General features: G+C 41.6%; 2 protein-coding genes and 1 non-coding gene across 6 annotated transcripts; 1 reads left to right on the plus strand and 2 right to left on the minus strand.

Moving 5' to 3' along the window:
- The first annotated feature begins 3744 nt into the window (after positions 1-3744).
- LOC144667848 (phosphatidylinositol 5-phosphate 4-kinase type-2 beta) lies at positions 3745-100268 on the plus strand. 4 transcript variants are annotated; one of them, XM_078529369.1, is made up of 11 exons: positions 3753-4115; positions 24935-25032; positions 26543-26639; positions 48721-48789; positions 64959-65111; positions 66179-66325; positions 76156-76194; positions 84464-84577; positions 85611-85866; positions 97621-97745; positions 99601-100268. In XM_078529369.1, exons 1-11 carry the CDS (start codon positions 3984-3986, stop codon positions 99679-99681), a joined length of 1311 nt encoding a protein of 436 aa, XP_078385495.1. In that variant the 5' UTR covers positions 3753-3983; the 3' UTR covers positions 99682-100268. The 4 variants fall into 4 exon arrangements, with proteins under 4 accessions (XP_078385497.1, XP_078385498.1, XP_078385495.1 ...); XM_078529370.1 differs by having other exon boundaries at positions 97642-97745; positions 99601-100221; XM_078529371.1 differs by lacking the exon at positions 48721-48789 and having other exon boundaries at positions 3745-4115.
- Positions 100269-103400: 3132 nt separating this feature from the next.
- psmb3 (proteasome 20S subunit beta 3) lies at positions 103401-117291 on the minus strand. The gene is made up of 6 exons (XM_078529374.1): positions 117150-117291; positions 113819-114003; positions 107571-107678; positions 106926-107103; positions 105724-105818; positions 103401-103656 (listed from the first exon to the last, which is right to left on the minus strand). The coding sequence occupies exons 1-6, from the start codon at positions 117150-117152 to the stop codon at positions 103608-103610; spliced, it is 618 nt and encodes a 205-aa protein (XP_078385500.1). The 5' UTR covers positions 117153-117291; the 3' UTR covers positions 103401-103607.
- A 14058-nt stretch (positions 117292-131349) lies between these two features.
- Positions 131350-131423, minus strand: trnan-guu (transfer RNA asparagine (anticodon GUU)). Its single transcript has one exon. It is a non-coding gene; the product is annotated as a tRNA-Asn (tRNA).
- Positions 131424-144179: the final 12756 nt, after the last annotated feature.

Here is a 144179-nt window from a genome sequence, read left to right on the forward strand (position 1 = left end):
CATCTTCAGCTGCTACATCAAGGAGCTTCCATCCATCAAAAGGTCAGATGTGGGTGGGGGATGTTCACTGATGATCGCACAATGTTCAGCACCATTTGCGACTCCTCAGATACTGAAGCAATCCATGTCTATTTGCAGCATGTCCTATCAGCATTCAGTTTTGGGCTGATAAGTGGCAAGTTATATTCGTGCCATATAAGTGCCAGGCAATGACCATCTCCAACAAATGAGAATCCAATCCCTTTGATATTTAATGGCATTACCATTGCTGAATCCCCCACTATCAACATCCTGGGGTTACCATTGACAAGAAACCTAACTGGTTCAGCCATATAAATATTGTGGCTACAAGAGCAGGTCAGAGACTGTGAATTCTGTGGCATGTAACTCATCTCCTGACTCCCCAAAACCTGTGCACCATCTATAAAGTATAAGTCAGGAGTGTGATGGAATACTCACCACTTGACTGCTTGAGTGCAGCTTCAAAAACACTCAAGAAGCTCAATACCATCCAGGACAAAGTAGCTGCTTGATTGACACCCCAATCACCTCCTTGAATATTCACTCCCTCCACCACTGACACAGAGTGGCAGCAGTACCATCTACAAGATGCACTGCAGCGACTCACCAAGGATCCTTTGACAGTGCCTTCCAAACCTGCAACCTCTACTACCTAGAAGGACAAAGGAACAGAGGCATGGGAACACCACCACCAGCAAGCCACACACTATCCACACTATAACTATATCGTTGTTCCTTCACTGTCACTGGGTCAAAATTTTGGAACTCCCTTCCTAACAGCACTGGGGTGTATTACACCACATGGACTGCAGCGGTTCAAGAAGGCAGCTCACCACCACCTTCTCAAGCACAATTAGAGATGGGCAATAAATGCTGGCCTAGCCAACGATGCCCGCATCCTGTGAAAGAATAAAAAAAGTGCCAAAGGATCACCTATCATGAGTCAGCAACTTAAAGGGTGGAAGTGTTGTAAACAAATTGGAATTCTGCAGAACTGATCAGATCCGAAGGTATTTGACAATATTTGTAGCAGTCTTGGTCAGCAGCTCTCCAGTCTTGATTAAATGTTTGGGCCTTGCTGTCTCAGCACTTAGCACTGGAGTCATTTATCACCTTGTGTACTCCAGTCAAACAAGAATCGTTACTTATGTGTACACTCGTGTCAATTCAAGGATTTTTTTTTGCTACAAAGACAAGATCACCTGACTGAATCTGTCTACATTTCAAACTGTTCTTGGCACTGAATTGGCTCCTTAGTTACTACAAATCTTGGAGCAATTTGTATGTGTAACAAACTCAGACTCAATTAATTTTGTTCTGATACATGCTGAGATGAGCAGCGAAAGTACCATTATCAGATTCCAGAAACTATAGGCATTGCATATTCTTCCCATGCCATTGGCAATTGTGGCTTCAGATGTCTGGGCCCTAAGCTCTAGGACTCCCTCCCCCTCCCCCCACCCAACCCTGAACAAAAAAACTTTGCGCTTCTCTTTCTCCTCCTTTAAGGTGCCCTTTAAAACCTACCACTTTGGCCAGACTTTTGGTGGCTTGTGCTAATGTATCTTTATGTGGCACGGCGGTAAACTTTTTTGATAATGGGTCTTGGGACATTTTACTACAAACATTGTACACAATAAACGCAAGTTGTTGTTCTGCCATACAATCTTGGTGAAAGAGAGAGAGAGAAAGGGAACAATGTCTAAGATCAGAAAACAGCTAGCGGTAAGAAGGCACCTCATCCAACCAAAAAAGAACTTATAATATCCCTGGTACTCCAGTAGCGTCCCCAATAGCATCCGCCTTTTGCCTAAATATTTGCAGGGGTTTTTGCCTCCACTGCCCTGTCTGGGAATCCAGTCCATGTGTTGATTACTCCTTGTAGGAACATATCAATGGGAGTAGGCCATTTGGTCCCTCTAGCTTGCCATTCAATAGATCATGGCTGATCTTTATTTTAACTCCATACACCCATCTTGGAGATGCAGTGACATTCCTGACATTAGTCTTAAAGTTTCCCTTTGCTGGTTCCTACTGTCATGGTTTAATTTAATAGCAGCTTTTCCTTTACAACACCATTTACTAACTTATATTTGAGGGCTCATTTCAGTTGTATCCTTTCAAGGTTGAACAGCCCAAGTTTTCCAGTCTTCTCTCATAATTAATTGAAACATATAAAATTCTTAGTGAGCTCGATGGGGGTAGAAGCTGAGGTTCTGTTTGTTCTGGCTGGGGAAACTAGAACTGGGGCCGGAATAAGGAATAGGCCATTTAGGATTGAGATGAGGAAAAGTGTCTTCACTCAGAGGGTTGTAAGTCTTTGACATTCTCCGCCCCAGAGGATTGTGGATGCTCAGTAATTGAGTATATTCAAGACTGAGATTGATAGATTTTTGTTTACTAAGAGAATCAAGGGATAGGGCAGGAAAGTGCAGCTGATGTCGAAGTTCAGCTATGATGGTTATAGAATAGTGAAGCGAGCTTGAGGGTCCATATGGCCTATTCCTGCTTCTACTTTTTACATTCTGACATGTCACCGTGGCTCAGTTGATAGAACTCTTGTTTCTGAGACACAGATTATGGGCTCAAGCCCCACTCTCAGAACTTGAGCACAAAAATCTCATCTGACACTCCAGTGTAGTACAGAGCAGGTGTTACGTTGTTGGAGATGTGCACATAGCAAGACATGGCATTTACAATAATTCATCATATATGAAGTTCTCTAGGCTGCATTTGAGAGGCGTCACGAGGTGCTCGATAGATACAAGTCTCTCTGATGAACCAAACATTTTAATTTTATTACATAGAATGTTGTAACTTGCTATTTCTAAACAGTCCCACGTGTATATCTCATTGCTAGTTCTATTGTGGATATGATTCACAAAACAGAACAGAAGGGTGTCATCTGGTCAGAATGCATTTTGAGTACAGATTTTTAGTCACTGAGACACAGACATTTAAGCCCCGGAGATAAAAACCAGGAGAAGCTAATTCCTCATGTCAGAGTTGTAAGAAAGAAAGACTTACAGTCTATAGTGCCTTTCACGACTTCAGGATGTCCCAAAGCACCCTACAGCCAATGAAGTATTTTCAAAGTGTAGTCATGAATGGCAAAAATGCAGCAGCCACTTTGTGCACAAGCACAAATAGCAATGTGATAATGACCAGGTAATCTGTTTTACTGATGTTGATTGAGGGATAAATATTAATGAGGACACCTGAACTCCTCTACTCTGAATAGTGCCAGGTCCATCTGAGAAGGCAGAAGAGGACTGTATTTAATCTGATCAAGAAGACAGCAATTTCAGCGGTTCAGCACTCCCTTGGTACTGCACTGAAGTACCAGCCTAAGATTATGTTCCCAAGTCTGTGGATCTGGTGGAAGGGGTTGTGGGAGGTGGGGGGTGAGGGGTGTTCTTGAACACGACTTTCTGAATGGTTGAAAGCTTTACGTTCACAAATCTGGTTAGAAATTCAGAGAGGGTTAGGATGGTAGTGCAGCTTGCCTTTGCCACGGACAGGCCATCATATTTATCTTCATCAGTCTGTGAAAGGTACCTTGAATGACATTAACAGCAGAGCAATTGCGGATACTGGTAGATGGCAGTGTTTTCTGCTGTGTGGAAGGAGGGTGATGTTCATTTGAGTTGTAAAAGCATCTTACAGCAGCAGGGGGAGCAGCCTTAGAGCTTGGAGAAAGAATCCGAGAGAGAGAGAGACCGAGACAGACAGACAAACAAGAGACATTCATAGGGCTTTTCGGTTCTCACTCGTCCACTCACAAGGAGCTACCATGACATTTTGGTCTCACCCTTGCAATGTGCCGTCAAGCCCAGAAATTTAAATGCTAAGAATTAACAAATACTAGAAGCAAGGGAATACTGCAGAAGGAAAATATTAAGATTTTTTTCTTCTTGCATTTGATTTCTTTTTTTGAGGGGGGGAATTTTTGTTTTACAAAAATGGCAGCCAACTGTACTGCCAGTGCCAGCAAGACAAAAACCAAGAAGAAACACTTTGTGGCTCAGAAAGTGAAGCTCTTCAGGGCCAGTGAACCCCTACTTAGTGTCCTGATGTGGGGAGTCAACCACACCGTGAGTAAGATCAGATCTGTCTTAATTATTGGAATTATTATGACTTATTTATTCATACATCTTAAAAAAAGAGAATGGACTTTGCTGTGAGCAGCTGGACTTAAAAGAGGGAGATGGCTTAAGATGCTCAATAATCTTATCATTTTTTCTTTTTAGACCTTGATTTAAGATTGTGCATTTTGCAAGTGAAAAAAAGAAGCTGGGTTACTTTTTATTTTTAGTTTAATTTTTGGGGATGAATCCCAACCTTTTTGGAAGGGGGATTTGGAGCTAAAGGCCTGTGGGGTTTTAAGAGGATCTTTTAGGAGGGGAAAAGAGGAGGGAACCACACTTAATAATAAATAATAAGTAATTATGTTTGTTGCTGAACAATATTTGAATGAAGTGAATTGTTTTATTTAATACAAATGGAAAGCAGAGATGTGTTTAATTTTTTTTTTGTCTTTTTTTTTAAAGATCCAGCTCAGGCCGGAGGGAGGTGTTTGCATTGAATTTTTTTTAAAAAGTCAGAATAATAATTGATATTTTATTTTGATAAGGTCGAAGGTTTTATTTAACGGGATGTTTAGCGCGATTTTTGGCCTTATTTAGATTTTGTGAAGAATTTTCCCTCAGGCCCAAAAAAAAAGGAGGAGGTGGGGGGGGAGAGATGTTTTATTTTAAATTATTATTATTTAAATTCCCTCACATTTTTATCGATGGGGTTTTTTTTTTTAACAAATGTTTTCGCTCTGGATTTTTCGGCCTTTTATTTTTTTCCCCCTCCTTGGCTGGCAAAGTTTTTACAAATTTATTCGCGTTTTATGAAAAGGGGAAAAAAATATCCATTATTATTATTAATAATAAAATTAACCTTATCTGCGCCGGGTAATTTTTATAAAAAAAAAATCCTCCCCCTCCTCTTTTTCATCTGATTTTCACATTTCCAGCTACCGCGCCCCTCGGGTCGGCCTCTCTCCTCACGCAAGTCCGAGGCTTCTGCGGCCTAGCTCTGCCCAGTTTGAGGTTTTATCCTTTCAACCAAAAAAAATCTGTTTTAAGCTCCCACAGAGGCTTCAGAATCCCTTTTCCAGATAAACCCAGGGGATTAAGGAGGCAGGGCAGTGACTTAAGTGAGGCTTTTTTTTTGGGTGTATTTGTCAGCTTTGCACAATTGTGGGTTATGGTTTATAATTTGTCTTGTGTTTTGGGTCCAGTAATTCCTTGTAATTTAATAATTTCAGCTGGAATTTGCATGACTTAGGGTAATTTTACATTTTCGAATACGTTTGTGACTGACGGCGTGCAGTGGTTCATTTCCAGCATCCTGCTGTCAATCTGGTTTAAAAAGGGGCAATAAAAGTTCCTCAAGGGATGATGTACATCTTGATGCCAACGTGGTGACACCCCCCCCCACCTCCTCCTTTATGTAATACGTTGATGGATTTTTGCTCGGCACGGGTATTGAGGGAGCTAATGTGGGGAGATGGAATCGCAATGAATGACAGGACAGGTTTGAGGGGCCAAATGGCCTCCTCCAGTTCCTATGTTCCTAAAGCAGATCCACCTCGGGATCCCTCGTCACCGGGCTACGGGGCATTATAGTTGGAGCTTTGCAACATTTGGAGTTCAGAAGTAGAACGGCAGCTATCTTTTGGGTAGATCAGGGGCTGTATTATAAATACTAGCCCTTGGTTAACTGGATTCATGTGTGATATGATGAGGATGCTTTGGATTTGAAAAATTGATATTTCAAAACCTCCGAGTGAGCTGCAACGATTGGGATAGTGATTTCTCAATCTAACCATTCCTCAATGAAGTTCTCACTTCTGTCATTCCCCATGCTGGTTAGGAAACACAGCCAAACAATCCAGTAAGGATAAAGGGATAATAATCATGAGTGGTAACCAGGCTGACGTTTTCTTCCTCCTCCCTAGCCAACTGGCGTCAGTTGCAATGACTGCCCTGCTACTGAGGTGGAAATCAACCAATTCAGTACAGACTGGGAATTGAACCTGGGTCCATCTTGATCTGTTTCACGTTGGCCATTGAACCATTGGAGGAACGTGGTTTGTGACTTTATTTTAACATTGTCAACCATCTACATGTGTACCATCTACAAGATGCATTGCAGGAAATCACCAAGCCTCCTTAGACAGCACCTTCCAAACCCATGACCATTACTATCTAGAAGGGCAAGGGCAACAGACAGATGGAAACACCGCCACCTGAATGTTCCCCTCCAAGCCATACACCATCCTGACTTGGAGATGTATCACTGTTCCTTCACTGTCACTGGGTCAAAATCCTGGAACTCCCTCCCTAACAGCACAGTGTGTGTCCCTACACCACATGGACTGCAGTTGTTCAAGAAAGCAGCTCACCACCACCTTCTCAAGGGCAATCAGGGATGGGCAATAAATGCTGGCCTAGCCAATGACACCTACATCCCATGCATGAATTTTTAAAAATTGTTTCCAGAGCCGTTGTCTGTCTGTACATTCATTTCATTTTCCTACCCAGCCAGATAGGATTTAATGGGGTAGTTGTTAAGAAGATGCTTCCACTTCTGAGGGAGGGCAAACCTAGGGGGTCATAAATATAAAATTGTTACTAATAAATCCAATAAGGAATGTAGGAGAAACTTTTCACTCAAAGTGGTTAGAAAGTGAATCTCACTACCGCCTGTAGAAGTTGAGGTAAATAGCATTTAGGGGGAAGCTAGATAAATACGTGACAGGAAAAAGAATAAAAGGATAGGGTTGAATAATGTAGAGATGACGGATTAACACCAGCGGGCCAAATGGTGTTTCTCTCTGTTGTAAATTCTATGTAATTCTAGGAGGAAAAAAATATATACTTTAATGTTACTTTTGTAAATTAACTTTGTATCACAAAGTCTGCTCCTTTGCTGAGTTTGCTGGGGGTGGGTATGGTGTAATCCATAGTAATCAGGATGGGGGGTTGGTCACGTTCTGCGTGAAGTATCCTTAGCAATTAATTATGTGACACTCGGGAATTTAGGGCAAGACACAGGTGGAAATGGACACTGTCAGTTATGTTGGCCTGTAGAATTTCACTTTCCTTATAAGGCAATGACACCTTTAATAAACCATTGCTTATAGGTGAAGGAGATTTCACTGGTGATTTTGAGTTGTTGCAGTTCTTTTCTGGCTGGGTCAAAATCCTGGAAGTCTCTCCCTAACAGCACTGTTACCTACACCACATGGACTGCAGGAGTTCAAGAAGGTGGCTCAGCATCACCTTCTCAAGGGCAAGTGGGAGAAGGCGGCTCAGCATCACCTTCTCAAGGGCAAGTGGGGGTGGGCTGTAAATGCTGGCCTTAGGAGTGATGCTCACATCCCATAATGAATAAAAAATAAACTAGCCTCTTTTACACAAGTGAAATAACGCCCGGTGGTCAACTGAGCTGGACAGGTAATGTTTCTAGCTAGGGTGGTTCTTGCTGTGCAGTTTGATCTGTTCCTGTAGCTCGTCCCTTTTGACGAGCATTTCAACACAAGAATCAAAAATGTAGCCAGCTTACCCGGAGAATAATGGGTGCTCATTAGTCATTTTAAGGTCATTTAAAAAAAATTTAAAAATCCCCCACTTCAGCTTTCTTCCATCACACTGCAGTATGGTTCCATACACGGCTAATGACTTCAGGTACCCCAGCCAAGTGACCATTTCGCATGTATGAGTGTTTTGATTGTGTGGGCCATCACAGCCGACTTGATACTGTGCACACTTTCTAGCAGCATGATTAGGAATGGGATCGCTAGCCATGTGATGCTGAGGCCAATTATAGCCCGCTTTCTTTTGCTCAGATTGTCCAACTTGCCACAGGTCTGCGAGTAGAACACGGGCCTGTCCTTGTACATATGACTCAAACACCGGATCGGTCTGTTGCCAACTGAGGATGAGCAGGTTGCAGCTTGAACTGACCCCTTTGTCCTTTGGTGATCAGAAAAATGTCTAAGAGCTTTGAAGTTTATCTGGGATCTTCCATTCCCACGTTGAGGCAAAAAAAGGACGCCATGGAGTTAATTGCCCTCATAACATTTCATCAGTTAAAAGATTTTAGGGAGAATTCTTAGATTGTGCACTATTATTTCCGGAATAGTTTAAGTATTGTGAAATTCAAGTGCCAAAATGTAGGTAGATTTCTCAGGAGAATGGTGGGTCCTTGTTAAATGTTTCAATGTAGAAGCGTTAATGGATTTGGGGAAGGTTATCGTCCAAACTGCAGCCTTTCAGCCCTGCATGTTTGCCTTCCAGTCCCAATCCAGTCCAATTTTCACATTTACCACTTTTGTACTTTTTTATCCATTCATGTGGGTGCGGGCTTCGCTCGCAAACCCGGCATTTATTGCCCATCCCCAATTGCCCTTGAGAAGGAGTTGCTGAGCTGACTTCTTGAACTGCTGCAGTCTGTGTGGTTGTAGGTACATCCACAGTGTTGTTCGGGATGAAGTTCCACAATTTTGACCCAACAACAGTGTAAAAATGGCGATTGTAGTCAGCTTGGTGCGACTTGGATGGGAACCTGCAGGTGGTGGTGTTCCGATGCGTCTGCTGCCCTCACTTGCCAAGGAGCCTTTGTGAATTGCTGCTGTCATTTTCCCTTGTGTGAGCTCCATCGACCTGAAGATTTGGCAAAGGCTGTTGTCAACACTTTTGATTAGAACTCAATGATTTGCAACTTGAGAAATATGGTAGTTAATGAGAATATTGATTCAAACTCCATGTGGTCCAAGAGGCTCTGTGGCATGCACCTAAGTAGCCCTCAAAGACAAAAATCTTTTGACACTTCTTGTCATAAACTCCAAGAGTGAATCATAACCTAACTGATCATGGGGTTGCTCCCTTGGAATTGGTCCTTTGTGTCCTGGCGCATCAAGTAACTAGGGCTGTAGAGAGGGCTTTAAACTAAGTAGTGGGGGGAGGCTCTGGAGAGGGAAATGTAGGCTTACAAAGCAAAAGGATATGGCAGCATTGCAGGGCAACTATTTAAGTAATGATACCCAGAGTGTGACAGGAAGGGACAGTGTACAAACATTTTTTTTAAAAAGCAGCAAATAGGGTCAAAGAGGGAAAAAATGGTAAAAAGGGAAAATTAATGGCTCTTTACTTAAATGCACGTAGTATTTGGAACAAAATAAATGAATTAACAGCACAAATGGGTATGATCTTATAGCCATTACGGAGACATGTTTACAAGGAGATCAAAGCTGGGAACTAAATATTCAGGGGTATATGACTTTTCGAAAGGACAGGCAGGAGGGAAAGGGTGGTGGGGTAGCTTTGTTAGTACGAGGTGGAATAAGTATGATAGCAAGAAATGCTCTTGGATCGGAAGATGTAGAATCCATATGGGTGGAGGTAAGAAATAACAAAGGGAAGAAGACACTGGTGGGAGTAATTTATAGGCCCTCTGATAGTAGCTATACTGTAGGACAGAGAATAAATCATGAGATAATGAGAGCATGTAAAAAAGGCAGTACATTAATCATGGATGATTTTAATCTTCATGTAGATTGGGCAAATCAAATTAGCAGTGGTAGCCACGAGCAAGAATTCATAGAGTGTATTTGGGACAATTTTGTAGAACAATATGTTGTGGATCCAACCAGGGATCAGGCTGTTTTGGATCTGGTAATATGTAATGAGGCATATTTAATAAATGATCTCAGAGTAAAAGATCCCCGAGGAAACAGTTACCATAACATGGTAGAATTTAGCATTCAGTTTGAGAGTGAGAAACTTGGGTCAGAAGCAACTGTGCTAAACTTAAATAAGGGAATGAGGGCAGAGTTGGCTGGAGTGGACTTGGAAAGCAGTTTAGAAGAAAAGATGGTTGATGAACAATGGCAGACATTTAAGAAAATAGTTCATGACTCACAACAAAGATATATCCCAATGAAGAAGAAGGATTCTAGGGAGGGGATAAACCGACCATGGTTAACCAAGGAAGTTAAGGATAGTATCAAATTGAAAGAAAAAACATACGATGTGGCAAAGATTAATGGTAAGCCATGGAATTGGGAAAGTTTTAAAAACAAACAAAATATGACCAAAAAAAAATAAAGAAGGAAAAAATAAACTGAGGGTAAACTAGCAAGTAATATAAAAACGGACAGTAAGAGCTTCTTTAAATATATTAAAAGGAAGAGAGAGGCCAAAGTGAACATAGGCCCCTTGGAGAAATAGGTTGGGGAAATAATGGGGAACCAGGAAATGGCAGAGGAGTTGAATAATTACTTTGCATCAGTCTTCACCATAGAATACACATAGCATTCCAAAAATACTAAATAATCAAGGGGCAAAAGAGGGGGAGGAAATAAATACAATAACTACCACTAGAGAAAAAGTTCTAGGGAAGCTAATGGGGCTAAAGGCCAATAAGTCCCCTGGACCTGATAGGTTGCATCCTAGGATATTAAAGGAAGTAGCTACAGAGATAGTGGATGCACTGGTAGAAATCTTCCAAGAATCCTTAGATTCTGGAAAATTCCCAGAGGATTTGAAAACTGCCAATGTAACATCCTTATTCAAAAAGGGTGGGAGACAAAAAACAGGTAACTATAGGTCAGTTATCTTAACACCCTTCATTGGGAAAATGTTAGAGTCTATTATAAAAGATGTAATAGTAGAGCATTTAGAAATGCATAATATAATCAAGCAGAGTCAGCATAGCTTCATGAAGGGGAAATTATGCCTGACAAATTTATTAGAATTCTTTGAGGAGGTAACAAGCAGGATAGATAAAGGGGAACCAGTAGATGTAATATATTTGGATTTCCAAAAGGCTTCAATAAGGTACCGCACATAAAGCTACTTAATAATATAAGAGCCCATGATGTTGGAGGTAGTATAATTAGCATGGATAGAGGATTGGCTAGCTAATAAAAGACAGAGAGTTAGGATCACGGGGCATATTCAGGATGTAACTAGTGGAATGCCACAGGGATCAGTGCTGGGGCCACAATTATTTACAATATATGTTAATGACTTGGTGAGGGAAGTGAATGTACTATTGCTAAGTTTGCGGATGACACAAAAATAGGTGGGAAGGCAAGTGGTGAGGATGACACAAAGAGCCTACAGAGGGATATGGACAAATTAAGTGAGTGGGCAAAAATTTGGCAGATGGAATATAATGTGGGAAAATGTGAGGTTATGCACTTTGGCAGGAAGAATAGAGGAGCTGAATATTATTTAAATGGAGAATGACTGCAGAAAACTGCAGCACATAGGGATTTGGGGGTCCTCGTGCATGAATCACAAAAAGCTAGCATACATGTTCAGCAGATAATAGGGAAGGCAAATGGAAAGTTGGCCTTTATTTCAAAGGGAATGGAGTATAAAAATAGGGAAGTCTTGCTAAAACTATACAAGGCACTAGTTAGACCACACCTAGAATACTCTGAACAGTTTTGGTCCCATTATCTAAGGAAAGATATACCGGCATTGGAGACAATCCAGCGAAGGTTCGCTAGGTTGATCCTGGATATGGAGGGATTTTCTTATGATGAGAGGTTGAGTAGGTTGGGCCTGTACTCATTGGAGTTTAGAAGAATGAGAGGCGACCTTATTGAAACACACATGACTCTTCGGGGGCTTGACAAGGTAGATGCTGAGAGATTGTTTCCCCTTGTGGGAGAGTCTAGGATCAGAGGGCATAATCTCAGAGTAAGGGGGTCACCCATTGAAAACAGAGATGAGGAGGAATTTCTTGTCTCAGCATAGTGAAGCTGTGGAATTCTTTATCGCAGAGGGCTATAGAGGCTGGGTTGTTTATATATTCAAGGCTGAGATAGACAGATTTTGAATCAGTAAGGCAATCAAGGGTTATAGGGAAAAGGCAGGAAAGTGGAGTTGAGGATTATCGGATCAGCCACGATCTCATTGAATGGCAGAGCAGACGCAATGGGCCAAATGGCCAACTTCTGCTCCTACGTCTTATGGTCTTATTCTTGTATATTTATAAAGCATATATTACAGAAAATGAAATAGGGAAGTTGTATTATGTTTCTTCCCCTTTTTGTAACTGGTGAGCAGGACACTCCATGCATTTGGTGCCAGATTGCAAGGTCTCAAGACTGTTTGGGTGGAGAAGATACTTAGGCCCCTATGATCACACTGTTACAGATTACCTGCTACCTTCCCATTACAGTATCTAATTGTTTCATAAGCGAACCCAGTATCCTGGCCAGATCCATTTTTTGGTAATCTGGTGGATTGTCACTATGACGCCTAAACATTAGGGTTATTGTTTTTGACATACTAACTTGATGTAACCTAGCATAACCAGTTTATTGAATTGTAATGCATGCAATTGAACATATTTTAATGTTCAATAAAAAAATTGCCTTCCAAACTCAGCTTAGAACTCAGAATTTAAAAACATTAACTTTTTGGGATTGTGTGATTGGCTACAATGTTGAAGGGGCAGCCAAAATAGAAATAAATAAAGATAAGATAGCAAGAGGAGCTCAAGATCAAATTCTATACAACAGACAGCAAGTTTAAGTACAAACTAGTAACATACACCTGGCTCTGTAAGATTAGGCACATGAAAATTCTGTGCATGGTTATCAGGGCTCCCATGGATCAGTCAATGAAAGGGGCATTTGGAAAATTCAGTGGGCATCAAACTACGGGGGTGGTTGGGGGGAGTAAAATTGAAGGAAATTGGGCAAAAACTGATAACACAGAAGCGACGCGTTGTTGTAACAATGCTTTGGATAGTCCTTCCTCCTGGATACAGAAAAAAGGGAGAGAGAAAGAACTTGGATTTATATAGCACTTTTCATGACCATTCAAAGCACTCCAAAGACCTGTGAAATTGAATCACAGTCGTAATGTATGCAAATGTGACTGCTAATTTACGTAAAACAAGGAGCAATGATATAACTGATCAGATGATCTATTTTAGTAACGCTGGTTCATTGAAAAATATTGGAAGAACTTTACTGGCGTTCTTCAAGCAGGACTAAGGGACTTTTATATCCACCTGAGAGGGCTGAATGGTTTAATATCGTAATGAGGCTCATTTACGCTTGCTAGAAGTGACATATATTCATGCGTAGGGACCCATTCTCTGCAAATAAAAGGAATATGTTCAAGTGTTGCACCTTTTTTGAACTATCCGGAAGTTTGGGGAGCCTATAGTCCCTCATTGCTTTTTCCATGGCAATGCCTCGGCCAATCAAAATTCTCCTGCCAATCAATCAAGACCCTTTTCTCCTGTAGTATAAATTGTTGTGATCGTTTGAAATTTGGCATTCTTGCATTTGTCCTGATGAGAGCAAGATGAAAAACTTCGGCAACTTGTCTCACTTTTCATCAGTACTACATTGAAGTGTCAGTTGGGATTAGGTACTCAAATCCTGCAGTGGAGTTTGAACCCACGACCTTCTGATTCTGTGGTGAAAGTACCACTGAGCCAAGGCTGAGACCTAAAATACAATACCCTCCCGTAACTCTGTAGCAGAATGCAGCTTTGCAGATGTGGCGAAGAAAGCAAGTGTGAAATATGAGTCTCATGGGCAGCGAATTTGTAAATCACAATCTTGTAGTAAAGTGTTTTTGTGATACTAGGGTTGACTAAAGGTGACTTAGGAAGCAAACAGGTTTTTTGTGAACCTCTCTGACTCTCTCGCTTCATTTAAGACCTACCTCCTTGACCTAGTTTCTGCCCTAATATTGTGTTACATGACTCAGCGTCAAATGTTCTTCAGTAACACTCCAGTAAAGCACCTTAGGACATCGTAACAACCAGTTCCTGGGTGAGGTTCCCCAATTTGTTATGAGCCCAGACGAGGTACCCCAAATTGTTATGCTCCTGGGTGAGGAGGGATGAACTGGCTCCCCTTCTTTATTCAACACCCTTGGTTGGTTGTAACAAGGTTAATTTAAAAGGAATCCCTTCCCTCATGGATACTTTTGCCCAGTCCAAATGTATTCATGTTTTAAAAGGAACCAATTTAACCAGGCTGTCTTGAGTCAAAGAAAGAGTGAGTTCATTAGTAACTAAACGCGAGAAAAAATAATAAAAACGCAACACACGTGCACACAGATTAGAAATGAGAAAATTGAGTCCAAAAATAAAAGTTAAAAAGATATACGGCTCAGTCCTTTGGCTTGTCCTTGAGAGTAGATGGTGAAACGTTGTGGCTGTTAATTCGGGGTGATTCCGCTGGCGTTGACTTTGGCAGTTGAGCAGTTGGTTTTGGAGATTCTTGGTTTTACAGGTTAGCTGAAAGGAGTTGTCCTGTTTCCTTTTCGACTGTGGCTTTGCTGACTTTTGACTTGCTTCCAGCAATCAGAGAGAGTTTTTTTTTTTACCTGCCAGTGCAGGGATACCCAGTTGGTGTTCTTCAGCTGTGACCTTCACAGCACAGGCACACCAGAACAGAACACCAGACTAACACACAGAACTAGGGTTGCAGTTGGCTTTTTAAAAACCCCTTTTCGTGTGTATTCCTGGAAGGGAAAAAACAAACATGTCTTTTACCCAGATTTGTTTTGTTTTCAACTCAGTTCATGTTCACAGTCTGGGATATAACTCAACAGGAGGTGGTTTCAGCTGAGATGGTAATCATTTTCCATTATCTCCACAACCAATAAGAGATTACAGTTCAGTTTGCATTGTATCTTTTCCTTTGAAGTGCCTTTGTCTGAAGTAGGCTGTATCATACCTTTTAGGTGCGACATCCCGTTCTCTCTGAACTAGTTGGTCAAGTAATCCACATAGGAATTTTCCAGCAAGTGGATTACCTTACAGTCTCAGCCAGCTTTTGCTTGTATGTCCTTTTTAAAAAAAAACACATCTTACTTAAAAGTTCAATGTGCCATATGTAACTTGGAGATAGGATCCGTGGTCATGACAACATTTTACCCTGTTAAATGTGGTATATAAATGCAAATTGTTGTTAATAAGGTTGAAATGGAGAAGATGTTTCCACTTGTAGGGGAGACCAAAACCTGAGCTCATAAATATAAAATAGTCACTATTAACTTCAATTGGGGATTTAGGAAAAATGATTTTACCCAGAGATTGGCTGGAATGTCAAACTCTTTACCACAAGCAGTAGTTGAGGGGATAGTTTGGGGGCATTTAAAAGGAAGATAGATAAACACTGAGGGAGAAAAGAATAGAAGGATATGTTGATAGAGATATATGAAGTAGGGTGGGCGGAGGCTCAAGTGGAGCATAAACACCAGTTGGGCTGAATTTTCTAAGTATGCTGCAAATTCTATTTAAACCATGTTATACAGTTCTGCTATACAGTTCTGAATGGGGATTTCTTGCTTTCTAAATTCAAATTCAGGTATGTATTTTAACTGTGCAAATCTGTTTTTAGTTTGGGGGACATTTGCTTGACTAATGGAGAGGAGAACTTCTCTTTGCAGTGGCAAAATATACCCTGTGCTTTGGCTGTGTGAACAGACGATTCCGGTGTAGCAAGCCAGAACTGATGTCAATTAGAATTGTCTCTAGAATAAATGCTAATTTTGTTGCCAGTATGAGACGACAGTTTACTTGACCTAACCTTCCCTTCCTTAATTTATTTCCCTTTGCCTCCAAAATACCAGTTGTTGTCAACTTTGTCATAGTGACTGTTTCCTCCGTTGCGCACACTGAATCTCAATGCTGTTGATAAATTTGTATAATTTTAAAAATATGAATTTATATGAATTTATACCCTGCCAAGATATCATGTTCCTGTCTCCTCGTGCAGCTTCAAAGAAGTAATGTAAGTGCTGTTGCGCAGCAAGCATTAGCCCATCCAAACTGATTTGACTGTTGAATTTGTTTACAGTGAATGAATACATCAATTGTCATACGCTGAGCCACATAAGGAGACATTAGGGCATATCACCAAAAGCTTGGGAAAAAAGGTAGATTTTAAGTAGTGTTTTAAAAAAGGAGAGGAAGGTTTAGGGAGAGAATTCTAGAGGCGTAGGCAGCTGAAGGCATGGCCACCAATGATGGAACAGTTAACATCAGGGATGCTCGAGAGGCCAGAATTGGAGCAGTACAGATTTCCCTTTGCCTCCATCTTGGAGGGTTATAGGGTTGGAGGAGATCACAGAGATAGGGGGAGACCGAGGCCATGGAGGGATTTGAAAAAAAGGATTGGAATTTTAAAATTGAGGCGTTGCAATGTAGGCCAGTGAACACATGGGTGACGGTGAACAGAAGTGACATAAAAGGCATTCTGTCTGTTAAATTTATCATGTTGCACAAAACTGGGGGGGGGTTGGAGTTTTTTATAAAGCTTTGTTCACGGCACAACAAGAAAAGGGAGTCCCATTCTGCCTCACTTCAGAACCAGGTCTGACTCTGAATTTACGCAACAACTTCTGAGTGTTGTGTCAGTCAAATCTGTTCAAAAACGGGGCTGCCATTGTACATGTGTAACCTAAAATTGGCCTCAAGCAGATCCATTTATAGATTCTGAACTTCGTTCTTTGAACTTGATCGGCGTCTGGGAATGAGAATCCTGTTCATGTCTAAAACAGCTGGGCAGATTTGAGACTCCTTATCTGGGTAAGATACTCCAGATGTGTCCAATCTCCAAGAGGCAAGCTTTACATCTGGAATAAAGAAAATACCTTGCTCTGATTTAGAGTTTACACCCATCTACTGAACTAACTTTGACGAATGCAAATATCTGTGTTTTTTTAAAAAATATTCATCATGATTAAGTACTTAGTGTGGAAATTACCATTTGTCAATTCCATAGAGGTGCCATCCTACTACTCAATGCGAGACTGCTATATCAGACCCGAGTTGCACTGCTAATTTTTGTGCAGCTTTGTGACCAGGGTAAGCAGGGATCTACAAACCTGGATCACACTGATTGAAGATCATCAGGGCACTGGTTAAATTTATCATCAGCACAGAATGAGTATGACAGTTAGTTCTTAGGTTTGCATTAAGAAGATTGCAACTGGGCCAATTGTCTGCTTTCTAAACTTCATACGAGACTGAAATCATTTAGCATCAACACAAACTGTGTAATCAAACCATAAGTCAACTATATTTTTGAGCTAAACAATGAGCCAGTTTGGTAGTTCCTTATGAAGTTTCCCCTTTCACTCCCTTAATGTTGCTTCATGTATTCCATTCCCATTTTCTCCTGCTCATTTCCAACTTGCTGACAATCCCATAATCGGATTATTTTTCTGCCTCTAATTTCTATCCTTTTTCCACCTCCATTTTGTTGAGGACAGTGATTCTTGCTGGTTGGCAACTCCATGGGCTCCTGCAACCTTCTGACACTGCAACACCTTTAATGTGCTGTAATGGATGTTGCATTGGCTATCACCTAGTCTGCTAGGAGTTTTGTAGTTGTAAGTACAGGAAAATTAGATTCGTCAAGCCCTTCAATTTCCGTTCATTTGTTAGCAAAGTATCATACGAATAATGATGTAAATAATTTCCCCTTTTGAATAAAAAAACTAATAATGATTTTGCAAAAATCTGTTATTTGTTATAGATAGTCTTAGTTAGAGCCAGAATAATGGTTGCTTATTAAACCCTCAAACAAAAAAGCACATTCTATGTTGCCAGGTTAGATTGCTGCAGTGTATATGTTAAGTGTAGATTTCACTTTAAGTAATTTTTACTTCATTGATTGAGAATTGCTAAAAATTAGTGTTGTATTTTGTTTTAATATGATGTTACTCACTGTGTGCAGGGTATCCAGCAGGCAAACCAAGCAGGTAGAATCCTGAGCTATAAGACCAAATCAATGGAACACAAGGAAAAAGATATTAACATAGACCACATTTGGTCAATGCTGTGTTCAGTTTGGTCACCAGTACACAAAAGGAGACATTCAAGCCTTGGAGGCGTTGCAGTGAGGAGGCTGACATCCCCAGCATCAGAGGACTGAGTGGTGAGGAAAGACTGGAGGAACTAGGGCTTTTCAGCCTTGAATTGAGGTAACTAAGAGAACCTCATAGAGTGCATAAGGTAGTGAACATTACAGTAAAGTGTGAGTCCAGAACTCTAAATCTAACAGTAAGGCAAGATTGCACAAGTTCAAAGGCTAATATCTTTACAGTGGAGGAAGAGGACAAAATACCAGTTGTATCACCTAAAAATAAGTTAAGGGAGCAAAATTAGTAGACTTAACGTAAGTTTAATAGAAATAGTAAAGGGAAAAAACAGAACTTAAGATTGACAAACCCTCAGGTTCCGATGGTCTCCATCCAGGGTGTTGAAAACTATTGATGAGGAAATTGCAGGTCCAGAGTGATCTGCAATTCAGAATTGTGCCTTGGGCTTGGAAGATTATAAACTTCAGTCTGCTTTTTAGAAAAAGGTGAGGAAAAGAAGCTGTGTAACTGCAGGCCTGTAAGTTTTTAGTAATTGGGGGGAAGTTACAGGAATCGATTATCAGAGACAGAGTGAATGAGCATTTGGACAAATATAAATTGATCAAACAGAGCCAGCATGGGTTTATGTAGAGTAGGTCATGTCTGACTAATCTAGTTGCAGAATTGCACAAGAAGTTTGGATAGGGGAATGCCTATGAATGTTGTCTATAAGGACTTCCAGAATATACTTGATAAAGTTCCAAACAAGAGCTTATTAGCAAAAAATGAGACCACATGGAATTTGAGGTATTCCTATGACGTGGATTGGTAATTAGTTGAGAGGTAGGCATCAGATTAAGGATGAAGACTTCGTTCTCTGGTGTTATTTGACAAGTGGTGTTTCCTGGGAACTGTTATGAAAGCTCAACTTTTCACAACAAATATTAATGATTCGGTTGGAGGGTTGTGTTTCCAAGTTGGTAGGTGAAACTAAGTTAGCAGGAACAGTTGTGTGGGTGGGAGGAGGAAGTTACGAAGAGCTGTAGACAGACTAAGTAAGTGAGCAAAATTCTGGCAGTCGGAATTCAATATGGGGAAGTGTGAGGTCATCCACTTTGAATCTGAAAAACATAGATGGAATATTTTCTTCATGGTGCGAGACTGTGAAGTAGCAAAGAGATTTAGGAGCCTATGTGCACAGATCACTAAAAGCAAGTGCAGCTAGGAGAAGTGTCAAAAAAGCTAATGGAATGTTGACCTTTATCTCAAGGAGATTTGAATTCAAAGGAGAAAGTAATTTTTCAGTTGTGCAGAGCCTTGGCTGGACCCAGTCTGGAATACTATCTTCAGTTTTGGGCATCACATTGGATGGGAATAGCACAGAATCACCAGGGCTTATAGGCATGAGGACAGGTTATATATATTTCCTTGAATTTAGGAGGATGAGGAGTGATTTGAACAAGGTATGATTGATATTCGTTGAGGTGGTTACAGAGAAACTATTTGCTTTGGTGAGGAATCGAAAACAAGGGGGAGTATCCTTAAAATTAGAGCTAGGCTATTGCGGAATGAAATCAGGAAACACTTTTTCACACAAGGGTAGTGGAATTCTAGAACTCGCTCCCCCAAAATGCTGTAGATGTTGGGAACATTGAAAATTTCAGGACTGGGATGATAGATTTTTGAAAGGTAAGAATTTCGAGGGATATGGCTCAAAGAAAATGAAGTTGAAGTACAGATCAGCCATGATTTAATTGAATGACACAACAGGCTCATGGGGGTCTGCTTCTGTTCTTGTGTTCGTATGACAAGCAATTCTTCACACGAAGAATAATGAATAAACGGATTGAACTTCGAGGTAGGAGGCAAAAGCACTGGTTATTTAAGAAACTGTTGGATGCTGTGGGTGTGGAGAGGAAAGGGAGGAGTGTAGGTTTACTCTGTATAGATAATCTAAGATGATCTTTCCCATCCCCTAAGGAAGTGGATCTTTTGAATTTGTTCTGGCAAATTATATGTTACAAGAGCAATCTTGTCTTTTCCATTTGATCGATACAGCTGTGATTATTGCTACTTTGAATTTCGCTCTCTTCCTTTAAAGTCCCCAATATGCCATCTTACATGTTCTTCCTCTTATTGTCTGCATCTTGACAGTGTTGGAAACCATTTCCCTTCCTTTTTCTATTATTAGAAAAACGAAGCTTGGTGCCATGTAATCACTACTATTTGATTTATCTGCTATCCTACTCTATTAAACTTGGTAGGGCTTTGCACTTTGGACCTTTGTCCTTCAACTGGGTTTCTCAATAATAATTGAAGTATTACAATGACCTGTGTTTTATGGCTGTTGTAATAGAAATTAAAGCCTGACTCATTTGTTCTTAACCTGAAGCACCAATTATTCAGCTTTCAAGGCGTGGAGTCGACTGAGTGGGAGGAATGTCTGAACAGGTAGAGAGCTAGAACTGAGTGTCTGCTACGGGACCTGTTCATTGCTGAATCTGGTTTTTGTATGATGTTTTGCTGGATTATATGGCCCTTGCAAGACTGGAAATACTTGGTGATCTGGCATTCTGGATGTGATACATTAATAACATGGGCTGACATCCTTTGCGGACAGAAAAGAACAAAATTCATTCATTAATTTTAATGTAACTCCTATATTGTGGTGCAGAAGCACCAATTTCAGGACTTTTTCCTTAGTTTTCTCCCTTCTTCTTACAGTTATTATTGTAGTTGTGTGTTTTTGGATACTTAACTATTAAAATTTACCTTGACCAGTGCAAAACTTTTATTTTGTCACCTCTCTCACCTTTGTAGCTTATCTACTGCAGCGTGGATCTTGAGAGAGTTATCTAACTGGATTACTCTCCAGCATTCTATGTAGCCATTGACCTTGTAGACTCAATGACAGCTCCCTTGCCTTTGAGCCTAAGGTCATGGATTCAATCCGTACTCAAGAGACTTGAGCATATAAACCAAGCTGACATTTCAGTGACAAACTGAGGGAACGCTGGAGATGAGGTAATTCAGGAAACATGGCAGTCAATTGTGCACAGCAACGTCTCACAAACAGAAATAATGACAAGATTATCTGTTTTAATGATGTTGGTTGAGGGATAAATATTGGTTAGGGGAGAACTCCTCTGGTCTTCTTTGAAATAATGCCGTGGTCACCTGAGAGGGCAGGGGGACCTCGGTTTAACATACAACTGAAAACCACACCTCCATTGTTAAAGTGCTCCAGCAGTACAACCTTCTGACTCAGAGGTGAGAGTGTTGTCCACTGAGCCATGCCTGGGGAGTTTATTTTACACAAGCACAGACTTGCCAGGGCCCAGTGCTTATCGCTTCATACACAATGGTTGCTCCTATACACAGTGGTGTTTTGTCATCATGTCCCGAGCAGTAAATACACCAACCAGTGCTGGAATAGCATATTAATTCCAAACTGCTGCCAGTTGTGTCAACAGTGTAAAGAATGGATCTTCCAGCCATTGATCTTAAAACAATACAGAATATTTTTTTAAGAGAAAAATTGAGAGATGGTGTACTTTATAGGCAATATACTTGTATTTTTTAAAAAAAGGGAAAGTAAGGCATATTAGTTCTGGGAATATCAAGCACTCTCAGGTGACCACAGCAGAGTTGGGTGACCCAATCTCAGATGGCAGGTAAATGGAGTTGAGGTAAAGATTAATCATGAGCTAATAGAATGTTGGAACAGGCTCAAGGGCCTGAATGGCCTCCTTTTGCTCCTATGAGTCGTCACCTGCGAATGAGATTTTTGCCCTTGATTGTTTTTATGCTGTAAATTTCTGTACGCAAGGAGCTGGATTGAATCTGCTCAGCCCATTTCATATGGGACCTTTACAAGCAGTGGGCAGAAGAGACTTTTGTTCCAGTCAGCTGGGCTGCATTTGACACTGGTCCGAGAGATGAAAACCAGTGTTTAGACCACTGCACCACCTGTTCTGTGGACAGCATTTTCTATAAATTTTCTTTTAATTGGTATCCAGCAACTGATATGAAAACCCAAATTGAAAGGAACAAACAAGCTCACAAAAATATCACAACAGAAGTCTGATTAGCTGCCCTCTTGATTATCTATCAGAATATTCATGGGAGCTCGAGGTTGGTTTTGCATAAATCAGGTCAAAACAAATTAGGCGTTTTTAATTGATTATTTCCTCCACCTCGATTCTTAATCCAGCAGTTGTCTGGATGTTCACTGCTCAGTAGGATATACTATCCACACAGCTCTGATGTTTAGTTTCGTTTCTGGAGTCTGTTGGGATCAGGGCTGCAGGCATTTTAAAATGCAAAAGCAAAGGGCTCATCTGCACATTTTTGAAACTTGATTAGATAATTAAACAAATCAGTTTCAGGCTACAACTCTCAAGTACCTTGCACTTTTTAAAGTCGTTTCATCACCATCGTGTCCAAATCCCTATTGGCCTTTCTCCTCCCTAATACTGTAACCTTCTTGAGCCCTACAAACCCCCCCGACAATTCCATGCTTCTTCCAACTCTGGCTTTTTGTGCACCTTCAGTTTGCGTCGCTCCGTCATTAGTGGCTGTGTCTTAAACTGTCCAGGCCCTGAGCTCTGGATCCACCCCCTCCCAAAATCTCCACCTTTGTTCTCCTTTACAATGCTCTTTAAAACCTACCTCTTTGGCTGTTTGTCCCTAATGACTCCTAAAAAGGTGTTATATGAAAATACAAGTTCTTATTGTATCACATCAATAAGTAAGTGTGATATTCATCTTTAATTTAGATATACAGTGTAATGGGTGTTAAGATTCCTTTCAAAGCTTATGAAGGATGATCAGATCTGATTAGCTGTAAAATGTTTGGTTTTATGAAACACTTATCCTGAATAATTACTATATTTATATATGCTAAAAGGATTACTATATAGTAGCTATAAAAACTGTTTTACCTAACGTCTGTAATATGTGTAGTAATGCTTACTACAATGTTGGTGACTTGGTTTCCACAGTCTGTGCATTGCTACTGTACAGTAAAGCTCTGAGGTTGGGTATGATTTTGGCTGTGTTTAGCACTGATTCTGCTTTCAGATTTTAAAAAAAATTACTGGCAGTTTGTGAAAGTCAGCTTTTGAATTGTTGTTTTTGTAATTCAGATTACTACCTGGATTGCTAATTGAAGAGTTTCTTGATGTAACAGATAAATATAGGAACTATTGCTTTTTTCTCAGCATCATAAGGTGTTGATGTGTAATGATTGTGCAGCTGCCACAGGCTGCAGGTTTGGGAGCTTTAATTAAAGGAAGGTTTGCTGAAAGCATGTGTATATATAGTGGGCTGTATTTGTAGTATGATCCAGTGTTGTATTTAGTGTTTTGCTAATAATATGTTAAGTAAAGAATTAGCAAATAATGTAATACTCTGCATTACTCTTAATTTATCTGCTCAAATTGTACCAGTAGCAGTAGTGAACCTGCAGTTGGTCTTTGGCTGAAATGTTAAATCAAGGCCCTGTCTGCCCTCCCGGGGAGATGTAAAAAATTCCCAAAACAGGGGAGTTCTCCCTGGTGTCTTAGCTAATATTTATCCCTCAACCATATCACCGAAACAGATTACCTGGTTATTATCACATTGCTGTTTATGGGTGTTTGCTGTGTAACTTGCTCCTGCATTTCCTACTTTCCAATAGTGATCACACTTCAAAAATATTTAATTGGCTATAAAGTGCTTGGGACGTTCTGAGGTCATGAAAGGCACAATGTGAATCCAAGTTCTTTTCTGTGTTAGATTCAGAAAGAATGGAGGGCATGATTCTGTAATATTCTAGCTTTGTATTACAGAACTTAAGTTTTGCTGAAAAAAGAGACCTGCTATTGAAACTTTTCATCTTGCACTCATCAGAACAGATGCAAGAATACAAAATTTCAAAGGAAACAGCAATTTATAGTGCATGAGAAAAGGGTGCTGATTGGTTGGCAAGTGGACCCTGATTGGAGCGTTGCCATGGAGAATGCACCTATATGAGGACAGCTTGCGTAGGCTAGACTTGTATTCCATTGAGTATAGAAGATTAATGGGTGATCTAAATGAGGTGTTCAAAATGATTAAAGGGTTTGATAGGGTCGATAGAGACAGATTATTTATTTTGGGGGCAGTAAAGAATAAAGAGAATTAACCTTAAAATTAGAGCTAGTTTTTTCAAGGATGATGTCAGGAAGCACTTATTCACACCAAGAGTATTGGAAATCTGGAGCTCACACCCCCCCCAAAACGATGTTAAGGCTGGGGTTCAATTGAACTTTCAAAACTGAGATCGATAGGATTTTGTTAGGCAAGAGTTTCAGAACCAAGGTGGATGGTTAAAACGAACACACACACACACACATAGATACCCACCCACCCCCATCCTCCATACATATGCCAACACATGCTCAGCCCTACATAGACAGCAACACACATCCAATCCCCAGACACATAACAATGCATGCCCAACCCCTATACTTGCCAACCACCCCCCCACCCCTCCTCCACATACACGCACACAAACATGCACTCTGTCCTAAAGAAGTTATGGATAGCAGTCAGGAGCAGAAATGATCTTTTCTTCCTTCGCTGAATATTGAAGGAAATTGCAGTATTTCTGAAAATTTACAATGGCTGGGAATTGAACCAGGGACTTTCCAAATTCCATGTGGGTCAGTTTCTCACACACCATGCATTTGGCAACCAAGCTGTCATATTACATTTGACTCTCAAAATATTTTGGAGCTGGTTCCATTAAGTAGTGGAACTGGCAAATGTACATGTAGTGGTAATAAAACGGTGGTTAAATTGACAACTACTTTTCACTAACCTCCTTTGTTTTGCTTCACTTCAGTGTGTTTCCTATGAATCATCTTTACTCATTCTTTAAATTTACAGTACCTTGCCAGGCAGCCCAATCTTAAGCACTGGAACTAATGCAGTCTGCCATAAAAGTGAGTTTACAGTATTAACTGTTTCCTTTTCAGATCAATGAGCTGAGCCACGTTCAGATTCCTGTAATGTTGATGCCAGATGACTTCAAAGCATACAGCAAGATAAAAGTGGACAATCACCTTTTTAACAAGTAGGTGGACGTTGCTTTCTGTAGTTTTATTATATAGACCAGAAAGGGAGATATTTTCAAGTTTAATTTTTTAAACCTTATTTTATTGAGTATGGAAGCATATGCAAAGCTTTAAGGTTTTCCAATATATCAGATTAATTGGAATAATGAGAGTCAATTTTGGTTCATGATGTGTTGGCTTTTGGATTCAGTTTAAATTATGAAAATTTGAATTCCTTTTCAATATCCTTAAAAGGTATAGTAATCAGTTCCATGAATGAATTTTTGCCACATTCCTGATCCCTTACCTTATTCCCAGGAAAGGGATGGGGTGCTTGATGAAAAGAGCAGAGGTAGGAAGAATCAGTGAGTTTGACTTGCTTTATTGCCCATCCATGCAATGGGCTGCAAGAATGGCACTGACACTGAACAGCTTGTACTGTGAATTCTCTTGAATGAGGATTGGTTTGTGACATGAGGGCAGTTACAAAAAGGGCCAGAAGAGAAACGTTTTGGAAAAGGATAGAGAGGAAATCTCGTGGAGAGTTGGGTTGTGCCCGAAAGCCGATCCGTTTAAATTTCAGTCCTGTTCTAAACATCGTTGCAAATTAACAATGCTCGGTGATTGAGATTGATTAACTTAAGAGCTGGGATTCTTTTCTCTAGAAGAGGGAAAACTTGAGGGGTAACCTATTAGAGGTCTTTAAAAATAGGAAAGGGTTTAGTATGTTGGATGTAGAGAAGCTGTTTCCATTTGTGGATGATGCCATAATTAAGGTACATAAATATGAGATAGTCACTAATAAATCCAATAAAGATCTCAAGAGAAACGTCTTCACCCAGAGAGCATTTAGAATGTGGAACTTGCTACCACATGGAACGTGGTTGAGGTGAATAGCATAGATAGATTTAAGCTAGGTAAGTCCATGAGGGAGAAAGAAATAGAAGGCTAATGCTGATAGTGTGAGATGAATAGAGTGTGAGAAGGCTTGTTCGGAGGGTAACCGCTGACATTGTTGGACCAACTAGCCTGTTTCTGTGCTGTAATGTAATGTAATTCCATTACTTTCCTATCTGGGCCACTAGTTTGCAAGGTTATAAAGCAAACCTCAAATGAGGGTGATCTTGAAGCAGTGTCAGTAGCTACTGTTGATAATTTCACTCAGCCATTGTCATTGTACTCATTTTTGAAAGGATAGGGTGCAGTTAGTAAGAGAAATAATTACTGAGTGAAAAATCAAAACCCTTTTGTTATTTTCTTTCTGTCCCCCTGATTCTAATATTTCTTGGACATTATAATGAAATCATAGTTCCTGGCTGGGCGATAGGGAAGAATTTAGGAAGTACAACAATGAAAATAGATTTAACCAAGCCTTTCCGATTTATTGTTTTACTAGACTCCTACATGAGGAGGGTAGAAGGAAGAGACAAAGTAGACACATTAACTCACATTTATTCACAGGCATTTGGTGTTTTATCAAAAGAAAACTATTCTAAAGGCCCCACTTAGAAGAAACTGTTTATTTTACAGGGAGAACCTTCCAAGCCGTTTCAAATTTAAGGAATATTGCCCGATGGTTTTTAGAAACCTGCGAGAGAGATTTTCCATTGATGATCAGGATTACCAGGTCGGTTTCTTTTCTTTTCCTGCTGATCAGGTATAACGGTACAGGATCTCCTGAACTCTGGCAAAGGATCCTGTTAATTTTAGCAATAGATCCTAGGGGGTTGTCTATCGACTGAATTTTGTTAAGTAAAAACAGAAAATAACCCATTTCTATAAAGCTCTCACTCTAAGGGGGAATGTTGTACCTTGCACTGCAGTAGGCTGCACATTTTATTAGGGGTGGTTTTAATTTATACACTAATTTCTGTTTTACAGTGGACCCAAAGTATTGCACCCTGTGGTTTTGATCTGCCTATTTTGGATTTAGTACTTGGTCAGTTTTATTCTGACTCATCATTGTTTTCTCCTCAGTGCTTGGCCTTGCTGTATACTAAAATGTTGTTAGAAGTCGTGAGCCTTCAGATTAGGGCTCATGTTTGTGTGGAAGTATGCCTGACTAGCACTGTGTTTATGCACAGCCAACTTTCTTTCCCTCTGTAAAAGGAAATACCCCAAAGAGAGAACGATATTTTGTGGCGTCAGCGAAACCAGCCACCAAATTACTCATAGGGGGCTGGTGTTTTTCTAACTAATAGAGATGCCAAAATGTGCAGGAACTAAATGATGTTCCTTATACTGTTGTGCATTGTATTTTAATGTTGAAATTTACTCATCTTGCAAGTTAAGTTTTGTTGTAAGGAACTTTTAGGGCAGTGCAATGTTTGAGTTTCAGAGGCCTTGAACTTGAAAAGAATGGGGCAGCACAAGCTCTGCAAAGCTTGGTTGATTAAATGTTCCGCCCAAGATGGGTTTGAGTCATACAGCCCGGGAATGACCTAGATTCTATCACTCAACTGTTACTGACTTGCTGATCTCAGCTGGAGGGGTGGATAGACAGGGGAAAATCAGCTAGGAACTGCTCTCCAGTGACCTCGCCTACTTGAATGAATGTGAACACTGACTCACACATATGGCAGAGGTGCAGACACGTAGGTGGCGCAAATAATATCATACTCTAGTTTGGGACAACTCCTTGGGAATAGAGGAGGAGAAAATTGGACAGGCAGAGGACCTGAGCATCACTGAGGATGGTGACAAAAAACGTGATCTATACTGTGTAATATATTCACGGTGAAGAATAAAATCACAGGCTAGTACAGCACAGAAGGTTATAATTTGGCCCACCTAGTCTGCACTGCCTTTTTCAAAGAACAGTTCAGTTAGCCCCACTCCCCTGCTTTTTCCCCATATCCTGCAATATTTTCTCCCCCAAGTATTTATCCAGTTCTCTCTTGAAAGCTATTATTGAATTTCTTTCCTTCACTCTCCAAGGCAATATATTCCAAATAACCCAGCATATAGCTACACTGGATTTTGCTAATTTACAGATTATGTTGGTGTAACAAACTCCAATCTGCATCACTGTTATGCATAGTCCAAATGAATCAAATTAAATTTGTAACAGAGTGGGAGAAGATGAATAGTTTCAAGTACCTGGGGCCAGTGGTGGCAGAAGATGGCCCTAGCCAAGCTGTTCCAGTATAGCTAAAACACTGGCATCTACCCTGCAATGTGGAAAATTGCCCAGGTATGTCCTGTACACAAAAAGCAGAACAAATTCAACCCAGCCAATTACCGCCCCATCGTGCTCTCGATCATCAGTAAAGTGATGGAAGGGGTCATCAACAGTGCTATCAAGTGGCACTTGCTTAGCAATAACCTGCTCACTGATGCAGGTTGTGCCAGGGTCACTTAGCTCCTGACCTCATTACAACTTTAGTTCAAACATGGACAAAAGAGCTGAGCTCAGAGGTGAGATGAGAATGACTGCCCTTGACATTATGACGTGGCAGATGATGTGTGCCAGGTGGATCAAATCCACGAGGGAAACTTGATCACGTGGTCACAATGATTTTGCAATTTGTATTTTATTTCGAGATGAGTGCCTTGAATTCAATAGTAATAAGTCTATCCAGACTTAGGGATTTTTTACAAAACTAAATTAAACATTTATTAATAAAATAAAAGATTTTAAACACATACATAGGTCTGCAAATTACTATTATAATAATTCCTAAATCTCCTAATCAATCTGGCTCCCAGTTACACCTCCATTAAGGCAACAGCAAAAACAAGTAGATTTAAACAGACCCAGGCAAAGCACACATTACCCTGACAGCGATATTCAAAGTGAGTTTTCTTAGCTTCGGTTCCTGTAGACAGCAACTTGATGCACAGCGGCTGGAGGCTCTTCACACTTGTTAGATCTTAGAATGCCTTCTCCCTTACACATAACCTCATCTCCTTTATACATGTTTCTCCCTTTTAATGCAAATTCCATTGTTCCCATATGTTTTTGCAACTTTACTTTTCTCATAATATAAATCCTTTCATAGTATCAGTTTTATCCTTTGGGAAAAATAAACACATTGTTTGGTTCAACTCCTTCTGGCTAAGTCTTACCATCTTCTTGAAATTCAAACTACTCTAATTTATCTAAAAAATGCAAAGTTCTTCACACCTCACATTCTAAAACTTTAGCCATGTTTACGTATTTAGCATTTCAAACCTAGCGTCCCTCTTGATAGCTCAAAACCTCCAGACCAGCTGTCTCCAATTCAATTAAATCCCACACACACTATCCAAACCCAACTATTAACCTGCCTTTACGATAAATCACAATAATATTCTGAAAATTATTATATTTTCATGACAAAATCAAGGCAGGATTTGACTGAATGTGGCATCAAGGAACCCGAGCAAAACTGGGGTCAATGGGAATCAGGGAAAACTGTCCACTGGTTGGAGCCCTATCTAGCACAAAGGAATTTGGTTGTAGTTGTTGGAGGTCAAACACCTCAGTTCCAGGACATAACTGTAGGAGTTCCTCAGGGTAGTGTCCTCGGCCCAACCATCTTCAGTTGCTTCATCAATTACCTTCCTTCCATCGTAAGGTCAAAAGTGGGGATGTTCATTGATGATTGCACAATGTTCAGTACTATTTGTGACTCCTCAGATACTGAAGTAGTCCCTGTCCAAATGCAGCAAGACCTGGACAATATCCAGGTTTGAGCTGACATGTGACAAATAACATTCACGTCACACAATGCCAGGCAATGACCATCTCCAACAAGAGAGAATCTAACCATCGCCTCTTGACACTCAATGGCATTACCATCACTGAATCCCCCACTATCAACATCCTGTGGGTTACCATTGACCAGAAACTGAACTGGATCAGCCATATAAATACTGTGGCTACAAGAGCAGGTCAGAGGCTAGGAATCCTGCGGCAAGTAACTCACTTCCTGACTCCTCAGTGCCTGCCCCCTACAAGGTACAAGTCAGGAGTATGATGGAATACTCTCCACTCTCTTAGATGAGTGCAGCTCCAACAACACTCACGAAGCTTGACACCATCCAGGACAAAGCAACCCCCTTGATTGGCACCCCATGCACAAACATGCACTCCTTCCACCACCACACAATAGCAGCAGTGTGTACCATCTCAAAGATGCACTGCAGGAACTCACCAAGCCTCCTTGGACAGAACCTTCTAAACCCACCACCACTACCATCTAGAAGAACAAGGGCAGCAGATAGATGGGAACACCACCACCTGGATGTTCTAAGCCACTCACCATCCTGATTTGGAAATGTATCACTGTTCCTTTACAGTCACTGTATCAAATGCCTGGAACTCCATCCTAACTGCACTGTGGGTGTACGTACAGCAGATGGACTGCAGCGGTTCAAGAAGACAGCTCACCACCACCTTCTCAAGAGCAGTTAGGGATGGGCAATAAATGTTGGCCTAGCCAGTGACGTTCACATCCCATGAATGAATAAAAAAGAATGAAGCAACGGATTACCTCTGGTTGGAGCAATTGGAAGAAGAGCTGTGGAGTGTTATATAATAGAAAGATATCACTGAAACTGAAAGGAAGGATCTACAAGACAGTTGTGAGAAACCAACCTTGTTATATAGTGCAGAAACTTGGGAACATAAAGAAGAGAGAAGAAAACAACTTGACACTAATGAGATTGTTTTCTTGTGATGGTTGTTTGAAATGATGAGAATGGACAATGTCAGGAACCAGCACATCAGGGGGTCAGTGAAGATTGTGGAAACATTAATGAGAGTAGCTGAGAAGAGATTGAAATGGTATGGTCATCTGTTGTGCAGGGAAAGAGAACATGGAGATGAGTGTTGGAGATGGGATTGCCAGGAAGAAGGAGAAAAGGAAGGCCAAAGACCAGATGGAAAGATGCGGTGGCGAGAGACTTAAGCACAGCGGGATTAGAAGAGAAATGGGTGACTGACAGGAGGAGATGGAGAATGGTGATCAACTAGCATTGTGGCAACTGCAAGTAAAATAGGAGAAGCCAAAAGAAGAAGAATTTGCAACAGGGTTACATTCAACAGAATTATTTTCACTCTGAACCCATTCTGAGTGGTGGCATTGGTGTCACGTCATGTGCTGGTGGATGGCAATGTGATACAAAAAGACGATGTGTGCACTCCCTGGTCTTGTGATAGTTAATTGAGAGAGTAGCACCTTAAGGTTGTCAAAGGTATGGATTGAGGAAACACTCAGCACTTTTGCATGTTATGTGAAACCTGTAATGGTTGCATGACCTCTATTTTTCTTGGATGGCGCAACTGCTTATTTTTATCCTTCTGCTTCTTTTTGATATCTGCCATAGTGTGGGCTACAGGTAATGAAATGCTCCTCCAAAATAACTGCAGCAAGATCCCTGAACATCATTTTCTGAAGGACACTCGTTCTTTGCTCCAGTGTGACTCTCCCGTTTATATCATGGCTATTCTGATTGCACTAACTTAAGGGCAAGCGATTTTCCCCAGGCAATCGCAACAGAGAGAACAAATGAACTGACTTCTGTTTGGGCCAAATTAATCGACAGTTCAATCTGTGATAAAATGCTGGAAATACTCAGGCCTAGAAGCTTCTCTGGAGAGACAAAAACAACGTGCTGGACTTTCCTGCAGGTTTTGGACCCTGATGTCAGGATCAAATGTGGACCCCGAGTCCATACTAGCCGACAGCAAGATTAACTCAGTGATCTTCTGTGAAGTGGCCTCCTAATTGGCCACCCCCAAGCTCACTGTCCAGTTAAGGATGGCGGATGGGCTCGCAATGCTGAAGGCCCAGTCAGAGGGTTGGCAGCTTTGGAGCCTTGATAGACCCACCAGGAGAAGTGAGCGTTGCTGAGGCAGGCTGGGGGTCTGCGAGGGTGCCCCAACTTGGAGGTACCATCTGAAGAATTAAATATCCCACAAAATAAACTGTGGCCACACTTGCCAGGCCATCATTGCAGAGGGGTAGCCCTTCCACAGGCCGTGGCTGTAACCTTCACAGCTCAGCAGATTCATGCTGGGCTGCTGTGAAGGACGCACTCCTGGCTCTCCTGGCCTGCCGCCGGGAGGCTGTCAGGCTTCCAGTTATGGGCTGCAGCCACATCGGGGGCCCCTCTGCTGTCTGGAAAATCCAGATGACAACAATTAGCACTTTAATTGGCCATCCTCCAGCGGGCAGGTAGCTTCCAAATCCCCTCCCACCCCCAGAAGCTACCTCTCTGAAAGTAGGCCGGCGGCAGAATGGCACCCTGACTGGTAATGTGACATTGCTGCCCCCCTGCTTCTGTGATGAAGTCTAGCCCTGTGTTTCAGGATGATGACCTTTCATCGGAATTAGGGAAAGTTAGAAATGGAACCTGTTTTAAGCAAGTGAAAGCGGGGAGAGTGGAGAAAAAGAATAAAAGTGAAGGTCTGTGATAGGCTGGAAGACAGGGTAGATTAAATGACAAAAGAGATTAATCCAGGAGTTGGGTCGAAGGTGGATGTTTAGATTGCCTTTTGGTGAAGACCACCTCTCAGTGTGGTTGGCTTAATGCAAGGGGGTCCAAGGGTTTTGTCCGCATGCTGCCTGCATAGGATGTTTAAATCCATTTACCCCCTTTAATTTTGCATTTTTCTTTCACTTCACTCTTAGCATGTCGGCATTGCTGGGACAGCCAGAATTTACTGCCCTACTCCTAATGCCCTGAGAAGGTGGTGATGACCCCCCCCTTGAGCTGCTACAGTCTGTGTGGTATTCTTTGTAGTGATCTGGTGCAATTGAGGTGACTTGCTTGATAGTTTCAGAGGATAACTAAGATCCACACTGGTGAGGCCAGCCTGGCAAGGCTCTTTCCATGAAGGATATTAGCGAACTTGTTGGGTTTTAAAAACAATCTGATAACTTTTTGGTAATTTTTTTTTTCTGATACAAATGATGTTTTTTTTATAAATTTCTGAATTTTTATATCACACCCAAATGGGAAAGATTCAGAAGGTTAGACAGACAATTGTTTCCACTTGTTGGGGAACCCAAAGCTAGAGGGTCATAAAAAATATGATAGTCACTAATAAATCCACTAGAGAATTTGGGAGAAACTTCATTACTCAGAGAGTGCTTAAAATGTGGGACTCACTGCTGCACTGAGAAGCTGAGGCAAATAGCACAGATGGATTTAAGGGGAAGCTAAAAAAGCATAAGGGAGAAAGGAACAGAAGAATATGCTGATAGGGTTAGTGAAGTAGAGAGGGAGGATAAACACTGCTCTAAATTAGTCACGCCAAATAGGCTGTTGCTGTGGTGTAAATTCTATGTAACATCTTAGTGATCTGATTTAGGATACCCCGATCAATGAGCAACAGTGCTAAGAGCCACCCTTTCCAAACCTGTATGCTCACAAAATTCAAGAATTAGCATATTAATTTTTTAAAAATGTAAATGCACTGCAGGAATTCACCAAGGCTCCTTTGACAACACCTTTTAAACCCACTACCACCTAGAAGGACAAGGGCAGATGGGAACACCACCATCTAGAAGCTCCCCTCCAAGCCACTCACCTTGACTTGGAAATATATCGCCTGTCACTGGGTCAAAATCCTGGAACTCCCTCCCTAATGGCACTGTGGGTGTACCTACACCACATGGACTGTAGCGGTTCAAGAAGGCAGCTCACCACCACCTTCTCAAGGGCAACTAGGGATGGGCAATAAATGCTGGCCCAGCCAGCGAAGCCCACATCCCGTGAATGAACTTAAAAAAAAATATAGGATTCCTTTGTGGACTGATGCCCAAGGCCACGGTTTAGAAACTTCTGAACTAATGGATAAAGTTTTCACTTGGTGTGGAACCCTAACCATACAGACTGGGAGGTTTCATGTTTGATTCTCATCTGGCACTGAGTTTGTTGCTCCTGTTCTGCAGTTGACTTGGTGCGATCCTATATCCCTCTATATCAGTGGAAATTGGAAGGGGGGCGGGGGGGTGAAAAATCAGTTTGTGTTCTTGTTTCTGGTGGGGTCATGCGGTTTGTGTTAGACAGTGGAATCCTGCTGATGGTAGGAATCTGCTTCGTTGGAGTGATCTGGGCATTCTCCTTCACGATCAACTATTCTTTTGATGTCTAGGTCCACATGTGACTGGTCATTTAAATCAGCTGCAAGGGCTACTGCAGTTGCTGCTCGGTGATTTGTATCTCAGCATCTGTCACTGTGGAGAAAGTTGTATGGGTGAGAGGGGATGAATGCCACTTGGGCAGAAGCTCTTAGCACCAAATTTGGCAACTGCTGAACAAATGCTGCTAGAAAAAATGGCACAGTCTGGGAGCAGAACAGGAAAAGCTGCCTGAAATAAATGGCCTTGGTGATCAGCCTTTTTTCCAGTCCAGATTCAGGTCCAGTTCAGGTTCAGATAAACGGCTGTGTCATCCAAGCTGGACATAGCTTCAAGTGAAAAAACAAAAACAAAAATACCTGGAAAACTCAGAAGGTCTGGCAGCATCTACGGAGAGGAACACAGTTAATGTTTCGAGTCCGAATGACCCTTCAACAGAACTAAGTAAAAATAGAAGAGAGGTGAAATAAGAGCTAGTTTAAGGGGGGGTGGGACAAGTAGAGCTGGATAGAGGGCCAGTGATAGGTTCAAGTGAGCCTTTCTTTAGAAATCAGTCTGAGTCCCTGTATACTCAAAATGTAGAATTTCACAGCAGAAGTAACTTGTTATGGACATACTATGTTGGTGTAGTGCTACATCCCAGTGTGGTCATTATTCTCAACTTGTTGTTCATGATCAACCCTCCCTCCACAATCCTCACCCCCAGGCTGACAGTCCATTTGCACGTAAGGAGAGAGAGAGAGAGGGAGACACAGCATTGGTGGGGGTGGGAGAAATATGGGAAAAGCAGGACACACTGGCTCCAGTCGATTCAAATTTCTCTGCTCCGGGGATCTGTCTGATCACCGTGGCTCCCAGGAAATACAAATCTATTGATCTCAACAAAGTGAAGAGCTTCAAGTCCCTCCGATACTCTCTGCCTGTCATACAGACTGCAGGAGACTTGGTGTTATCAGGTATTGCTATCTGCGTCAGCCCTGTGTATTGGATGGCAGCAAAATTTAAAACCCAGCTTTAAATACATTTTGAATGCAGGGCAAAGACTTTGCTGTTGTAATACAGTCATAATTTCTTCTGCTTTAAAAGTTTTTAATATTAATAATTGAGGTGTGGGGAACCAGGGTCGCAGAGCTGTGATGTGTAGTTAGACTTTAGCAACAAGTGTTTTCATGTGAAATGGATTAGTTTTTGAAATGAAATGCAGCTGTGGCTAAAGTTGAAGGAGAATCCAGCCACAGTGAGCTGAAGGGTCAGAAAAATAGCCCCAAATATCGGAGGCTTACTTTTAATATTTAGTGTGTGAACACATCCTTCTGCTCCGACGCCTTATCATCTTATTATGGTTATGAGAAAGGGAGATCACAATTTTTTTTTTTGATTTTGTAAGTATTACTAAATGTTTTTATGCATCATTCCTTTCTCAGTGATACTATGCATTGCAGTGCATTGTTGCTCACATTATTACACCACCACTGAAACAAAATTTCGCAATGATCTATGGACATTAAGTGTTTAAGGGCTCACCTGAAGAACCCACTTAGATGAGATACAAGAAAACTGTGAGCATCCACGAAATAATACTCCAGATCCTTGGAGGGAGGGGGCTAAAATAGTGAGATTGGTCTTGATATTGCATTATATACTGTTTTTTTGCTTTCTGTCCAAATTTCAAGAGTACTGTTTCATGTATCCTGACTGCTTCCCATCCCCCTCTCAGCTGGTTACACTTCAGCTTTTTCTCCCATACTTTTCTCTGTGGGTCATAACTACCTCTATTGAGGCAGTCTACAATAAAACCATTGCCTGAGCCAGCTGCTATGGCTGTTTTCTAGAGGAACTATACGACAACTGTCTTGATTTTCTTTTAAAAACAAAAAACTACTGCGGATGCTGGAAATCCAAAACAAAAACAGAATTACCTGGAAAAACTCAGCAGGTCTGGCAGCATCGGTGAAGAAGAAAAGAGTCGACGTTTTGAGTCCTCACGACCCTTCAACAGAAGTTCTGTTGAAGGGTCGTGAGGACTCGAAACATCGACTCTTTTCTTCTCCAGCGATGCTGCCAGACCTGCTGAGTTTTTCCAGGTAATTCTGTTTTAATTTTCTTTTACATCTCCTTGTGGGGAAAGTAGTTTTCTCATTCGATGCCTTGTCATACGTGTGGTTAAGGTCAACAGAATGCAGTATCTAACCTACTTCCAGCTTGTCAACTACCTTGGTAACTCCACATGACTCTAAGCTGTCCATGGAATTTGGTTCAATTGAAAGAAGGAAGTGAGATTGGAAAAGCTGGTTGTTCCTCTTAGAGCAAAAAAGGTTAAGAAGTGATTTGATACAGGCTTTTAAAATCATGAAGGCTTTAGTCAGAGTAACTAAAGAGAGTTTTTATTTCAGATTTCCAGCATCCCCAGTATTTTACTTTTGTTTTAGTAGCTAAAGAGAAATTATTTCCAATGGCTGAAGGGTCGATAATCACAGAGCATGGATTTAAAGTAATTGGCAAAAAAAAAAAGAGGTGACCTGAGCGAAAACTTTTTTTAACCCAAGGAGTTTTTGGGATTTGGAATGCACTGCTTGATAATGAGGTAGATACAGACTCATTGGTAGCCTTCACAAGGCAATTGGATAAATACTTGTAGGAGAGGAAGCCACAGGAATATGGGCAAAGAGTGGGAGACTAGGACTAACTGTATTGCTCTACGGAAGGGCTGGGGCAGGCTCGATGGGCTAAATGGCCTCTTTCCCTCCTAATCTATGATTCTATTTTCCGGAAGGTTTTGCTTTACATCTTTACAACTTCAAGCTGGCTGCAAGATGTCATGCCTTCCAGAAGTGAGACAAACCAGGCAGATTCTACCCAATAACACCACCAGCGCAACAACAACTTGCATTTACATAGCACCTTTTAATGTAGTAAAATATTCCAAGGACTTCACAGCAACAAAATTTGGCACTGAGCCACTAAAGGAAATATCAGGGCCGGTGACCAGAAGCTTGGCCAAAGGAGTAGGCTTTAATGAGTAGCTTAAAGGAGGAGAGGGGCAGAGAAGTTTCGGGAGTGAACTCCAGAATTAGGGCCTAAGCAGCTGAAAGCATGGCTGCCAATGCTGGAGTGCTTAAAACTGAAGATGCACGCAAAGCCAGAATAGGAGGAGCACAGAGATGTCAGGGATGGAGGATGGGGGGGGTGGGGGAACTGCAGCGATTACGGAGGGGAAAGGCCATGAAGGGATTTGAAACAAAGATGAGAAGTTTTAAATTGAAGTGTTGTTGGACCAGGAGCCAATATAGGTCAGGAAGTACAGGAGTGATGGGTGAACAGAATGTGATTTGAGTTAAGATATGTGCAGCAGCATTTTGGATGAGTTCAAGTTGGTGGAGGGTGTAAGTTGGGAGAGCATTGTAACACAATGCTACAAACTGAATTTGTCCACAATACAGCTATGCATGGTTCTGTTTATAAGCTATCAAAATTCACTGCATTATAAAATGTACAATGAGCTGCATTAGTTTATTTGTTTTCTGTAAAATTGATCTCAGGAGACTTATGTAAAAGTGGTTGTTTTTTTTTGGCAATTCTCCGCAGGGACTAAAGTGCGGTGACTAATGACCTCATCATCCTCAAAGCCATAGGACTATAGAATCCAGGGAAAGATTACAAACGGGGTGATTTACAGTGTATCAGAGGGAGAATCTTTGATTTTGGACTCATATTCAAATCCAACTTGGATTGCATGTCTATTTGGCCTGAATGCCTGTTTTTCTGAATGCCTGTTTTTATGTAACTGATTGAGGTATGCCTGTTGAGCTTGTCAGAGGTCACTTTTACCCAGTGAGCTGTCAGAATTAATTTGCTTGTTTTTTTTACACACCCCTTCCCACTTCAAGCATTTAACACATTGGTGTGATTATGCATAGAGTCATGTTAAAAACTTCAGCTTTTCTGACTTTCACCTGGCTTTCAACTTGCTTAAAATAGGGCTTTTAGAGCTGGGCTTAAGCCAATTGTAGCCTCCTTTTTTTTAATAATGAGCAGAAAATGTTTGAAACACTGAGCAGGTCAGGCTACATCTGTGCAGAGGGCAGAAACATTGGGATTTTGACAGTGAAACTTTTGTCAAAATGCTGTTTTTTTTTAAAAAAAAAAGAAAAAGTTTCTCCCACCTTCAGATCAGATCTTTGTCAGGTGGAAAATGAGAAATAGTAAAAAAAGAGATTAAAGGTTTGTCTATTTAAGATAAATCAATAGAGAACGGTCATATTAGGTGAGGAATAAAGTAATTAAAGTTGAAAATGGAAGAATGAGGGGGAACAAAGAGCTGACGATGAGCAGAATTAGTTTTTGCTTCAAATTATTGTTTAAATATTTAGAGCTAATGTTATGAAAAATGTTTAGAGTTAATATTGCAATTATGAAGCTGCTGCTGCCACTTGAGTAGATTTATTACTGTAATAAAAACAAAATGCTGGAAGCATTCAGCAGGTCAAGACAGTGTTAGTACAAAGAGAGAAGCAGAGTTTCTGCAGTTATTAGGCGCATTTCACAACCTCTGGATATCCCAATATGATTTACAGCCAATTAAGTACTTTTGAAGTCGTCACTGTTATGATGTAGGAAATGTGGCTGCCAAAATTGTGCTCAGCAAGCTCCCACAAATGGCAATGAGATAGTGAGCAGATAATCTGTTTTTATGATGTTGACAGACAAATATTGGCAGGGACACCTGAGAGGGCACGCTGGACCTCGCTTTAATGGCTGACCTGAAAGACAGCCTCTCCAAAGTACAGCACTCCCTCAGTCCTGCCATGGAGTGTCTGCCTCTATTTTGTGGCCAAGCTCCTGGAGTGGGATTTAAACCAATAACCTTCTAACTCAGACAAGAATGCCACCCAACGAGCCACAGATGTCAAAACCCACATGAGATGGGAGAAATTGGTTTTGGGCAGGGGGTGGAGATAGAGGCATGGTCGAAGAAAGTGGTTATCATGATTACAATATTGCCTTTCACTGGTATCCGCATGGAGCTCTTAAAATTTGCCAATTGTGTAAAAAGTTAAATGACTGCCTTCAAAATCATGAAGCAGCTCAGAGAAAACAAGCCTTTCAGAGCTCCAGCCTCTATCCATGCACTGCTGGTGGAAAGTGTTCATCTGAGGTTGTATTGTGAGAGCATCATTGGATACGGCTGTCACTCCCGCAGCAGTGGAATAGCCTGCAGACGTTTCCTGTCTGTAACCGCATGATGATGAATTATGCAAACTACTGGAAGGTGCCAGGCACATTTTTAGAAGAGTGCCCAGTGAGGAAGTTGAGGAATGGAGAAAAATAAACAAAAATTTAATAACAACCATTGTAACCTTGGACCATTGATACTAATTCTGGGGAACTCTCTGTCTTAATTGGAACTGTGAGCAATCTTCCGGTTTGACTAAACAGTTGCACTATCTGGCTACTACTATTGGTGTGTTCAGTAACTAGGAAGGTTTTGACTAACTCCATTAAAAATAGTCAGTGATTGTCGCCTTTAGTTATTGCTCATTTAAACTCCGGAGTTGCATAATCTTTTCCAGAATGGATTTTAACAGTCTCTCTTAGATTAGGAGCACAGACCAGGATGGATGGAGGTCCATCCAATGCTGACTCAGCTGATCTGGTGCCTGTCTCAAGTGCAGTGCTTTAACAGCACCCAGACTACATCAACAGTAACTTGCATTTATATAGTGACTCTAATATAGTAAAATGTCCCAAGGCGTTTCACAGGAGCATTATCAAACAAACTTTGACAGCAAGCCACATAAGGAGCTACTAGGAGGAGATGACCAAAAAAGTTTGGTCCAAAAGATAGGTTTTAAGGCAAATCTTCAAGGAGGAGAAGTGGAAGGGCTGTGGAGAGGTTTAAGAAGTGAATCCCAGAGCGTAAGGCCCAGTCATCTGAAAGCATGGCCTCAATGGTGAAATGATTAAAACTGTGCAAGAGGTCAGAATTTGAGGAGTGCAAATACCTCAGAGGGTTGAAAGGCTGGAAGAGATACAAGAAAGGGAAGGGTGAGGCTATGGAAATTTTGAAAACAAAGGGAAGGATCATTCACTGTTAATTCTTGTTCAGTGGGCGCTGCATGTCCTGTGTTGTCATTGGATGAGAAGGGATCTGCTTGCTTTGTGGTAAGCCTGCCAATGCTCGCTGTGTAGATTCACCTGTGGAAAATAATGACCACTTGTGTGAGATATAGGAGGGGTGCAGTAATTGTGCCATAGTCCAAGTTGGCATCATCAGGGGTGGGGGGTGGGGTGTGAAATCCCATGTTATAATTGAACACTACACTAGTGACTCTGTCATATCCATTCTTTCACCATAAGAATAGCCATTTATGAGCCTCTTATGGTTGTGATGCTTGTGAAATCCTGTATTGCAGCATGTGATAGTTTAGATCTTTTAGATAATTGTTTCATGAACCTCTTGTTTGATCAGTTCTCCTGATTGGAGTTTGTTTGTGCAAGGGAGGATAGACAAACCCTGTTGTTTAGTTAAAGATATTTGACCAGTATTGTGGCAAATCACCTTTATTGACATTCCGAAGTTCACCTGTTTTTTGTATATTGTATGTGTCTATACACAAGCGTACTTCATTAAAACGTATTCCCTCAGGGATCCACAGAAAAGATTGTTAAATCGCTATGGCTGGATTTGCTAACATGCTGCATCAGAAAAATAAAAAAATGATCAATTTGAATTAAATATTTTATGATAAACACTAAACAGTGTACACTGCTTCATATTATTTGTGCCTTTCTCAATTATGTTTCTATCTTTTTAACACGTTCAAAAATATAGCATCGTCCATGACCTCAGGATAACCCAAAGCTCTTTGGAGCCAATGAAGTACTTGTTAAAGTCACTGTTGTAATATAACATAGAAAATGTGACAGCTAGATCCAGCTTTGTATGTTATAAATATCACTTGGACTGATCCGTCAGCCATACCGAGCCACCTCCTGTTAACTCCAATCTTTCGCTGCCTACAGCCTTTAATTTTAAGTCATGCCACCACTTGGGCTATCCAGCTATTCATTTGAACAGGCAAAACTTTTGGCATTTACGCATAAAACATTGCAGGAATGTTACTCTTTCTCGCTAGTTTCAGCTAACGATTGACTCCTTCCCCAAATCTTTCTGAGTTGCAGCACGGCCTTGTTTTCTCTGGATTGATATCTCGCCTTCGGCGACAGCAGACATAATTTTTTGTTCCCTTTCGACCCACACATTTCCAGCAGTGCTGTTTGCTAAGCCAAATTCTTTGCAGATTGTGACTTGCAATTTTCAGTTTTGGTCCAAATAATCGATGATTTGAGGATTTGCTTTAGGAGGAAAAAAAGCATCCCTTGCTTGCCATCTCCCCGCACATTGCCTGGTTTCTCATTGGTGTTGCCTCATTTCAGTTTGCATGGTGGCCACTTTATCATACAAAATAATACATACATCATGCGGGATTCAAACTACAATAGGTTATCTTTCAACCAGTCTCAGCTGGATTTCCAGTGTTGTATCCAGGTCATTCACGCTTCAGTGTTCTTTGTGGTGGGGCTGATCTCCAATAGAAAAAGTCAAGTGTTGCCATTGGGATTTTTTTAAACAGGGGTGTTCACTAGATTCCTGGTTCATTATAGTGAAATTGATCTGTATTTATCTCTATGTAGCATCAATGATACAAACTAACACTAGCCTTTATGCAGTGTACAACTTTAAATCTCCAAGTTGATAATAGATAGTGCTGATGGTAGCCATTCTGATGGTTATCTGAGGTACAGAGGGATCTAGGTGTTCTAGTGCATGTGTCATAAAAAGTTAGGACAGCAAATAATTAATAAGGCTAATGGAATGCTATCCTTTATCATGAGAAGAATTGAACATAACAGTAAGGATGTTATGCTTCATTACACGGGGCATTGAATGGTGCGAGCAGCTTCGGTCTCCTTTTCAAGGAAGGATGTAAATGCGTTGGAGGCAGTTCAGAGGAGGTTTACTAGATTGATACCTGGAATGAGTGAGTTGTCCTATCAGGATAGGTTGAACAGGCTTGGCTTGTTTCTGCTGGAGTTTAGAAGAGTCGGGGGGCTGACTTGATTGAAGTATATAAGATCCTGAATGGCCTTGACAAGGTGGACGTGGAAAGGATGTTTCCTCTTGCGGGTGAATCCAGATCCAGGGGCATTGATTTTAAAATTAGGGGGCACCCTTTTAGGACAGGGATGAGGAGAAATTTTTTCTCAGGGGGCTGTGCGACTTTGGAACACTCTGCCTCAGAGGCGTTGGAGGCGGGGTCATTGAATATTTTTAAGACAGAGGTAGGTAGATTCTTGTTAGGCAAGGGAATCAAAGGTTATCGCGGGTAGATGAGAATGTGGAATTAGAAATACAAACAGATCAGCCATGATCTTATTGAATGGCAGAGCAGGTTCGAGGGGCCGAATGGCCTACTTCTCTTTCGTATGTTCGTATCATTGGTTTATCAAGTTTTGCATAGAAAGTTATCAGACTGTTTAGTGGTGACTGCTAATTCAAAGGTTTATTAAAGTCTTGAAAGTTGCAGTGAAATTGATGTTCAGTGCACCATTTTGCACAACATTCCTGGGAGCAAATTATTATCTGATCCGGATTAAAGAACGGAATTTGGTCTGAGATTCTAATTGCATTCATCTATGGTTTTACTCATTTAAGATTAGATCAGAAGTAAATGGGAAATTTGTAACTTTGATGTGGAATTTAATTATTTTTCCTGTTTTGCCCCACGTTAGAGTCTTGCATCTTGAAGGTTCACTTGACTGATTCCTGGGATGAAGGGCTTATCCTGTGACGAAAGGTTGAACATGTTGGGCCTGTACCCATTGGAGTTTAGAAGCATGAGAGATGACCTTATTGAAACATATAAGATCCTGAGAGGATTTGATTTGGTGGACACTGGGAAAATGGTTCCTGTTGTGGGGGGGGACTGGAACTAGGGGGCATAGTTTAAAAATAAGAGGCCTCCCTTTTAAGATGGAGATGAGGAAAAGTTTTCTTCTGAGAGTTGTTAGTCTTTGGAATTCTCTTTCCTAGAAAGCAGTGGAGGCTGGGTCATTGAACTTATTGCAGACTGAGTGAGTTAGATTTTTGATAGACAAGAGAGTTGAGGGTTATGGAGGGGATAGACCGGAAAGTGGAGTTGAGACCATAACCAGATCAGCCATGATCTTATTTGAATGGCGCAGAGCAGGCTGAAATGGCCAAATGGCCTACTCCTGTTCCTCAGTCCTCTATTCCCATGTTCTACAAATAGCATCCTCGATTATTCGAGGATTGCCAAACCACAGCTTATGCCATGAATTACAATGGAGCAGGGCGAGGAAGCAGGTCCCAAGTCTACCTCAGCTGGAACGGGGATGGAATCCTGTGCTGTTGGCGCTATTCTGAAGCACATGAACCACATACTAGCAGTTTAGCCAACTGAGTTAACCGGTACCCCCCCACCCCCCACCTCCCACTCTAAGTCATGTATACTGTTCCTCATTACACATTGACAAAGGTGAATGACCTGTAATTTTGATGATTTGAAATGTGACACTTGAGAACCAAATATTTAGTATAGCTGCAGTGAATGAATGGTTTATTGCATCCTCCTGTGCCCTCTTGAGTGGGATTCAGTTAAGAATGGAACACGAGACATCCAAACAAGGGCCAAAAGCAAATGAGCGATAATTGTTATGACAGCATTAGAATCAAGGTAGGCCGCTTAACCTCATGAGTCCTACGTTTGCTCAGTTAGGACTGATTATAGTAAAACACTTGTACTGTTTTTTTTCCCTGCCTTTGTAATTGTCTAGTCTCTGCTTCTGAAGACAATTGCTCTGCCTTGGGGTACACATCACAGGGTGCCAGGCACCTGCTTCCCAAGCCATGTTACTCGTGTGCAAGCCTGAGCAGTGAGTGATGGCTAACCTAGCTCAGCCTGATCCTGACCTCCTCTGATGTTCACAGAAACGCAATTTCGACATGGGTGGCTAGACTGAACAGGTTGCCGAGGTTTTTGAATGTAATATCTTTGTTCTGCCTTCCCCACACCACAATCGATTAGATAGTGATCTGGCTAAAATTGATCAAATGTTTAGCAATCAAATTGAGCAATTGTGCTCATTACTGAAGGTGAATTCATCGTCTCCCTGGTTCCGTGTGTGGCAGGTATGCTAATGCAAGGTTTTGCTTGTAGCCTTTGGCATAGTGGCCACACCACCATCCAATGTCTCTCCACTGTTGTCCAGCTGGGTGGACTACACTCACCTGCTTCCATTCTTATCTGTCTAATTCTGGTCAAAGGATGACCTGCAACAGCTTCTCTTCCTGCCCCATTATCTTTGTGGTGATCCCCCAGGAATCTATCCTTGGCCCCTTCCTATTTCCCACCTCGGCAACATCATCCAAAAAACCACTTAGTTTTCATTGTACGCTGACAACACCCAGCTGTATCTCACCACCACCTCCCTCGACTCCTCCACCACCTCTATATCATCAGACCACATGCCTGACATCCAAAACTGGATGAGCAGAAATTTCCTCCAATTAAATATTGAGAAGACCGAAGCTAAACTCTGTTCCCTAGCCAGCAATTCTGTCCGTCTCCCTGGCAATTGTATGAGGCTGAACCAGGCTGTTTGGAATTTTGATAATATACTTGACCTTGAGATGAACTTCTGACCACATATCATGCCATAACTAAGTCCGCCTATTTCCAATTCTATAACATTGCCTGACTGCCCCAGCCTCAGCTCATCTGTTGCTGAAACCATTATCTGTGCTTTTGTTACCTCCTAGACTTGACTAGTCCAGTGCACCGTAGCTGGCCTCCTGCATTCTTCCCTCTCTAAACTTGAGGTCATCCAAAACTGTGCTGCTCATGACCTTGCTTGCAACAAGTCCCATTCACCATCACACCTCTGCTTGCTGATGTACATTGGCTCCTAGTTAAACAATGCCTTGATCTTAAAATGCTCATCTTTTCAAATCCCTCGCCTTGCTCCTATCTATCTCTGTAACCTCCACAAATCTCCAAGTTATCCGCGTTCCTATAATTCTGACCTCTGAGCATCCCCAGTTTTAATTGCTCTACCATTGGTGGCCATGCCTTCAGTTGCCTAGCCCTTAAGCTCTAGAATAACCCCCCCACCCCAAAACCCCTTCACCTTCTCCTTTCCTCCTGTTAACACACTCCTTAGAATCTAGCTCAAGTATTTTGGTCAACTGCCCCAATATCATCTTATGTATCTCAGTGCCAAGTTTTGTTTCATGATGTTTCTGTAAGTGCTTTGGGATGTTTTGTTACATTAAATACTAGTTATTATAACATCCTTTCACTTTGCAGCAATATTGAAATGATAAGTCAGAAAATTCTACCTGAGTTCGTCCGTTGATTTTTTTAAAAGGCAGTGAATATGATTGTCCCACAGTAATTAAAAGCAGTTGTAATTTTGCCCTTTTTTTTTAGCCTAGTTATAGTGATAATTGTAATGCTTACTAATCAATAAGTTATTAGCAATGGATTGAAGGACTGAAGAAACATAATGCTCCCCAGTGACTCAGTTGAGTAGCTAAACCATACAGATCACATTCGACCCTCAGTCTTTGCTGTACTAATTCAACCTGGCTAGGACTGCAGTACAAGCGTCACAATCGATTCACATGTTCCTGGGTTGTGGACAGGGCCATCGACCAGAATTCTTGTTCTTGATCCCTGCCAATTGATTTCTGCTGCATACGTAAGTATGTGGACGTTGGGCAATGACAGGGCTCTCCTCTGCTGCTATGCTTCCCACCTCTGACTGTCTGCTTGCACATGAATAAGAAGTAGAGTGTGTGTGTGTGTGTGTGTGTGTGTGTGTGGGGGGGGGGGGGGGGGGGGGGGGTTCCAGATGGTGCCCTGTATCTGGAAACTATACCCAAGCAGAGCGTCAAGGATTTCTGGAGGAATGGAGAGAGAGAAGTGACAGAGAAAGGAGGAAAAGATCCTCTTTTTCTTTGAAAAAGGATAAAAGTAGCTTGCATGGTAGAAATTTGGAGCAATTTATAAGTACAGAATTCCACATATGCAGTGTCACAAAGTATGAAAATTCTGCCGAGCACAATCATATCATGGCTATTTTTCTAACCTCCTGATAATGTTTGGAAAAAAGGCAGAAAATCATAGCAACACCCACATTTCCGATGACCTAAAATATTAGCTCTGTTTTTCTCTCTCCATAGATCTTCCTAACCTGAGGATTTGCAGCATTTTTCTGATTTTTATTTCTGATTTCCAGCATCCACAGTATTTTGCTTTTGATTAGAATATTTTCAGTCCAATTTCAGGTGGTAGGTGCAGTACCGGTTTTCTGCCACTAGATATCTCTGCATTTTGTAAAATACTGGCAGCATTTATGTTAAATTTCTATACCATAGCTGGCTTCTTTCAAAAAAAGGTGTTTATATCATGTTGGACAGGGCTAGATTTTGTGAGGTAGGATTCTGTTGCAAGCAAATTCCTTTACACTAATGTTTTTATCAATGGAAAAACGTGGGCTTTACTTCCTGAAATGGAGAGGTGCATCTGTAACATTACTTCAAATTAAATTGGACAAGGAGACATGTATTCAAGCTAGTAACAGGTACAATGAGGACTGATTTCAGGATGTTCTTGAGGGGGAGATGATGGCGTAGTGGTAATGTCGCTAGGCTAATAATCCAGAGACCCAGGCTAATGCTCTGAGGACATTTATTATAGATAATAAATCTCGAATATAAAAGCTAGTCTCAGTAATCAATGAAACTATCATTGATTGCCATAAAAACCCATCTTGTTCACTAGTGTCCTACAGGGAAGGAAACCTGCCATCCTTACCCAGCCTGACCCTACGTGTGACTCCAGATCCACAGCAATGTGGTTGACTCTTAACTGCCCTCTGAAATGACCTAGCAAGGTCAGTTCAAGGGCAATTAGGGATGGGCAACAAATGCTGGCCTTGCCAGCGATGCCCACATCCCATGAAAGAATAAAGAAAAAAAACTCAGTGTGATCATTATGTGGAACATACTTCCAGGAAGAGTACGTGAAACAAAAACTCTGGAATCTTTTAAGAAACAATTGGTTGCTGAATGAGTGGAGTTTTTACAACTTTCCAGATTGATAAATGAAGATGGGGAATACCCTCCACAATTACCTCGTGAATGCACAGTTCCCCTAATGTGACCATCTCTTACATCTTTTTCTGATCTCGCCCCTTCGGGCATAAACCTTGCAGGGGTGCCCGGTTTTCTTAGGCAGCAGCACAACCTGGATGTTGGGCAGAACCCCACCCTGGGCTATGATGACCCCTCCCAGCAGCTTGTTGAGCTCCTCGTCATCGCAGGTGGCGAACTGCAGGTGGCGGGGGATGATGTGGGTCGTCTTGTTGTCCCAGGCCGGGTTGCCAGCCAGCTCGAGGATCTCGGCCGTCAGCTACTCAAGGTTGGTGGCCAGGTAGAAGGGGGCTCCGGCCCCAACACGCTCGGCATAGTGACCCTTACGCAGTAGCTGATGGATGCGGCTGACGGGAAACTGGAGACCAGCTCTGGAGGAGCGAGTCTTGACCTTGGAGGCCCTTTGCCTCCGGTATTATCATGACCAGACGTCTTTCTGGGTTAGCTCTCAGAGGGTCGTGTTTTATCTGATCAAATGGAGAGCCTTGTCCCCAATTATCGGATTAGTCCACATTTGGCTCTTAACAAAATTAAAATTAAAAAATCCAAGGCATGGGAATTGGAAGACAAGTGCAACACAGATTACAAGGAAAAAAATTCTGCTGATTTACTCACCACAGGAAGGAGATAAGATACGAATAACGAAAGAAGCTGAGCATTGAGGTTATGACTTGCAAAATTTGGGGTAGTGGAGCATAGGAGCACTGTTAATGGTAATTCCTGTGTAACATTGAGAGTGGTTGCAGAAAGGTAAATTGTCAATACTGGAAATCTAAATTAAAAGCACAGGTCAGCCACTGCCCAAACAGGAAAAGAACAGGTTAAGAGCCTGGCATCAAGCCTTCCTGAGTTTGGGGTAAGGGTCCTATCCAAACATTAACCTGTCTTTTGCAGTTCCAGATACTTAACTGACCAGAGCAGAGGTGGGATATAGTGTGGGTACATTTCCATTGTAAATGGTTGAATACTGAAAGCGTTTAACATTCCACTACGAAAGCACAAATGTAGGACACCCCACCCCACCATGTTATTGGGGCACTTCATTTTGCAGCCTTTTGTATTCAATTGTATGCAAATATACTGTGCAATTCGAATAAAATAATAGTTTATTGTTTTATTTTTGATGGCTTCTAAATGTAGAATGGGTTACTGTCTCAGAAATATGTTTAGCTGCAGTACATATAACACTCGCGATATCCTTGGTATGAACAATGAGGCTGTTGAGAGGAGTGTTGCTTTTGTTGGATCTGATCGATTGCAATGTGGTTTTGATTTCTCCTTGTTAAAGTGTTTTGTCTGTTGCTTCATAATTGGGGACATTGTTACTGATCACAGTTGATGTTCCCAGGGCATAGGTGTGTGTTTATTTTTTTTTCAATTCTTATTGTTTATAGCGATCTTTGTCAAAGCTTCCATCGCAGGAGCTGGATAAAGTAACAATGAACATGGGCTTAGTCCGCCAGGTCAGTTTATAAAATGGCACCTTGCATCTGTGCTTTACCACAATATCCTGTCTGCTGCACTGCATGCACTTCTGTAGGTAATGTGAGGTTTGCTACTAACATGTTGCAAAAAGACAGAACTTTCAAGATACCTAATGACTAATTTCTTAAAGATTATTTTACGTTGAATAGTTTTGTCCAATACGTTAGGCACGAGCCACGTATGGCTAATTAAAAATCCAGATGTGGCTAATTGCATTTCTCATTAGTAAACGAAGAATTAGCAATAGACACCACTTTTGAGCATGTGCTCTTGTCGCTCTTGGTTGCATGGCGTTTGCATGCAAACATTGTTTTTTTGCTGGTAAAATGAAAAGCAGAGTGTATGAGTGCTTTTTAATCACTGACTGTGCTTTACTTCCTTGGTAACTGTTTGTTGGTCCTGTGCTATAATGGTGTATACCATGGGTGGAAACATGGACTTCAGCACAATGGAAATACCAGCAACATTAGAGCCGTCATCTTGGGCAGCTCTCGATCAATCACCAATCACACAATAACGCTCCAGGACAACAGCAGAAAGCAAACCCAGCCAGTCACTGGCAGCCCCAACAGGCAGAAAGAAGTATCTAATCGATGTCCTGCACAGTGAGGCTGAGGCAGAGGAGAGGCGGATCTGGCGTGAGGGCAGGACAGTCCTCTACAGAGGATGGGGCCACCTTTGGGCAGGAAACGAGGGCGGGTCTGGTGCTTCTTGTCATGTGCATCAGCAATCTCAAAAATCACTCCAGTAAAGCCAAAGTAATGTTCGCAACTACTGGGCAAAAAATCTAAAACCAGCACTGAGATGTGGTATGTCTGTTAAAGTCGTGCCCAAATTTTCAGCTTTGAGAAAGGAATCCGGCCAGATGGAAGATGATTGTTATGTATAAAGTCTATCTGTCTGTACCATATGAAAGGCATCTACTAAAATTAGTGGATGTGGCTAAACTGTATCACTTGGTCACTGCGTGGCTAGTCAACATTTCTGTTGGATAACACTATGCTAGAAAAGCCCATTTTGGAGCACTGTAGTCTTAGTGGTAATATTCCTTCGTATTGGAACTGAAACATTGCAAGTTAAGAGGCTCTAATGGGTTAAATTTGTGTTCATCGAGGTGAGGGATACTGGGGCCAGGAAGTGGAGTGATTAATTGTCTACATCAAGCACTTTTTATTTAAAGAGCCTTGCATCTGATTAAAAGCAATGTGGAAGTACTTTACTGTGCTCTGTCCACATCTTTTAATTCCAAGTCTCAGAACTCCCCTTGAACGAATCACTGTGGTACTTTCCTTTTCCTGCAGCATATGTTTTTGTGGCCTTTGATGGAGATCCCCAGTTGCATAACGTTGATACGTGTGCTAAAAGAACTGGACTGAGCCTGAGACTACCTTAACTTGTTTAATTCAGGCCCCTCCCGGACACCACGGCGATGTGCTGCACTAATGTTTCCGTTCCCAGTTCGCTGGAGTGGTGACCTTTTTTATTTATTCAGATACAGAAACTTTGCCTTTGTGGGATAGGACACCAATAAATTGCTTCCCCCCCACCTCCGGTGCTGGCAACCTGCATTTATGTAGCACCTTTAATGCACTAAAATGTCCCAAGGCGCTTCACAGGAGCATTATCAAACAAAATTTGATCTTGAGCCACACAAAACGATATTATGACAGGCGACCAAAACCTTGGTCAGAGAGTAGCTTTCAAGGAGTGAGTTAAAGAGAGGAAGCGAGGTGGAGAAATTAGGATGGGGATTCCAGGGTTTAGGGCTGCTAATGGTGGAGAATTTAAAATCAGGGATGCGCATTTAGCCGCAGTTGGAGGAGTGCAGATATCTCAGTGGATTGTAGGGCCAAAGGGGTGAGGCCATGGAGGCATTTTGAAAACAAGTATTAGAATATTAAAATTGAATCGTCACTGAACAAGGAGCCAACCTAGGTCAGTGAGCACAGTTATGGGGATTAAAGATTAATATCCAGTCTACATAAATAGCAGTGAAGTCTTGAGTTCATGCTAGGAGTCACCTAATCAATTTCTGGTGATAGACTGTCCACCAATATTCATTACAAGCCTACCGACTCCCACAGCTACCTCGACTACAGCTCCTCACACCCTGCTTCCTGTAAGGACTCCATCCCATTCTCTCAGTTCCTTTGCCTCCGTCGCATCTGTTCTGATGATGCCACTTTCCAAAACAGTTCCTCTGACATGTCTTCCTTCTTCCTTAACCGAGGTTTTCCACCCACGGTGGTTGACAGGGCCCTCAACCGTGTCCGGCCCATCTCCCGCGCATCCGCCCTCACACCTTCCTCTCCCTCCCAGAGCCATGATAGGGTCCCCCTTGTCCTCCACTTATCACCCCACCAGCCTCCGCATTCAAAGGATCATCCTCCGCCATTTCCGCCAACTCCAGCATGATGCCACCACCAAACACATCTTCCCTTCACCCCCCCTGGTGGCATTCCGCAGGGATTGTTCCCTCCGGGACACCCTGGTCCACTCCTCCATCACCCCCTACACCTCAAACCCCTCCCAAGGCACCTTCCCATGCAACCGCAGAAGGTGCAACACCTGCCCCTTTACTTCCCCTCTCCTCACCATCCAAGGGCCCGAACACTCCTTTCAAGTGAAGCAGCATTTCACTGGCACGTCCCTCAATTTAATCTACTGCATTCGCTGCTCCCAATGTGGTTTCCTCTACATTGGAGAGACCAAACGCAGACTGGGTGACCGCTTTGCAGAACACCTTCGGTCTGCCCGCAAACATGACCCAGACCTCCCTGTCGCTTGGCATTTCAACACTCCACCCTGCTCTCATGCCCACATGTCCGTCCTTGGTTTGCTGCATTGTTCCAGTGAAGCTCAACTCAAACTGGAGGAACAGCACCTCATCTAGGCACTTTACAGCCTTCTGAACTGAATATTGAGTTCAACAATTTTAGATCATAAACTCTCTCTTCCATCCCCACCCCCTTTCCGATTCCCTTTTTTTCCAATAATTTATATAGATTTTTCTTCACCCACCTATTTCCATTATTTTTAAATGTATTTCCATCCATTGTTTTATCTCTACCTTTTAGCCTATTTCGATTCCTTCCCCCCACCCCATCCCCACTAGGGCTATCTGTACCTTGCTTGTCCTGCTTTCTACCCTTAATGTCACCTATTAGCACATTCCTTAGATAATATCACCACCTTCAACACCTCTTTGTTCTTTTGTCTATGATATCTTTTGGCTATCGCCACCTATTACTGGCCCTCTATCCAGCTCTACTTGTCCCACCCCCCCTTAAACCAGCTTATATTTCAGCTCTCTTCTATTTTTCCTTAGTTCTGTTGAAGAGTCATACGGACTCAAAACATTAACTGTGTTCCTCTCCGCAGATGCTGTCAGACCTGCTGAGTTTTTCCAGGTATTTTTATTTTTGTTTTGGATTTCCAGCATCCACAGTTTTTTGCTTTTGTCACCTAATCAGTACTTGATTTGCATCAACTTCTAATCTCTATGGTGGTTCCATGAACCTTGGGCATGGTATTGATCTTGTGATTTTGGAATCTCATGGAAGGAAAGAAAAAAATTGACTTATTCTGTCCCTGGAAACCCTAGCCAATTATCAGTTTGGTCTGGTTTATAGGGCAGTGACCTCTAAGTCAAATGGCTCCAAGCCCTACTCTAGAGTTTCACCAAACAAACCACACTGACAATTCAATCTGGGTCTGAATGAATATAGTGTATTATTGGAGGTGTCAGCTTTGAGAAGATAGGTTAACCTGAGAATGGAGTAATGTAAAGGATTTCTGCCAGTTCAGTATCCTGGCCAGCATTCTTCCCTCAGCCAGTACCACCAATCATTTTATCTCAGTGCTGTTTGTGCAACTTTGCGTGCAAAATGGCTGCTACATTTCGCAAATGGTTGCAGCACAGAAGGAGGCCATTTGGCCTGTTGTGTCTGTGCTGGCTCTCGGAAGCAATTCACTTAGTGCCACTCCCCCACCTTCACCTTGTAGCCCTGCACGTTCTTCCTTTTCAGATAGTAATCCAATTCCCCTTTGAATGCCTCTATTGAACCTGCCTCCACCACACTTTCAGGCACTGCATTCCAGATCCTAACCACTCGCTGCCTGAAAAGTTTTCCCTCATGTTGTCATTGCTTCTTTTTCCATTTACCTTAAATGTGCGCCCTCTTGTTTGCGATCATTCCACCAATAGGAACGGTTTTTCCTTATCTACTCTGTCCAGACCCCTCATGATTTTGATCACCTCTGTCAAATCTCCTCTCAACCTTTCCTTCTCCAGGGAAAACAGTCCCAAATTCTCCAATCTATCTACATAACTGAAATTCCTCATCCCTGGAACCATTCTCGTGAATCATTTCTGCACTCTCTCTCGTGCCTTCCTAAAGTGTGGTGCTCAGAACTGGACGCAATACTCCAGTTGAAGCTGAACCAGTACTTCCTGTATAGCTTGTTACATAAATGTTGCTGCAGAATATTATCTTATAATATTATATCGTGAATCTGTGTCCCTTTTAAGGCCACAGAGTATGACTGCTGTTAAGTAAAATGGTGAGTGGTAAGATCATTTAGAGTGAGGGTGACCAATGGGGCTTAAAAAGTTTAAACACTGGTGGAACAGAGCTTAACAAAATGTAAATGCTGTTCACTGTGGCCACAACTTCCAACAAAATAGTGTAGGTACACAGGAGACACATGCCTTGTCCACAAGCCTCCACTCGAGGAATGGTTCAAGCCAATTTGTCATTCTTGGAAACAGGTCCGACCTGTTCAGAGCTATCTGATTTTGTGGTCCTTGGCCTTTTTTGGACTGGTCATCACCAAGAAAGCTTGCAGCCTGTTGCACCCTCAAACTCAGGATACTGGTAATGATAAGTCTGTAAAATAATGTCTGCCCCTCCTCTTTCACCTCTGCCTCTGTTGCATATTTTCTCATTCTGCTTTTTCACTTCTGTTTTTTTTCCCCCCACCACGTCTCCTTCACTTTTTTGTTTCTGGTTCTTCTTCTGCGATTCCATTCTTTTTTTGCCTCCTTCACTCATGGTTGTCTCTCACTGTTTCAGTTCCATTTCTCACTCTTTGCTGTTTCTCTCACTCCTCTTTCAATCACTTTCTTCCCCTTTGTCCTCGCTCTACCTCACAAACATTTCTCCTCTCACTCTCTTCTCTCCCTTTCTTCACCTTCCTCACTCTCTCTCTCTCCCTTCCCTTGCTCTAATTTTTCTTTTGCCTCACTCTCATCTCTGCCTCCTTTCTTGCCTGTTTTGTCTTTTTGTATCTTCACCAGTTTTTGTTCCACTCTAGTTTAGGATGGCCAACTTTATTTGGATCTATTCCTGGAGGTTCATCATATGACCTCCCTTTCTATTTTGTAATCCTGTCATTTTTTTTCTCTCCTGGGTGCTTACAGCAGTGTCCTAGAGATTTAATTCCTGGAGGTTCCAGGAGGGGCAGCAACCCCACTCTCATTCCTTCTGTATTGGAAGTGATACATTAGGTACAATATGGGGGAGATGAAGGAGCCAGACATATCTCCCAACCAGCTGGGGAGTCAGCCTCTTTCAAAAGAACAGGGGTAGGTCTTAACTATAACGTCAGAAGCTGGCTTAGAAAACAACAGCAACAACTTATATTTATATAGTACCTTTATCATAATGAAATGTCCAACGACGCATTATAAAACAAAGTACGAGACACCAAGCCACATAAGGAGACATTAGATCAGATAATCAAAAGCTTGGACAAAGAGGTAGGTTTTAAGGAGTGTCTTAAATGAGGAAAGCAAGGCAGAGAGGTTTTGGGAGGGTATTCCAGAGCTTGGGGCCTAGGCAACTGAAGGCACAGCCTCCAGTGGTGGAGCAATTAAAATTGGGGATGCACAAGAGGCCAGAATTAGAGGAGCGCAGATATCTCGGAGGGTTGTGGGGCTGGAAGAGATTACGGAGCTAGGGAGGAGCGAGGCCACGAACGGCTTTGAAAACAAGGATGACTGTTTTGAAATCAAAGTGTTGCTTGATCGGGAGACAATGTAGGTCAGATAGCACAGGGTGATGGGAGAATAGGATTTTCTGCAAGTTAAGACACAGGTAGCAGAGTTTCAGATAACCTCAAATTTATGGAGGGCAGAATGTGGGATGCCAGTCAGGAGTGTGTTGACATAGTCGAATAAAGAAGTAATGAAGGCATGAATGAGGGTTTCAGCAGCAGATGAGCAGAAACAGAGGTGAAGTCAGGCAATGTTATGGAGGTGGAAATAGGTGGACTTAGTGATGGCACAAGTATGAGGTTGCAAATTCATCTCAGGATCAAATGTGACACCAAAGTTGCGAACAGACTGGCTTAACCTCAGACTGTTTCCAGGGAAAAGGGTGAAGTCAGTAGCTAGGGGACAGGGTTTGGAGTGGGGACCGAAAACCATGACTTCAGTCTTCCCAATATTGAATTGGACAAGCAAAGCACACATAAAATGGTGGGCCATGGAGAGTTAAAAGTACAACAGACGGGATTCTTAGAGAAGCAGCAAGTGAGAATTTCAAAAAAGAAGTGGGAGCGATAGGACCGAGAAATCAATATTATTGTCAGAGAAAGTTGCAAAAGAAATTTCAATGTGGCACTTGAAAAGCACAGCGGGAAGAGATTTAGGCAAAACAGCTGGGCCAGCAGGGCTTGAAAGCAAAAGGGGTTGGATTTTTACGAAAAAAAACTCCCGCACTGACAGCAGGAAACGCTGTTCCCGACTCCTAGATGGGAATATGGTCAGGAGCCAGCTGAGGCCAAAAAGAGGGTTTCAATAGCTTTGTAAACTGCTGGGAGCCTGACTTCCAACGACACAGAAAGCAAGGAATATGGTGCCTAAAGTAAAACCATCGGCATCCAAAGCAAGATCGACGGGGCATTTTGGAGCAGCGAGCTGAGAAAGAACCACCCTAAGTTGGGAATCGTACCTGTCGGCTGTTGACCTGTAGCAAAGCTAGGAATTGGGGTTCGGAGGACCATGGCTCAAACTGATCAGATGGTGCAGGGAGCAATTAGGGGTTAATATAATCAACAGAAGAGCGTCCAACAGCTTACTTGGAGATGAAGCTAAGGATTGAATGACAGTTCAGTGTAACAATTAGGAAAATTCAAGGGTGTTAGAAAAGCCTGACAGGAAATGAGTTGCATATGCATGCACTTCCTGTAAGTTTAACACTTGCTTCCTGGAAGACTTTAATATATTAACATTGGTCTTCCATGGTGTTGTATGCGGTAAGTCCTTTAACTGTCCTTTTCATTTTTGTATTTCTGCTTCTCTCCCTCTCCACTCATCTCTCTGCCCACTTTCTCTTCTTCGCTATCTCCTCTTTTCCTCCTCTTTCCTCCTTTTACCTCCTTGCCCCTAGCTGTTAGTTGCTCCTCTCTTTTCTGGCGTGATGGGTGACACAGTATGGTTTGGTCAAGGCCTGCAAGTAGATTTTTCCACCCCCAAGTCTCCTCTGTCGATACCCTCCTCTCTCCTCAATCTTACCTATTGCTCTGCCCCTTTCCGCACCATCCCATCACTGCCCACTGCCCACTGACTGAAATATCACCTTTCACAATTCTGCCGTCTTATAAACCTCAATCCCCTAACCTGGCTCTTCCTCCCACATGGAGCTCAATTTCCCTTTGAAACGTAGGAACCATTCAGCCCAAACCTGTTCTGCTGTTCAATTGGGTCATGGTTGATCAATACCCTAACTCTCATTTACCTATCTTGCTCCATATCCCTTGCTGCCCTTACCTAACAAAGCTCTATTGATCTCTGTCTTGAAAATTTCAATTAACCCAGCATCCAAAACCTTTTGGGAATCCATGTTCTAGATTTACACTAGCCATTGTCTGATTTCACACCTAAATGGCCTGGCATCGGTAGAATTTTAAGATTCTACCTTCATGTTCTGGATTCTCACACCACAGGAAATAGTTCCTCCATATTGCCCCATAGAGTACCTTTATCATTTTACACGCCTCAACCATCAGAACTCAAATGAATACAAACCAATTTATGCCATGTGTCCTCATAATTTAACCCTTTACTCTCTTGTCAAGAGATTGATAAATCTGCACTGTACGCCTTCAAGGCCAATATTTCCTTCCTGAGATTGGGTGTCCAAAACTTTTAAAGCTAGGAAGCCTGATCTGGACTGGGACGGTAAGATATTGAGGACAAGCACAAGCTGAGGCAGCAAGTATCCGAAAGGGAAGAAGGTTAGGTGCCATGAATCTGAAGTCTCAAGGCATAGACTTGGAACAGGGAGGAGACAGAGGTGGGGAAAAGATGAATGGGTGGAAGTGAGGGGAGGAGGAGGTGGGGTGGTGGAAGGGTGTAGCACAATGGCAAGTGAGCAATCTTGAATGAATTTAACAAAATATACAGATTGTATATTAAACTTGGGACCTTCCTGGCTCAGTACCATGCCTTAAGGTACAAATAATATTTAATTTCTTGGTTGTATGATTTGATTTCAGATCTTCAACAGGCAAACAACAATACTGTTAAATTCCACCTGCTAAGCTGCTGAACCTAGAGACATGACATGATTATAGTTACAATGCCCAGAGTTCCTGAATTATTCACATATGGTGTAATGATAAAGACCTTTGGAGTTCAAAGCCAAAGTTTGCAAATGTTGCAAAACCAAAATAGAAACTATTGGAAATACTAGTGGGTCTATTGTCATTTGAGAGAAGAAGACAGATTAGCATTTTAGTTTCTGATGAAGGGTCTTGTAACTGAACTTCAACCTATGTTGAAGATGACACAAAGATTGGCCGAGTAGTGGATAATGTAGAGGATAGCCATAATCTCCAAAACGATATAGATGGGTTGGTGGAGTGGGCAGTAAAGTGGCAGATGGATTTTAACATAGAGAAGTGTGAGGTCATACATTTAGGGAGGTCAAACAGTTACAGGGATTACGCAATAAATGGAAATATACTAAGAGGGGTAGATGAAGTGAGAGATCTTGGCATACAAGTACACAGGTCCCTGAAGGCAGCAGTTCAAGTAGACAAGGTTGTAAAGAAGACATATGGAATGCTCTCCTTCATTGGTAGAGGTATAGAATATAAAAATAAGGATATAATGTTGGAATTGTATAAAACACTGGTGAGGCCATAACTGGAGTATTGTGTGCAGTTCTGGTCACCACATTACAGGAAGGACGTAATAGCTCTGGAGAGAGTGCAGAGGAGGTTTACAAGAATGTTGCCAGGGTTAGAAAAGTGTAGCTACGAGGAGAGATTGGATAGGTTGGGGTTATTTTCCTTGGAACAAAGAAGGCTGAGAAGTGACTTGATTGAGGTGTACAAAATTATGAGGGGAATAGATAGAGTGGACAGGATAAAATTGTTTCCCTTGGTGGAGTGTTCTAGAACCAGGGGACATAGATTCAAGATAAATGGCAGAAGGTGTAGGGGGGACATGAGGAAGAACTTTTTTACGCAGAGGGTAGTGGGGGTCTGGAATTTGCTGCCCAAGTTGGTGTTAGGGGCAGAAACTCTAAACTCTTTTAAAAAGTACCTGGATCTGCACCTAAAGTGCTGTAAGTTGCAGGGCTATGGGCTGGGTGCAGGAAGGTGGGATTAGAAAGGGCATCTGGGTGCCCTCGGGCTGGCATGGACAAGATGGGCCGAATGGCCGCCTCCTGTGCTGTAACATTTCTATGGTTCTATGTTGTGTATTTCATCCGTTTTTTAGGGGTTTTTTTTTGTTTTTATCAAGGTGAGGGACAATGGTTGCAAGTGAAACATGTTCACATTTCAGGCACTAACAAGTGTGGGAAACTGCAGGAGGACATCAGCCAGTTTGATCGGTGGGCAGATGCAGTTCAATGTAGAGCAATGTGAAGCAAAAGCATTCCTGTTTTGTAAAACAGCCTTATCATCAGCACAGGTTGTACATGCTTCTGCCTGCTTCCCTTTCTGATGAGTTTCACCAAAGCTCTCCACTGCAGACAGACTTCACTGTGGTTGAAAATAAAGACTAGTCTGGTTATAGATTTTAGTTCTGCCTTTTACACAGATGTGTTCAAACAACAGCTTTGATCTCCCAGCTGTATAACGGTTTCCAAGATAACAACAACGACCATACACCATAAGCCAGACTAGTTTCAGTTGCTGCAGCATTTATGATGAGTTAAAAGTTTTCCAGTATATCTTTGTTCTTGACTGAAACTTTAATTGCAATTTACTTCCATAAATTAATTGCTGTAATGGCAAAATGCTAAACTTAAACATATCTAGGTTTTAGGCACCAATTTAGTCTCTCAGAGCTTTTAAACCTTGCTGAAGTAACTTTGATGCTTAGGATTTATTCTTGTTCCTCCTTCATGTATCCCATTCTGGTTAAGATGGCATTGTTGGATTTGTTTGGGGGTGAGCGGTTTTAAATCACCACCAAGCCACGATCATTTTCTCATAAGAGTCATAGAGGTCTACAGCACAGAAAAAGGCCCTTCGGCCCACCGAGCCTGCGCCAGTCAAGCAAGTACCTAACTATCCTAATCCCATTTTCCAGCACTAGGCCCATAGCCTTGTATGCCATGGCATTGCAAGTGCACATCCAAATATTTCTTAAATGTTATGAGGGTTTCTGCTTCTACCACCCTTTCAGGCAGTGAGTTCCAGATTCCCACCACCCTCTGGGTAAAAAAATTCTTCCTCGCATCCCCTCTAAACCCCCTGCCCCTTACCTTAAATCTATGCCCCCTGGTTATTGATCCCTCCACCAAGGGGGAAAGTTCCTTCCTGCCTACCCTATCTATACCCCTCATAATTTCTCTGCAAACTTCTTGTAGTTCCCTAATAGCCGAATTGGTAAATTGTGTTGTCCAGTGTCGAACTGAACGATACAGAGCAGGAGGTTAGGGTGAATCCCCAGTCTGTGGCAGTTTGGCCAGTGTGGCAGGAGGGTGCTACATTTGGTCTTGGTACCTCAGAACTAGAGAAGGAGGGGGGAGAAAAAATCAGCCATGGCTCCCGTGTATGACCACCATCCATTAAGCTCTCTTGTAACGTTTGCACTCAGATACTTCCAAGTCTTTGCATGTGAGGGTGCTTATGTGAACATCCATGAGGGTGTCAAATCAGGGCAATGCCAGAGTTAAAGGGAAGAATGATCAATTGAACACTGTAACAGACTGTCAAGAAATCACACCTTAGCATGAGTGAGCACCTACCAGTTGACAGCAAATTGCGGTTGGTTTAACCTAACTTTACAAAGGCAGTGCTGTTTATTTTTGCATGCCTGTTGCAATGTTTTCTGTGTGTTGTGCAGTCTGATCTGCTTGTATAAATGTTGCATCACACTAGAAGTTATAGATACCTTCCCTGTTACAAACCAGTGCACCCTTATCCTTTTGTTAGAGAGATTACTGGGCCCCTGACATCAAGACAATTTTACAGACTTCTGCTGTCTTTTCAACTAATAACCCTGATCATTTTCTGTCCTTTTTTTAAAACTCAAATGATTGATGACAGTTGACATGGGGCAGCTAACTAGGAAACAGTGGCCTTTTCTTCATCTTCCCTTCTCACACACTGTAGATCCTCGTTGCCCGGCATGCTTGTCATTTTTCTCCCTGAAGGATTAAAGGGGGTGGCTCGCTTTCAACTTGCTGCCAATAATACGGCCTCTCGCGCAATTTGTGCAAAAATCTCCAAGATGTAGAATTTGAACATAATAGCTGCCTGCTGACAGTTCTATCATTTCACATCTTTCTTCCACAATGAATTTAGTTTGTTACAAACCATAGCTTCAGTCAGAATAACTGATGCATTTGTCTGAAATCCAAGAGTTGAAAAGTAGAGTGTACTTAACTGTTTACATACTAGTTTTTCTCGTGTGTCTGAGTTGCTCACAAAAATGTAAAGAAATCTTTATGTAACTGACTTTTCTTGTCACTAATTCTTTCTCCCAATCCTCCCCCCCACCCCCCACCTTGTACAATCCCACATTTGTTCTCATTTTTTCTTTTTGTATCAGGCTCTATTTATGCCTATCTCTGCATGCCTCTGTCTCTCGTACTCTCTATATCTCAGATTGGAGCTGAGGGAGGATGGGGGTGTGAAAAGAACTGGATCCAGGAGAAATGGGCTGTGTGGGCGTCAGGTAGGGAACTAGGCCCTGGGTTGTCCTCTCGACCCAGTAGACCAGATACCGAACAGAAGAATACGGACTCGAAATGTTAACTCTGCCTTTCTGTCCACAGATGCTGTCAGACCTGCTGGGTTTTTCCAGCATTTTTTGTTTTTGTTTCAGATTTCCAGCATCTGCAGTATTTTCCTCTCAGACCAGATACTGCAGTGCAGTACTGAAGAAGAGCTGCATTATTGGAGCTGTTACCTTTTGGGAAGGCATTACATAGAGGCCCCTTCTGCCTGACTAAGTGGGCATGAACAGTCCCATGGCACTATTTTGAAGAAAGTTTGGGCGTTCTCTGGGTGTCCAGACCAGCATTCTCCCCTGAGGCAAAAATGACTAAAAACGAAATCACGGGTCACTCGTTCATTTTTTTTCTCATGAGACTGTCTACGTGCAAATTGGTTGCTGCATAGATATTGGCTGGTATAGCACTTTAGGATGCCCAGAGGATGTGAAGGATACTATACAAATGCAAGCTCTTTCTTTCCATTAGACACACCCCTTGCCCATATAATGTTTTTTGATGCATCTTTTTAATGTAAGATGCATTTAAATTGCCATGCAAATTCAGATGGCACTAGCTGTGTGGCAGCATGTATCTGGATTTATGTCTCGATCTGATTCCAGGGCATGTTAAAACCAAGGAAAGTGCAAATTCCTTCCCCTACCCTGTCTGAGGAGGCCAGGCTGTTCCACTTGAGTTTGACACCAAAAGGACTATAGCGCAGTGTGAAGCTGTGCTTATAAAGCGCTCCGGGGTTCCACTGGGCCTCATGGCCACTTCATAAACTTACTGCAAGAGTCTTGCTTGTGTAATGCTTTGAGAGAAGAAACATCAGTGAAGTTATGGCTGGTTAGTGCAGGATTTTTAAAAAAAAACAAAAAAAAAGTTTTATAACTGTTATAAACCCCTTTGAGGCTTGTGGGCCAGGATAAGAAAAAAAAACTACTGTGATAGTTTTGATTTGGTTCAAAACCAGGATGAATTGACACATATTCTTTGATTCTTGGATTTTGAAATTCTTTGTGCCACTCATCTTCAGATGCTTTCAGAGAAAAGGTTTAGTTGTTGCAGGTCTTGTGTTGGAAGAAGAAGCTGTCTCATTAAAAGCTGAAAGACTCTTTTTGTGCTCAAGGGTTTAATGGAGAATCATTAAAATGTTAAAAAAGCACCTTTTATAATGTGCTTTCTCACAGGCTTATAAAGGCCAACTTCCAAAGTGGGTCTCTGTATTGAATGCTTTCATCCATCTTGCCGTGGACATGAAAGATGGAATGCATTAGATTGTAATGTTATTGAACATTGCTATACAAAATGCAGCTTTCTGAGAAGAGGGTTGTAGTGCTGTGGATTCTTGTTAGCTGAGTCTGGAAGGAGGGTTGATGCCACTATTTACTTGTGTTCATGAATCCATGATATTTGTGCATATTTGAAAATGAACTGGTTAAACTGGATGAATTGTTATTTTGCATTTCGTTTTTCAACTGCTTTTAAATGGCGGCTTGGCTTCAGTTGGTAGCAACGCTCTGAGTCTGCAAGCAATGGGTTCGAATCCCACTTCTGGACATAAGCTCCTCATCTGGGCTGGCACCCCAGTGCAGTACCCACGGAGCATTGTGCTGTTCGGGGATGAGACATTGAACCCCTATGCCTGCTCTTGTTTGGATCTTGTGGCACTAACCAAAGAAAAGCAGAGAGCTCTCCAGGCCAATGATCCTCTCAACCAGCACCACAAAAATTGACTTGATTAACTGACTATTTACTGTTTAACTGTTCTTTGTGGGATCTTGTTGTCTTTAAAACAACTTTGGTGTTTGCCTGCATATCTGTAGTCACTGAACCTCAAAGGAATTCGTTGATTGTGAATCACTTGAGGGCATTTCTGAGAGACATGATAAAATGGTACATAAATGCAAGTCGGCCTCTCTGCCTGTGTTCCTGTCTTAGCATGTGCTTACAACCAGGCTTCTCAAAAATGCTGAGTAACTTAATTTAGTTTCTAAAATTATGAAAGTGAAACAGCCTTGGGCAAAGCTGCTATTTTGAGAGCAGCTTTTGTGGAAGTTCTGGCATTTAATCGTTAATTAATGCCAAAGTGCCTGTATACTGTAAAACCTGGTAATTGGGCTATGTTACGCATGTCAAATCTGTAGACTGAATAAGTACTCCATTGTTTCCCAGCACAAAGGAGTGCAGAAAATGTATGTATGTTGGCAGTGTATATAAGACTTTTTGTTCCTTTTCTTTTTTGGTGTGTTGTTGTTTGGTACCAGACTGGAATTTAGGAGAAAATACACTTTAAGCATGAAGCTTGGAGTGAAAAGAAGCCAAGATTTTCAGCTTGAAGACTCCTGCCATTAATTTGAAGGAAGATGGTAGCTAATTCGGACGGAGAGATCAGGCAGGGAGAAACTGAGTGAACCGCAACATTTAAGGTCGTGGTTGGCTAAGTTGCTGTTTTACCTCTAAACATATGGAGCCAGGCTCCACTGCATGTCCCTGCATGAAAATGTTATTCAACAAATGGGCTTGACAGGATAGATACTGAGAGGCTGTTTTCCCCTGGCTGTAGATTCTGCAACTATGGGTGATAGTCTCAGGATAAGGGGTCAACTATTTAGGAGTGAGGTGAGGAGAAATTTCTTTACTTGGACGATTGTGAATCTTTAGAATTCTCCAACCCAGACAGCTGTGTATGTTCCGTCACTGAGTTTATTCACTGCTGAGATAGATTTTTTTTGACATTAAGGGAGTCGAGGGATATGGAGATAGGGCATGAAAATGTAGTTGAGGTAGAAGATTAACCATCAACCAGAAGATCATATTGAATGGCAGAGCAGACTTGAGGGTACATATGGCCTATTCTTCCGATTTATTATGTTCCTACGAATTTTTGCATGTAATTGTATCTCTCCTTCCCATTGTAATGCTAGAGATCAGACACTTATTTTCCTCGGTTCAGAGTCAGGTAGGAGAATAACCTCCTGTTTAAGATCCCAGTACACCGCCTACATTTTTCTAAGCTGCAACCTTAAGCAGGCATATCTGTGCTTCAGGTCTATAAATGTTGCATTGTTGCCACTAGACATGTCTATATTATCAGTACCAACCAGTCAGATGAAGATATTGAGGAAGATTGCAGCTTATGTCTATAGGTTGCAATGTTATCCAATATTCTTAATTCAGTAATAGTCACTTTCCACCTCCATGTTATACAGCTTTAAATGTCTTTGCTTAAGTTAAGTTTCATTGCACTTTATACCCGATGGCAACACTGGAGGTGATGAGTCTTGATTTGAACATAATGGTGATACTGGGAACTGGAGAGCATACAGAATGGTACATTTAACACTTATGAGGAGCAAGAGCCAAACATCAGGAGAAGCAATGAATGGCCTTAGTAATATTGATTAAAGCAGATAACGATTATGAAGAATGAGGAAAACTGGAAACTCAATGTGAAAAACCAGATGGCACATCTAAGGCAATTGGCAAAAGAAGCAATGGTGACATGAGGAAAAACTTTTTCACACAGCAAGTGTTTAGGATCTGGAATGCCCTGCCTGAGAGTGTGGTGGAGGCAGGGTCAATCGAGTGGTTAAGATCTGGAATGCCCTGCCTGAGAGTGTGGTGGAGGCTGGGTCAACTGAGGCTGTCAAAAGGGAATTAGATCATTATCTGAAAAGGAAAATGAATTGCAGGGCAACGTTTCGGGCACCACACAAGCGTCTTTCCACCCCACATCACCTAACCCTATCAGCACAGCCTTCCATTTCTTCTCCCTCATGTTTACCCAGCTTCCTGTAAAATGCATCCATATTCCTTGTCCCACCTATTCCTTGTGGAATGAGTTCCACACTCTAACCACTGTCTGGATAAAGAAGACGCAGTGGGCGATGTTAACCCATGTGCCATTTGTTCAGAAGGTTTTTCTGCGATTTGTAATTGAAATCTGTTCTTTCTTTCAGAACTCAGTTACAAGGAGCGCCCCCTTAAACAGCGATGCGCAGAATAGAATGGGAGCCCGGTTCCTCACCACATACGACAAGAGATTCGTCATTAAAACGATAACCAGTGAAGACGTAGCAGAGATGCACAATATTTTAAAAAAATACCACCAGGTACGGTTGGACGCAGGCTATATTTGGTTTAATTAATTGCTGTGACAAAGGTTGGGACCTGGAGTTTCCAAAGCATTAAACATGCAGTACGTTAAAACTGGCAGGAGATATGGTGAGGACAAGGGAAGTGAGAGCTGAATTAAGCTTGAGCTCTGGTGTTTTATTTGTTGATGAAAATGTATCTAAAACTTCAATAACTAAAACGTTCCCATCATGAGATGTGGCAGTAGCGAGGAAGGGAAGGATTCCTGTCCTTTTTGTCTGGTTTATATTTGGTCAACCTCTTAAAACTGGTTTGAAACTGGGCAGGGAGCCACCCTCAACTAAAACTTGAAGTCTTTGGCTGCCACCTTGATATGAATGACAGCCGGCTGGGATTTGGATGTTGAAACTTGCAGTGGGCACAGAGTTCAAATCAGGTTCAATGAAAGCGGGCAGGATGGGGAATCACGAAACCAACTTTTAATCCGCAAGAAATGTATTTAGTCACAGACTTGCTGTCCGCTGGAAATATGACCTGAAGGTAATATCCTAGACGGGAAAAGCATGTTGCCTGCACCAGGATTTAATACATCTTAAGAAGTTACAGCACTTCTTGTTTGTTCAAAATCAAAATGTTTAAAAATTAACAGCAGATGGGGGTTCTATGGCTTCTGTGGTTTGTAAAAGCACTACCTGGTGTTATGCTGGGCCATTCAGATTGAAAAGTTTGTTTCTGAGTCTCTGCTGGGTTAATTGGGGGCAGTAGATGGACTCAGTCCCCTTGGACTAAGGTGGAGAAAAATCAACCTGGTTTCTTGCTGCTAAGGCTGTGATTTCTGCTGGAAAGTGAGAATAGGATGGGGCTTATCTGTGATTGTCCTCCATGGTTGAACAATGCATTGATGCTCACTAACTATCTTGAAAAATGGCCAGTACCTGTGGAGCCATATCCCCAGCAGGAGTTTGTGCCTTCTTTAGAGGAGTATATAAAATAGCAACTAAAATTAATAACAATTAATATAACAAAAACATATGTTCGTATTTGACTTTGCTCTGTTTGTGAAAACATTTTTTAATTTTTCTAGTATATTGTGGAATGCCATGGCAACACGCTTCTTCCTCAGTTCCTGGGCATGTACCGGTTAACAGTAGATGGAGTGGAAACCTACATGACTGTAACGAGGAATGTGTTTAGTCACAGACTCACTGTCCACAGGAAATACGACCTGAAGGTAATATCCCAGACAGAAACATGTCACCTACATCAGAATTTCTCCGCATGTTTCTCTTTCAAAGCCAGTTAGACCAGTAGAACTTTGTTCATTTCTGTGTTAGAAGGGCAACTATAATTTGCTAAAAGTTGATTTATATAGCTCTCCATACATAAAAGTATTTTCAAATGTGAATGGTAATGCAATGAATAGGGAGGAAAAGCAGGCGAAGATACTATGGGGAGAGCAAAGGCATAATCAATGAGTGAGTTTTGGGAGGCTTTTGAAGGCAGTGAGAGGAGTTACAACATGAAGTGGTACAGGGAGAATGCTCCAAAAGAAAGGGACTCACTGTCTCAAGGAACTGCCTCTGATGGTGGGAGAGAAGATTGGAATCCAACAGTAATTTAATGTCAAAAAGGTGTAAGTAAGGGCATGTGGCTAGGAAAGATCAGTCATGTAAGGAATAACAAAGCTATAGGGGTGCTTAAAATTGAGGATCTTGAAGTCAGTTTGTTGGGGGCACAAGGAGCTAATAAAGCACTTGTAAGGACAGTGGTGACGAGGTGGATTTTGTTGCATCTGTGGAACATTCTGAGTGGAGAGACTGATGTGCTTTTCTGTACAAAATGCTTTAAGTTCTAACCACTACTGTCAAAGTTAGCTCTTGCCCTTTCAATGTATTCTTCTTCCTTTTATAGAATTAGTCCTTTATAGTCCTCAGTACCTACAAGCAGTCGCCTTACCCAGTGAAATTCATGCTTGCGCTGCGGCAAAATAACTTCCATTGCTTCTTAACGTTTTTATTTTAGAAAGAAACTATTAATGATTGAAACATTTAAAATTTAGTTTAGTTCCCCAATGGCTTAGCACATCATGAGCCCCACACATAAGGAAGATCTTGAATTGATTCCCTCATGTGTGGCGTTGAGCTGACTGACTTCAATGGCGAAAGGGGTGTTGCCTTTAGCCTTGTACTCTGGAACTGTGGAAGGGGAATACATCAGCCAGGATTCCTGCTCTTGATCTCTGTTCCAGTGATATGCTTGAAGTTCATGTGTATGAATGTTAACCAGGGACAGCACGTACATGTCTGTAATGCTCGGCATAGGGAAATAGCTTTCTGATATTCGCTGATGAGGCTTACTCTTGAATAATAGCCATTTGGGCAAGGTACCATATCCTGGTAAGGAGTTGTAAACATTGGAGGCGAGGGCAAAATTAGTTGGGGCTTTTTAATATGAGCAAAACATTTACATTAGCTGCTGAATGTTCATATTGAAAACATGGAGCTGATTCACAGGTCAGTCTGTTAACAAGAAATGTTCAGAATTCCAGCTGTGAATAGAAACCTATTTTGGTGAGTCTGAAAAATTCTTCTTCCAAGTTCCCCACATGAAGTCACTTGGTGGGTGAAGCAATTGTTTAAATGCAAATGCTTACTCTTGTTAAATGAACAAGCCTTTGCTTATTCTTGATATCTGCTTGCCAATCCTCTCTGTGATTAAAACTCTGAGCTAGCCTCCCCCCATAGTGACTCATAAAGTATATCAACTGAATAGCTGAGCCATAACCTAGCAAGCTTCAGATTTACTCTTTTTTTTCCTATTATTCATTCATGGGATGTGGACATTGCTGGCAAGGCCAGTGTTTATTGCCCATTCCTAACTGTCCTTGAGAGGTTGGTGGTGAGTCTCCTTTTTTTAACTGATGCAGTCCACGTGGATTGTATTTTTGGCACAACTGAGTGGCTTACCAGGCCACTTAAAAGTCAACCATGTTGCCACCACATATAGGAAAACTGAGTAAGGTTTCCTTCCTTAAAGGCCGTTAGTAAACTAGATGGGTTTTTATGGCAAGTTAGCAGTTTCAGGGTTACCATTACTTTTTATTCCAGGTGTATCTAATTCCTTAACTGTTGTGATGGGATTTGATTTGCATCTCTGGATTTTTAGCCCAGGTCTTGGATCACTGGACCAGTAATAAACCACAATGCCACTGTGCCCATTTTGCTGGTTCCAACCACGCCAGGGCAGGTGGGCACTAAATTCAGCTTCAGTGCCCCTGGGATAGGGAGGGGGAGATTTCAATCAGGTTGCCACTTCTGATCATCTCTGCTGGCAAGTACGTAGGCATGGATGTTGGATGAGTCCATGATCGGGCTCAGGGTCTGGGCTCAATAGTGGAGAGTGACTGGTGTTAATGGAACTTGACCCCAACAAATGTCAGCAACTTAAGAAAAGAAGGAAAAAGGGGAGGAAGTGGCATAAAAAAAATTGTCTTTAAAATCAATCCAAAAGGCATTTGCTAAAGTGCCAAATAACAGACTTGTGAGCAAAGTTGCTTATGGAATAAACTGGACAGTCACAACATGGATACAAAATTCACAGAGTGACAGGAAGCAGAGAGCAGTGGTGAATGGTTATTTTTCGGATGGAGGAAGATTTATAGTGGGGGTCCTCGGGTCGGTGATAGGACCCTGCTTTTCTTGCTATATATTAGTGACCTAGACTTGGGCGTACAGGGAACAGTTTCAAAATTTGCAGATGGTGCAAAACTTGGAAGTATTGTGAACTGTGTGAAGGATAATGTGAAACTTCAAAAGGACATGGCTAGGCTAATGGAATGGGAGATTTAATGCAGAGAAGTGTGAAGTGCTTCATTATAAGAATGAGGAAAGGCAATATAAATAAAGGGTACAATTCTAAAGGGGGTGCAGAGCAGAGGGACCTAGGGTTATATGCCCACAAATCATTAAAGGTGGCAGGGCAAGTTGAGAACATAGTTAACAAAGCATACGAGATCCTGGGCTTTATAAATAGGGGCATAGAGTACAGAAGCAAGGAAGTTATGATAAACCTGTGTAAAACACTGGTTCTGCTCCAGCTGAAGTATTGTGTCTAGTTCTGAGCATCACACTTTAGGAAAGATATGAAGACATTAGAGAGGGTGCAGAAAAGATTTGGATGAGAATAGGATGAGGAGCTTCAGTTAAATGGATGGATTGGAGAAGCTAGGGATGTTCTCCTTGGAGAAGAGAAAATTGAGAGGATATTTGATGGAGGTGTTCAAAATCATGAGGGATCTGGACAGAATAGATCGGGAGAAACTGTTCCCATTGGTGGAAGAATCGAGAACCACAGGACACCAATTTAAGGTGATTGGCAAATGAAGCAATGGCGACATGAGGAAAAAATTTCTTAGAATGGGATGGTTAGGATCTGGAAGGCACTGCCTGAGAGTGTGGTGGATGCAGATTTAATTTTGACTTTCAAAAGAGAATTGGATAATTACCTGGAGAGAAAAGAATCTGCGGAGCTATGGGGCAAAATCTGGGGAGTAGGTCTAGGTAGTAGCTCTTGCAAGAGAGCTGGCTACAGACACAATGGGCTGAATGGCCTCCTGCGCCATTCTATGATTCTTTTCTGTAAAATAACATGAAAAGCCAGCGTGATTTACAAACGGCAACCAGAGGTGCCCCGTTTAGTTCATTGCCAGCCATATTATTTTTGCAAACCCTTGTCTTGTCCCTTAGCAATCGAGACCACAAAGCTGGTGGTAGCAATGTGAACAATTTAGACGTACAGATTCCCCGATCTGCCAGTTTGATCACAGGCGATGTTCAAAGCGGCAGGAGTGAATAGGGGCAGTTCGCCTGCCCTCAACCACCCTCTTCCCCCAAAATGATGCTGATAACAGGGGAAATGATCATTTAAGTAATCGTTCTTTGAGAATGAAGGAGGACTTTTTGTCTCAATGTCTGCCTGCCAACCCCCCCCCTCTCTGATTAAAACACATCACAACTGTGGGTGGCACATTTGAATGTTGGCCTGCGCTGTGAGTCAGACCCCTGACTGCAGCATTGTGAAAGTGCTACATGAACCATAAAACATAGTTCCTGTAATTTTCAACTCTATAATTAATTCCTTTTAAACTGTGCTATAAACAGGCTTGGAAAAGGATTAAATGCGGCAAGCTGAATGCTTTGCCCCTTTTCTAAGTTTCTATTGTCAAAGCAAATTTCAAAGTAAACTTTGATGTGGAGATGGTATTTATCAGCATGACCTACCAAAGGAAAACCCACCAAGCTGGCGGGGGGTGGGTGGGTGGGGGGGGGTCCTTAGCGAAAGCCAGCGGACTATTAGTAATCTTAAAGGCACAGTGCCCATTAATAATTGAAAGCTGCAATATTTCAGAATTATGATTTTGTTGTGTACAACTGTCCCTACCTGCTTATAAAATGTTAAAATTTATAAACGTTGGTGGGGGAGATGGTGGCATAATGGTAATGTCACTGGGCTATTGGTCCAGAGCCCAGGCTAACGTTCTGGGGGCAAGGGTTCAAATCCCACCCACCACAGCAGCTGGTAGAATTTAAATCCAGCCAATGAATGAAATCTGGAACTGAAAGCTAGCCTCTGTAATTGTGGTTAAAAACCCATGAATGCCCTTTTAAGGAAGAGAATCTGCCATCCTTACCAGGCCTGCCCTACATGTGACTCCAGACCCAAAGCAAAATGGTTGACTCTTAACTAACCTCTGAAATGGCCGAGCAAGCCACTTGGCAATTAGGAATGGGCAACCAACGCTGCCCTTCCCAGGGACCCCCACATCCCGTGAAAGAATATTTTTTTTTAAAATTCAAGGTGTATAAAATGTTGATTTGAGTATACAGTTGATGAGTCAGTGATCGGCGGGAAGGGTGGGAAGTGGGGGGGGGGCATCAATTTTTAAATTATTGCTACTAGAACGACAAGAGTGGTGAGGAGAAATTGCTTTGTAGAAAGGATTGCTGGAATACGGAGTGGTTGAGGCAATGTCATCTCTTGTGGAAATATTGCATAGATGTTAGAAGCACAGGAAGATGTGGGGTTATTGTGAGAAAGCAGTGCAGTGGGATTAATTTTGGATTGCTGTGGCAAAAAGTCAGCCATGGGCTGAAAGCCACCTCCTGTCTATAAACCTGTGAGCTCCATCAGTGCAAACGTGAGGGTCAGCTCCCCACATTTGCCTTGCAGACGCTGGTGGTCTCAATAGATTCACAGATCCACGGTTTGGTAAATCGGCAGTGCTGTTGTTCTCTTCATATTTTAAATGAAAGGTTATTTGGAGCACAGACAGTGGAGGATTAAAATGCCTTTGGTTGCATTCTAGTAATGTAAAAATGCCCTTAAACTCTCTCAAGTGTCATCTGTTGTAAAGATAACAAAATTAATCTCAGGAACACATGATTGTATATAAGATCACATTTAAGACCTATGCCCTGTGCCCCTGAGTTCTGGCTCTCATTTCCAGGAAATTGTGTGTAAAGGAAGGAGTTGACAAGAGCACTGTTAGGGCACTGTCCTCATCGCCGGAACATGGTTTTGAATCCAGCCAGACTGAGAGACTGCAGGTCATGTCTTGCTTTCTCTTTATATTTATTAGTTTTACGTAAAATGAGTGGGAAAAGTCTCAGCTCAGTTCCTAATGCATACAGGTCCATGGTGCAAAACCAGAGACATGAGATAGGGGAAATGGTAGCATAGTGGTAATGTCACTGGACTAATAATACAGAGGCCCAGGCTAATGCTCTGGGGACATGGGTTCAAATCCCACCACGGCAGCTGGTGGAAATTGAATTCCATTCATAAATCTGGAATATAAAGCTAGTCTCAGTGATGGCGACCATGAAATCATTGTCGATTGTTGTTAAAAACCCTCGTCTAGCCCACATGTGGCTCCAGACCCACAGCAATGTGGCTGCTCTTAACTGCCCTCTGAAATGGCCTATTGGCAAGCCAAGGGCAATTGGGATGGGCAGCGAATGCTGGCCTTGCCAGCCAACGCCCGCAATCCATGAGAGAATTTAAAAAAAACATGAAAGCTCTTAACATTAATCTCAACAAGTGGGAGACGCTCACTGACAACCGATGCAAATGGCGACATCACCACGACTTCATATGGTGTATCAGAAACTCCAAAGCAGGTGCCTGCAGCAAGGTGTCAGCGGAGATTATCCTGCATCACCAGCAAGGGACAACTTCATGTGTGGCACTTAGGGCCAGACTTTGCTTTTTCCGAACAGCTTCTTACATCAAAAGAAGTGCGGCAAATGATCTCATCTGACCTCACCAAAGTTCCCATCATCTCTCACGGTACAAAACTAAAATAATATATATTAAATGTGCAGTCTAACTTGGTTAGACCAAAGTGATGCCTGAAGTGTGATATGAAGCCATCACACTGGCGTAAAGAAAGAAAAACTTCAATTTGCAAGGCCTCAGCACGTCCCAAAGCCTTTACAACCAATGAGGTTCCTTTAAAGTGTTGTCACTATTGTAATGTAGCAAATGTCAATGTGTACACAGCAAGCTCCAACAAACACAAACTACCAGGTATTCTGTTTTAGTGATGTCGTTTGAGGGATAAATTATGGCCAGAACACCAGGGAAATCTCTCCTGGGGATATGTTATTGAAACTGCAGTTAAGGCATGTAATTGGGATAAAGTAGAGGGAGCTCTATTCTAATTTGACTCATATTATTCCTGATACTGACATCCCCCTTATTAATGAGCACAAGCACACAATTGAGTGGCATTTAACAGTGTAAGTGTGCTGCTGAAATTAAATTTCAAGTGTGCTGGCTGGAATGTTGTCACAAATGGCTACAGAAAATGTTTGCTAACCTATAGACTTCTTTGGCTCCTTAATGTTAATAAAAATATAATTACCATACTGTTGCTGAATTATAATGTGTTCAGCATAGATATGTTTTAAATTAAGTTATCAAATTAGTTAAGTGCTGGCAGTAAGTCAACTAATTATGGAGTGGAGTGAGTAATTAAATTATTGAACCAAGTGAATAATTAATTGAAATACAGAGTATAACTTAATTTAATTTAGAGAAATTTAAGTAGATTCTTTGGAAAGTGGATGTTCCCATTATATAAATAAAAATTGAAAATCAGCAAACTGCCCCAAAGTCTCTGAATGAAAACTCTGCACAGTTTGATACTGAGCTACACAAACTGATTAGTCCCAGACTGAATCCTGAACAGACCTGACTTACGTAAGCTGGAAGAATTTGGAATCATAGAATAGAACAGCACAGAGGAAGAAAGTTCAGCCCCTTGAGCCTGGGTTAGCTGCTTCGAAGGGCAATCCACTTAGTCCCACCCCCTGGTCTGTTCCCTGCAGTTTATTTCCCCTTCAAGTATTTATTTTTGAAAACTACTGTTGAATCTGTTTTCATCACCCTATCGGGAAGTGCACTCTAAATTCTAACCACTTGTCGCGTGAAAAATTCTTTCCTTAGGTTGCTTCTGGTTCTTTGTATTAGGACACTCCTGTTGGCCTCAAAGCCCTCAATTAAAGAGGCAAAAATCATCCAAGGATGTTCCTGCCCCTGGAAAAACTCAGCAGGTCTGGCAGCATCTGCTGAGTTTTTCCAGTTAATTCTGTTTTTGTTTTGGATTTCCAGCATCCGCAGTAGTTTTTTGTTTTTATGTTCCTGCCCCTGATTGCTACCCAGGTGATCCCTGCTGCAAGGTGCATGTGTGGATGTTGGGTGAGGACAAGATCAGATTTGATTTTGATGTCCAAATAACAGTCATCAAAACAACAGCAGCAGCCACAACTTGCATTTCTGTAGCTTTTCAACATAGCAAAATGCCTCAAGGCTCCTCACAGCAGTGAAATCAAATAGAATTTGACACCGAGCTACATAAGGCAATATTAGGCCATGTGACGAAGAGGCAGGTTTTAAGTAACGTCGGAAAGGGAGAGAGGCAGAAAAGTTTATGGAGGAAACTTCAGAGTTTAAGACCTAGGCAGCTGAAAGCAAGGGTGCCAAAGGTGGAATGATTAAAATTGGGGTTGTCCAAGAAGCCAGAGTTGGAGGAGTGCAGGGTTCTTGGAGGATTGCATGACTGAAGGAGGCAACAGAGATAGGGAGGTGTGAGGCCATGGAGGGATTCGAAGACAAGGATGAGAATTTTAAAATGCAAATTGCATTTATGGAAATTTAGTACTTGTTTTACTTTGTGATGAAACTCAAATACTTGCCTTCATCTGAAGTTGGAGGTCGGGAACTCCAGTTCCCGATAAGCTTCGGGCCTTTTGGTGCATGTGTTGACTGGGAAATGGCCGCACATGCGCAGTTCATTTCTTTTACCTTTTCCAGGCTGGGAATCGGTCCCTGTGCACTTGCAACAGAAGCAAGGGAGGGCAAGCGGTGCAAATAGCAGGTCAGATGACCTGAACTGGAGTGCCATCACCAGGTAGGTGTCCCAGGGAGCAGGACACTGAAGGAGGACAGGGAGAAGGTCCCAAATTAGGGAGAGGTCCCAGAAGGAAATCCTAGGTAAGGGACAAAGACAGGGATCAGGAATAGGTCCCGTTAAGTTAAGCTAAAAGAAAGGAGCAGAGTAATAGGCTCCGAGTTAAAGAAAGAGTTACAGGGAGCAAACTTGAAGTGAAGTGGGCTTGAGAGAAGCCCTGAAGACCTGAGAAGGCAGCCGAAGGTTGGCGACTCCGTGCTGTGGGCCATTGAGGTAAAGGTACCTCTTTGAAGCTGTGGTGTTTTGCTTGGCACAGCTGCAAATCTGAAATCATGCTTGGAAGGTGATGCTTGGGTGTACTCGGAAGTCCAGGGGAAAGGAACCTCTGAAGGTGAGATTGAATCCCTGCGAGGTGGGCCATTTTTGAAACCATCCAAATGGGAGCAACTTTCGGAAAGAATTCCAAGGTGAGATCTTCAAATGTGGAGATTGGAAACCCTCATGAGAAAGGTGAAGTTTCAGTGAGACTGGTTGGCTTACAATGAGACAAACGCTTGGGTGGGTTGTTGAGAAATCTATGGAATCTGCTTTGGTCACACCTGTCATTTATTGGGGAGTGCTCAGCGTATGTCAGAGAGAGAGAAGACAAGGATTTTAAGCTCTCTGAGAAGTAAAGCTACAAGGCTGTTGGGACAGTAGTTAACTGAATAATCAGTTATAGGACTGAGTAAAGTGATCAGCTCAGCAGAGGTGCTACTGGAAGACTGAGTTTAGGGAACTCGTTTGTTTGCTCCGTAGTTGAGCAGGGAGTTTAGAGTGAGGTTTTTGGATGCCTTGGGGAGAGACAGACTCGAGTTGAATGTCTTACTCATGTCCCTACGTAAACCTGTATATTATACACCAAATATTCTATCATTTTCAGTTATTTCAATAAGATGCTGAACTACACACAAAATTGCGTGTATTAACTGTGTGAAGCTCCTCACTTTTGTAGGCTTGCGTTGGAGCTAAAACCTTCTTATAAATTGCACAGCTGAGAACTTTGAATTTCTGTGAAGCAGATAAATTTGTGGGGCTTAAACTGCTTATTAGCTGAATTGCTGTTGGCTGTCCTAACTGAATGTCTGCTAAAATTTTCTAAAGCCATCCTTTACTGCTATGCCATATGACAAATGTATTTCTAGCTGTTTTCTATCTTTTCCAAAAGGACACCATGCCACAGTATGGCAGGTTGTGGGGTTACACCTCATTGTAATTGTCCACACAAGCAAGCTCAGGTTTCCATGTCCCCTGACAGAAGCAGCAAGCAGATTTCTAGTATTACTCACTTCGGGAAAGGAAAGAAAGTCGAAGGGTGAACCCTTCCATTCCACATTCATGCAACTCATTCCCCCTTCCCCCCCACCCCACCTCCATCGCCCCTTGGGAAAATGAACAGAAGACTGGGATATGCTGGGGTTTGGCAATAGGTTTATTCCATCCTCCTTGGTTCGTGTGGTGTACAATCAAGGCAATCCTGAGGAGAGTAGTATTTAAATTTTTTTTAACAAAGGACAATGGTAACATTTACTTCTTGCTTTCTTCCTTAGGGTTCTACGGTATCAAGGGAAGCCAGTGGAAAGGAAAAGGTATGGTGATCTCCATATATGAAATATATTATCAATCCCTTAGCTTCCAACAGTACCCTTGCTTTTATCTACATTGTTTTTATCATAGAAATATGACGAACACATATTCACAAGAGCCAGGATTTAACGATGCACTCTCTTGCCTGTTTTATATCTGTTATTGTAAAAAAAAAATTTAATTAAGAAAAACATGACAAATTATTAAACCATTTTGTATTTATGGATTTGAGGAGCACAATGGGTCTCTCCGTGTGAGGCTTGAGAATGTTTGTTTACTTGATTTTGCTTGATTTTTGTGATAAAGGCATAGTGTGTGATGGAACAGAAGGCTACTTCAATCCATGTGTGATGTTGTTATTTTCAATTCAGTAACATGTTACTAATGCCAGCTTTGAAATGACAGAATTGGATGCAAAACTGTTGCAGTGCAGTAAAGCTCTAATACACTGAGCCTCAAAGCAGTAGGATTAGAACTGCACCAGTTGCTTCTCTTAGACGTATCAGTATCGCTCGTACTCCCCTGGGAAGGCTCCCACAGGAAAAAGGAAACACTGGTGCTGCTTCTGTGCACCCCCTAAAGACTAGATGTAGAAGCCTGGCAGTGTGTGGCCAGGGATAAGAGGGAGTGTGGTGGAAAAGTATTCTGTACCGTTAATAGAAGGGAATAGATGTACAATAAAACTCTTCAAATAATTGATGTAGAGCTCAAGTTATGTCTTGACCTTAGCTGGCTAAGAGTAAACCTACCCGAAATATTTTCTTCACAATACCTGGCCCCAGAGTAGTTTGAGCAATACATCTACAGTTCACAAGTACACGATTTTCCAGAAAGTTTAATGGCTTATTTAATATTTAATCATTTCAATCTGACCATATAACAGAGGAACATAGGTCTTAGGAGCAGGAGTAGGCCATTCGTCCCTTTGAGCCTGTACCACCATTCCGTAAGGTCAAGGCTGATCTGGCTGTGGTCCCAACTCCATGAGGGATTGAGAAATAGAAGGATTTGCTGATAGGTTAGATCAGCCTTGTCCAACTTTTCCACCTGGCGGGCCACATTTCAAAATTTCTCTCATTCAAAGGGCTGATGAGTAAATTTCAGAAAGATAAAGTTTGGCACAACATGAAACATGAAGTTTAAAAAAAAAAAATTAGGTATGAAAAAACCCTTGCTGAGCAAAAAAAAAACAATGAGTAATAAATAAAGATGACCATTAGAGTGTGAAAGGGTGAGTGTGTCCAGCTCACTCCCTGCCTCAGGTCTCACTCAATCACTCTCACTCACTGTGAGAGTGCATGTTGGTGTGTGGGAGTAAGGGTCAATGAGAAGCCTGAAACTGGAGTGAGCCAGATTTATGCACACGCTCTGCCCCCATGTGCATGCTCCGCTACCCCCCTTTCTGCCGACTGTGCGCTGGGTTTATTCATCTCAGTCAGGACATCGGTAAAGGTGCTACAGTCGGCCTCCTAACTGGTCCAGGGGTGGGGAGGGAGATGAATATCAGTCAGCTTTCCCTACTTCTAATTGCCATCCAATGACCCCTGGGGTTGGGAGGCTACAGGTATGGATGTTGAGTGAGAACAGAGTCGGCTCAGCTGTACTGTCGTCTTCCCACCTCTGCAAATGCAGCATTGTCTAACGTTAGTCCGATTGTGGCTAATTACATTCCTGCTTAGTAAATTAGAAAGAAACTATCGGACACAGTCATTGGCACGTGATCTCGATACTTGTACTTGCTTGGCCTATGAATGTGAACTTGAACCATTTTGTGCGTTTGTTAGTAAAATGATGAGATGAAAAGCAAAGAGTGCGAGTGGTTTTTTGATCACTCTGAGGGCTTTGAGTGGCTTTTTGATCACTTCTTTGGTCACTGATTAGTGGTAGATGTTTAAGCAAGTATACATGTGAAGTAAGTTTACCTATATTGTGTGTAATGTGTGTTATACTATAACTAGGTTATGTCGCTAAAATTCTGTCGCTCTACTCACACTTCTGGCTAGTCGGCAATTTCTAATGGACAACACTGCCATAATTGATGCATACCCTGCTGACTCTTACTGTAAAGGCTTACAGATGAAAAGTTGTCTCTTGTGCAGGGTACAACAGGGCTGCTGTCAGCAGCTTGATGAGAGAAAAAAACTGTGTAAACTGATAGACAAGGGCACAGTCAATGAAACATTATTCCCTCTGTGTTTTAGGTACAGATAATATCTAAATTGCAAACAATTGAATAAGCTTCCTGTTGAAAATATCTTTAGAATGTGATACAAAGCTCTTATTTTGAGGTTTTGTAAAGATAAAACAATGCAAGGGATTATTCATTGTGGAGGGTGTGTTGATGTTTCTGTAACATCGAAATGAAGCAAATGATAGCCAAGGTCAGCACACTCCATGGCCAAATATGCCAGAAAAATTGTGACGCTTCCCATGTTTTACTTCTTGCAAAATTACATCTCCTGGATAAGAAATCAATTCATGCAAAGGGTATGTGCTTTAATTTCCCATTTCCAGAAACAGAACTCCCCTAAACTGTCTGAGAGAAATGTTTTATTTAGGCTTAAATTTACATTTGAACACGATCCTTACAATCCACATTTGCAACATGGTTTGGAAGTTGCAAACAAAAATTACTGTTACAGATATTTATTTTTCTGTTTCCTCTTTGGGGAATCTATTGGTATGTGAGATTTTGAAGGCCATTTATTCCTTATTTTCTAAAAAAATACTTTTTTAAATCACGTTTTGCTAAAATCAATACAGATTTACTTCTAATCACACAAGCAAAGGAGTAGTTTGAGGAAATAGTATTAAAATTGGGCTTTCCAGCCCTGAAAGGAAATGACTGAGAAAGAACTTCAGGAGAAGTAATTCTTCAATCCCATGTCCCCAGCAGGAAGCTGTGATCACAGAGTGGGTGAGAGAATTTGGGGCTGTGTCATCGCCGAACCTGAACTCCCTGTGAATGTGGCTTCCCTGCTGGAGTCAGAATCAACACCACTGTCAAAGTGTGGTTAAATGCTACATAAATAGTAAATACGGAGTACTGCTCAATGACATTAGAAAGAGGCAGCAGGTTGAAAATGGCAAAAGACACACCTGGGACTAATGTCAGGAGTTCTTCACAGCAAGAAGGGGAGGCATTAGCAATGTGGTATTATCGCTGGACTAGTAATCCAGAGACCCAGGGTAATGCTCTGGGGTTCCGAGTTCAAATCCTGCCACGGGGTCATCAACAGTGCTATCAAGCGGCACTTGCTTAGCAATAACCTGCTCACTGATGTCCTGTTTGGGTTCTGCCAGGGCCACTCAGTTCCTGACCTCATTGCAGCCTTGGTTCAAACATGAACAAAAGAGCTGAACTCCCGAGGCGAGGTGAGAGTGACTGCCCTTGTCATCAAGGCCGCATTTGACAAGAGTATGGCATCAAGACGCCCGAGCAAAACTGAAGTCAATGGGAATCAGGGGAAAAACTCTCCACTGGTTGGAGTCATACCTAGCACAAAGCAAGATGGTTGTGGTTGTTGGAGGTCAGTAATCTCAGCTCCAGGACGTCACTACAAGAGTTCCTCAAAATAGTATCCTTGGCTCAACCATCGTCAGCTGCTTCATCAATGACCTTCCTTCCATCATAAGGTCAGAAGTGGGGATGTTTGCTGATGATTGCACAATGTTCAGCACCATTCGCAACTCCTCAGATACTGAAGCAGTCCATATCCAAATGCAGCAAGACATGGACAATATCCAGAACAAAAACAAAAATACCTGGAAAAACTCAGCAGGTCTGACAGCATCTGCGGAGAGGGATACAGTTGACGTTTTGAGTCCGTATGACCCTTCATCAGAACTAAGACATATAGAAATGAGATGAAATATAAGCTGGTAGAAGGGGGTGGGACAGGAGAGCTCGATAGGGTGCCAGTGATAGGTGGAGGTCAAGAAGAGACTGCCAAAGATGTCATAGACAAAAGGACAAAGGGGTGTTGACGGTGGTGATTTTATTTAAAGGATGTGCTAATGGGGACATTAAGGGAAGCAAGCTAGTGGCAGATGGCCCTAGTGCGGGTGGGGTGGGGGGAAGGGATGGAAATGAGCTAAAAGGTGGAGATGAAACAATAGATTGAAATAAATTTAAAAATAGGAGGGAAAAGAAAAAAATATAGTTGTAAAAAAAAAGATAAATTATTGGAAAAGGGGGGATCAGAAAGGGGGTGGGAATGGAGGAGAGAGCTCATGATCTGAAATTGTTGAACTCAATATTAAGTCCGGAAGACTGTAAATTATCTAGTCGGAAGATGAGGTGCTGTTCCTCCAGTTTACGTTGAGCTTCACTGGAACATTGCAGCAGGCCAAGGACAGACATGTGGGCATGAGAGCAGAGTGGTGTGTTGAAATGGCAAGTGACAGGGAGGTCTGGGTAATGCTTGCAGACAGACCGAAGGTGTTCTGCGAAGCGGTCACCCAGTCTGCGTTTGGTCTCTCCAATATAGAGGAGACCGCGTTGGGAGCAGCGAATGCAGTAGACTAAATTGAGGGAAGCGCAAGTTAAGCACTGCTTCACTTGAAAGGAGTGTTTGGGCCCTTGGACGATGAGGAGGAGGGAAGTAAATGGGCAGGTGTAACACCTTCTGCGGTTGCATGGGAAGGTGCCATGGGAGGGGGTTGACGCGTAGGGAGTGATGGAGGAGTGGACCAGGGTGTCCCGGAAGGAACGATCCCTGTGGAAAACCGCCGGGGGGGTGAAGGGAAGATGTGTTTGGTAGTGGCATCATGTTGGAGTTGGCGGAAATGGCGGAGGATGATCCTTTGAACGCTGGTGGGGCGATAATTGAGGACAAGGGGAACCCTATCATGGTGCTAGGAGGGAGAGGAAGGTGTGAGGGTGGATGCGCGGGAGATGGGCCAGACATGGTTGAGGGCCCTGTCAACTACCGTGGGTGGAAAACCTCGGTTAAGGAAGAAGGAAGACATGTCAGAGGAACTGTTTTGGAAAGTGGCATCATCAGAACAGATGCGACGGAGGCGAAGGAACTGAGAGAATGGGATGGAGTCCTTACAGGAAGCAGGGTGTGAGGAGTTGTAGTCAAGGTAGCTGTGGGAGTCGGTAGGCTTGTAATGAAACAATATCCAGGCTTGGGCTGCCAAGTTGCAAGTAACATTCGCACCACACAAGTGTCACGCAGTGACCATCTGCAACAAGAGAGAACCCAACCCTTGCCCCTTGATGTTCAATGGCATTACCATCACTGAATCCCCCACTATCAACATCCTGGGGTTACCATTGACCAGAAACTGAACTGGACATATAACTAGCCACACTCTCTCACTCAGCTTGGACATAACAGCTTTTGCGATGAGTGTGTTGATTTCAGCATCGGGTGACAGATTGCTGGTGATTGTGGAGCCTAGATATGTGAAGCTATCAACAACCTCCAGTATCACATTATGTTTATCTCTATCATTAGTTTGGTTTAAAACAAGTAGCAGCCTTTAGTGTATGTGAACCCTGGGGACAGTTATTTGACATTCCATAGGATATCTCTATTTAGAAGGGAGGAAATTTCACTCTTGCCCTTATAACATCATCCACACTATTTCTCTCCCCTAGTTAAATTACATTTTGTGCCCAAGTCTGCGAAACAGCCTGACATTTCTGACTGCCAAAAAAAAAATGCACTTGAAATATCTGCAGATTGCTCACCCCAGAACCTATATATCTTTACTTTTGTGCCAATTCTTAAGATTGACATGGATAGGGAGGCCGATACACGTTACCCTTGAACATCCATAAAAAAATCTATATTACTCCATCACAGCATCAAGCTGTTTCTTCCATGATTTCAGTGCTTTTATCTCCAATACTCGGTCAGCTGTCCATCAGTTTATGTATGACCGCTATTCAGGGTTGTGAGCTTCTGCCAAGGGTCTTCATGTGACTGAACAAACCAGTTCTCGACGTGCAGATCTTTGTGCACTTCGGCAGGACATCCCACGAGGGTAGTGGGATCCTGAATGCAGGATTTGCCTCCTTTTCCTTCCTTCTCTGCTGCCACTCTGCCTCATCATTAAGACGTTGTGAATCAATACCTGATGCAGCTTGATGGACAAGTTGTCGCCATTCTGAACGATTGGTAGGAAGTTCCTCTCGGTCATTAATATCAATGTTGCCGTGCTTTGAGGAGAGCTTCAGAGTATCTTTGAGGTGACCCCCTAGCCTCTGAGCAGCAACTGAGAACACCAAACTGTGAATCTACCAAGTCTACCCCATCTCCTGTTGCCTCTTACACTATCCTAAAACTGATGAGACATCAAAATGCAATTACCTGTTCTAAAAGCAATGATGGCAATAGACATGAATTAATGGAATTCCTCTGCAATATACAGCCAGCAGGACTTTTAAGAACCGTTTTACCAAGCCAGAGAGATCAGAGATCAAAATGCTGTATTGAAAAGCTGCAAAGAAGCTTTTCTCTCTCTCGCTCTCAAAAGTATTGTACCTGGATTTGCAAAGTAACTGTCCTGAGAAAAGAAATCTACTGGAAACCGAGATGTTTTGGGAATAAAACATAGAAATTTGCTCCATACAACTACACCCAGGAAGACAACTGAACAAAACAACCGCAATGTTGAATCACCACATCGGAACCAGCTAAAGAACAGCTAACCCTGTACCCCTTTTATTTTATCTTCTTCGCAAACTGTTTAAAAAAAACCCTTAAGCCTATCTTCTTATCTTACCACCTTTACTAGTGTGTGTGTGGGCCTAAGGAATGTGTGTGACATATGAATGGTGGTTGTGATTTACCTAGATTTTTTAAATTTGGGAAGTAGTTTCAATAAATTTATCTTTCCTTTTGTTTAAATTCAGAAAACCTGTCTGACTAATTTCTTTATAATCTGAAAGTGTACATAGTGGACTCCTGCAGTATTGGCAAAGCACATCCTCTCTAAATTCACAAAAAGACCCATTAGTGGTCAGACCTGGAGTGATATAATAGGGGAGTCATTTTTACCCCTCCTTACATGGTCATAGCATGTGTCTCATGGTCAATTGCCAACTGATGCTCACAATCTAAATTTGCACATAAAGCATAGCCATTTGATCAAGGTACTTGAATTGACGCCTGTGTAACTGTGTCTGGGCGTAAGCAACTCAGATTTCTACTGTCATTTCCTATGTGATTAATGTGATATAAAACATTGGTTATATGCATTGTATTTTCCTATTGAGCATGTGGCCATACTACTGATGTCTATGATGGTTACTTCCATTGTTAAGGCACAGTTGAAGCATCACTGTAATATTGAAGCTTTTGGATTGAACCTCCAAGATATACTCATGGCTACCTAGAGAACACTAAAAGCTAAGCATGCCTACGTTGTTTTGCTAAAATAAGTGAACTCAGGAATGATGGATTCACCACAACTATGGAGATTTGGAAAACGTTTTCACCATTCCCAGTCTACATGATAACAAATATTTTTCTTCCGATAGGTACCTTATATTAGGTCATGTAATTTGTACATCCCTGATATTAATCACTCCACCATTGATGGTCATGCTTTAAGCCACCTGTGTCCTAAACTATGGAATTTCCTCCCTGAACCTCTTGATCTCTCTACCTATCTTTCCTTTACGACATTCCCTAAAATCTACGTCTTTGACCAAGCTTTTGGTCACCTATCCTAATATCTCATTATATGATTTGGTGTCACCTTTTGTTTGATAGCTCCTGTGAAGTTCCCTTGGAACATTTTATGATGTTAAAGGCACTGTATAAAAATGCAAGTTGTTGTAATCTTTATCTAGCGCACATCTGTCATTTTTCGGATGCCACAGGCTTCAGAATGTGTGCATAAAGAACTTAAAGCAGTAAATTGCTAGATTTTGCCAAAAACCTAACTTGTTCTCTAATGCCCTTCAGCAAAGGGGAAGTTGCTACCTCTACGCATTGTAGCCTACATATGGGTAGGAGAGTAGATTCCCTTCATTGAAGGACATTAGAGAACTAGTTGGGTTGTGTTGACCTAAACCCAACTGGATGGTTGACTTCTGAAGTGGCATAGCAAGCCTTGCATTTGGAAAAACAATTTAATTAAAATATGTGCCAATACTCAAGGCAACTAGTGAGGGTCAGTAAAGGTAACCTTGCCATGTTGTCTACATGCCACAAACAAGATTTTTTTAAAAAAATAGAATTGATCCCAATGTACAGTCAACCTTGTAAAGTGCTTTGTATTTGATGTGATCTCTGTTTTGTTTTGCTACAGGCCAAGGAATTACCAACACTGAAGGACAATGATTTCCTAAATGAAGGACAGAGAATTCAAATTGGAGATGAAAACAAAAAGATGTTTTTGGACAAACTCAAGCGTGATGTTGAGGTCAGTTATCATTACAATTTACTTCGTAGAAACTGAGACCAATATAGTGCATGCAAACTGTTTCATATAGGATGTATGTTTGGTTATATGGTTACCTGACACCAGACAACGCGTTTGCCTCTTGTGCATGTTGAGTACTTGATTCCAATTTGGGATATTTGAATCTCAGAAATTGTGTCACTTAGCCATTGCTACATTCAACAATTTCTCCTTTCCTCCAAGGCAGGTAGATAGAGTTAACATTCAGATCAGCTGTGATCTAATTGAATGGCAAAATGGAATTCTGGGGTTGAATGATTTCCTCTTGTTCCCACTTGCCTATGTTCCTGACCAGAAGCTCTGACTTTGACAGTCATATTGATCCAATACTAATGCATAGTTTGGGATGTACCAGCTTTACTAGATACACGCAAGCCATAGACTGTTGCACTGTAAAGCCACTGCAGCCTTGATCTGAATGCTCCAAGTTTGCCACAATGGTCCTGTCTCTGCAAACAGCATTAATGTAGCTGGAACGAAATGTGCACCAATGGTTGTTTTTATGTTGTACTTTGGTCCATGTCGGTGAAGCCAGCTCCTGTCACATGGGCCTTGCACAGATGGTTGCGACCCAAAGAAAGACTTGTCAGTATTCACCAAGGTAAACAGTCTCTTTAGGTCTTCCAGACATGAGCCTTAGAGCGTCCCAGCAAGTTTGCTTTCAAGTTGAAGCCAGCTGCACTGACCCATTATAGGGCCTTAGCACGAATGGCACAATCTCATGTTACATAAAGGCAGCTTATAAGTATACCATGCAATGTCTGGTGCACTACAATGAGTCTGTTTTGCAACAAGGCACCATGTTAGGTGTTCATCAGAAAATACAGCAGAGTTGAAGTGCGATGTTGATTTTTTTTTTGTAATTTGATGGATTAACAAAGATAAACTCCCAGAGATAACTGAACCTATCAGCAGTCACATCCTATTGCCCCAGTGATGGCTTTGCGCAGGTACTTAAACCACCTAACTTTGCTTCATTCATTTCTTTTAATAGTTTTTAGCACAGCTGAAGATCATGGATTACAGTCTGTTAGTTGGCATCCATGATGTGGATCGTGCCGAACAAGAAGAGATGGAAGTGGAGGAGAAAGGCGACGAAGAAGATTGTGAAAATGATGGAATGGGCCATCCGGTTGGTTCATATGGAACCCCACCAGACAGTCCTGGAAACATGTTGAATTTCCCACGAATCTTTGGACCAGGAGAATTTGATCCAACAGTTGATGTATATGCTATAAAGAGCCATGACAGTAAGCAGATTGTTCTAAAGTTACAATATTTTATAAATAAAATACTTTCAGTTTAAAGATTTTTTGATACCTAACACCATTATGGGAGCAGCATTAGCACATGGGCTGTAATGCTGATCGGGAAAGACCCACTTCCACTATTTCAAGGCAACTAATAAAACTTTGCCAGTGTTGCCTACATCCCAAGAAATACTTTAAAAAAAAGAAAAAAAATTCCCCTGCTCTTCTTAGAATAATGTTTGTGTTATCAAAAAGGAAATTATTACTGGGGAAATAATTATTTATTTTCAATTCATAGTCCAGTATTTTACATGTTTTTTGTAAGATAGTGAAACGTCTAAAAGCATTTGTCAAGGAATGTCATCACTGGGAATGAAGTAATTCTCTTTGGTGTTTCTCATTAGCACTAAGCATTCACAGATCAGGTATACGAACATACAAACATAGGAATTAAGAGTGGGATTGGGCCACTTGGCCCTTCGAGCCTGTTCTGCCATTCAATTAAATCCTGGCTGACCTGATTGTAACCTCAACCCCACATTTCCACCTACCCCTGATAATCTTTCACTCCCTTGCTTATCAAAAATCTATCTGCCTCTGCCTTGAAAATATTCAAAGACTCTGCTTCCATCGCCTTTTGGGGAGTGGAGCTCCAAAGACACTCAACCCTCTGAGAGAAAAAAATTCTCCTCATCTGCCCTAAATGGGTGATCCCTTATTTTTAAACAATGACTCGTAGTACTAGATTCTGCAAGAGGAAACACTCTCCACATCGACCCTGTCAAGACCCCTCAGGATCTTATATGTTTCAATCAAGTCGCCTCTTACTCTTCTAAACTCCAGCGGATACAAGCCCAGTCTTTCCTCATAAGACAACCCACCCTCCCTGGTATTAGTTTAGTAAACCATCTCTGCACTGCTTCCAACGCATTTTGCTTCCTTCCTTAAATAAGGAGACCAATACTGTGCACAGTATTCCAGATGTGGTCTCGCCAATGTCCTGTATAGCTGAAGCACAACCTCGCTACTTTTGTATTCAATTCCCCTCGCAATCAATGATAACATCCTATTAGCTTTCCTAATAAATTGCTGTATCTGCACGCTAGCCATTTTGTGATTCATGCCCTGGGCCCCTCTGCATCTCAGAGCTTTGCAATCTCTTACGCTTTAGATAATATGCTTTTTTATTTTTTCTGCCAAAATGGACAATTTCACACTTTGCCACATTAAACTCCATTTGCCTGGTCTTTGCCCACTCAGCTAACATCCCTTTGTAGCTTCTTTGTGTCCTCTTCACCTCTTACTACCTTACCTATCTTTGTGTCATCAGCAAATTTAGCAACCATACCTTCAACCCCTTCGTCCAAGTCATTTATATAAAATGTAAAAAGTTGAGGCCCCAGCACTGATCCTTGTGGCACACCACTAGTTACATCTTTCCAACCAGAAAAGGACTCATTTATGCATACCTTCTGTTTCCTTTTAGCTAGCCAATCTTCTATCCATGCCAATATGTTACCCCCTACATCAAAAGCTTTTATTTTTTGCAATAACCTTTGATGTGGCACCTTATCACATGTCTTTTGGAAATCTAAACACAGTACATCCACTGGTTCCCTGTTATCCACAGTATGTGTTATTTTTTCAAAGAACTCCATTAAATTAGTTAAACATGATTTCCCCTTCACAAAACCATGTTGACTCTGCCTGATTACACTGAATTTTCCCAGGTGCCCTGCCACAACGCCTTTTAATAATAGCTTCGAACATTTTCCCTATGGCACATGTTAAGCTAACTGTCCTGTAGTTTCCTGCTTTCTGACTACCTCTTTTCTTGAGTTATATTTGATATTTTCCAATCTAGTGGAACCTTCGCTGAATCTAGAGAATTTTGGAAATTTAAAACCAACGCACCAACCATCTCACTAGCCATTTCTTTTAAGACCCTAGGATGAAGTCCATCAGGACCCGGGGATTTGTCAGCCTGCAACTCCAACAATTTTCTTCGTACCACTTCCCTGGTGATTGTAATTTACCCCGATTTCCTTCCTCCCTTCCATTTCCTGATTTACAGCTATTTCTGGGACATTACTTGTATCCTCTATAGTGAAGACCAATGCAAAGTACCTGTTCAACTCATCTGCCATCTCCTTAGTTTCTATTATTAATTCCCCAGACTCACTTTCTATAGGACCAATGCTCACTTTGTTAGCCCTTTTCTTTTTAAATATCCATGGAAACCCTGATTATTTGTCTTTATATTTCTAGGTAGCTTTCTTTCATACTTTAATTTTTCCTTTCTTATCAATTTTTTGGACATTTCTTTGCTGTTTTTTATATTCTGTCCAGTCTTCTGACCTGCCACCCATCTTTAGCAATTATATGCTTTTTCTTTAAGTTTGACACCATCTTTAATTTTTTTTTTGTTAACTACAGATGGTGTGTCCTTCCCTTGGAATTTGTCTTTCTCGTTGGAATGTATCTATTCTGTGCATTCTGAAATGTCCCTTTAAATGTCTGCCTCTGCATCTCTATTGACCTACCCCTTAACCTAATTTGCCAGTTCACTTTAGCCAGCTCTGCTTTCATGGCCTCATAATTGCCCTTATTGAAGTTTAAATACTACTCTTGGACCCACTCTTCTCTCCCTCAGGCTGAATGTAAAATTCAGTCATATGATCTCTGCTACCTCGGGGCACCTACACTATGAGGTCATTAATTAATCCTATCCCATCGCACCATATCAGGTCTAGTATAGCCTGCTCTCTGGTTAGTGCCAGAACGTTCTGAGAAACTATCCCGAAAACATTCTATGCGTTCCTCATCTAGGCTTCCTTTCTCCATCTGATTTTCCCAGCCTCTATGCAGATTAAAATCCCCCATGATTATCGCTGTACTTTTCTGACAAGCTCCCATTATTTCTCCTTTTATACCCTGCCCTAATGTATGGTTGCTGTTAGGGGGCCTGTATACCACATGCAAGTGACTTCTTGCCTTTATCATTTCTCATCTCTACCCAAACTATTTCTACATCCTGGTTTCCTGAACTTAGGTCACCCCTTTCATAAATGCTGACACCATCATTAATTAACTGAGCCACCCCTGCACCTTTTCCTAGACTTGTGTCCTTCCTAAATGTCACATACCCTTCAATATTCAGGTCCCAATCTATGTCATCCTGCAGCCATGCTTCTGAAATGGCTATCAGATCGTACTTTTATTTGCACACTCAGTTAATTTGCTTTGTTTTGAATGCTATGTGCATTCAGATACAGAGCCTTTGGTTTTGTCCTTTTATTATTCTTGTAACCTCTAGTCTTATCTGCTGATTTACTCTTAGGTTTGTTCTCCCTGCACTCTCTGTCCCCTCCTGTCATGGTCTATTTATCATTTCCCACATTAATACCTTTTTCTCTTGTCTTTTCTCTACTCTTTGATTTGGCACATCTTCCCAAGTTTGATTCCTTGGCCCCACTATTTCAAAGAACAAAGAAAAGTACAGCACAGGAACAGGCCCTTCGGCCCTCCAAGCCTGCGCCGATCATATTGCTTTCGTTTAAAACCCTCTCTACTTCCCTAGTTATGTGGCTTGCTAGAACACTGGCTCTAGCATGGTTCAGGCACAGACCGTCCCAACGGTACAGCCCCCACTTTCCCCAGTACTGGTGCCAGTGCCCCATGAACTGGAACCCACTTCTCCCATACCAGTCTTTGAGCCACGTCGTCATCTCTCTAATTTTATGTACCCTATGCCAATTTGCATGTGACTCAGGTAATAATCCAGTACCTTTGAGGTTCTGCTTTCTAGTTTCGTGCCTAGCTCCTCAGAACCTCTTTCCTAGTTCTACCTATGTCATTGGTACCTACATGGACCACGACAACTGGATCATTCCCCTCCCACTGTAAGCTCCTCTGCAGCCCTGAGCAGATGTCCCAAACCCCGGCACTGGGCACACAACGCAGCCATCTGGACTCTCGTCCTTTGCTGCAGAGAACAGTATCAATCCCCCTCACTATAATGTCCCCTACTATCACCACACTTTTTTTTGCCCTTCCCACTTGAATGGCTTCCTGTATCGCGGTGCCATGGTCAGTTTGCTCATCCGCCCTCCAGCCCCCACTCTCATCCAAACAAGCTGAGAGAACCTCAAACCTATTGGATAATTGCAAAGGCTGAAGCTCCTGCACTCCTAAATAGCAGAGCACTGTGGGTGTATCTACACTATGCAGCCTGCAACAGGTTAAGAGGCAGATCCTCTCCGCCTTCAAGGGCAGTTAGGGATAGGCAATAAATGCTGGCCTGGCCAGGGATGTCCATATCCAACGAATGAATGAACGACAGGGAAGTCTAATGCAAAATGGTGCTCCCTCTGCGTGTGCCTTAATCCCAACTCTAGAAACACTGACTCAGATACCGTGGGCTGGATTTTTATGTTAGAGGTGGGCGATGGGAGTTGGGTAATTTTCCAGCTCACCACGCCCACCTCAGGAAATGCCTTGAAAGGTACGAATTTTGTTTGGGAGGGGTGGGTATGCGCTGGAGTCGGGCCCTCTGACCCTGGAAACTGTTTGGTGCTGGGGGGGACCTGGTTAAAAGGCCTGCCTCGGTGCTCTTGTACTTAGACCCTATTGTTTTGTTAATAACAGGTCCTCGAGTCCTCACCCTTCACATTCCCTCACCCCCACTCCCCATGCCCTATTGATGCCAACCCACCTCCTCAGGGGCTTCAGTCTAAGTGAAGTTTTCCTGAAATCCTTATTGGATATTAGTGACTTTCTTATATTTATCTGTTTTAAATTGATTTTCCACGGATCCAGATCTTATGTTGAAAGAAATGCCATGTTAGTGCTGGCTTCCAATTGCCTAGATTCGGCACAGTTCCAAAATAAAATGACTAAATTCACTTAGACCAGCAAGCGTTAAGGCCAGCCTTTCACTGAGTCTTCCTGACAGCCAGCGCTAACAAGCGTGGCACTTGTTAATTCTTGGCTGTGCAAAGTTTGAGTGTTGGAAACAGGTGGAACTAGCACTGGTTTCATTCAGTATAAAAGTAGCTGAATTGCCTTGTCTTATTTTTTTGCCCTTTCTCTTGTTTATTTTGAAGGAATTACACCAAAGCATTGTATCACTTTGACTCCACATCTGCACTTATGTTGGTCTTAAAATATCTCAGCTGCTCGGTTTTAAATATATCCTAAAGCCCTGGAATTCCTTCCCCAAGCCTCTCCGCCTCTCTTCACCTCTCTCCTCCCTTAAGGTGTTGTTTAAAACCTCCCTGTCTGCCCAAGCCTTTGGTCACCTGTCCTCATATCATCACATCTGGCTCGGTTTGATAATGCTCCCTGTGAAGCGCCTTGGGAAATTTTACTATGTTAAAGGCGGAATCCAAATGCAATTTGTTAATTTTTGTGAGATGGGATCTGATTAAGAACGAGGTGACTCTGAACAACGCACCTCATCCTAGCTTTGGCTATTTAGCATTTTACACGTTTGTGGTATCGCAGCTTAGCAGTGTGTGGTGTAAGTGTTAATTGAGGCTTATTGCTTCCAGCTGTACATTTGTTTTCATTGACTTTTATGAGTTTGTTGCATTTGGCAAGCAAAATGAGGTGCACTGTCAGAGCTAATGGAGAATACTGTTTATCTTGGTCTTTTCTCCTGTACTATAACATCAGCAGTCACTATGGGATATCAGGTCAAAGACAGTGGCAAAATTTGTTTGATGCTTGGTGCTGGAGGCCTGAGAATTGCTGCTGTCTAATGTATATCTCCTGTTTTAGAGTCTGCTGCTGCCTCTGAAGGGCCAGGTTTGCCTGGTGGAGGGGACGGTGGGGGGACGGGGTGTGGAAGGAAGGTAGCAGAGTGGAATTTGACTTTTCAGAAACTAGGTGCTCGTTGTATAGTAGGAGATTCTGTAAATTTCTTCTGACCTTTAGACTCTCAAAAATATACCTCGGCATGCGGGCGCGGGCACGGGCCCGACACACACACGAGCGTGAAATAGCGCGCGATGATGTCGGGCGAGCGTCCTGACATCATCACCCAGGTGTGCCCGGTAGCCGGCAGCGCGCCCACCAACAGTTAAGAGGGCTGTTAAGCCCATTCATAAATTAGTTGAACTGAATTTTTCCCTGCAGTTCCAACCTTACGGTTGGTGGGCGGGCGATAAGGCCAAGCGTCCTTTGGAATTTTGAGGAAACCTCACCCACGGGCGGGATGAGGTTTCCGATGTTAATTAAAAATAAAGTCGAAATTTTTAAACCTCATTCCTAACGTGTCCCTGCTCATGTGACAGAGTCACGTGAGGGGACGTGTTTTCCCTTTTTTTTCCTTAAAACTTCATTTTTGCATGTGAAAAATCTTCGGCTCCCTGAGGCAGCTTTGTGCCTTCAGGGAGCTTTCACTAAGCGCACATGCGCTGACTCCTGCACTCGCCCTCCTCTTCACCCACCCACCCCCACCCTCCCCGGCAGCACTGAACGTTTCAGCGCGTGATTCATACTGACTGGCCGTTAATTGGTCAGCCAGCGTGAAATTGCAGGCGGTGGACTGTTGGGCGGGCCCGGGAACAGCCGCACGACGAGGAGAAAATCTTCCCCATGATCTTATTTTAAAACATTGTCACGCTGGAGATGCATAGCAACTCACATCAGCACCTGCAAAGTCAAGAGAGATTAACATAGCAGGTGTGAAACTTGGGTTAAAGTTTTAAATAAGATTGGTGGAGCGGTTCCTGTTAAGACTGCCATCTGAAATCGTTTTGTTTTTTCTTTCAGAGCCGCAGTGGTTGGTTTCAGCATTTTCTATATTTATTTCAGATTTCGCCTTTGGCCTTTTTCTTGTATCTGTTTTTTTAAAATTATAACCATTATTCAGATTTTTCTAATGTTTTATTTTAAATAATTCAGCATCCCAGTGCAGTGTTGAGGCAGTGCTACATCTTGTTGTGTCCCACCTGCCTATTTTGGCGGTTGTGAAAGGTTCCAAATGGCTTCATCCTTCGCTGTCGCTGGGTCAAAACCCTGGAACTCCCTCCCTAACAGCACTGTGGGTGTACCTACACCACAGGGACTGCAGCGGTTCAAGAAGGCAGCTCGCCACCACCTTCTCAAGGGCAACTAGGAATGGGCAATAAATGCTGGCCCAGCCAGCGAAGCCCACATCCCAAGAACGAATTAAAAACAAAACAGCAAAATTCAACCAAGAGCAGGCAGATCCCCTGCCAGTGCCACAGCCACTTTCCTCCCTCAGCCAACACCAGCTAAAAAAACAGTTTAATTGATCACTCATCACGTTGCTCTTTGTGGGATCTTGTTCTGCAGAAAATTTGTGAGAATCGCTCCTGATTTGCCTAAACAAACAGCAAACGTGTCTTGACCCGTATTGCAAAGCACTTTCCCCTGTGATCCACAGGGATCACCAGCAATCTGCTCAAAAAACGACAAATTAGAACGATGATCGTAGTAATTGAGTACTACGTTGGCACACCCTGCAATTAGCATTAAAAAAAATTTGTGAACGGGTTAAAAGGTAACAGTTGGACAAAATATATATTTAGGCAGAACCATGGGAAATGAAATTTGATGCAGGTTAGTAAATAATGAGTTTAGGATGGAAAAAGAGGCATCATGTGTATCACATGAATAGTGTTGAAATAGATGAGGATGATGCTGAAAAAAAGTCCGAGGTTCCTTAACAGACTCCGTGTTAAACGTATCCATCCAGCACCCAGAACAGCAACAACAAACCTAACTCAAAGTCAGACTGCATAGCTAAAACATTAGAATTTAAGTTAGAGCAGTTAGCGGTCAAAATTTATAATCCTACATCAGACCATACCTTAAAAATTCTGTCCAGTTCATGTTGTTAAGAAGCAAGGTAGATGTCCAAGGACAATGACTGGTCCCTATTGTTGGGTCTGAGTTATGAGGGAAAAATGGAGATACTTGGGCTTTACAGGTGGGTTAGGAGCTATCTTCTAGAAGTATATAAAAATTATTAAGGGAGTGAAAGAAGTAAACCTTGAATATTGTTTTAAATTAGAGGAGTAGAGCAAGGGGACACGGGTTCAGATTAGTAAAAGGTCATTTTAGGACAAATGCCTTATTCATTTAAGAGTTTATTGTGGAATAAACTTCCAGGAAGAATATGGTGCCAAAACAACAACATATATTTATATATTTATACAGTATAAAACAAAGGAAGAGGAGATGCAGGAACAGAGGAGCCTCGGTGTATAAGTACATAGGTGATTGAAGATGGCAGGGCATTTTGAGAGAGCAGTTCATGAAGCATATTGTATCTTAGGCTTTATTAATAGGGGCATTGAGTACAAGAGTAAGGAGGTCATGTTAAACTTGTATAAGACACTAGTTACACCTCATCTGGAGTGCCACATCCAGTTCTGGGCACCATACTTGAGGAAGGATGTGAAAGCATTGGAGAGAGTGTAGAGGAGATTCACAAGAATGATTCCAGGCATAAAGAGCTGTAGCTATGAGGATAGATTGGAGAGGTTGGGACTGTTTTCCTTGGAGAAAAGAAGGCTGAGAAGAGACTTGATAGAGGTTATCCAAGATCCTGAGGGGTATGGACAGAATAAATAGTGAGAAACTGTTCCCACTCAACATCAAGGACTAGAGGGCACAGATTCAAAATAATTGGCAAAAGGAATAAATGTGATGTGAGGAAAAAATCTTTCACCCAGAGGGTGGTTGGAGTCTGGAACGAACTTCCTGAGAGGCAGGTTCGATCGAGGTATTCAAAAGGGAATTGGATTGCTGCCTGGAAAGAAATAATGTGCAAGGTTACGGGATAAGGCAGGGAAGTGGGGCTAAGTAGAAAGCTCTTTCAGAGAGCCAGTGCAGACTCGATGGGCAGAATGGCCTCCCTCTGCACTGTAAAGATTCTGTGATTCTTTAACGTAATTAAACGTCTCATGGCGCTTCACAGGAGTTTTATAAAGCAAAATTAGACACTGAGCCACTTGTGCAATATCAGGGCAGATGGGTAAAAGCTTAAACAGAGGTAGGTTTAAGAAGGGTATTGGAGGAAGAAAACGAGGTGGAGAAGTTTAGAGAGGAAATTCCAAAGCTTTGGGCCCAGGCAGCTGAAAACATGGCCACCAGTGGTGAAGCAATTGAAATCAGGGATGCTCAACAGGCCAGAATTAGATGAGCATAGATATCTTGGAGGGTTTTGGGGTTGAAGGAGATTACAGAGATGGGGAGGGGGCTGACCATGAAGGGATTTGAAACTAAGGACGAGAATTTTAAAATCAAGGTATTTCTTGATGGAACCAATGTAGTCAGAGCACAGGGTTGGTGTGAGTAAGGACACTGGCACCAGAGTTTTGGAGACCCCAAGTTTATGAAGGGAGACCAGCCAGGATTGCACTGGAATAGTTCTGGATATAACAAAGGCATAGATGAAGGTTTCAGCAGCAGATGAGCTGAGGCAGGGGCAAAGTCAGATTATATTATGGAATAAAAACAAAAAATGCTGGAAAAGCTCAGCAGGTCTGGCAGCATCTATGGAGAGAGAAACCGAGTTAACGTTTTGAGTCCGTATGACTCTTCTTCAGATATTATGGACGTGGAGATAGGCTGGGAACACTTAAGAACTGATTGAATGATACAATGAGAGGGACTTCAGGATGCTTCTGTGCGAATTAAAGTGGGGTTGAATGGCATTCCATGTCTTTAGTCATTGGTCAGGGATACTTCGTTAAGATGTGAAAGGAGCTGTGATAGTGGAGTGGTTAAGATACTAGATTGGCAGCCTGGAAGCTCTTGAGTTCAACCATAACAAAGTGTGAAATAAAACTCGATGCATCTGGCAAAAGGCTGGTGAAAGCTGTCGGATTGCTGACCCTGTGTCACTAATGTCCTTCCAGGTAGGGAAATTTGCTACCTCTACCCAGCCTTCCTAAATGGGAGCCCAGCAGTCAATTCTTAATGTCCGCTGAAGGGGCCTAATGATCCACTCCAATTTAATATCAGTCACTTGAAGATTAAAAAAAAGGTCTCGAGAACAAAATGTTTTTTGAAAAAAAAATGAGAGCCAGGCAACATGCTGTGAAAAATCCGAGCGCAATGTGTGGCAGAGTAATTAGGGAACCATGAAGGGCAGCAGGTGGACTTGACTTTTCTGCAGTCACTAATGGAGATGCTGAGCCTGTTGGAAACGAGCTTGTTGGGGAGTCATTAACAAGTGGACAAATAACATGATTGCTTAGAATTAAATAAAATGGGTAATTTTACTTTGAACATCTGTAAGCCAGATGCTCTGTATATTGTTCTTGCTTCAAAAGATTGGGTTTAAATTGAATAAAGCTATTTGGAAAATTATAAGTTCAGAGGAGCGCATTGGTACAACCTCCCTATAGGGGCAGGATGGGTGGTGACCTTTGAGAGTTGTTGTCGATGGGTGGTCTCTGATACAGGTTTTATGCCTGAAATATTCATCTGATTTGTGGTTATCGCTGCAACTTGGTGGTCCTGAGTTGTATTTTAAAGTTGTATAAGAATCTATTTCCTCAGGTATATTAATAAGTGAGGTCATGTCATATACAAAATCGGTGCTTGCCTGCTGAAGTGTTGAAGCTTTTTTGTTATTATGTAAAATGAGTATGTGGTTTTAAAAGTACGGGCATCGTTTGATAGTCCTCTACTTATTTTACTTAGATTTTGACTCAGCTGGCAGTCTACTCGATTCTGGGCCTTAAGTGTCATTCTGGCACACAAGGCCATTCAGCCCATCAAGTCCATGTCAGCTCTCCATGGAGCAATCTAGTCAGTTCCATTTCCCTGCTCTATCCCTGTAGCCCTGCAAGTTTATTTCCCTCAAGTGCCCACCCAGTTTCCTCTTGAAATCATTGATCATCTTCGAGTTCCAGGTCGCACCACTCACTGCGTTAAAAAAATTAAATTCTTCCTTACATCACCACCACCACCCCCACCCCACCCACCCCTGCACCTTAAATCTGTGTCCCCCAGTCCTTGCACCATCAGCTAATGGGAACAGCTTTCCTAGTCTACCTCGTCTAAACCTGTCATAATCTTGTACACCTCTATCAGATCTCCCTTCAATCTCCAGTGCCCCAAGGAGATGATATAATGTTATAATTTAGATGGGAGCAAGGAGGCTCTATGAATACTAATCCATTTGAAAAGGGCACCTTAAACCAAGAACGCTTGAGAATAGCTTATCTATTTATCCAGTAGAGGGTAGAATTTGCTATGCATATAGCTGTAGTATTCAGGTCAGGTGACCAGCTAGCATTCGGCGATCTGCAGTTTATTTTAACATTACAAAGAGCTGCGTAATAAGGAAGGGGTTGTTACAACCGTGGTTCTGCTGCAATTATGTGGATTGTTTTGGTTTTACTTTAAATTTCACAAGCCATGGGCTTTTTGATTTGGCTCTGTCATTGCCAACATTTCCAGTGTAATTGCTAATGATGCAGGCACGGTTGTCATGGTGATGACTGGAAACTCTAATCTGAGTGACCATCGTCACAGAAATTGTGGTTAGCCAATTAGACGGTGTGCTTGAAACATATGCAGCATACTAGCTGCTCTGTTCCATCTCCCACTGCCACCCACCAGGGTCTTGGAGAATTGCATGAATGTTCCGGAGATCTGCAAATGTAAATGAGCAAAGTTATTGTGCACCAAACTGTTGGAAGAAGCATGTGTATTGTAGTGCTGGTATCATAACTGCATTGTAATAGTCTTGTTCTCTAATGTCAGTAATACTGGCTAATTTTCCAGATGCACCAAGAAAAGAAGTTTTCTTTATGGCGATAATTGACATTTTAACTCACTACGATGCAAAGAAGAAAGCTGCCCATGCTGCCAAAACAGTCAAACATGGGGTAAGTACATCACCCGTGATAACTACATCGGAAAACTTTGCTGGAGAGGTGCATTTAGATGGGGTAGGAGCACTTTAGAGCACCAGGCTATGTTTTCTTCCATTCACAGATGTTAACAATGAGTATAAAATGAAGAAACCCACTTGTCAGCTTCTCATCATTGTCTGTTGAGCGTCAGTTTGACTGAGGGTAGCACCCTTGCCACTTGATTCATCAGGTTGTGCGTTCAAGGCCCACTCCAGACACTTGAGCGTATTGTCTAGGCTGACGCTTCAGTGCAATACTGAGGGAGGCCTGCACTGTCAAAGGTGCCTTCTTTCAGCTGAGGTGTCAATATCGTGCTAATGACATACAAGGAATAGCTACGCAATTGTTCCTGTAGGAGCTGAGCTCAAATCCAGTCTTCGCATATTACTCAAGAATTATTAAGTTCTCAGCTCTGCATGCTGTTACCAATGCTTTCTAGGTCTTAATCACTCTTTCTCCACATTCCTTTTTCACTTGCTGTTTCAATTGTTCTTTCCCTCACACTCAGTCACTCTCTCTCTCAAACTCCTCTGTGTCTCACTGTCTCAATCGTTTTTTCACTCAAGTTTTTCTCTCTCACTGTCTCACTTGCTCTTTAAAACACTGGTAGTGGAGAGAGTGAACATTTGATGAGTACTAGGCTTGTGTATCAAGAATGGTCAAAATGTGGACTGTGTCTGGGGAACCTGAGTGTCAGTATGATCAGGAGAGGAGGGGACACAACAAGAAAATAAACTAAGATAAAAGCAAAAAACTGCGGATGCTGGAAATCCAAAACAAAAATAAAAATAACCTGGAAAAACTCAGCAGGTCTGGCAGCATCTGCGGAGAGGAACACAGTTAACGTTTCGAGTCCGTATGACTCTTCAACAGTTCTGTTGAAGAGTCATATGGACTCGAAACATTAACTGTGTTCCTCTCTGCAGATGCTGCCAGACCTGCTGAGTTTTTCCAGGTATTTTTATTTTTGTTTTTAAGAAAATAAATTATTTATTTTGATATGTGTGGTGCTGTTAACTGCCAATTAGAACAGCCCAGCCCTATCTTTGTATCTGCATGACTTTGTAATATATTAACAGCCAATTGATATTTTACTTCTAACATTTTTAGACGCACATAATAGTGCGCATTTCAAGCCAGGATGGAAAGCTACAGCCACATTACTTTGTGATTTGATTAGAGGGTTGATAATTGTGCTGTTGTTCTATTAAAGGAGCAGAAGTACACAATTGCAAATTTAACAGCAAAAATCAAGTCAGATAAGCATTTATTTTTTCATTTACTGCATTACAGTATAAAGAGAATGTTGGTGAATATTAGCAGTCTCAAAGCTAATGGCACAACTGAGTCAGCCACTAAGTTTATGCTTTTTCTTTCCTGTTTTTGTGTAACTTAGGGGAAATTTTGCTGTCTGTCAATAACTTTGAGGAGATGGGGGGATAAAGTGCGTGAATGTGTGCACGTGGCTGTCAGGTGTGAATCAGATCGGGCTAATCTATGATTCTTTACACAGATTGAACATGTTTGATGCTCATTGTCTAGCTTCATTTGTGAAGAATAAGCTACCGAAGCCAACTGAATCCTGGGGAACTGTACCACAGAATGAGTCAGTGCCCTTGGGGGATAAGATTGAAGAATAGGTCCGGTGGTGGGGGAGAAATATCTTTGGGGGCAGGGTGAATAAATGATTAATTTCTTTGTTTCTACTAGTTACAGTTTCTTGAAGAAAATTACAGTCATTTTAATTCTCAATTTCTTGTCTGTGCTGGTCAAGGGTTCATGGTTTTTCATCTTTTAGATTAACACCTTATTTGTTTGTGTGTTGCAGGCTGGTGCCGAGATCTCCACAGTTAACCCCGAACAGTACTCAAAGCGTTTCTTAGAATTTATGTCTAACATCATAACATAGTGCCCCTGCAGACACACATGACACGCACAATGAGAGACTACCAATGAGTAGCGAATGCAGGAACGTGGAAGCTGAGGACACTGTAGTGGTGCGTGCAGTATTCAGTGTGCAGAGACTAATCTCCAAATTGCATCCTTTGGAAATAAAACAACAAAAACACAACAAAAAAAAAAGAAACTTACCGGCAAACCTGCATTGCCTCAAATGTTGTATTGCTCTTGAAGTTTTCCCTGCCATGTATTCTGAGTGTGTCTTTACTGGCAGTAGCTTCAGTGGCACTCCGTTAGCCATGATGAGACATACTGTACGATCTTAAAACAGAAGGTGGGCACTTGCACACAGTGAAGGACGACGGGCACTTTGACAATGGCAAGAATCACTTTTTTTTACGATTCATATATTGTCCTAATGGAGCAAAGGCACGGTATTGTTTGCGTGTATCTTTGTGACGCTGCACTCATCCCAACCCTGATTATGCCATTGCCGGGCCTTTGCCATGCTGTTTCTCAAATATTTTAAGTTGCCATATTGTCTAATCGCAAAAAAAAAGGACTTTAGCAATGTTATCAATAAACCAACGCAACTATATATAAGCTATTGTTTGTTGAGGGTGGGTGGGTATGGGAGGGAGGGGGAAATGTTTACTTAAGCAAAGATTTACAATAGGATGCCTCATATCCAGATTTCCTGAGCCTGTATCTGGTTATGCAGCCTGTAGAGTGGCCACCAATCCATCAGATGTGATTTGGGTAAATTGATTGGCTTTGTGGCATTCCTAATGTATTCTAAACGTTTACTTTTTTTTGTTACTTGGCAGGAGGGCTTGCGTTTACTTTGATGTGAGCTATTTGGCTTTTTAAGAGAGTACAGTCTGTAATTGTGCTTTAAGCTAATTTTTTTTGGACGATGTGTCATTCTGTCTGCTAGGTCAATAGACATGAGTAAAAAGTGATTTTTTTTTTAAAAAGAAGAGCTAATTCCTTTGTAAGGGACTGTTTTTAAAAGACTCAAATTCTTTTGACAAAGTATTGCTATTCGCTGTTGAATCTGATGTTACAAAGAGGTAGCTGTGACAATAATGTTACTTGGTAGTGTTTTTGTAAAACTACCTGATTGTCAATTTTTGAATCCTTAACAAGCCTGAAATATTACAAAAATGCTGTGGCAATATTGTGCTGTTTTAGTTAAAAAGAACTTTCTGGATATATGAAAACAAAATATGCTGACAGCAAGCATTAAATTTGAACCATTTAATTTGTTGCTTGCAGAAACCATAGAAGGAATTGATTGGCACTTTAACCCTTTAAATAACAGAATTTCATGTATGCTGTTAATAATGTGTAGCAGAACAGATATTAAAGGAGGGATACTGAAGGTGAGCTTAGTCTGCACTTGGTGGTGACTAAGTGATCACATAGATTTGTACATGTCTAAAACCAATGAACTTAATGTTTGAACCCTCACTAACCTATTATTTTCTATGGATTGTTTTTAATACATAACCCTTCTTTACTAAAAGGACAGTGGCCATTTTATTAAGTGATCAGGCAAGTTTATAATTGAGAACAGTAGACGTAGGATGTTAGAGGTGCGATGATTACAGGGGATAAATAGAAATGCACCTTCTGACACCCTGTGTTGTTGGGAAAAAATGTACAATTCATTGCACTGTGTATGTTATAATAGAGATTCTAGTGCAGCTGTAGCTAACTCAAAATTGTAAAGGATGAAAAAAGGAACATTAAAATTATTGTCTAAATTCAGTTGCATCAGGATAAGTGCACATCTGATCCAAGCTTTGATTTTCAGAGTACCAAATGATTTTTTTGTCTTCACTTATGTAGAGTTCCTGATGCAGGCATAACTCCTGTGTATAATCTTAACCCATGCATGAAATGCTCTAGTTAATCAGCAGCTCTATTATTCTTCAGCCCACCCCATTGCTGTTTCTGTTAATTTCTCCTAAGTTCTATTTTACATGATTTGGAGGAAGAATGTTTTCATGGTATTTTCTATGGGTGTTCATACAACGCATCATTGCTGATGTAGGGGCATTGCTGTTAACTTCTGAAAGTTGGCAGTAAGAGCACAATTTTTTTTTTTATAAATCCATAATTTCTTTAACTGCCTTTTTTTTTTAAATCCGCCCCCCCAGCCTCCGACACAATTGCTCTTGCTCCTGTCACTGTAGATGCTCGCTGGAGAACATTCCACAAATGGTAGCTGCTCTCCCAAACCTCAGTCAAACAGACCATTTGCCATGTGTAAGGCAGGATGGTGACTAAGAGCAGGTTGTTTGGCCATGAATACCATCAGCACAATGCCCATCCATGGGTACTTTCTGGGAGTGGTCATCTATCAAGAGTCTTCATCCCATCTAGTCCACTGGAACAGAGGCCAATTTTAGTATATTTTCCACTCCCACCAATGTTGAAGTCAACTAAACGCTGTCCAAGGGTTGGACTGCCCAGCTCTGTCTGGCTTTATACCACATTGGGCAAAATTTCTACCTATGAACAATCAATGCTCTTGCCTTATTTTTACAGGGCCAGAATCTTGTTTTTTTGCTAAGTCAGGTCTTCAAACATAAATTTTCCACATTTCCTGTTTGCACCAAGTTTTTTATTTCAGATATTTTAAAAGAAATCTGCATACCATCATCAAGGAAATCGAAGATCTTGTGATTAGGACCTGAAAATGTCAGGGACTAACCAACTTCTGTGGCCGATGCATCTTAATAAGTGCCATCAAACTAGCCCCAACCTATGTACACTTTTCCTTTTGGGTTCAGATGCAATACACACATTCAAACTTAGACATCTGCCTGTTCCCTGCTGGAAATTATCAGCAAAGTGCAAGATTTTTGGTTAGACCAGTTATGCATTTATCAGAGTTTGACTGTAATAATTTGTAATGCTGTGTTTGGGAGTCATGGTGATGCAGTGTTTAAACTCGCTGCAGTAATACCAAAGCTTACAAATAAAAAACATGTTTTTGTAAAAATGCGCTGGGATGATGGTTAACTTTCCCAACATGAGTCATCACTCAGCCAAGTACAATTGGATCAGATCCCATTACATGCGATTCTGATGTGTGTTCAGTTTTTCAGTAGATCCTATGAGACTGGAACGTTTCCCTGAATTTTCCTTTCACACTCCCTCCACTATTTCCTTTCTTCCAGCCTCTATTTTCAAAGGTCGTGGACTTTCCCCATTTAAATCGGAAGTGGATCTCGGCCTTCTTTCAGATGAGACATTAGACCAAGTCTCTGCCTGCTCTCTTAGGTAGATGTAAAAGATCCCATGGCTTTTTTTTTGAAGAGCAGGGGAGTTCTCTGCAATGTTTTGGTCATTATTTATTTCTTAATCCATATCCACATCATTACAAACAGATTCTGGTTATTATCACTTTGCTGTGTGTGGGAGATTGCTGTGAACAAATTGGTTGCTGCATTTCCTATATTACTACAGGAACTACACTTCAAAATGTACTTCATTGGCTGAGGTTGTGATAAGATATATAAATGCAAGCCTTTTCCTTAGACTGATACAGCTGTGATGGGATATTATGGATTCATAGAGTGTTAGCAGACCAGTAGGGGTCAGCTTTGAATTTTTTTCCAATCGACCCCTCACTACAAAAAAATTGCTCCATAAATAAAAATCAACATGCCTTCTTATGGCAGGCACACTCACAGTAGGCAAAGGAATATCAAATGATTCTGTTCCCCGTTATATAACTAGTTTATTTTTATTTTAATTACATCATATAAACAGAATACTCAATGACTGCCAAATAGAATACGAAAAGTTATTCCATTCAAATTATCCTGCTTCGGCTGATGCTCCTGTTCTGACACACCTAAAGTAGAAACGACACAAACAAAAAAAAACTGTATTGCAAAGTGTGTTGCAGAGGTTTTGTTTTTAATCCATACGAGCCTTCAATGTTCTGGTGGTAATCTTGTCTTTTTCACTGCAAAGAAGAAAACACAGGTTAGCCTAATAGAATATAACAAGACAGGTAAACCAACGCTCTATCTCCTGTTGCATTACAATCAGAAGGGCTGGTAACCAGAGGACATATACAACATAATTAGCAAAAAGAATCAGAATTGAGATGAGGGTTTTCTTTTTATACCCAGCGAGGTCTGATCTGGACTACAAAAAGGGTGGTGAAAGCAGATTCAGAAGAGAACTGGATAATTTTTTTTTTTAAAAGGGCAAGGGCTGTGGGGATTATTTAGATTGCTGTTTGAGTGTGGCACAGGCACAATGAGCCAACTGGCCTACTTCTGTTCCATTTGATTCTATGGAAGTCAAACAATTTTTCACTTACACTCATTCCCCCTGAGTTCTGTCTGCAGGAGTTTCACAGGTTGTTGTTTAAATGAGATTACAGCAAATTCAATCTGAGACTGCTTGCAGCTCAATGGAAATGACGGTCTCTCTCTCTCTCTCGAGCTCACGTACTATGAATTGAACAGGGATCATGTCTGATAACACCTCCTTGACAGTATTGTGAAAAAAACTTTTACAGTAACATGATCAACCTGCCATCTATGAAATTTACTTCATCTGAATTTAAAATTATTTTACATTTGAAATTGGAGTAGGCCTTTCGATCCCTCAAACCTTCTCTGCCAATCAATAAAATCATGGCTGATCTTCTATCTCAACTTCACTTGCCCACACTACCCAAAATTCTATGGATCTTAGTCTCGAATAAACTCAATGACTGAACATCCACAGTCCACCACGATAGAGAATTCCAAAAGTCCATAACCCCATAGGGTGGGTTTCCTGCCTACTTTGGGACCCCCATGTTGAGACCAAAAAAGGGTCCCGAGCCCGGACTTGCCAACAGCGAGACTGGCAGCACAATCTTCCCCAAGGCGACCTCCTAATTGGCCATTGCCACACTCACTGTCCTATTAAAACCTGCGGAAAGGCTCCTTATCAGCTGGCAACTCTGGGCACCACAAGGTCACCCAGTGTGGAGGTACCCTTGGCTGTGTGGCTCCAATTCAAAGATTATGAGGACTGAAACCAGTAGGGAAGGCGAAATGCGCCCATGGAGGAGGAATCATTTGGGCCACGCATGCAGCCTTTCCTGCCTGCAGTTGCATCACTGGGGCTGGAGCCTCTGGCTCCGATGGCCCTACAGCCTGCTCCATTATAGTTGGCTGCTTCCGCATGCTGTAGTGGGGACCGCTTTGCCAGCATCTGCTGAAAAATCTGCCTAATTGGGACCTTAATCATCCTAATTGGCTGCCCGTGTCTATGAAGCAGGTAGCCGATTCTATTCCCAGCCCGTCCTTAGAGAGGTTCCCCAGTAGTGGGAATACATCGGGCAGCAGTCACGATGTGGCTTCCCTATTATCCCGGACTGGATCACCCTACCCCACCCCCTTCACTTCCATGCCCACCACCATGAGGCCAGGAAAATTCCAGCCTTGATAAATGATCAACCCTTATTCCGAGTCTGTGACCCCTGGCATTAAGCCTCCCCACCTAGAGGAAATATCCTCCCAGCTACCAAGAAGCCTCTAAAGAATGCTGTTCAAATGAGATTAGCTCTCATTCTTCTAAACTCTAGGGAATATAGGCCTAGTATACTCAATCTTCCCTCATAGGACAATCCCTTCATCCTAGGAATTAGTTCAGTGAACATCATCTGTCATAATAAAGTGCAATGCAAGAGCTATTAGACACAAATTTATCCCACTGTGGCACAAACTCATGGTAAGTCATGAGCATGTTATCAGGCCAGCCCACTCATGAATATAAATCATACCCCATCTTCGTCACCTACAGTGTCAAATGGATTGACTGATTTTGTTGCAGCACCACCACCTAGCAACCCAGCGGCGTAATTGCCTTTGGTAGCGCACACTGCTTGATACACACTGAAATTTCCTTCCTCCGTTACTTAAACAGTCATTAACCTGCTTATTTTATGATTGTATTAAACTAGCACAAAAGGAACACGCTTGCAGAAAGACTGAAACTGCCAAGTGCAAAAAAAGTGTTCCAAACTTACATGATGTGAACAATGACACCCATACCAGATACGGCATCTCTATCCACGGCATTCAGCATAGCCTGAGATATAGTTTCAAATAGATCTTCTGGTTCCTGAAATAACAAACAGTCATTTGATACGTAGCACAGGACTTGAATGCTGTTGTATAAATACAAGTTCTTTGTTTCATGAATGGTGCATTTAATTTGCTGCAAAGGGACAGTGCAAATATCAGGGGGCTAGAACTCAGTCTGCTCCTGGCTTGGTGTGTGCTGTGTGGGGTTGAGGAATCAGCTAAGGTTTCAAATTTGATTTCTATCCAGTGGCCTTACAGGTATGTAAATATTGGATAGTAACTGGTTCAAACTCAGGACAATGACCCGTCAACATTGACTGTCTAGGTTCACACAAGAAGAATGGCCATTTGGCTGAGGTACTGGAAAGTTACCAGTATCAATCGAACTGTACCTCAGTGTAAATCACTCCCTTCAACAGAGCAAAGAACATCGGCATGGGGGATAGGGAACAGCATTTACAGAAAAAGATTCTAGTGCAACGCGCCACGGCAGATGGTGAAATTTGAATTCAATAGAAAATCTGGAATCAAAAGTCTGATGATGACCATGAAACCATTGCGGATTGTCATAAAAACCCATCTTTATCCTTTAGGGAAGGAAATCTGCCGTCCGTACCTGCTCTGGCCTACATGTGACTCCAGACCCACAGCAATGTGGTTGACTCTTAAATGCCCCTGAACAAGAGCAATTAGGGAAGGGCAATAAATGCCGGCCTAGCCAGAGACACCCATATCCCATGAACAAATAAAAAACTCATCAGCTGTAAAGATTCTTACTAGAGGAGAAATTCAGTGCCAGCTCAGCCCTTTAGTAATCAACTTTGTGCTAAATTAAAGACACCTATTATTACTAGAGGATGCCCCATTTAATCCTGGAGACTTGTTTTCAATTAATCCTTTCCAAAAAAGGCAGAATATGACAACACACAGAGCAAACTGTACAGCTGCAATTGAAGAAGCAACTGTTTCAGAATTGGATCCATGTCAGTTCCTTAAAAAGGTATGATCCCAGGCGCAGGTCATGTAGGGGTCAAAGAAAATAGAAAGCGATTTTTAAGGAGTGAATAAAACCAGCATAATTTGAATTTACCCCAGGTAATCAACAGGTCAATGCCTTTGGACAGGTGGAGCAGGAAGTACTCACCATGTCCGGTTCCCAAAGGGACTCACACATGCCGTACATTTGTTCAGAACATGTTCCGCTGACCACAAAGTCTTCAGTCTCCATTGGGCATCCAATTAAGTCAAGTGAACAAATAAACGGTTGATATGTTTTGGGATCGAGACCTGCAATCACTGGTTCGACGTAGTACGGGCCAAACCTGAAAAGGTTGAAAGTTATGAGAACATAAACCTACATCACAAAAGTCACTCATTGTGAGGCACATTTCAGAGGCACAGGCTTCGCCCAGTTGAAACTGGCAATTGGGGAAAGGTGAATGATATAGGACCCTGACTTGCATATTTGACTTTCCTGACTCAGGCAGACCCATGGCAATATAGCTTGGCCATGCCCTCAGAAGCACCACAGTGGTAAATCGTACGCCACATTTACAGGCCATGACAGCTCCTTTTCCGCAAGCTAAGAGGCCTCAAAAACCTCGCACCCAATAAAAGTTGATAAGGGGACTGTGCATTTTACTTTCTTAGCCGATAGTTTAGGCACCGTTGGCACATTAAAGAATTGATAAATTATAACCGCACATGTTTTGTGTGCGCGGTATTTACAATGCAACTTCACACTTCAGAATCAGACAATACCACATCATGTTTGGTGTACTTAACCTACCGTCGCTCATAGAGAAGATTTGACACCATGCTCATAAATGTTTTCGGTTTGATCTGTCTTCCTTCTTTTAATTCATACAGGTTCAACCTGAATTTGAGACGCTGTGAACTAGAAAATAAAACAGGAATAAGCATTAACGATAGAAAATAAAACGGGAATAAGCATTAACAATAGTAAATAAAACGGGAATAAGCATTAACGATAGTAAATAAAACGGGAATAAGCATTAACGATAGTAAATAAAACGGGAATAAGCATTAACGATAGTAAATAAAATGGGAATAAGCATTAACGATAGTAAGACTATTTCAAACCACAAAGGACAACAGTACTCAGTTCACCTCTAGGAAGAAAGGAACGCATTCAGTAATTATTGTGGCATCTGACGGGTGAATCAGAAATGTAGAAGTGAGAGAAATGGAGCTAACAAGCTCTGTGTAGACTCAACTACACAGCATGTTAGCTAGTAGGCTGTTGGGAGACTCCTGATCAGCTCCGGGGTCTGGTCCAAAATTGCAAATGTCATTAAGATAAATGGAACCACTCAGGTACTATGGCTGGTTCCATCACCAACACTGCCAGAGCATGTCTGGATTGAAAAAGAGACCAAAAATAGCATCATCCAGTTTAAATATTTCCATAAAGGTGCAGAGTTGTAACCGGAAGAATACTCCCTCATGCTTTTTAAGTTCCTCCATGATCCTCCAACTCTGGCTTCTTGAACATTCCCCAGTGCCCTCGTCGCACCACTGCTGGCTGAGCCTTCCAGCTATCTAGGCAGCAAGCTCTAGAATTCTCTCTTTAAAACACCTTTTGTCTCTACCTCTCTCTTTATGCTCCTCCTTAAAATCTAATTCTTTGACCAAGCTTTCAGGCACCCCTGTTAATACTACTTCTTGGGTTCAGGGTCAATTTTTGTTTGATAAAGCTCCTGTGAAGCACCTTGGGGTGCTTTCCTACATTCAAGGCCAATATAAATGAAAATTGTAGTTAAAAAAAATCCTACAGAGAGGACTGGTGCAGGAGATAGCCCTGTGATCTTTTAAAATCAAAATCCTTAGAAAAGAGAAACTCCACTAAGTGATGGTTTAATTCATGTGCAAAATATTTTGGTGCAGCAACTAAAATTATGTATAAAATATATCCAAATAAAAAGCAATTTATTGGGTGGATGGAGTTAGGATACAGTGTCCGCATTGAATGGTGGCAGAACAGGCTCAATGGGCTGAATGGCTTACCCCTGTTTCTAATCTCTCACTAATGAGGTTGACTCTTAACTTTACTCTAAAGTGTGCTAACAAACCCCACAGTGGTGCAAATGCAACAGAGGTGTTCAATAAATGCCAGCCTTTCCAGAAACATCCACATCTTAAGAATGAAGAAAGATGAAGCATGGTTCTACAGGTACCAGTCACAGTCTGCTGCCTCACCCAAGAGTGTATTATTCACACTCACGCTTTTAAAACAAGTGCCTACTTGTGACTACACCACTGCTAGGTAGAGAGGGTAGTCACAGTCAAACTTCACCTGGTTCTCAGCTAAAGTCCACTTTAAAGTCCACCCATCCAAAATGGAATGCCACATTGCAACCAGGAACAGGAACATGGGTTGATTTTACTCTCCTTAACGCAAGGCCTCTCAGGTCAACTGTAGCACTATTTTATTCATAGGATGCGGGCATCACTGACTAGGCCAGCATTTATTGCCCATCCCTAATTGCCCTCGAGAAGGCGGTGGTGAGCCGCCTTCTTGAACCACTGCAGTCCATGTGGTGTAGGTACACCCACAGTGCTGTTAGGGAGGGAGCTCCAGGATTTTGACCCAGTGACAGTGAAGGAATGGTGATATATTTCCAAGTCAGGATGATGAGTGGCTTGGAGAGGAACTTCCAGGTGGCAGTGTCTACTGCCCTTGTTCTTCTAGATAGTAGCAGTCGTGGGTTTGGAAGGTGCTGTCTAAGGAGCCATGGTGAGTTCCTGCAGTGCATCTTGTAGATGGTACACATTGCTGCAGCAGCGTGTCAGTGGTGGAGGGAATGAATGTTTGTGGATGGGATGCCAATCAAGCAGGCTGCTATGTCCTGGACGGTGTCCAGCTTCTTGAGTGTTATGGGAGCTGCACTCATCCAGGCAAGTGGGGAGTATTCCATCACACTTCTGACTTGTGTTTTGTAGATGGTCGACAGGTTTTGGGGAGTCAGGAGGTGAGTTACTCAACACAGGATTCCTAGCCTCTGACCTGCCCTTGTAGCCACAGTATTTATATGGCTAATCCAGTGCAGTTTCTGGTCAATGGTAACCCCCTAGATGTTGATAATGGGGGATTCAGCGACGATAATGCCATTAAATGTCAAGGGACAATGGTTACGATTCCCTCTTGTTGGTGACGGTCATTGCCTGGCACTTGTGTGGTGCAAATGTTACTTGCCATTTTTCAGCCCAAGCCTGGATATCATCCAGGTCTTGCTGCATTTGGACATGGACTACTTCAGTATCTGAGGAGTCGCGAATGGTGCTGAACATTGTGCAATCATCAGCGAACATATCAATTCTGACCTTATGATGAAAGGAAGGTCATTGATAAAGCAGCTGAAGATGGTTGGGCCTAGGACACTACCCTGAGGAACTCTTGCAATGATGTCCTGGGACTGAGATGATTGATCTCCAACAACCACAACTATCTTCCTTTGTACTAGGTATGACTCCAACCAACTGAGAGTTTTCCCCGATTCCCATTGACTCCAGTTTTGCTAGGGCTCCTTGACGCCACACTTGGTCAAATGTGGCCTTGATGTCAAGGGCAGTCACTCTCACCTCATCTCATCTCTGGAGTTCAGTGCTTTGTCCATGTTTGAACCAAGGCTGTAATGAGGTCAGGAGCTGAGTGATCCTGGCAGAACCCAGACCGAGTGTCAGTGAGCAGATCATTGCTAAGCAAGTGCTGCTCAATAGCACTGTTGATAATCCCTTCCATCACTGATGATCAAGAGTAGACTGATGGGGTGGTAACTGGCCAAGTTGGATTTGTCCTGCTGTCCAGGCTGCAATCACCTAATGCAGCACCTACTGAGAATCAAAGCCGCAAACTCCTAGCTTACATAATTCAGCGAGCCACTGGAGAAACTAAATGAGACATCGGGGAGCTGCACTTAAATTGGTTTTACTGCAGCACACTTATTTTCAGATACCTAGAAACACAAATGCTGTGGCAAAGAGCTTTTTCCATTTGTATGAACATAAGAAATAAGAGTAGGCCATGTGACTCTTCAAATCTGGGTTATCCAATTCAATAGAATCATCTCCCTGAATTCCATTTTCCAGACCTATCCCTATATCCCTTGATCCCATTAGTGCCCAAGAATCTGTCAATCTCACTCTTGAATATGGTCAATGATTGAATATCCAGAGCCCTTTGTGGGAGAATTTCAAAGATTCACAACCATCTGAGTGAAGAAATTTCTCCTCACTTCAGTCTCAAATTATTGACACTTTATCCTGAGACTGTGAAGCCTGGTTCTCGTCTTTCCAGTCAAGGGAAATAGCCTCTCAGAAGCAACCCCATCAAGCCCTCCAAGAATGTCATATATTTCAATGAGATCCCTCTTACTCTCCTAAACTCAAGAGAATATAGGCCCATTCTACTCTCTGTCTCCTCAGAGGCCAATATTCTTGTGCATAGAGAACTGTTAAGCACAAAATAAAAGCAAAATACTGCAGACGCTGGAAATCTGAAACAAAAACAGAAAATGCTGGAAAAGCTCAGCAGGTCTGACAGCATCTGTGGAGAGAAAGACAGAGTTAATGTTTCGAGTCCACATAATTCTTCTTCAGAGCTAAGCACAGAATATGCGTTAAGTGCAAACAGACTGGGAGCTGGCAACTTTAATCCCCACATTGCTCAGGAAATCCTGTTACCTGAATTAGAGAGCTCTCAAAGTTCTCTCTACCCTCCTTCGCTCAAAAAGTGCTCATCTTTGGCTGCAGGGTCAGTACCTTGCCCAAGAGACTTCTCTGTATGCGATACTAGATGGTGAGCGCAACCAGATTCTTTATTTGCAGAGAACATCAGTTCATTAGACATGAACTTTGCAGCCCAATTCACTAGATAGTAGGTAGGTCAGAAGACTGGTCAGATTTTAAGAACCAGCAAAGAATGACTAAAAAAAATAAAGAGGGAGAAAGTAGAGTATGAGAGAAAGCTAGCTAGTAATATAAAAACAGATAGTAAGAATTTTTACAAGTATTTAAATATGAAAAAATTAACTAAAGCTAGTGTTGGTCCTCTAGAGAGTGAGTCTGGGGAATTGATAATGGAAAACAAGGAAATGGCGGAGGCGTTGAACAGGTATTTTGTTTCTGTCTTCACTGTAGAAGACTTCGAAAACTTCTCAAAGATGCTTAAAAATCAAGAGGTGAATGGGAGGGAGGAACTTAAAACAATCACCAACATCAGGGAAAAAGTGCTGGGAAAACTATTAGGCCTAAAGGCGAATAAGTCTCCAGGACCAGATGCACCCTTGGGTCTTAAAAGGAGTGGCTGCAGAGATAATAGTGGCATTGGCTGTAATTTTCCAAAATTCCTTAGGTTCTGGAATGGTTCTAGCAATTTGGAAAATAGCAAATGTGACATGTTTATTCAAGAAAGGAAGGAGACAGAAAGCAGGAAACTATAGACCAGTTAGCCTAACATCTGTCATAGGGAAATTGCTAGAATCCATTACTAAAGAGTTATTTGGAAAATGATAATGAGATCAGGCAGTCAACATGGTTTTGTGAAAGGGAAATTGTGTTTTAACTAATTTATCAGAGTTCTTTGAGGAAGTAACAAGCAAAGTGGATGAAGGGGAACCTGTTGATGTGATGTACTTGGATTTCCAAAAGGCATTTGATTAAATGCCACATCAAAGGTAACTACACAAGGTAAGAGTACATGGTGTAGGGAGTAGCATAGGAGCATGGACAAAGGATTGGTTAGCTAACCGAAAGCAAAGGGTCGGGATAAATGGGTCTTTTTTGGCAAGCCGAAACTAGTGGAGTGCCATAAGGCTGGGACCTCAACTATTTACAATCTTTATCAATGAGTTGGATGAATGGGCCAAATGTAAAGTGGCTAAATTTGCCGATAACACCAAGATGAGTAGGCAAGTAAATTATCAAGAGGAGGTAAAGAGCCTACAAAGGGATACAGATAGATAAAGTGAAAGGGCAAAAATGTGGTAGATAGAATATAAAATGGGAAAATGTGAACTTGTCCACTTTGGCAGGAAAAATAGAAAAGCAGCATATTAGTTAAAAGGAGAAAGATTGCAGAGCTCTGGTACAGAGGCATCTGGGTGTCCTGGTACATGAATCACAGAAAGTTAGTATGTAGGTACAATAAATGATTAGGAAGGCAAATGGAATGTTGGCATTTATTGCAAGGGGATTGGAGTATAAAATTGGGAAAGTTTTATTGCAGCTGTCCAGGGTCTGGGTGAGACCACATTTGGAGTACTGTGTACAGTTTTGGTCTCTTTTGAAAAAGCATATAATTGTGTTCGAAGCAGTTCAGAAAAGGGTCACTTGATTGATTCCTGGGATGAAGGGCTTATCTTATGAAGAAAGCTTGAACAGGTTGGTCCTATACCCATTAGTGTTTAGAAGAACGAGAGGTGATCTTGGAACATATAAAATTCTAGAGGGACTTGACAGGGTAGATAATGGTAGGGATGCAGTTTAAGAATAAGAGGCCTCCCGTTTAATATGGAGGTGAGGAACTTCTTTTTTTCTCTCAGGAGGGTCGTTAGTCTGTGGCATTCTCTTCCCCAGAAAGCAGCAGAGGCTGGGTCATTGAATTTGTGCAAGGTAGAGTTAGGTGGATTTTTGAATGACAAGGGAATGAAGGGTTATAGGAGGCAAACAGGAAGGTAGAGTTGAAACCCCAACTAGATCAGCCATGGTGGAGCAGGCTCAAAGGTCTGAATGGCTTACTCCTATTTTCCTATAGGAATCAAGATTAGCTTTATCCCCTGCTAGTCCAGAGTCATTCAGGCCATTAGCAGTGGCCCTGTTGCTGCCTCAGCTAAAAAACGGTACTGGTAACAAAACCTTGCACTTTCCAATCTAACTGGTTCATTTACACGCTGTTTTTATTGAAATGAATAACCCAAGATGGAGTTGAACTGGGCAATCTAAATTCTACTGTCTAACTCAGGTAATCTTACCCCTGATCAGGGATCAAACAAAGCTAACCTCGATTGGAGTACTTACACAGTCTGTACATCTGTGCCGAGACCAGCCAGTCCAATAAATAACCTCTCGCCCATCGGAAAGATTTTCTGGAAGTCAGTTGTCACCAGTTGTGCCTGAATTCCAAACCGCCTGTCAGCTGCTATTGCCACACAATCTTTACCCCTCATGGCCATGACGGCCCCACCGTTATATGACATGTGCGACTGGGAGAAGAGCAAGAAAAGGGCAAGTTAGAAACTCCTACAGCATTTGATGACTGAATACATCTCAACATAATTTTGAATAATGATAAAGGAAAAACTGCAACTCAATCTTTTTAATTCATAAAGCATTTTCCTGAAATGATTTCTAAGGCATCAGGGATGAAATCCAGTGGAAACAGTTCCACACATTACATTCCCGGACAAACTACTTAAACAAGAATATATCAATCAAAATAAACCACACCGCGGATCACCAGTGCGAATAAGTTCCTTGTTCAATTATTGAGATCAGTATTGCCACTAGATTGTCAATAAGATGCCAGGAATTCCAGATGTGTGGAATTTTCACACTATTTCACAGCCCAATTGGATAATCGCCTAGCAAAACAGGCATGGATTTCAAACTTTTGTCCAGGGAGAGAATTTTGAGCTGAGTAACACCAGGATTAACGTCAGTGGTTATAGGGCAATCATTGGCAGTGTTTGTGATGGTAACTATTTAAACTTGTGCATTCTCAAGTCTCAGAAAGAACCTTATTGCTACTCCGTTAAAGCACGTCGACTTAATCAGAATATAGAACAAAATTGCACTTGTAATATTCCTTTCATGAAGCAACAACTTGTTGCATTAACTCAATTAAAAAGTCTATGGTCAATGCAGTCAATTCTTCACTTTTCATAATGTAGCTGAATGCAGAAACAATTATCCAGGAGTAAGCCAATTTAAATATTGTAAAACTAGTTTGATAGTTCTTTTCATATGTGCCAAATTTCAGACATTAAAGCTCAGTGAGATTTGGATCAAGGAAACTCAAATCCAATCGAAAAGTCAAATGTTAAAAGGAAATTATTTACTGGGCAGGACATTTTCTGCAATAAAATTGTGCTTGCTAAATTGGAGACCAAGCCAATAATGGATTAGAAAGAGTTCAAAGGACTGACATTGTGTAAACTATAGGAGTAATGCTTAATGAACTAATTAATGCATTTAAATACACTGCCAAGTAATTCTAAGTTTTTAAAAATTTATTCATTTGCAGGGCCTGGGCACTGCTCACAAGATCAGCATCAATTACCCATCCTTTTTCATTTTAAAAGGAGTGCAGGAGCAGAGAAACCAGGGGGGTATGTGCACAGATCGTTGAAGGTGGTAGGGCAGGTTGAGAAAGTGCTTAATAAAGCATATGGCATCCTGGGCTTTATAAGTAAAGGCATACAGTAAAAAAGCAAGGCAGTTACAGTGAACCTTTATAAAACACGTTCAATAAGGTACTGTACATAATGCTACTTAATAAAATAAGAGCACATGGTGTTGGGGGTAATATATTAACATGGATAGAGGACTGGCTAACTAATAGAAGGATACAGGAGTCATTTTCAGGATGGCAACCTGTAACGAGTGGAATGCCACAGAGATCAGTGCTGGGGCCACAGTTATTTACAATATATATTAATGACTTGGATGAGGGAAATTAATGTATTATCGCCAAGTTTGCGGATGACAGAAAAATAGGTGAGGATGACACAAAGCGTCTAGAGGGATATAGACACATTAAGTGAGTGGGCAAAAACTTGGTAGATGGAGTATAATGTGAGAAACTGTGAGGTAATGCATTTTGGCAGGAAGAATAGAGGAGCTGAATATTACTTAAATGGAGAAAGACTGAAGAAAGCTGCAGCACAGAGGGATTTGGGGATCCTCGTGCATGAATCCCAAAAAGCTAGCATACAAGTTCAGCAGGTAATAGGGAAGGCAAAAGGAATGTTGGCCTTTAATTCAAAGGGAATGGAGTATAAAAATAGGGAAGTCTTGCTAAAACTATACAAGGCACTAGTTATACCACATCTAGAATACTGAACAGTTCTGGTCCCCTTATCTAAGGAAAGATGTAATCGCATTGAAGGCAGTCCAGAGAAAGCTCACTAGGTTGATCCCAGGAATGGAGGGATTTTCTTGAGGAGACGGTGAGTAGGTTGGGCCTGTAGTCATTGGAGTTTAGAAGAATGAGAGGCGACTTTATTGAAACATATAAGATTCTTAGGGGGCTTGACAGGGTAGATGCTGAGAGGCTGTTTCCCTTTGTGGGAGAGTCTAGGACCAGAGGGCATAATCTCAGAGTAAGGGGTCACCCATTTAAGACAGAGACAAGGAGGAATTTCTTCTCTCAGAGGGTTGTTAATCTGTGGAATTCTTTACCACAGAGGGCTGCAGAAGCTGGGTCGTTAAGTATATTCAAGGCCGAGATAGGCAGATTTTTAATCAGTAAGGGAATCAACAGTTATGGGGAAAAGGCAGGAAAGTGGAGTTGAGGATTAGCAAATCAGTCATGACCTCAATAAATGGCAGAACAAACTTGATGGGCCAAATGGCCTACTTCTGCCCCTACATCTTATGGCCTCAACTGGAGTATTGCGTCCATTTCTGGGCACCACACTTTTAGGAAGGACGCAAAGGCATTAGAGAGGGTGCAGGAAAGATTTAAGAAATTGATTCCAGAGATGAGAGACTTCAGTTACATGGATAGATTGGAGAACCTGGGACTGTATTTCACTCTGTTATAGGAATACCGTTTTACATCATGTTAAAGGTACATCTCTATCAAGAAGTCATGCAAATTTACACACATCTGAAAAAAAAAATCAGTAAAATGGTGAGGAAAACAAAATTAGAAAGAAATTTATCAGATTGCAGAATGCAACAGAAATGCAAGTCAACTAACTGCAAGTATGGTGGAGGAAGTAACTGAACATATGCATTAAGGTCCTGAAATTCTGAAGGAATTATGAAGCTAAAATGAATAATATTTGCAAAGTTAAAGGAAACTTAAGCATTGTTTTTAAAAAAAAGCTGAATTATTGAGGAAAGATCCTAAAACCGTAGCAAGGCAGTCAATGGATTAATTCCTAGAAAATGAGCCTAAAATTCCTGTGGCAGAGGCTTTGGGTGAAGGGAGACAGTTAATAATCGTCATAAAATTAACCAAACCCTGTTCAGGTTTAAAATGAAACTAAAATAGGGTAAAATGAGCCTAATCTTAAAAGGGAAAGTAGAGGCCACACTAGCCAGGTTAGGCCTGGCTCGTACCAATGTGCAAATTAAACAAGATCAATACAAAAAAGTTATAGTTTTCCTTTCTGTCACTCACCATTCTGCGTAGTTGTCAGTCAAGCCCAAACACGGTGAAATTTACAGTGTTTTCCTAACTTCTACACCAAAAATTTTTAAATATCACCACTTCCAGCTTCTGTCTGCCGCTCACCCTATCTTGACGCGCCGATGCAATCCCGCCTCCCGACCTCTACCATTGGCTCCCTGGCGCCCCGCTGCCGCCCGTTGAGCTTTATAATTGGTCCATCGCCCCGTCGGTAGGTGCAGCGGCGATGAGCGAGTTGGGTTGCACGCAGGACAAGAGGGAAGGAAAGTGAACAGTCACTGCGTGCGTGCGGGCGGGCCCGGCGGAGCATGCCGGGATAGTGGAGGACCTGAGCTGGAAGAGGAAAGGAGGACAAAGGGAGAAAAGTGTGTGGAAAAACATTATTGATGTAGTGGCTTGGGAGGGAAGAAAAAAAACACAATTAGGCAGAGTGTTTCACTGAAAGATGCGCAGAGGGTTATTTTTTTTTTAAAAGGAATAACATTTCCACCAAATCACATGCAATAAAATATGGATTTTTTTTTTGGAAAGAACCATAATTCTAACAAAGAAATGCAGCAACCAGGGAACCTCAGAAGCACCAAAAGCTATATTAATGGGAACCATCTGATGTAGAAGATAGAGGAACCTAGATACATTCCTAGAAAACCAATCTCCTCCCCCCCCCCCCCAATTATTTTAGAAAAGGATGCATGTCTACCGTGATTTGGAAACGAGTCTAAAAAGCCATTAGTAGATCAAGCGAATGGAGTCAACATTTTAATATAATATTTTCATATGTGTTCATTGTTGCAATACTCTAAAAATGGTGCACAGATATATGCACTGATGTATTGTAGATCATGGGACACCAGCTGTCTTCGTGATTGCTGCAGAGCATTTTAAACGGCGGAGAAAGGCTCATTGTCCATCAAAGAGGCATCCCTCCCGCCCGCAGCAACAAGCTTAGTTATTTTAAAAGAACATTAAGACTGGGAGACATACATCCTGTTAAAAAAAAAAATCAACTGTTTCTGGTAGGTCGATAAGTCACACATCTAACGCTTAATTTCGGTGAGATAAGGAGACGTCGGACAAGGGTCACTGCATGCTCCCAATATATATGCTGATTCACTCTCCATTAACAACATTCTTGATGAGTAACAAGAGTTAACTATACTAGAACAATGTGACTGGATCTAGGTATAAAACGTAGCAATTTTGTTTCAGCAATACAGGGAAAAGAGTATGACTGAAAAGCGTAATCTACAATCCTTGTCCTGTTGATATTCAGGGTAATTTATAGTTCTCTTGTATCAGTTAAAAACATCAAATCGTCTCGTTGGCAATGTACAGTTGCTACATTATAATTAGTAACACAATGACCATAAATCACGCCTAATACGATTTTGTCAGTCATTGAAATAAATTCTAGTTCACTCTTAATAGCTAAATTTTCAGTCTGACTGAAAATCCATATTTCTAAATGATGTAAACCAGTCAAGTTGCACGCTAGAATCTACTCTTGGCCCAGAAATGTGCTTATCTCGAGTGCCCCAGTATAAATTATATATGTATATACACGCAGACTTAATAATACATTAGTTACTCATTATTATAATTCAAAACCATATGGGTGAAAAGAATCTATAAAGAATGTTATTCCCTTTATATTGTTCAGTTTATGTTGAAATGAAGTAACTTGTTAATTTAGGAACAGATTTATCTAAGAGGCTACGATTCTATGAATGTCAAGTGATGTTTTAGATTTGAGAAGGATCGACTTTCATTCCAGAAGATGCGGGAAATTGAAGAGATTTTGAGGTATTTAACCTGGCAGGGTAGCTATTGACCCTAAATTCCTGTAAGCAACCTCCAAAAGTGTGTGTTAGTGGGGTCTGATACTAATAAAAATTAAACAACACAATGTGGGCAACAAAATATTTCTGGTGAATAGGGTAAGGGGTGGGAATGCCGTTCCCCAGAGAAATACAAATAATATAAAGATTTCAATCCCAGGTGATAGTTTTGGGCCTACTTACAGGAACATATTTTAGAAAGAAGTGCATATTTCCTGGTTGCAGAGTTAGTCATAGTCATAGACTATAAACTATGACTAAGTGTCAGTTCTCGTTATTAAGGTTGGTGGGGACTGTTATTTGTCTTGAGGGGCAGGGTTTGCCTAACCTAGAGTCATATTTGGGGGCGGTGTGAAGATTTGTGGAAGTTAAAAGTTGGTATTGGGAGCAGAAATGATACTAACTGGAACCTTATCCGTTCACACATTCTGCCATAGTATCGAAACAGCTGTTTTACCTATACCTTGGATTGTTTCATGCAATGGAATCCAGATGAAACTAGGATTCAAGACAGTTTTTGTGATCCCATAATATTTTAGTAACATGTTAAAATTTGTGGCTTCTCGTTGTATTTATTAAAAGGGTAACTGATGTCCACCAATCTAATCTTGACAAAAGGACGTTCAGGCCGTTAAAGACCGCGACTTAAGTGTTTGCTGTGCTGCTCTAACACGCAATAAATATCATTTTGCCAGAAGGGATAGAATTCACGTCCAAGAAAAATCTGCTATAGTCAGATTCTCTATCAAGCTGAATATTCAGGTTTGTCATTGGAATCCTAAACGCTAAACACAATGTATTTGCTGTTTTAAAATAGTGTCATGCAGTCTTTTAAAAAGTCATTTTTAGAATAGTTCTATTGCCTCTTCTATTTTTTGACGTAGGTTTAAAGTTGATCAATGCTACGTACAAGATGTGTGGGCGTACTGAGATATCTGATGGAGCGGACGTGTACTATCACCCTGAAGTGTTACATTTGGTTTTTATTGCCGCTATACCAACAAGAATTCATTTTGAAATGTATCTTTACAAAAAAAGTTGAATGGTAGATAGAATCCACTCTGCAGACTTGTTAAAATGTCGACAAAATATGCACAGATTACATTTTAAAAGGATAACCGTAAAAGCTCGGACAATTACGACACTCTCTAATTCTCTGGGAAATGTGTACAATTTTTAAACCTGATTTTTTACAGTATGTCGTTAAACCACAAGATTGAAAATTCCTGGCCCCCGTGAGAGTCAGACTGCTGAAGGCAGGTGCACACGTGTAATATTTGTTGGTGCAATACGGAGCTTGTCATATTCCTGCTATTAATTTGTACTAAGGGATCGATGCATCGATCTACAAGGTCGGTGAATTCTACATTGCAATAGTTCCGAGAACTCCACAGAACTGCACTATTTGGCTGAACACTGGAAACTACAGACAAATAACCTGCCCATAAATTAACCGGGGTTTCTTGACCACTTATTTTGATTCTTAATGTTGCTTTTGAATACGCTTCCTGTACAGATGTTTTTTCTTCCCTTTGCTCTGTCTACCGAGCGACATAAATCACATCTGGAAAGTCCCCAGTGTGTATGATTTACAGGAGCTGCAAAGTTGTGTGTGGGGGGTAGAACACGGTAGAGGGGGGTCACATTTACTTAAAGCCCCCCCAGAAAGCAAAAATGGGAGCTAAGAATCATAAAGTTTGTCAAACGATTTTATATATCAGAGGAGCAGAAAGGTCAAAAACTGCTGCGGGCATTTAGAGGCTGCAGGTTCTGAGAGTATTGTAATTCATCAGTAAAAAAGACAGGGAGTATTGACAATGGCAACCGTTTTAAGTCCAATGTGTTGCCAAACAATGCTATTGTTTCAGTCAGTCGTAACCCCAAAATAGGACCCTTTCATGCTATAACCAATCCCAACAGAAAATTGGCTTGATCGCTAAACTCCTCCCACTGTAAAACTATCCTGCTTGATATTTCAGCTCCTGACTTAAGGCTGCTCTTTCTGCCGACTCTAGCCTTATCACAAGACCTGCTGCTGAAACCAAGCTTAACGCCGCCATTGGAAATTTCCAAATGCCCAGTGGGCAAGAGGTAAAACACAGGCGAGTTGAAGGAGATATTACAGTTCGGAATTCGTAACCAGGCTATTCCGTCTCTGTCAGCACCGAACAGTCATACGGACTCGAAACGTTAACTCTGTTTCTCTCTCCACAGATGCTGCCAGACCTGCTGAGTTTTTTTCCAGCATTTTCTGATTTTATTTCAGATTTGCAGCGTCTGCAGTATTTTCCGTCTCTGCATTAGACAACTGGAAGTATATAACCTGCGGTATTTATATAAACAAATAAAATAAAATCTGAAAGGCAGGTCATTCTCATCGCCAAAATGACGCCCGAAGTGTTGGATGAACAATTCCATAGGAAACAATTGGAATGATGCCAACTGATTTCATAATTATGCACAGTAGCTCCAGTCCAGACACCAGCTTGGGAGGCTGAGAAATAGTGTGGGGCTACCTTGGTCTCTTAGTTGGATATCATTGTGTGAGGTCTCCTTAATAATCCAGACCAGACGTCGTTTTGGACCAGCTATTGCTTTTCATTGGGTTGATATGGATCAGGAGGGGGTTTACTGACCATCCCCGGAAAATGTCAGCGTTAAATTCCAGCTCATCTCGCAAGCAAAAGATATCGATAGGGTCTATTTGTGTGAAACGTTAGGGTTTTCGACCCAAATTATGAAAGGACTATTCGCTGCCCTTAGGGCTTACCGTCTATCAATAATTTGAATTCCCTGACCAATTTAGGAACCCTTGCAGATGTTTTTTTTAAAAAATCTTTACATGGTTGACAAACCTTTGCCCCTTTCTCGAGGTTGTTTTACTTAGAAATGCACAATGGTATAAGGTAAAATATTGACATTTCTTTTCGATTCTATATAATCATTCAATATTTCCTTATTCGATATGCATGCATTTTAAAATTATTTTTCAATGCATGACCCAGACGCAAATTTCAATAGGAATAACTAGCATCCCTAAAGATGTATAGGGTGTGCACAGTCTGTACTGTGTTATCTGTATTTTGTTGTATATACCAAGATATATTTTTTGGTATATTAAATTGCACGTTAAAGTACTGACATGTATCCCGGGTCTTAGGTTGGAGTTTGCACCTTTCAAGTTTGTGGAGTTCATTCCGCCTGCTGTGTCCCCAGGCTCTTTGACAGGCTGGAATTTCCTGGCTTTCATTAAAGTTGATCTGGAAAGTGTCCGCGTGAACCATGTAGAATAGAAAATGTTTGTGCGTCACCCGTCACGACAAATACATCTATTTGCAGCTCCTGAAATGGAGGCAAAGCATGACGTATCGGAACCCAGTCGTGGGTGCTGGGAGTGCTGGAGACAGGCGAGACACCTTTTCCTACGACACGTACTCTCCGACCATATCTGACCACAAAGTACGGAGGACAGCAATTTACGATCGTGTTCCCAGATCACAAGTGTGACAGTAGCGGGGGAGAGGGAGAGAGGTCGGTAATTTACAAGCTCATTCATCCTAATGTCACGGTCGCTATAGTTTCCCATTGACATCATAACGCAACTCACTGTATCAACATTCTTCCAATGTCGCCGCCGAATGTTGTGATGTGGGTCGAATCATTCATTTCACTTGTGACTGGCAAACCTCCACAGTGGTTGCTCGGTTGATACACTTGCCCCGTGTTTCTCCGCACGTGGCAAAAACTCCACGCCGACAACAAACTCAATCTATAATTATAAAGCGCCTTTGACTTAATGGGACGTCCCGCGGCACCTCACAGGGTCATTATAAAACCAAGCTGACAGGTAGCCGCATCAGGAGATATTAGGTCAGGTGACCAAAATGTTGGTCAAAGAGGTAGGTTTTAAGGAGTGTCTTAAAGGAGGGAAGCGAGGTAGAGGCGGAGAGCTATGGGGGAGGGAATCCCAGACCTTGAGGTCTTAACAACAGAGGCCACTACATAGCCCACACACTCCCGCCGTGCACCTTCGATTCAGATGTTTGCAGGTCTATTTTCTTTCATTGGCAAAAGTACCAGCACCAGGAAACATAAAACCAATAAAAACCAGGTCTAAAATCGGGATATTTCCACAAAGGGGCTGCTCTGTCTCTATAGCTCCCCATGTCACCCGACGTCCAAAAACATGGGGCTTATATCGACAGCAAACGTGTTAAACATGGGAGATATGGGAATTTACAGCCACATTTAGAACTTGATATGTCAAAACATGTAGATCCTGCATGTTCACCACGTTCACAACGAGGGCCTGGGATATAACGTGTTTTTTACTCTTTTATGCGGCTTATTTAAAGAGCTTATTCTCAACAACCTTCCAAGGAAAACATTGATAAATCAACCCATTATTTTCTTTTAAGTGATGAATGTTCGGTTTCTATGATATTTGACACATCTTCTGTTAATTTTGTGAAATAAAATGTATTTGATCTAGGAAAGATAAATAACATTTCACTGTAAGAACAATTAATTATATTTGAGAGTTTTGAGCTCAGTCCAATGTGGATCGAAACTGTCACTTCAAAGGCATAATGATACTAACTTGATTTCATTGGTTGAAATCTGCAAACACCGATAAATATGCTCTTTCGTTCATTTTACTCTCCAGTCCTCCATCTTTCCCAGTTTCTTTCGCCACTTCTGTCTTGGCAAAATGTTATCCTGTTTGATTCCTATATAACTTACAATTCTCAAACCACAACAGTGTTAATTATTGAATCGTAGAATTGTTAGAGTACAGAGGGAGGCCACTCGGCCCGTCGTGTCCGTGCACTGCAAGGATAATTTACCTAGTCCCGCTCCCTCGACGTTTCCCTGTAACCCTGGAAAATTTGTTCTCTTCATTTAATTGTCGAATTAACGCTTGGAAGCCACGATTGAATCTGCCTCCACCAGACTCTCAGGCAGTGCATTCCACTCACTGCATAAAAACATTTTTCCTCATGTCATCGCTGCTTCTTTTGCCAATCGCTTTGATTCGATGTCCTCTAGCTCTCGATCTTTCCACCAACAGGAACAGTTCTCCCTATCTACTTTTGTTGAAATCCCCCATGATTTTAATACCTCTATCAAATCTCCTCAATCTTCTCTTCCCTAAGGAGAACAGTCCCAGCTTCTCCAATCTACCCAGGTAACTGAAGTTCCTCATCCCTGGAACCATTCTCGTGTATCTTTCCCGCACCCTCTCTAATGTTTTAACATCCTTCCTAAGATGTGGCGCCCAGTACTGGACACAATGCTTCAGCTGAAGCCGAACCAGTGTTTTGTACAAGTTCACCATAACTTCCTTGCTTTTGTACTCTGCCCCTACTCATAAAGCCCAAGCAGCCTAATTACTGAATTAATCGCTTTCTCAACCTGTCCCGCCACCTTCAATGATTTATGCACATATACCCCCAGATCCCTCTGCTCCTGCACCCCCTTTAGAGTTGTACCCTTATATTGCCTCTCCGCATTCTTCCCACTAAAATGAATCATTTCACATGTTTCTGCATTAAATTTCATCTACCAGTTGTCCACCCATTCTACCCAAACTGTCCACGCCCTTTTGAGGTTTCATACTATCCTCCCCAGATTTCACATTACTTTCAATTTTTGTGGGTGTCTGTCAAAATAAAATTCAGACCCAAAGGAGTAATCTGTAGTTAATTGATTGGTTAGACAGTTATGACGGAATCACTAAAGGAAGCAAATTCAGTCAAATTCGAATTGGAGTCCGGAACATTGCCCACAAGGTTACATGTGGGCGAATTTGTGAACTTCAGGTGAATGCTTTAACGGGAAAACAGGCAGACGGACACTGAAAAAGAAATGTTCAGGGAGACCTGGATTGTTGGCAATGCCTGTTAAAAAGCAAAGCTAAGGTTTACTCTGCCGGTGAGTGCGAGAACCAATCAAGATCGACTAGGGAAGCATTATGGGGCATCGCACGAAACCAACAGAATAGACAATGGGAACAGTGAGGTTGGGGCTCACAAAGGGGAGGGGGAATAAAGAGACTTTAATGTAGCGACATTCAGGTCGTGTCTGAATATGCGGGTCGGATACAATGAGAAAACGCCCTGCAGAAACTCAGAATTCAGCTACAGAACAATAATAACGCTCAAACAATCCTCCCAGCCGAATAGACACTGCGTTCGAGGAAAACGATATCCCAGGGTAAAATGCATCCTTTTGCCAGGTTACTACCTAACACATGGGGCGATGTTGTCTGGAAATCCCACCTGGAACCGTCGCCTGTTGCCACATCACCTGTGGACAGACACTCATTTCCCTCTCTGCATTGCGGTTGAGGGCAGCACCGTATCATTGGGCATGGGTTGTCCTCTGATGGGCGGCTGAGAGGGACATCGAGGCTCAGAGCTGAAACAAAAAGTGCATCATTTTGCAAAGAAGAAATGATAAAATATTGAAACAAAATAATTTAGGCAATATTGTTACAAACTTGAAAATCGTTGCATAGTTTCCATGTTGAAAGCCACGCTCCCTGACCCATCATTTCCTTCCATTTAGAAAGTATTGTTTATTGGACTTTGGCGTTCTGGGTCCGCCCCCGACACACACAGGCGCCCAAAACCCTAACAGCACTTCAGCAACCCCCCACACCCCCCTCCACCCCACCCCAGTTTTCCTCGCTACTAGTCTGATGTGAGGTTAAACTGTGGCCCCGCTTTGATTGTATTGATTCTGTTCCCAACCAGCAGAGAGCACTCCAGCTTTGGAGAAAACTGGGTGACTGTCTGTTGCTAGGCAACCGCGTCTTTCCTGCCTGGAATAGTGTTCTTTTGTTCACAGGCTGCCAGTGTTTCCCACGGTGACATATGCTCCCTTCTGCTGCCTCTTTAATAGCAGAGGATATATCGATCGGCGCTGTCCTCACTGTTCAGCTGTGCGGGGAATGGAGATAATATGGATCCAGACGTAGTCAAAATAACCAGCACGTGTCATTAGACACCTAGTCCATTCCATGAAAAGCATAAGAGACACTCTATTTCTCTTATTAATCTGATCCGTTATCACACAACATCTTGTAATCTGCATGATTTAAATTGACTGTTATAATTTATGATTGGCAATAACCTTAAAACAATAAAGGAATAGGCTTTTTGCAAAGCAATAGAGGCATAATTTCATAATCACATCATTTAAGTAATTTATGCACCAATGTGTATTTTACTCCATTGACATTTTTTACTCTATTGCCGTTTCTGTTTTTATTGCAAAGGAACCTGCGGTGAGAAAGCTAGTCAATAGATCGATTCCCCAGAACGTGCGCTGCCAATTCTGGAGAAGGAATTTCGTTCTTATTGTCAATTTGTCCTTGAGGTTTCCTCGCCCGCACATAAATGCGACTCCACCCCCCCACCCCCCTCCAGTTTCACCGAGCACCAAAAGGGATGAGGGGGGAGGCGCGATGGAGATGGAGAGAGTGGAAAACATGCGAGACAGAGATAGATGGCGTGGAGATAATAGCTAAATGAAACAAAGAAACGGGAGGGAGGAAGGACAAGAGGCAGTGTCACATTAGTGAAAGCGATGTATCACCCCTTACAACCAGCGCGCACACACATTCACAACCACTTATATATTCAAGGATAAAAAATATCAACCTTTGTGTTTAATAAATATTCAGTCTTGGTATTGTATATATCTGGTCACAAAATCTAACGCCTGTACAAAATATAATAAAGAAACCATATACTGTTACGGATATGTGACTGATATTGGGATTTGAATGCATTTCCCTTGACCATTTTTTGAGAATATATTTATGGTAATATTGCTGCACTGCTCCTTCTTATCTGCGGACATTCATTGCATTATTGTCTTTAACGCGTTGGTCAGAAGATAGGGAAAAGGGGACAGAAAGAATATGGCAAACAGACAGAAGGCAGAAGATGTCAAATGGGGTTAAATCTCATTATCCTTAACCAGAGAAACAAATCGATGGACATTTTAGCCCAGGATGAAACGAAATCACAAATCCTCTGTAAAAGTTAAATTGTGTTAGTATCCGAAGAAAGCAGAAAGCAGAAGTTGTGTGCAGAAAACCAGTCTTTGTCTCTCCCTGCCTCTCAGCCTATGTATCTGCCTCTCACTTTCTCATTTCCTCTGTCTATCTGCCCCTCTCTCTATCTCACTGTATTTATCTGTCTCCATCTGTCTTTGTTTCTCTGTATTGTATTCGGCTCTTTTTCTCTCTGCCTCTCTGCCTATCATTCCCTCTCCGTCCGTCTGTCTCTGTTACTCTTCCTTTACCGTTGTCTCTCTGCTTGTCTCGATCTGTATTTGTTTTTTTTCCGCTCTCCTTTCCCGTTTGCCTTTCTGTCTTTCTCGCTTCATCGGTCTTATCTCTTATCTCTGCCTGTCTCGTTTTCTTCTGTTTGTCCGTCTCTATCTATCTATCTATCTATCTATCTATCTATCTATCTATCTATCTATCTATCTATCTATCTATCTATCTATCTATCTATCTATCTATCTATCTATCTATCTATCTATCTATCTATCTATCTATCTATCTATCTATCTATCTATCTATCTATCTATCTCTCTATCTATCTTTCTATCTATCTATCTCACTCACACACACGTGGACGAAAGCTCAGGCACAAACTATCAGTTCTGGTCCACAGATGTTTTAAGGCCGTTCACCTGCACTGACCTAGTTAACTGGTAATTGATCATTCCAACTGTACCCTTTTGAGCGGAGAATGGCGTGAATAGATTCCAGTGTTCGCATTATGTTAGTATTTTGGTGGAAATAGAACATAGCCACGTTCCGTGGTAAATTTTATACTCAAAGTTGAAATATTTGGCATGTATATCGGAACTTTGCAGAATCCCCAGAATCCAACCATTGCAAACTGCTTACGTGCAAACTGCTGTACTTTCAACACCTCGGGATAAAACGTCCAATGCTTCTCTCTTTTAAAAAAGGGCTGGGAGTAATCTAATGTACAATCGGATAAATTAAGGATCTACCAGTTCATCATACATTATTCTAAATTTAAATGATGACTAAGGAGAAAGAATAATAGAATAAAAATATAGTGTAATATGCTCGCTGTCTGTATAGTTGTGTTGGTACCAAGTCAAATGTTCTAGAAGATTATACAGCTGCTTGCCGTTCTTTTATCCATTGCAAGGAACCAATCTGAATTCACACACCAAGTTAATCTCGGTAAACCATTTTACGAACATGCGTTATCCACATAATTCAATCGTGTTTAAGGACAGATGCAACGACAGAAGATAATTTTCCTCAGTGGCTTTATTCTAAGTGATTAGGGTCTAAGCTGGTAAAGAATGTAATTTGATATGAAAAAGTATTTTCTCCATATATTTTTTTTTCTACCATCCCGTCTTCCTTTCCTTGATGTCATTCTCTCTCCTTTCCTATCCATGTTAATGTAACAATTAGGTTAGGAATTAGCCAACGGTCTGATGCAATAGTGAAAGGGGAAAGGTTTCACATTGTTAAACTTCCTTGAACTGGTCTGGGATCTCTAATTGTAATGCTGCACAGACATTGTGATGTTATTGGAAACCGAAACACACTTATCAAGTTTGCACACGAAGGGAGATTCGCCTGTGAAAAATATACAGACACGGAGAAGAGTCAAATGTTTCTTTAAACTTGTTGTGACTGATATAAAACAGCGTTTTATCATGTCAAAAATATACAGAGAGAAATGTTCCTTTTCAACTTTCGGAAATGGTTTTCCTCACAATGCAAAAAAGTAATACTTTATTTTTTAATATAAAATTTACTGGATTCATTGTTATTTGCTGTGAGTACTTACATGTTTGTTCCGTCCCAAAATATTTAGGAGACGTATTATGTTCTTAATATGTTAGTCTATTAGGAAAATTGTATGACCCGATTCGCGGCAAAAAAAATTACCTTTATCCCAATTATAGTCAGCTCTGCAGAAAATGCTCACTTTAATTATTTCATACTTGGTGACGATGAGCTAATAAAACGTCCCGATTTTTTTTTCTGTCGAACTTGTTTAACTTTTACTTGGAAAACGTATTTAGTTATTTAAAACATTTGCTTGGCCGGCAGTCAATGTGTAAATTAATGGAATTTGACGTTGACAAAGATGCAGACTGACACGCTAGTTCAGTCAGGATGAAGGAAAGAAGTTAATCTCAACAGGCAAGTGAATTTATCAATAATGGAAGTGGAGTTACAAAAGTACAAAACATTGTTCAACATATTGTAAATTTATAATCACAATATAGCCATTACAAATACTGTGACAGCCTATATTACAATATACTTGACACATCATAGTCTACCACAAAATGCACTAATATTCTTCACTTGTTTGAGCTGATGTATATGTATTATATACACAGTATATATAAACAAGTTATTTAATATAACATTACATAACACTTTGTTACAGGTTGTGCTTAAACCAAATAGATGACCAAGTGACTTTATAGGTTTATTAATGAGAGATACTCTATCAATATCATGGCAACAAATAGCTACGAATTCTGTAATAGGGTTGACATTAAAATAAGTGATGGTTATTAGATTTTAACACTGACAGGATGCTAAATAAGATAGTGCTTAATTCTGACAGATACTAAACCGCAGTTGCTGTATAAATACTGTATTAAGTGTAATGATAAAATACTGATTAAAGTGTAGCAATATGTGCCATATTCAAACATATTAATAGAAAAAAAGGTTTGCAGTGCTTGGAGCTAACACTGCATCGAAAAGGTAACACAATCAGTCACACTGCACTGAAATAGCATTATAAACAGCACGGATATGACACAATGGAGAGTGCGGTAACCTGCAGTATTAGCCTTGATGTACAACATTAAATGCGCGTGGAAGCGGTCCGATTGGTTGAAGCAGCGAACATTAATAAGTGATTATAACGTCTCCATGTCTAGGCAATGACAGATATCTACTCATCTTTTCAGTGAATCATGTGCTGAAATAGGCACATTCAGCAGATTCAAACAAAAACTGGATAAACTATTTTTTTTAAATGCGCCCAGACCATAGAAAGAATGAGTTTATTAAAGCCCAGAAATGTACACGCTGTCGAACAGAGTGATAGCCACTGAATTGACATAGAGTAGTCTAGGTATGCTGTATTAAGAGGAATACCTAGTTCATTGAAGCTCAGGACTAAATGCATTGAATAGACCAATGGGCACTGGATACCAATAACTGCATGAAGATCGAGCCAGAGCCCTCCAATAAAACCCAGTAATAGGCAAACCATCAAATTTGATCAAAATGCACTGGATTGCACTAACAGTTAATCAGGGCATTGAGTATTCGGTTTGGACACAAGTAATAGAGAATATGGTAATGACAAGTAATAGGTATGTCATTGATGATATACATAGATAAATTTGGATCTTCAAACAGGGATGTAATCCAATCAAAATGAAGTTAGGTTATTTGTGCAAAACCCCCCCCCAACGTCTAAACCGCTGCCTGTGAAACAGAGGGCCCAGATCTGTGGCACAAAATTTGGTGCCAGGCAGCCTTTGTGAGGTTGTTTTCACAAGGCAATTTCAAAATGGCTGTGTTTATACGTCGGGGGGGCTACAATTTGTCAACATTTAAATAAATATAAAGGTTTTTTATGCAAAGTCTCGACTCCGAGAGGTTGACAATGTGTATACTCAGACTGAACTGGAAAAAAAAATGCTGAGAAAATGCACCAAACGTTTTTAAAAAAAGACAGACTCTGGCCTCTTGAAATGTTCACATTTTAGAATTTCTGCAATTGTGAAATGAGAATTTTTGAGGAAAATCATTTTTTTTACAGCCGTTGTGCTGACGGTTGCTGTGATGTGCAGCGTCGCTAAGGGCCAGAGTCTTCCGATTTAATAAATCGAACAGCAGTTTGAAATATGGGCTGAGACTGTATTAATACACGAGGAAAGAACCAGGAAACAAAACATTGCTGCTTAGAAATGCATATTATTAATGAGATAATAAAATAATTTCTAAGAAAAGAATTTAATAAGTTTTACATATCATAATTAATACACACGGTAAGTATGTTTCCTGTAGGTAAAGTATTAAGAATATTAACTAAAATATTAAGAATATATAAATATAATGTTGTGTAATGCCTTGTGAAATTGTCTCAGCAACAAAGGCAATAGAATTCAACGCAAGAGGGATTATGGAGTCCATGCTATGGTTACTGTAATTTTTCTAATCATTTAAAGTGAAATAAATTGTAAAATGAAAAGCTAAAAAATCAAAAATCTCCTAGTGTTGTTGGGGAGGAAAATTATGCCGTCCCTGGGTGGGCTCGAACCACCAACCTTTCGGTTAACAGCCGAACGCGCTAACCGATTGCGCCACAGAGACTGCCTGGCAGGGCCGATTCATCTGTGTTGCCTGAGTAACATAATTCTGAAGCTTTTTCTTTGGTGTACAGCCCTGGTTTAAAAATGAATGCACGGATAGAAAGATAAACGTCTAGAAATAAAAAGAAAGGAGATTCCATTTAGTGGGCTGCAGTTTTAAACGCTGCATGTCCACGTTAACACCTTCAGGACTGGTGTGAGGGTTTTTTTTTAATATATATGTACCAGATCTCAGATTTTCTGTAGTGTGGTGCGGTAAGGATTCACATATATTCTGAGTACAATATCCTGCATATGTATGGGATTGGAGGAAACAGTAGACATAAAGGGTCTTTATAAGGGTTACATGCAACGTGCAAAAAAAAATGAATAATCACATCACTCTGTTTTGCAGCCCTTTTGCAGCTGTTAGTGAAAAGGAATTAATGTTGCTCTATGTTCTATGTGAAGGTGGTAATGTAGCAGATGAAACCCACGTGGATATTAACCTCCGTTAGTATGATTTTAAATATGAACTCGATTGTTATTAATACTTCTACGGTGCAACGGTGTATTATTGAATTAAACAGCAAAAGAAAACGATTTCTGCCTTTAACTCATTTGCGATTCTTTTGTGTCCCTTGCAAGCTTTATTTTTTTTAAGCGTGAAACCAAGTAAGAGTTGCACTGTGATTTATTCAGAATTAAGTGGATGGGGGACATTGTAGGATTTTGCCCTGGAGCACGTGCCTCTGTTGCTAAATTTATATTTTGGAAATGCAACTTGAGGAAAAAAAGGCACAAATGTTTGCAAGAACACGGTGTGCCTGCAATTCCAAGACTCGGGGGGTTGGGGGGGGAGTTGCTTTTTTGTATTAATTTCCCGAGGCATCAAACGGTTAACAGGAAACCAGCAAAGCCCGGTTGCAGCTGTCAATCAGCCGGCGGCTGCAGACGGATCACGTTGCTCAGCTGATGTAAATGAATCTGCCTGTTGGGGGAGGGGAGATAATTGGCTGAATGGTAAAGGTAATAGATTCCACGGGCTGCAGCCTGTAAAAAGCATCTGCAATCAGTTTCTCATTGTAATTACTCATTCCGGATTGTGACTGAAAGCACTGTATCTTCAGATTTTATTATTTTTTTTACTTTAATAACCTTGCAAATTGATCATTGATAATGGGGGTGGGGGGGAGTAAAGCTAGAAAATAATGTCCTGAATAATTATTGTAACGACATTCTAGATTCGTGCACTCGCAGAGGTGAAAAATACAAACACGGAATAATTTGTAGGCTTTCCCCTCCCCCACCAGAATTGTGTGCTTTAATACTCGCCATGGTCTCTAGTCGCCTTAATCGGAATCTCAATTGGAATATCGGTGCACCGTTTCCATTATTGGCTGAATTTCTGATTTCCAGTCTACACCAGTGAAAAATTTGTCTTAAATCTTTTGCATTTTAGACTTTACTGATATTCTGGTGCGAGTCATATGAACAATCTCCTAGAGGCCTGTAAATGTTCATAACGCAGCTTAATATGTTTCCAGTTTAAATAATATTGCCTGAACAGGCACATGCACAATATAGTCGGTTTGAGTGCCCCTCAACCTTCAATTTATGTTCAGGCATCAGGCATTTAGCCACTTGCGTGCTGCATCATGAATCGTCATCATGGCTGCACCGGTGAGTATTGCTGGACCTCGCTCTAAACCTCAAAATACCTGTGGTTTGTAAAAAAAATGTAAAGATTTTTCATTACAAGGCACACTCACTACTCACGTCGCACCTGAACACTAACAGCGTTTGCGTAGGCTGTCCACATGATTTTTTTTGCTACTCGAGATTAAAAGACGTCAAGCATCAACCAACCTCCAAACTGAACAAAAAATAACTTCTGTGCCCAAAAACAGTCATACCAGTATAAAAATGCATCTTTTTAATATAATGATGTGAATAAGATCTAGGCAGAGAGGAATTAAGCTGATATCTTACCCCATTGAACGGTTAATTTTATTAATTAGAAAAAGAACTGTTTACAAAGAAGGATTTTTTTTCTCCATCCTGTGTTATTTTGTTCAGCACCCACCCAGCCCAGAAGTTTATTTGAGAATGCCCTTTTCTGTCTAGTCCCGGGAAAGCACCGACAGACGGTCATTTCGACACCTCTGATATTACACTGAAAAATCTACCTAATTTGGAATGAAAAGGGTGAAATGTTTAACCTTCCTGCCTTACACTATCTCCACGCCTTCTCAAACCTCTAATATATTAGCATTTGCAACCCTGCCGGAACTAAGTTGCGCCACCAATTTTCGACGTCTATTCTGGTAAAGCGGTGCAAGCATTTTAACAAAACCACCGGGAAGTAACCAAACTTATCATTCTCAAGAGAAACGTCTTTTTTTTTGGTTACATTGCAACATTCTTTTTTTTTGGCATTTCGGTTCCAGTTGCGCACAGGGAAAGAAACAAACTGGCGCTGAAGGCCCCCAGAGGTGGATCAGATTGTGGAACCCACGCGGTGGGCCCCATCAAGTGTCCTGTGTACGTGATCTGGGTTTATGTAGGCACCAAGGAATTCAGAACCCTGTGGGGGTGGGCTGTAATGTGAATTTTCAGGGGCATTGTTGACAGTTTGTAGCTGCCCAAATTGTTACATTGACACCAATGAGTTTAGGGAAGTAATATACTCTGCATTTCTTCATTACAAATCTACATGAGGGGAAATCCTTTGCATATTTTTCCCTAAAAAAGGGAATTCAAAACGCTCTGATATCCGCAAGTACATTAAAACGGATCTTGTGGTCTTTTGCGTCCTTGAACTTTTGCAATCGTGGAAGTATATAGTACAGGAGGAAGCCATTCGGCCCATTTCGCCGCTCCCGGTTCTTTCAAAGAGCTATTCTCTTCCCCGCCCCCCCACCCATAGCCCTGTAATTTTAAGTACATATCCATATGCTTTTTGAAAATTAATCTGTTTCCACCACGGTTTCAGGTGATCCATTCCGGAAAACCACCCCCTCTCCTCCTGACAGTTTTTTTTTGTCAATTATCTTAAATCTGTGTCACCTGGTTACCGACCTTCCTGTTAGTAAGCACAGCTCTTTAATATAAGAGTAAAAATGTCACAGTGAAAGAAAAATCTCGAGGTTAATACCAATTTGTGGGGTTTGCCAAATCCGATCGTTCCCTTCATCCTTGTTTAAATTGTGGATTAAACTGAAAACCATTGTAACGAATCGCCCTTCGAGTTCGGAGGAAGATTATCTGTGTCATGCATTTAAAGCAGAAAATCGCCTTAAACATTGGAATATTTTTCCCGGACCACTTAAATTGTTTTTGTTTGCAAGGATCCGAAGAGAAGACCCCGGGAAATGTTCGCAATGCCAGTTTGTTGTGCAGTGAATAAGTTTTTAAGAGCAATTTCACCTTGTTTATGGAGTATTTTTGAGCATAAAAATCCGACGGTCATGGTGTTCATTGTGCTGTCGGTGCGGTCTATACTCAACCAAACTCCATATTACCCGGCAAATTACCCTGTGCGTTGCCGGCACTGCGCTTGAGAGAAAGTATTTGGAACAGTTAATGTCCCTTTTCCTCGATAATAAAATAACATTTTGTCATTGCTTTTATACAACTTCAATCCCGCTCTTGGCTTTAAGTTGCCAAGTTTTACTCCGTGAACCGGGGCACCACCAAGTTTCGGGCACAATGCAAAGAAGTTCTGATTAGAAAGAAAGAACTTGCATTGCCTTTCACGTCCTCAGGATGCGCCAAGGGAATAGTTTTGAGGTGTTGCAATGCAAGTAATAAGGCATAGCACGATCCCATAAATAGCCAAGTAAATAGTGACCAGATATCCTGATATGGAATCAGTGCTGTTGCTTGGCTGGGGAATTCGTGATGACGCTAAATCTGCTTGTCTCATAGGCAGAAGCAGCGGCAAGGATACTTGGCCATTGGGCCTAGACCCCGCCAGCCATCATAAACTGCTTAGGCGAGAGTTAATTGCGGGTATATCCTGGTCAGGTTGAATTTGACCGCGCTACAACTCGTTTGAGTTGAGAGGGTAGTTTAGCTATGAGGAGGGTCGAGTCGAATTGGGTTAGGGCTGGATCAGGGAAAATAACCTGAAGGAGATAAAAAGGGGAAAAAAAACGCAGGAAACACTCAGCTGGCCTGGCAGCATCTGTGGAGAGAGGAATAGAGTTAATGTTTCAGGTTAGTCACAGGCTGAAACATTAACTCTTTCTCTCTCTCTGACCTGCTGAGGATTTCCAGCATTTTCTGATTTTAATTCAGATTTCCAGAAGCCGCAGCATTTTTGCTTTTGCACAGACTGAGGTGGGTTTGTGTTATCAGAGCAACAGCTATATCGGGTCGGGAGTTGGGGGCGGGGTTAATAGTCGCAATCAAAATCTGATTGGTTGAGTGTTTTCATTGGCTCAGAGCATGATTGGATTGAATTATGTCATTCATCAGAAACAACAATACTGCCCTCCCAGCCATTATTCCACTGCTTACAATTACAGCAAAGAAACGACCTAACAGGTCTTTGCAGGTGTCTATGGTCTAAACAGGACTCCTTCCATCTTCAACTTATCCTTTCAGCAGGTCCTTCTATTCCTCTCCCTCTTGCACTCCCCTAGTTCCCCTTAAATGTTATTCTACTCTCTCAAATAAATAAAAAAATCTCCAGAATTCTTTGCTAGATGATTTTTTTTTGCATCTTCGTGCATACAACTTCTCAGTAGACAAGCATTCTTTATAATTCCCCACCTTTAATTACGGAAGAACAAATCATATCAACAATTAATTTTTATAGCCACTTTAATGCCTTTGTTAATAGATTAAACTTTCAAGATTAAATGCTATTTGCAGGAAACTTATGATTAGCGCTATTTCTAAACTAGTCGTCTCCGTCGTGTGAGGTAATATAAGCTAAGCTTTTGCCTTGTAGTCCTCCTCGGGGATAAAGTGAGAACTGAGAAAACAGTGTTGCTAATGCTCGCCGGTCCAATTATCTACCTTCGCTTCTCACCTTACTCCCCCAAAAAAAGCCCCAAAGCAAGAGCTCAGGACTTTTTCGATTTGGTATTCCGTACGTTTTCTTTCTCACTGAATCCTTTGAACTGTCTGCATCACCCAAGGCGGCTTTTATTAATTTTAAAAGAATTCCACGCAAGTCTGCAGCAAACATCGTGGGAGACAAATCAGGAGATATATTAAGTCTTGCGACTTCCAATAAGAACGCGTCTTCCAATAAGAACGCGCCTTCTGAGAACCATGATTTAAATAGTTGCTCTAGATTTTGCATTCCATTTCAGATGAACTCTCCTCTTTTATGAACAAAATAATGGGAATCTCAAAAAGTATGGGATATTCGAGAGCTACAAATCTTAGACATTTGACTATCCGCACAGATGTTGGGGCATTTAGAGGAGTAACACGCTGACAATTTATCAATGATTCTGTGTCGGTGGATTTAACCACACACATTTCCTAATCTATTTCTCCATGTTGAAGAGCCATGCATCCAAAATTGATGCAATAAACTCTGTGTTTACTGGAATATTTGGTGATTAGAGATGGACTCATTGGAAAGTTCAGTCTGCAATTGTCCCCATTGTTCACTCCAGTAACTCCCACTGATACCCAAGAACCCTCAACACCAACTAACATTCCTCCCCTTTACCGAAATTGGTCTCGTGTCATAACTAGACGACACGAATAAATAAACACCCGGGAGATTTTCACCATCTACATTCATTAGCGCCTCATACACCCATCACACTCACCCCGCCCCAGAAATGCACCCTTGTTGCTTCTCGCCTTCCCAGCGGACAGAAGCGACCTGGCTAACTTGAGAAACTGAGGCGGAATTCCAAAAGCGCGGTAATGGAGGACACACCCAAGGCGAGAAAACGATGTAAATTAAGACACAGCTGCATCGTTCGCAAGTGCATTTCGAACCCGTGATTATTTTCTTTAAAGCGGAACAATTCGGTGCCCAGTTCCCCCACTTCAATGATTTGTTGATCGCTAGCCTTTGGTCCAAGAGCTGAAATGAGTTTGGAAATGAAACCTGCAACTCTAACTCATGCCATGTGACACAGCTGGGCTCCACTGAAGGGAAAACACTCCAAATGTCCAATGTTACACCGTGATTTTGGCGACTGTGAAGGTGTCCCTCGGCATCCGCATCATCTGTCTGCAGCAAAATAAGGTGAATGTTTCCTCGCCCGAATCGAATCGCTATGACTATTCTTTTTAAAATCATATAAAATGTGGAATTGAGTGAGAAAGAGACCTAGTTCCATAATAGATTTTAAGCTCTAAAAACGCAACCAAAGATGTTATGCTGTTGCTAGATTTAGCAAACCCACATTTCATTATATCTGGAGTTTGCCATATATAAAGTTTCAGTCTGAACACCGTTCAATATTTGGAAATGATAACGTATTTTACAGGTAGTTTTAATAACCTGTTTATTTGCCTGTTTTTCCTTTGGCTGTTTGCTAATGCTTGAAACTTTAATATTGGTTGAGCTTATTGCGTGGGTGGAGATCAGTTGTCAAATTGGCACCGACTTTAGACTCGTCTATGTTAGAGCAGTTTAGATATAATTATGTTTTTTTTAAAAATTGACTTGTGAGTTCTTGAAAATAAAAATTAACCACATACTTGGTATGTCATCTGCACGTCAGAGAAGGATAACGAGATGGAAGCTAATCCCCAGGCTACCATCTAGCTTTGCAGCTTGTGGTCCACTTATTGTCGCATGTGAGACATCAACTCGCTGGCTGCATCCAGCACAGCTCCCTCATCCAGCTGGCGTTTAGATTGCTCAGTTCGCGCGAGAGGGAGAGTTTCCCTCACGAGATGTGTAAACTCACCTGCAAATCGATGGAGCTGGGACGCTTAAACGTATGCAACAAACCAGTATATATCTCAAAGTGCAATACCGGTATAAGTGGCAAGTTCACACACCGCATAGTGCTCTCGCTGAAATAATGAGGATGGATTTTGAAACTGAATGGGATTCCTGCGGGTCTAAATAGGCTGTGTAACACCGCACAGCCTCAACTCTTAATTCCGATGCAATTGGATCAAGAATTGAATCAATGTCAACGACAGGTTGAGGTCGGACTTCAGATATCAAGAATCCGTACAACCCGAAACAGGAAGCTTCAAATACATGATTATTATATCTCAGTAAAGTATAGGACATGCTGGGAATTCATCATTGATCTGTCAACGTCTGAAAGAGGAATGGATGGAACCTTGCATCCCAATTGTTGCTCAGGAAGCTGGACTGCATTAGCTCTTTGATTATTTAACCATACAAGGAAACATCATCAGATACGAGTAACTGTATGATATTATGTTGTAATGGCAGAGTTAGGGACCCAGATGGGTGAAATTCCAAGAGCCAAATGTTCTTGTTCTTAGCAAATATTCTCCTCCACAAATATTCTTATGTAGGACATTTGACTTACCAACTCGCAATAGGACACCTTATGCTAGTGTTTGGAATTTAAACATTGGATTCTTTTAATACAAGGAACACATGAGTTCCGGTAAATAACCCACGCTGGGATCCTTGTAATGAATTCCTTTCATCTGGACATCTAAAGTCTCCTGAACTAATCCAGGAATCCAAACTTTGTAAACCATAGAGCTACATACAATAATCTTCAGACACTCGAGGACCACAAAACACGAACAACCTTTAGAGACACATTGTTATTACTATTGCTTTAAGATGTTGCTATCTTTACGTTTATCTTATCTTCAATAACCATAAAGTACATATACCGCAGTTTCTAAACCTGAATTAATTGTTAGATTTTAGAATCCAACGCTTGGTCAGCCTTTCAGCAAATCATTTTCCTCTGGACCTTTTCTTGGTCGAGAAGGTGATCATGCCAATGGTCTCCTGTCAATGAAAATCCACCTGTTCATGCATATATCTGGAATAGACCAAAATATGTTGTTGGTGCAACAATTTTTCAACAGTTTCGTTCTGTCTGAGAGGCACCTGGTTTGACTCATTTTATTTAATCTGTCTTTCGAGTGTTAATTTTGGGTGTGTGTCTCCAACATGCAGCAACAGGAGATCCAACGACAAGTTATTTTCCTCAGCATTGCGGAAAACCGCAGAATGTTGGGCGTCTTATTCCCATCAAATCCAAAATGAAATGGTAACAAATTGATGCAGCGACTAAGGAATATTGCTATGATGTATCAAAATAATACAGAAAGTACCTTAAATAAAATTAAGGAACCGTGGCTGTCAGACTTCATAGCATTGAGTGTGCTACCAAGTCTATATGAACCTTTCGATTTTATAGTAGTTTAAGCGGAACTCAATGTAGTTTCTGAAAATATCAACTCAAAAGTTTTGTTACTATAAAAGACAAAGTTGTATATGATCTCCATCAAACCAATTGGCTTTAGATACTTTGAATGCTCAGGCTTATAAACATTTGCCAAGACTCCAAGTATCATTATGATAGACATTTGGCTTTCTCTGGAGTCTAGAGACATCGATTGGCGATTCAAGGCAAAGGTTTACTTGTCCATAGCATCAACAATCTATTTCTATCATAGGTCGCTTTCTCCAATAAGACGGATGTCTTCTCAGGGAGTCAAAGAGAAGCAGAGTTGTTCTCCCCGGTGTTCTGGCCAACATTTATCCCTCCATTAACTTCCAAATCAGATGACCTGGTCACTCATTTCGTTGCTGTTTGTTGGAGCTTGCTTTGTGTAAATTGGCTGCGTTTTCCCTTACATTACACCAGTGGCTACACCTCATTGGTGGTAAAGGGCTTTGGGACATCCTGGCGTTGTGGAGCGCGCCACGTGAATACAAGTTTTTCTTTTGTTTTCTGTAATCATCCTTTAGCTCTAGCTCGTACTTGATTCGGAAAATAACGTTGTTCACAAAAAGGGGTTGCCGGTCTCTTTAGCCCATATAGAACTGGATTATGACTGATGTAATAGCTTGGAAACTGCACACTGAGATATTTCAATTTGTGTATGTGGTTCCGGAATTGGAGCTCCCTGGTTTAATTGACGAGTATCAGAATTGCTGCCCTGATTATGATTAATTGAACATTTTATAATGACGTGGCGCATTATTACATTGTGTAAAATAACAGCATAGAATATGCTTGTAGAAGCAAGTATTAGGAGCAACATATTTTTGGGGGAAGACAAGATTTTGGTCTATTAAGTAATTTTATACCTGCTTATAATGCAATTATATAGGAGTTGGAAAATGAGATTTGACATTTACCGCGATGTACCCACCGAACGTAGAATTCCTGGGAGCTTCTCGGTAATACGTCATTAGGAATATCTAGAGGTTTAGTGTTTAATATCTACTAGCCGATTATCATGAGGCAGAGTTGGAGAAGTGCACAGTCATAAAGGACACGAGGCTTTCAGAATGAACAATCTAGTTTAGATGGTTATCTATTTTGATGAGAATTGTTGCTTTGGGTGTCAATGTCTTTAAAACGTTGGGCTAGATATTGAGGAACGAAAATGTATTCATTTAATGTTGCACCAGTATACGCATAATATATTCCTGCCGGCCCTACACGGAACTCAGGTGGTATAATCTTCCATCTTATCCCTAGTCCAGTGATCTTGCAGATCCTTCCTAAGAACTGTGTAAGTTTTATGAACAATAAAAGCATAAACTGATGCAAGTTCTACTGGCCTTATACACAGAGCTAAGGATCTTGTACATTCAGTAGGGACAATTTATTTTTAGATAGCGGTAATATATATGAACACCACATAGTTTCTTTCTCCATATGGATTATATGACTGACACAGCTTTGTGCTCACGTTGTGGTTACTGCTCTAATGTTTTGTCAGATATAGCATAGAAGCCTGTCCACGTGTCTCGTTTCCAATAGAATTAAATATATTCCCAGGAAAGATTCAACCCTTCCGCAAAAAAGGTTCCAGGTCACGTTTTCATGCGACTTGAACAATTCAACAAGAATTCAGCAAAAATTTGTACATAATATTTACATAGAGGGTGGTTAGAATGTAGGATTCCCTGCCGCAAAGCATTAGTGAAGTATATAGGGGATAATTGTTTGAAGAAAGAGGAATATAAGGAGTAAAGAAGAGAGCAGGAGCGTGGCGTTAGACTAGGCGGTTGGTGTGGCGAAAACTTCGGCGCAGACCTGATGGGCCGAATAGTCTTTATGTGTGCTGTAACATTAATTAATTCTATGCATGTTTTCTAACTTCATAAAATTTGTATGAGGAATAAACCACAATCTTATTTTTTTTAAGTTTAAAGTTTACTTATCCTGCTTAGCGCGTGCTACAGTGATTGGTGGTTTATTTGCTATTAAGAGCACAGATAGACAATGAACAGTAGGGTATTGAAACAAAACCAAAAATACCTGGAAAAACTCAGCAGGTCTGACAGCATCTGCGGAGAGGAACACAGTTAACGTTTCGAGTCCGTATGACTCTTCACCAGAACTAAGGAAAAATAGAAAAGAGGTGAAATATAAGCTGGTTTAAGGGGCGGGGGGTGGGACAGGTAGAGCTAGATAGAGGGCCAGTGATAGGTGAAGATAACCAAAAGATGTCATAGACAAAAGAACAAAGAGGTGTTGACGGTGGCGATATTAGCTAAGAAATGTTCTCTCCTGGTCTTTGAGTAGGGTATTGAACCCGGTTTCAGCTTCAATCCAACTGAACGTTCATGAAAGTTTGAATCCATTGGTTTCCCATTCAAATAGTTTGATCAGCACTTGGTTGGATGAAATACCCCAGTGCAACGTGCGTGTCGAACGGATAACAATATAAGACACCATGGAATTTCAGAAAAAATGAGAAGACGAGCAGTTCCATTGAAAATAATGAAGCCTTAATACGTTCCTGATCCTGAACCTTCAAGTACACTTCTGATTTATTATTTAAACACTCCCTTTTAAATTAAAAATAAATTGTGAGCCTACCGAGCCTTAAAACTGTTGTAATGTGTTAGGAAACCAACATTTTTATCCAAGTGCTAATGAATTGATCGGGCAAACCCATTGTGTGCATTGCGTGCACTGTAAAGGTGAACAAATGTTGATCCTATGGCCAAAGTTAAATATGCAATTCTCCATTCTGCTGGGTAGTTACTATTTGAGCCCGGTGATTGAAGCAATAACTACTATAGTCTCTAGATTACTATAATCCCGGTTTAATTTTCGATGCGTGAACATCTATTGGAATGGATGAGGCCAAAGGCCTTAGAGTAATAAGGCCCAATTTTCCATCAAAGTATCTGTAGGGGTTGGTAGGATTTCACTTGATATCTTAGATTAGATTTCCCAACAATTGTGTCATAATTTACCAAACACCCACCCCCCACCCCCCCAAAAAAAAAAATTCCTCTACCTAGCAGTAATCCAAGTGTTTCAGGTGGAAAGCGTCAGTTTAACTGACCTGAGCTACAACATCCAAACAGAAATTCGTGTGGTGTTTAGCATTCTGAAAAAAAAAGTGTGATTTAACTGCTGCCGCGGTTCTGGCTAAAACAAAGTACACAATTCAAGTGGCGCGGCACATTCATGCTCAGTCCAGTGTCCAAATAAAAATGTCTCCTAAAAATAAAATATGATATTGTTGGGAATGTTACCCGATATCATTGAGCCCTTTATTACTCTTGTCTCCAGAGATTTGTTCACTCCATCACAAGTAATTGCACTCATTGTGAATTTGATGCAATTTTTAAATCCTTTGACCCGAGTCATTTTATAAGAACATGAATTTATGTTGGCGCCTGCTGTTACATTCTCGCATTGCAGGCGCCAAATTCTTGAAGCGATGTATTCGAAGGATCACTTTCAGCTATGCCCTGGCCAGCATTCATTTACACGCTTATCAGCGTCAGAGTCTGAAGAAGCAATAGCGTCGCTTCAAACGGTCGACGTTTCAGCTTGCCCTTCTGGTACCTGGTACTAGAAATTACTCTTTTATGTAGATCACGAATAGAGCAAATTGCTCACATGTCAGAAAATAAACTCAGGCTATTGCACGACGTGCAGTTTCCGGCCTCTGCGCCAGATGTACCTTTCCCCCAGTAGACTGGAAACTCAGATGGCGGGTATTTCTAGATTATGACGTGTGACACGCACAGCGATGCAGTGCATAGAATGCGTGGAACTGTTTTGATCCCGCCTGAATCAACCTGTTTGAACCCCTATCGACGCACACTCAACACTCAATATTAACAATTTGACACCTTCGGCCCTCGTGTAAGCATGGAGGAGAGAAAATGGTTACCATCATTAAAAGAAATATATATTTTCTTATGTTGTATGCCGGTTCACTATTCTGGTTAAAACGTGTCCAAGGCTGGAACCTTTAAGGGACATCCGTGTGGGAGTGTCGAAGCTCCCGCAGCAACAGACGCCCACGGACTGGTCAAAGGGGTCAACCTCGAGGATTAAACGCTGTGAAAAACATTCATCAATGAATTGACGAAGTATTGAGGCAACCCTGAAAAATCAGCATTTATTAAAAAAAAGGCAATGTAACATAAACATAGAAATTGTATTCCAGCATTTAAGGTATTCTACTGCATTGCATTGTCCTGCACATGTTTTACACTAGAGAAACTCTCAATCCAGCACTTTATTAAAGCCGTAAGAATTTTGAAAGTGGGCCTGATTGTAAATAAACCTTCTCGCTTTCCTCATCCATAAAGTGACGTTGGCAGCTCCTGTTTATTTAAAGGAAAGCATGCCTT

Source organism: Cetorhinus maximus, chromosome 25 (assembly GCF_964194155.1).
Source record: "Cetorhinus maximus chromosome 25, sCetMax3.hap1.1, whole genome shotgun sequence".
NCBI classification, from domain to species: domain Eukaryota; kingdom Metazoa; phylum Chordata; class Chondrichthyes; order Lamniformes; family Cetorhinidae; genus Cetorhinus; species Cetorhinus maximus.

Bases quoted from the DNA above. Each gene is read 5' to 3' on its own strand.
- LOC144667848 (XM_078529369.1), top strand. From the start codon at position 3,984: ATGGCAGCCAACTGTACTGCCAGTGCCAGCAAGACAAAAACCAAGAAG. The intron at 25,033-26,542 runs GTAGGTGGACGT...TTTATTTTACAG, and splicing joins GACAATCACCTTTTTAACAA to GGAGAACCTTCCAAGCCGTT. The intron at 97,746-99,600 runs GTAAGTACATCA...TGTGTGTTGCAG, and splicing joins CCAAAACAGTCAAACATGGG to GCTGGTGCCGAGATCTCCAC.
- psmb3 (XM_078529374.1), bottom strand. The intron at 107,679-113,818 runs GTAAGTACTCCA...TTTATTTTCTAG, and splicing joins GGCACAGATGTACAGACTGT to TTCACAGCGTCTCAAATTCA. The intron at 105,819-106,925 runs GTGAGTACTTCC...TTGTTATTTCAG, and splicing joins CCCTTTGGGAACCGGACATG to GAACCAGAAGATCTATTTGA.